The sequence below is a fragment of the Haematobia irritans genome, chromosome 2 (assembly GCF_050003625.1).
Source record: "Haematobia irritans isolate KBUSLIRL chromosome 2, ASM5000362v1, whole genome shotgun sequence".
NCBI lineage: Eukaryota > Metazoa > Arthropoda > Insecta > Diptera > Muscidae > Haematobia > Haematobia irritans.
The window spans coordinates 225,455,167-225,599,345 of NC_134398.1; the positions used below are offsets into that span (position 1 = coordinate 225,455,167).

A 144,179-nucleotide genomic window follows, 5' to 3' on the forward strand; every position below is an offset into this window, starting at 1 on the left:
ATTATTTGAGCGAAAATACAATTAGGGAAAAAGAAGTGTAACACCAGGGCAACATATTTTTTCCGAAACAAAAACGCCCTCAATTATTCAGATCATATTTTTTCTCTTTTATTTTTTTTTTTATTTTTACTGTAAAGAAACGTTATTGTAAAGTGCCAGGTTGCCTCATTTAAGCCTACAGTGAAACTGTGGCCAAATTTTATTGTATATATTTATATTTGAAATAAAAGAAAAATAGAAATAAACTGTCTTTAGTACCATAAAGGGTACACTTTTTTTTGAGTGTAGCAACCACTGAAATGGGTCAATTTTATTCTTCGATTATATTCTTACCTTCTTTTGGTATAATACTTACCATTAGGACAAAATGTAGAAATTTTTCTGATTTTTTTTCCGGTTATAGTTACTTAAGGTTTTATTTTATTATAATTTACAATTTTTATAAAAAAAAAAAATATTTACAAACATAATAATATGTTCTAATGAATAATCTAATCTAAATATACACATACAATTATACATAGATAATTTATTAGAATACTCGTATATCGTATTTTCAAGTAGTAATTGTAAAATTAAAAATTATTATCACGTTAATACATTCAGAAGGTTTTTTTTTCGTTTCTGTTTCAATACTATTTTAGATTTTCCTAATAGTTATGGCTATATTCGCATTTATTTTTCGTTAAACTAAGGCAACTGGCTAAAAAAGTATTTAAAAAATATGCTACTAAATCTACTAGTACATATAGGCTTATATTTATGACTATATATCTATGGATTTCCTTAAAGAGATGATGATGCCAACTAATGAATTAGGTTAATAAATTATTATTAAATAATTACAATTATCACGCGCAATGGAAAGCTTTGCAATTTTCAATTAAATTCTACACACGTAGAGAGAGATAGGGAGAGGCAAATGGTAGAGATCTTCGGTTTCCTCTTTACTATAGACAGGTATTGATTTCTCTTCTCTCCAAACATTTCTCACATGTCACTTCACAACACCATTTGAAGACACACTTACAATTAACCCATTCAGAGACAATGTGATGTTTGTGTCCTCGATTGCAACACAAAAGATCACAACTATCTGGTCCCATAGATGTGGCATTACATTCACGATTTTGTGTACCCAAAGATCCAGTTCGTACATTAGGGGCACAAAAATCTCCCGAATCGTCTGAGTAGACCAGATCATATTTGTTGGGTTGCTTCACGTGTTCATACTCGGGCATGAAGCTATTGCCATCATTTCGCAGGACAACTTTATAGGCTCCATCGAATTTCTCACGAAGTCTAGAGCCCACTTCACGAAAAGAGGGCATTTTAAGCCAGCAGGTTTTCACAGTACAAGAGCCAGAGAGGCCATGGCATTTACACTCTAGGCGTATGGAATCACGGATTGCCTAAAAGAAGAAATAAAACAGAATAAAACAAATGTGGGATTAAAGGCCAATGTTGATATTCGAAATAATTTATGGATTGTTAACATAACCTCTCTGAAGTGGACACCTACAGCCCCCAAAATTTTGACACTTTCTTAGAGGTATCCGCTTTTTAGAGTGTCCATGTTTGAGAGGTTTCAGTGTAGGTTTTAGAAATCGGCTTTAACCATTTTACTTAAATAGTCATACAGGGTGGTTGATATATATTGCAACCAACTTCATGTTGCTATCATTTCTAAACTGCTCGCCTGACAACTGCCAGATTTATTCCAGTTATAGTTCATTTTATTGTTTACAAGGTTACAAAAGCAATTTGATCTCTTGCATTCAGTTAGACAGGAAAAAGCTAAGGAGTTTCCTCGGTTGCACGACAGTGTCCAATTACCGAATTTGGTTTTCTCCGATGATAAGCGATTCCAAATTGTGCTGTTTGTGAACAAACGAAATGATCGGGTATAGGTTAAAGTGGCAGCCAGATTAAGCTTCAGACTCACTTAGACTATTCAGTCCATTGTGATAAATGATCGGGTTTATTTGCCATAATTCAAGCGCCGCCGATGGGCCACCATAACGGTCGATTGTAACTGCCCGTTCTTTTTTATTGACTATGGGATCAAAACAAATGCCAACTATTTTCGGAAAAATGTCTAAAAGGCAGTATTGAAGCCCTGGCAGGCAAACATTTAATTTCAAACCATGGGCATTCCAACAGGACTCAGCACCATGGCATTCATCAACCAAGAATAGCTAAAAAAGTAGGCTCCTTGCTTCACATCTATCGTACCAAACAGCGTTTCACCTGGAAAGGGCTAAAGTATCGCAGTGCAACATTCGTGCAGCGTGTGATGATGAAACAAATGTTTTTCCTTCGAACGAATGAAAGATCCATCCTATTAGCGATAATTTTTTGGGTGTTTAAATATTTCTTGAATTGTAAACGTGTCGAATTTTAAATGTTTTAATGATTTTAGCTTTCCTTGACAAGGGAAAATTGTTACTGTACAAAAAGGGGGAACTTACGCACAACGGATAGTATGAAATAATACTAATATTACATTTTTTAAAGATATAGAAAATTTTGTAAATTTTTTTTTTTCTGTAGAAAATTTTGTCAAAGATTTATTTTTATAGAATATTTTGTCAAAAAATTTTTTTTCTATAAAAAGTCGTATCAAAAATTTATTTCTTTAGAAAATTTTCACAAATTTTATTTCTTTAGAAAATTTTGTCAAAATTTTATTTCTTTAGAAAATTTTGTAAAATTTTTGTTTCTATAGAAAATTTTGTCAAATTTTTTTTCTATTTAAAATTTGTCAATATTTTATTTCTATAGAACTTTTTGTAAAAAAAAAAAAAATTTTTTTTCTATAAAAAATTTTATCAAAATTTTATTTTTTTACTTGTATAGAAATTTTTCAACATTTTATTTCTATAAAAAAAAAATTATCAACATTTTATTTCTATAGAAAATTTTGTAAATTATCTTTTTATAGAAAAATTTGTCAACATTTTATTTCTATAAAAAATGTTGTCAAAATTTTATTTCGATAGAAAATTTTGTAAATTATTTTTTTTTATATAAAATTTTGTCAACATTTTATTTCTATAGAAAATTTTGTCAAAATTTTATTTCTATAGAAAATTTTGTCAAAAATTTATTTTTTTATTTCTATAGAAATTTTTTCAACATTTTATTTCTATGAAAAAAAATTTTGTAAATTGTTTTTTTTTTTTTTTTTATAGAAAATTTTGTCAACATTTTATTCCTATAAAAAATGTTGTCAAAATTTTATTTCGTTAGAAAATTTTGTACATTATTTTTTTTTTTATAGAAAATTTGTTCAACGTTTTATTTCTATAGAATGTTTTGCAAAATCCAACAAAAGATCAAGAATTCTACCAATGTACCAAACAGTAAAAAATCTATCATTTTTGGTAGAATTCTACCAGCTGTTGCATCCTTGGTTCTGCTTCATTAGGTTTTGGGGCGAATTTTCATGGGTCTCATACTCATAGCGCCGAGTGTGTTGACCATTTTAAGGCCATAAATCCTAGCAAAAAGTAATTGTAAATTTGGAAGTAAAATTATAGTGTCAATACTGTAGGCACTACTTTTTCTCACAACATTTGCTATGGAGAATATATCGCTTCATTCTACACATATAAGACGAACAACCTACTTAAAATATGCAAATATTGGTGGTGCAGAAATTAGCGCAGTTGAGCTGCAATAGGGTAAGCGGGTGCTTCGTCTCTCGGTTGCACTCCTGTAAAGAAGAGTTGTTTGGGTATTTTATAACTATGTGGTAAGTTACGATTTCATGCTCTCGACATCCATATTTTGTGCTTCTGAAAGCGTTGAAATTCATACGTAGAAGAAGCGCATTTAAGTAGGTCATTTCTTTATAATTTCATCGATGAGTTCCTTGTAAGGGTAAGTGCTGCTGGGTAATTCGAATAAATCTAAACTAATTCTATTTTTTTTTGTTCTTGGCCAAAGTATAGGGATTTACTTTGTTACTATACATATCATCCACCCTGTAGCACCCTGCTGTATATTTGTAAAAATTTCATTTTACTTGATTTCTATGTTAATTTTTGCCTGTGATCATAACTTCTATTTATTTCAGTACTTACCAATCTCCCCGCCATGTTGTTGTGTAATTTCACCAATGTCCGAAAATCACTTCTTCGCCTATATTTGGAATCCAGGAATATTCTCGAATGTCTAAATCCAAAATTCACATTATCACTGCAACCACCCCATTCCCATTCGCCTTCGGGAAATTTGATATTTTTCAATAGTCTTCGTCGGCGATTCCCGTTGCCTTTTCTCAAGGGATTCTTGGTAGAGTTTCTTTCGAAAACAGCCTGTTGCTTCTCCAAAGCAGCTACGGCTGTCACAGCATTAACCATTAGAGGCTGACCTCCATTGCGTCGCGAATGGCTTTTATCACATGAACATTCTACTAAATTTCCCAGAGTACAAGCTTTCGTTACGGCATAGGTCACTCCAGCTGCTGTGATGGCATTAACAAAGCTCGTCTCACGAGTATCTGAAATGATAGAAGAGATAGTGATTGCATATCATTTAGTGAATTTCTCAAAATTGGTGATATATTTAATAGATTTAATTTAATGAAAACAAATAAATGAAAAAGAGACCAATTGAGAAAACTTAAGACTTAATAAAAATGTCTGCTTAAACCCCCAATAAAAAATTCAAAATTACCAAATATTTAAAAAAAGTATTCATATTTTATTTCAACCCTTTCCAATTCTCCACAATGTTCACAATGTTGTAATTAATCAATCGTTATGAGTGATTCAGATGACATCTTCCCACAGATCTTTGGAAAACAATCAAACCACCTGTCAAATGTTGTTTGTTCCGATGGTGTGCATGAATGATGGAAGTGGTGGAACCTGAACCTCATTTGTGCTAATAAACACCAACAAGTGACAGTTTTTTTGACATTTGTCACGTTCTCACTCTCATTTGCATATTTCATTTGTTGACACGCACACACACCAACAAACGACAATGTTTTGTATTAACAACTACCAAACCTAAACATTTGCTTGAGCAGAAGAATCGGTTTTGTTTCGTTTTTTATTTTTGTCTCAAACGGTAAAAGCCAGTCAACAGCAACAGTTGTTGTCCCTGCCCTGCTGCCCAGTATTAGTAGACTGCAGCTAATGATAATCGTGAGAATTTGTAATTATACTCCCCATACAGCCAACAACAACCAATCATCCATACGGAGGGTATTGGAATACAATTGCCAAGAGCCACAACCAAAACAAACCAAGTCTAAGTCAGGCCAAGTCATCGATCTTGATAACTGTCATTCACTTTTTCCAGTAGATGACACATTGACTTAAATACTGACACATTTGACAATTCTCTATTGTTTTGTTTATACTATGGCTTGAATATTCACTTTTTAGTTTATCTCAGAGACAGTCAAAAATCTAACATTGTATGTGGCAGAAAATTTGTTTGCTCAAGGAGTGGGTGAAATGAGGCCTTCACAAGAAAAAAATACATTCTTTCCTTTGCAATGAAATTTTAGAACAACGATTTTTTTTGTTAGTGGTAAAATATCTTTTTGGAGGCAAATAAATATTTGTTATTCACATTTGTCCCCAACGAAATATGTTTAGACTGAACAATGCAATTTTAAAAATAAAACAAGTATATACGGCCGTAAGTTCGGCCAGGCCGAAGCTTATGTACCCTCCACCATGGATTGCGTAGAAACTTCTACTGAAGACAGTCATCCACAATCGAATTACTTGTGTTGCGGTAACACTTGCCGATGGCAAGGTATCTTAAAACTTTCTAACACCGTAATATATACCAAATAGTCCATACGTGGTATATATTAAACTAAAAAAGGCCGATTAAATACGTATATAATTAAGTTTAAAGTTTCTATAGAAATAAAATTGTTACAACATTTTATATAAAAGTAAAATTTGGAAAAAATTTTCTATAGAAATAAAATTTGGAAAAAAAATTCTATAGAAATAAAATTTTGACAAAATTTTTTATAGAAATAACATTTTGACAATGTTTTCTATAAAAATAAAATTTTGGTAGATTATTTTTGGCTCGAGTGGCAACCATGAATATGAACCGATATGGACCAATTTTTGTGTGATTGGGGATCGGCTATATATAACTATAGACCGATATGGTCCAATTTTTGGCATGTATATTAGCGGCCTTATATAACACCACGGTGCAAATTTCAACCGGATCGGATGAATTTTGCTCCTCCAAGAGGCTCCGGAGATCAAATCTGGGGAACGGTTTATATGGGGGCTATATATAATTATGGACCGATATGGACCAATTCTTGCGTGTTTGTTAGAGACCACATTCTAACACCATGTTCCAAATTTCAACCGGATCGGATGAATTTTGCTCCTCCAAGAGGCTCCGGAGGACAAATCTGGGAATCGGTTTATATGGGGGCTATATATAATTATGGACCGATATGGACCAATTTTTGCATGGTCATTAGAGAACATATACCAATACCATGTACCAAATTTCAGGCAGATCGGATGAAATTTGCTTCTCTTAGAGGCTCCGCAAGCCAAATCGGGGGATCGGTTTATATGGGGGCTATATATAATTATGGACCGATGTGGACCAATTTTTGCATGGTTGTTAGAGCCCATATACTAATACCATGTACCAAATTTCAGCCGGATCGGATGAAATTTGCTTCTCTTAGAGCAATCGCAAGCCAAATTTGGGGGTCCGTTTATATGGGGGCTATACGTAAAAGTGGACCGATATAGACCAGTTTTTGCATGGTTGTTAGAGACAATATACTAACAACATGTACCAAATTTCAGCCGGATCGGATGAAATTTGCTTCTCTTAGAGCAATCGCAAGCCAAATTTGGAGGTCCGTTTATATGGGGGCTATACGTAAAAGTGGACCGATATGGCCCATTTGCAATACCATTTGACATACATCAATAACAACTACTTGTGCCACATTTCAAGTCGATAGCTTGTTTCGTTCGGAAGTTAGCGTGATTTCAACCGACGGACGGACGGACATGCTCAGATCGACTCAGAATTTCACCACGACCCAGAATATATATACTTTATGGGGCTTAGAGCAATATTTCGATGTGTTGTGCTATGGTGGAGGGTGTAAAAAAAAGGTTTCGCCATTTTTAATGGGTTTACCCCAAAATAGTTTAAAAATTTCAAAATATTGAAAATGGTTTAATTATAATTAATTCAATGTTATCAATTTTCTTTCCATTAAGTTTATTTATATTTTGTTTTGTTATAAAATAAATTAATTATAAATTTACCCCCCAAAAAATTATTGACAATTTTATTTTATTTTAGTTAAGTAAATGCAGTTGATTGTAATTAAAATTTCCCAATTTTAAGGAAAAATGTTCTTAATTTTAATTATTTTGCAACACTCTAACGGCTTGAGCTCAATACAAGTATATTGTTTGGGCCTGCGCGTCTTTTCTGAGGAACGAAATTTTAGACTAACCAAACAAATAAAAATAAAATAGATACAGACGTTCATAACAAATTGGAGTATATTTAAATAAAGAAAGAAAAAATTCCTATAAAATTACAAGAACATTTATTAAAATAATTATGAATGCATAAACAAACAAAAAATACAATTAATAATTAATTGCATTAATTAAAAAATTAAATGATAGCTCGCCAATTTCAATAAAAATTTTTATTTGACTCAATTAAAACTTTCATTGATTTTTGCCGCAAAACTCAATTAAGTTTTTTATTGAGACATTCAATTATTTATTGTGTTATTATTTATTAATTTATTCATAATTATTTTAATATTTTTGTTTTGTAATTTTAATTCATAAGAAAGTAGAAACTCCTACTTTCCTATGAATTTTCCGACTCAGTAAAAAAGTAGTGAATTTTTTTGTTGGATCCGGAAGTAAGGCAGTGAATTTGCATCACTTCTGGAGGTGTGGTTCAAATTCAGTGTTTTGGATGTAAATTAAATAGATTGTTATATTTTGCCAAAAAAATTGTTATATTTTTTATGATGTTTTAATATGTTACATTCTAGCGCTTATCTGAGAAGTTTAACTTCAAATATTTTCCTAAAATTCGAATTTTTCTATAATACATTTAGCATGTTTTTCGACAAAATTAAAAAAAAATACCATTTTATTAATTCTTAATCTGCTTTTAACCTAATTGAAACAAAAATTTTAAAATTATTCATTAAAAATTAAAATTAAAAAAAAGAATTAAAAGAACTTCCTGTTCAGTTAAAATGGAAGTTCTTTTAAAGTTGTGTCTTTAGGACAACTTCCAAAAATGTTTGCTGGGGAACCAATGAAGATTATGTATATAGAAACTATATACATAATCATACATAATACATAATCATACTATATACAAATTAGTTTTAATTAATATTAACTTGTTAATTGGAGAACCTTTATATTTAATTAATATGTTAATTGGTATAATTCAATTTGATTAATACGCTGATTGTTACTTGTTACTTGATAACGTTTTCAACTTCAATCGATTTTTTAATTGGGAATTAATTTAGAAGTAACAAGTATATACGGCCGTAAGTTCGGCCAGGCCGAATCTTATGTACCCTCCACCATGGATTGCGTAGAAACTTCTACGAAAGACTGTCATCCACAATCGAATTAACTGGGTTGTGGTATCTTAAAACTTCTTAACACCGTGGTGCAATGGTTAGCATGCCCGCCTTGCATACACAAGGTCGTGGGTTTGATTCCTGCTTCGACCGAACACCAAAAAGTTTTTCAGCGGTGGATTATCCCACCTCAGTAATGCTGGTGACATTTCTGAGGGTTTCAAAACTTCTCTAAGTGGTTTCACTGCAATATGGAACGCCGTTCGGATTCGTCTATAAAAAGGAGGTCCCGTGTCATTGAGCTTAACATGGAATCGGGCAGCACTCAGTGATAAGAGAGAAGTTCACCAATGTGGTGTCACAATGGACTGAATAGTCTAAGTGAGCCTGATACATCGGGCTGCCACCTAACCTAACATCGTTTTCTAAATTGTGAGTTAGTCCATACGTGGTTTATATCAGACAAAAAAGTTATATATAGGTAAGTCTACAAATAATTACGAATCGATATGGACTTTTTGCACGATACGTACAGAGCCAGAATTGAAATATGCGGGTCGCTTATATGTGGGCTATATGCAATTATGAACTTGATATGGACCAATTTTTGTGTGATTGGGGATCGATTTATCTGAGGGCTATAAATAAGTATAGACCGATATGGACCTAGTTAGGCATGGTTGTTAACGGCCATATACTAGCACATTGTACCAAATTTCAACTGACTCGGATGAAATTTGCTCCTCCAAGAGCCAAATATCCTCCACCACGTACCAAATATCCAAATCGGATGAATTTTGCTTCTCCACAAGGCACTGGAGGTCAAATGGTATGACTGGTATGAACCAATTCCTGCATGGTTGTTGGATACCATATACTAACATCACGTACCAAATTTCAACCGAATCGGATGAATTTTGCTCTTCCAAGGGGCTCCGGAGGTCAAATCTGGGGATCGGTTTATATGGGGCCTATATAAAATTTTGGACCGATTTCGACCAATTTTTGCATGGGTGTTTGAGGCCATATATTAACACCACGTACCAAATTTCAACTGAATCAGATGAATTGTGGTCTTCTTAGAGGCTCCGGAGGTCAAATCTGGTGATCGGTTTATATGGGGGCTATATATAATTATTGACCGATGTGGACCAATTTTTCCATGGTCATTAGAGATCATGAACTAACACCATGTACCAAATTTCAGCCGGATCGAATGAAATTTGCTTCTCCTAGGGGCTCCGCAAGACAAATTTGGTGGTCCGTTCATATGGGGGCTATACGTAAAAGTGGACTGATATGGCCATTGGACCGATATGGATACTTATTGATAGGATTAATTTTTTCATTGACTTTTGTCTTAATTAAAAAATTGTTGAATCAATTTAATTGTTATTTTCTGCAAGATCCACGGCGTTTTTTGTTTAATAATTTTCCCCGTTTAATTTGTTATTTAGCTACCAAAAATTATTCAAAGTTTAAAAATTATGTTTAAGTTGAAAAGTTGTAATATGTAACTGTAATTATTAAATTATTGTGTAAAATGAAATTATTCACACAATAAAAATTAAAAAAATAATTGTTAATTAAAATTGGAAAAATATATTCTATGAAGCTACATTTTATTTAATGGTAGTTTTACTTTTTTTATGTAATATTATTTTAATTTACTACTATTTTATACTCTGCGGACCAATTTTTCGAAGACTCAAACCTGTTTATTCTTTTGAAAGGGCCCTGACACTACTCATCTCCTTGTTACCCAATTTCTACTACTAGTTATTGTTAGTTTAAATTTTAATTTAGATCAATAGACTCAATTTAATTTAATGTATTTTAATTAATTTTTTTTGTACAAAATTTTAGAGTAACTATGTTTGTTGCAAAAAATCGTTGTATAGCCCTATTTCTTAAGGCCCAATTCTGCTCATTAGTTTTCTATCCAATTTCACTACTGGCTATATCTACATACTGGCATACAAAAATGCATAGCTTCACTATGTTTTAACATAATTGTCTTCATTGTTTGTTCCTTGTTGAATTATGGAGTATCGTTGTGTATTCGCTGGGGCGAGTGTTGATTAGCTTCGTGCACTTGTTCGGTTGATCGATTTTGTTGTATTGTGTAAACACAATGTTAAACGACAACAATGAGTAATTAGCACTATTTAACAGTTTAATGCATGTTTGGTTAGTATAAGGGGGGAGTTGGGTTGGAAAGTTTCTGGGCGCACTGTTTGCTCATGAATAGCTTAAGAGAGTATTTGCATACTTGCTTTTTCTCAATGAATCTAGTTTGCAACCATAGCAAGATAATATCAAGACATGTATAGTGTGTAGTGTAGTTCAGTGTTTGACTAAATGTCTGGTCTTCATTGATTTTGACACTTCACTTGCCATGTGTCAAAGGCCTATACATATATTATGACTATAATCAAGGAGAACTCAATAAAACTGTTAATTTGAGTAATCTTTAGTTTAACCATTGCTGTTAAGGTACATTTGACCTCTTACTATCCACCTTTATCAGTGTGACCAGATCTAAAAAGTATTAAAATAATATAACAAGCATACTTTTCCTCTGTTGGTTAAGCTACACTTGTAGTTTAGTCAATGCATGGCTTTAAGCTGAGATCAAAAAACAAAAAAAAAAAAAACAACAATAACGTATTAAAATAATGCTAAAAATTTCAGAAACAATACATTAATATGCCTTCAACTAATGCAAACTTTTAATACTTTATATAATACTATAAAGCGTTTATCTCTTAAGATTTTGTGGTCAATGTTAACTTAGAAATAGATTTAATTAGAATTAGAATAAAATAGTGCACGCAGAGAAGGAATATGATCACTCCAAACATGTTTCAAGAGCAAAATATTATTTTTAGATGGGAAACATGGATTTTTGCTGCAAAAATCCATGCTTCCCATTAAACGATTCCCGAAATTAGATACACAATGTCTGAGATAATCATATGGTTGCGACAAACATGTTCCATGTTCACTGTCCAAAAATAACATTTTGTTTTTGAAATATGTTTGGTGTGATCATATTCCTTCTCTGGGTGTGATAAGTAATAATTCAACCATGTACTGTTGAGCCATGCAAATGAAAAAAAAAAAATACTATTTATTGGATAAAGAGCCTTACATGCATTTACATTTGTACGATGGTTGCTTTCTCTATTTCGGGATAAGAGAACAAAAATAAATATTAATGATCGCAAATAGCTTTATTGGTTTTCATTAAGATTTTGTATGCGTTAGAACCAATTGTCGAAGCACTTTTGCCACTATGATTGAGGTATCTCCAAAACATGCATTCTGAACGCATCAACCGCTTTTTCAGCACGGTTGCCACTCAAGCCAAAAAATAATCTACGAATGTTTTAAGACAATTTTACGAAAAAAAAACTACCAAATAAACAAATTTTATTTCGCAGTGTTTGATCATATTTTCTTCACATATTATAAAAAAAAATATTTCTTCCGAATAAATGTTTTGTCAATATTTTATTTCTATAGAAAGTTTTCTCTAAATTTTATTTCATTAAAAAAATTTTTCTTCCGAATAAATGTTTTGTCAATATTTTATTTCTATAGAAAGTTTTCTCTAAATTCTATTTCTATAAAAAAAAATTCTCTAAATTTTATTTCTATAGAAAATTGTTTCTAAATTTTATTTCTATACAAAACTTTGTCGCAATTTTAGTTCTATAGAAAGTTTGGCCAACGTTTTATTTAAATTTTGGCAAAAATTTAATTCTATAGAAAATTGTGTCTAAATTTTATTTTATAGAAAATTTTTTTCTAAATTTTATTTCTATAGAAAATTTTCTGTAAATTTTATTTCTATAGAAAATTTTCTGTAAATTTTATTTCTATAGAAAATTTTCGCAAAATTTTATTTCTACACGCTCACAAAAAATCGCTTCTGTAACATATACTCCCAAATATATTTTGCTTCAAGCATATACATTTTTGGCTATTGCCCAAACATTTATATGTTTGATCTCTTCCAATATATAATATGTTTGAAAGAATATTGGTCTAAACAATATATGTTTGGGTAGTCTAAGTTCCAAACATTTTGTATTTTTGCATCCAAATTCAATAATGTTGTCTTCCAAAAAACAATATGTTATTATGTGAACATATAATATGTTTGGAAGCATTTTGCACCCAAAAATATTATATGCTTAAAAAAAATTCTCCCAAACAATATTGTGCTCAAAATTTTATTTATTTATTTATATATTTACAATCATAATGAATTATGAAAATAAACAGGTAATATAGGTGCTAACAACATAGGATTTCGACCTGAGTGCTCAAAATTTTGTTTCTGCCCAATTGTATATTCCCCCACATCTTTCTCACTTCCACGAGATTTTTTAGTTCTTAGCACCTTTTTCTGTAATACAAACATTGTAGAAGAAATTATACAATTGTATGATTTTTTTATTTATTTTAATTTTACCTTTTGCCGGACGGGGATACGAACAGCGGACCACACAGTTTGTAAGGATCACAGAAGTAGCTGATCAATTGCCCAAGGAAAAATAAAATGTTAATTTTGTAATAACAAGCAACAACCACCAACTTAATTCAATATCGCTCCCGGTTAAATAGCGCTCCAAGCTACTAAACACATATATGTTTATAGGCTATTTCTAAATTAATATATGTTTGCATCCAAGCATATTATATTTACAAACATTTTATGTCCCAAACATAATATGTTCTAACATATTAACATATATGTCCCAAACATGTTATGCTAGTTTATGAACATTATATGCTTGCACTCAAAAATATTGTGTTTAAAAATTTGTGTTCCAAACATATAATGTTTATAGCCAAAAATATGAAAAATAGTCTTTTTCATGCGTGTATAGATTTTGTAAAAGTCTATCAAATTCTGTCCAAATCGAGTGATATTTAAATGCATGTATTTGGGACAAACCTTTATATATAGCACCCAACACATTTGACGGATGTGATATGGTATCGAAAATTTAGATCTACCAAGTGGTGCAGGGTATAATATAGTCGGCCCCGCCCGACTTTAGACTTTCCTTACTTGTTTTTGTCTAAATTTTACTTCTATAGAAAGTTTTGTCAAAATTTTGTTGAAGAGGAATATATTGAAAAATCTACCAAAACATCAAGGAATCTACCAAGCAGTAAACAATCTACCATTTTTGGTAGAATTTTAGCAACTGTGGCAACCGTGTTCTTTAGGTGTCGAAAAACGTTGACCTCTCATTACTACTGTTATGATTGGGGCATGTCCAGTTTTTCCGAAAAACAGGGGATCATTTTCTTGGAAATTCTTTGCAAGCGAACAATTTTGTTGGATTTGACTCCTTTTGAAACACCCATATAGTCGACTGCATATATGCGTTTCAAAGCACCGCTCTCATATTTTTGGAGTATTTCGTCCAATCGGAGCGAACCTTTTTTTGAGCGATTGAAAAATTGTGTGGGTCCCAACCGGAAGAAAATTTTTTGACGGTCAAATATTCATGAAATATTGAATGAATGATGATCCAACTAATGTCTAATGGCGTTTTCGATTCGCAAAAAATATGTTGCCTTGGTGTTACCCTACTTTTTTCCTCATTGCATTTTCGACCAAATGATAGCGTCATTCCAAAGTTATTGTTAATTTCTAATATTGTGAGAGATACAGGATCCAAAATCTATCACAGTGTCCTTCATATTTTGCTATCAATTTCGAGAATGTTGCACCTTTTTGCCCAATCGAAATCGCTATAAGGTTGTCTCAATCTCACTATAGTTAACGCGTAGCATTAATGATTGCCGGAACAGTAACTAAGTTTGCATGACCTTCACGAAATTCGTCTTGTAGTGAACAACGAGCTCGGTTGAATTCACCATACCATTGATAAACACTGGTCCTTGACGGAGATTCATCGCCAAAAATTAGATTAAATTCATCGATGCGCTATTGTAATCCACGTCGAAAATTGTAAAATCGCATGGAAATGTTCACGATTTAATTTCATTTATTGGGTTAGATGAATCTTTGAAGTTGCTGTAAACAACACAAATAGCACTCGTATGTCAAAACGTTCTGAGTACGTATAACCTTAAAAAATGTCAAGCTTTACGATAAAGCCATAGACCAATTAAGGTATAGACATCTCAAGTGAATTCACAGCGCTGTAGTTTGTCTGCACACCGTAGAGGGCTCTTTTACGTCTGCAATTGAGTGATTTTTTAATTTGGCTTTAATTTGTTTTCTTTCCTTTGTTTTCTTGATGAAACACCAAATATTGGAAAAACATGTAAAATTCTATACATTCACACCTTTTTTGTAATGCAAATTGACTGATTTGTACGGTTATACTCGTTTTCCAAAAAGAAATTGAGTCACTTGGAAACCATGGTGAATTGTCAAGGTATGTCTCTATTTTAATTGGTCTATGATAGAGCTGTTAGTTGGCTGATTGCAACACTAGGGTTGTCAAATGTCGCCAAATAAAAGGCAGCTGTCGTATATAAGAATTCAAATAGCTATCATTCATTCTCCCTATAGTTTCAGACTAATTTAATTGGGTGGAAATTGCGTTTTCTTATGAGAAGATTTTCACTATATTCGGATTTTTCTCCAAAACTCTAAAGTAAAAGTACAAAAATATTTATGACGACGAGTATATTTTTATAAAAATGATTCAAAAAAGTATCGGTTGGAAAGAGTTGCTTCTCGGCTCGAAATCCGATCATAGTATCACCCTCAAATGACAAAGAGTTCTTCGGAGTTTTTCAGGAATCCCATAGATCCCCAGGCATTTCCATTGTTTCCAAAACTACAACTTGCTAATGATACCACAATAGTTACTCCCCACAACCAAATAAGCTTAATTTTCTTCTGTTCATTCTCGATGATGGCATTTTGAAACCTTTAAATTAATCACTGTAATACAGCCTGACATTGATCAACACTTAAAAGCGGGACATTTAGACAACAAATTCGTTCGTTCACCAAAATGACAGAAAGAGACTTCAGCATACAATAGCAAGCAACTAATTTCGCAAGTTTCAAGGAAGAACAATGACCATCACAATTCATTATGGCCCCAAAATATCAACTACAAAGTATTCTGCTTTCAACGCAGGAACAAAATGCCCATTCGAACTGGCCTACTATGAGAGCCAATGGGGTCCGGGGGGTGCCTTGGTTATAGTGTGGCAATTGATATTCGTAATAAATTTCGCATTAGTTAACTAAGTTGGACATTTAAATTGTTGCCCAATGACAATTGTGGTATTTTCTTAGCTCGAAATGAGTGGATTGTGGTGATGATGACAAAGACAATGATGGTGATGGTGGTGATCAAGATGTGTAGCACTTTTGGTTATCCAAAAAAATATCGGCAATCGTAAAATCTGATCCGCCGCATACCTCAGCATAGTAATAAGTAAATGGAACTACCTTTGATTTCTACCTTGGCAGCACCAAGACCGAAACCATGTTGACAGATTGACGTGACGGCATAGTCTAAGTAAACGAATATGCTTCATTCAGTGCAATAATGAAGGTGACAGGTAAGTAGTATCGGTCCTTTATTTCTTTCTTTCAGCACAATGGCAGATAAATGTAATACGAAAATATAGTTGTATGGCATATCGAAGAAGAAGGATAATCATGAAGATGAGTAAAAGCATAGGTACCAGGACATTATGACATAACAGGAAATGAAGAAGCAGAGGCATTGACCAAGGAAGGCGCAAGCGTCACAAATAACGCCATTTGGGGCGTTTTTCCCTACGCTTTCTGAGTTTATTTATAGGATCGATGGCAAATATGACGACTTATGGGAGCAACGTTGGGCTTCTTCTGCGGACTGCGAGCACACAAAACCGATATCGGACAAGAAAATACAATTCTGTCGATGCAAAACGAGGAGGTAAGGCCGTTAATATGTATCATAACAGGACACAATACTCTGAGAAAACACATGGTAAGGATCGGTCTAACGACTGATTATACATATAGATGGTGTCTGGACCCTGAGGCTGAGGAAGATTGATTCCATTTTCTTTGTCAGTATCTAGCATTATCTATCAGAAGGAACAAGATACTGGGCTCTTATTTCTTTCAGACTATGACCGACTTGTGAGAATGCACTACTTTCATCAAGGCCTCTGGGTGGAGGAGCTAGGCTGCTAACCATTGCACAACGGGAGCCACCGTGGTGCAATGGTCAGCATGCCCGCCTTGCATACACAAGGTCGTGGGTTCGATTCCTGCTTCGACCGAACACCAACAAGTTTTTCAACGGTGGATTATCCCACCTCAGTAATGCTGGTGATATTTCTGAGGGGTTTCAAAGCTTCTCTAAATGGTTTCACTGCAATGTGGAACGCCGTTCGGACTCGGCTATAAAAAGGAGGTCCCTTGTCATTGAGCTTAACATGGAATCGGGCAGCACTCAGTGATAAGAGAGAAGTTCACCAATGTGGTATCATAATGGACTGAATAGTCTAAGTGAGCCTGATACATCGGGCTGCCACCTAACCTAACCTAACCTAACCTAACCTAGGCTGATCTGAAGGACTTTTTGTGATGTGATGGGATTATTCCGCCGGAGTGGGATCGATACGATGAGGAAGAGAAAAAGAGTTTGAGGAACAGGAAGAGAAAAAGAGTTTGAGGAACAGCACCAACTATAATCTAAGTGGGCACAAATCCGCATTGCATGGATTCGTGTCGTCCTCCATAACCTAATATGACAGGTTACTTATCTATGGATGTGAAATCTGGACGTTGACCATAGAGAGACGAACCAGAGCGAACTGGCGCTTTAAGTATAGAGAACGGCAACTCTGATCACTCCAACATTTCGCACAGTATCAGAATTCCAAGTAAAATTGTATTCGAAGTCAAACAACAAGGCGTGAAAAACGTGATACCGATTATCCGACAAAAGACCAGCGATAAATGGCGGGAACGATGGAGGAACGAGACAAATGACGGATGGACGCACCAACTTATAACCAACATGCAATTACAGGCAGAAAGAGGAAATGGGAAGTGACTTTCGAAATTATCTCTACCGTATGGAGCTCAGGCAACTACATTTACGAAGAGCCGGTGAGCAGAGCTTGAAGATGTCATTGAGTATATCTCGCCGGGAATTGTAATCCACAAGTTGGAATTATATATTCCGTGAGAAGAAACGGGAGGCTGTGAGGCATGAGAGGAACTGGGGGGCTGTGACGCATCTGGACGCAGACTAAAAGGAGACCGTCACAGACAAGTTGGGTGTCCGCCTCGAAGTTATGCAAAAGCGCTTCCGGGGTGGAAATCATATCCCGAGGAAAGGGTTTTTAGCCGGTATCATCGATTAACAGCCGTTGGACAGAACGGCGAAGAGAGCTTGAAGATAAAATTGGGCATATATCCCAAGAGTGAGAGAAACGTGGAGGTTGGAAGGCATTTTGTAGAACACATTTTCCGCAATAAAAAGGTTGAGAAATTGAAGCTTTAGGTTCCTTCAAAATAATGCGAAAGCGGCTCCGAGGTGGAGATCATATCCCGAGGGAAGAGATGGATGGAGCATACGAGTGGATGTACTGTCAGGCGCATAAATCATTTCCCTACACTTACCCGTGTAAAACCATCCCAACTTTCAAGATGGTGCAGAATGAAATAAACTGGAAGGCTGCAAGGCGGTTTGTAATACATGTTCTCCGCAAGAAAATGGTTTATATGGACGCAATGACATGAGAATTCGAAGCTTTATGTCCTCTCGAAATAATGCGAAAGCGTCTCCGAAATGGAAATTTTATCCCCAGAGAAGAGATGAATGGAGCGTACGGATGGGCGGATCGGATTCTGTCATAAAATCGAAACCGGATTTCGGTTTGAGATTTAAGGTTAATCCAAAACCTTAAAGACATGAGAATTCGAAGCTTTATGTCCTCTCGAAATAATGCGAAAGCGTCTCCGAAATGGAAATTTTATCCCCAGAGAAGAGATGAATGGAGCGTACGCATGGGCGGATCGGATTCCGTCATAACATCGAAACCGGATTTCGGTTTGAGATTGAAGGTAATGCAAAACCTTAAATATAAACATCTGATGTATGTTAAACGAAACCCTTCAGTATGATGGTAGAGGAGAGTATGGCACAGATTTTCAAATTATTTTAGAAAATTATATGGTAATGGGAGTTTTTGCCAGGCCCTGGCAGTGTTTTACTCAGAGATCACATGTCAAGCTCATGAGAATATCACGATACTTTTAGGATAAAAAATAATGATATATCGTCCCTGTTAAATATTCATATTTCGTTATTTTCCAATCATGGGAGAAAAAATAGTAAAAGTGTACAAGTACCAACATTAGGGCTGTTTTCTTTTAGCACTGGATACCCTAACCAGTCACGGACTACAAGAAAACAGAGTACTCGCTTATCCAGGACATCTCCAAAAAATATGCAACATTTTCATCAGCTGCTTAAAAACAATCAAAGAAAACAAGTGAAATCTTGCTCAAATACACCCAGAGAAGGAATATGATCACCTCAAATATGTTTTAAGAGCAAAATGTTACTTTTGGGTGGTGACCATGTAACATGGTTTTCGCAACCATGTTATTTCCTCGGAAATCATGTATCTGATTTCGGCAAGCAGGTTATATTTGACGAGAAAATAATATTTTAGTGACAAACATGTTACATGGTCACCATACAAAAATAACATTTTGCTCTTGAAACATGTTTGAGGTGATCATATTCCTTCTCTGCGTGTAGTAATAAATATTTACTGCAGCGATTATTTATGACGATGTACCACTGCGAATTTCATTTTATTCGATAAATTAGTCACAATAAATTGCTATTGTGAATCTCAAAAGCGCCACTTTATCAAAATGCAATTTGGCAGCACCGACGTGACTTGCACTGATGTGGTGTTCTGGATAGAACATCAATGCAACTATGTTCTAGATAGTCCATACAAATGTAGCGAAAAGTAAAAATTTCATAACAGAGCGACATTTGAGGGCGCATTTACGATAGTGTGTGTTTATCCCGATTCTATTTTTAACATTATTGTATTGTGTTCAAGAAATTGACAGGCTCAGATGTTCCAAATTCATTTTATAAAGGGTGGTTAAATTGTAAGGGCCGATGTTGAATGTGAACCACACCTAAACGCCAAGTTTTTTCCGAATTTTATTTGACATTTCCATATTTCGGACCTACTCAATTTGAACCATGGAGAGATACACAATCCAACAACGTATTAAATGGTTCCAAGAAATGGCAACAGTGGATGATCAATTTTCGAAGAAAATCATCTTCAGTGATGAGGCACATTTTCACCTCAGTGGATTCGTCAATAAACAGAATTGCCGCATTAGGGCGAATGAGAATCCAAGAGTAATTGTCGAAAAACCAATGCACCCACAAAGAGTGACTGTGTGGTGCGGTTTATGGGCTGGCGGCATCATCGGGCCGTATTTTTTCCAAAATGAGGCCGGTGAGGCAGTTACTGTGAATGGTGTTCGCTATCGTGAGATGATAACGAACTTTTTATGGCCCGAATTGGCAGATATGGATGTGGACGATATGTGGTTTGCGCAGGATGGTGCCACTTGCCACACAGCTAACGAAACAATGGCTCTGTTGCGCAACAAATTCAGTGACCGTGTTATCTCACGTAATGGCGATGTCAATTGGCCGCCAAGATCATGTGATTTGACACCGTTGGACTTTTTTCTTTGGGGTTATTTGAAAGAAAAGGTGTACGTCGATAAGCCAGCAACAATTCAAGAGCTAAGGGATGAGATAATTCGGCACATTAAGGGCATAGAACCTCCATTATGCCTCAGCGTCATCGAAAATTTGGACCATCGGATGAAGGTGTGCCACCGAGGTCGCGGCGCCTATTTGGCCGATATTTTGTTCCATACATAATTGAGTAATAACAATATATCATAATAAAATAAAATTACAATAATTTCCTAAATAGTTTGTATTCTATTCAAAATCAACATCGGCCCTTGAAATTTTAACCACCCTTTATAACGATTATGTCCTTTTTCTGTATTTTCTTGATACTGACATTTTCCCATGGAAAATTTTTTATCGAATATATTTTTCCATTCCCCCCACTGTGTGAATTCATTGAGACGGCAAATATAATCCATGTTTAAGTCGGGTTATTTATGGCTGGCTGATGGTCTCAGGTCTCAGGTATTTTCTTGCAAAGAGCGGAAAGAGGAAACCATTTTTACAGTGATTTTCACATGTGTCATGTGCGGGCAATTATTGTTGACTTTCAAAAGCAAACTGCTTGCATTCACCCGCAAAACACCCCCTCCCCTCTCCGTTCAACCCAAATTGTTTTTACTACCAGGTAGCTCAATTCATTCTTCTTTGAGGCTTTGTCAGCGAGCTCTGTTGGCTTTTGTCCAAAACCCTGTTGACATTTTTACCTTTACAATTTTCTTGAACACTCACTTGTCTCATTTTCATCCTTATGGCTGTTAATCCATCAAGAGCTGGAGTTGGTGTGGTTAACAACTGCCAAAATCATCAGTAGAGAAATATTTTTGCGAAAGTGAGCCTCCACCAAGGTGTTTCAAAGTTTTATTGGTGGCTGTAGGGTATCGTTAAACTTTACAACCACCGATGATTATGTCAAGCCTTTGTTTGGGCCACACTCTTTGTATGGGTTACGATGGCCTGGGTGGAATGGGGCAGTGTGTATTACCACTCTTTTAGCGGCTCCTTTATTTATTTCGTCAGCGAAAATCACAAACTTTGTTAGCGTCCCGCTCCCCCTCTAATCGTCTGGGAACCCATTGGAATTCTTCACGACCATCACCACCACCACCTCAACCACCAATTCCTTGCAATGGCTTCTGAGGGTATGGCTGTTGACTAGCTAGCCAAAGAAGCTTTGTTGAACATTTCATTTCGTTGTAAACTTGGCCATAATTTATTTAAATTGACAGCATGGATGCTCATTTTAAGCGCTATTCATCAGCTTTTATTATGCAACTTGATGGATGATGTGGTTTTGTCCGTTGAAAATGATGACGATCACATGATGATCACGACAATGGCAAGGAAGGTGGAGTAGGGGAAAGGAACCACAACAACACCAAACAATACATATTATTGCAAATTGTTGCAATAATTAGTTGATGGAGCATGTAAAGATATATGGACAGACGGACAGACAGATGGACAAATGAAAATTCTTGAGTAACTTGGGCACTTGACTGAATGGCCAAAGTAAACACAAATGGCAAAATCATGAATGCCAAAATTTTTGGCATCTCTAATAATGATGATGAGATATTAAAAATTAATTAATATAACGTCAATTTAATTACCCTCTAGAGCGATTCATGCATTGCTTTGGGTATTACAAAGAACCACCTTCATCAAATTATTACACCATCCTAAGTCATTGCCTAATGTGAAGAGCGATTGTTAGCTAATATTGGGTTATGCTATAACAAACGCCAGATACATCGGATCCGTATATAGAAAGTGGAGTTTTGACATTTCGTAAATGATAGTTAAAAGTCCACAAAATTCAAATAAAACGGTTTACTTTTTCTCTGTGTTCTGAACACAGGAACTCAGCTCTTATAAAATGTGAAGGAAATCAGTCCGATTGGGGGAGTAGAACTTCCCCATCTAGATATCAAACAAATTTCAAAAACATTATCTAGGCTTATAGATTTGTAGACAAAGAAGACAGTTAGCATTAAAAAGAGAGTGACGTTTTCTCTCCATATATGAAAAAACTCCCTTTTGTCTATAGTATACTCACAAAAAATATCAATGAATTTTCTTGTCAATACAATTAAAATTATGTTTAAATTTGAGCTAACAACGTAATTTGTAAATACAATTACGATTTTAGTAATATTTTGTCACATTAGCAATTTTGTTATATCAACAAACATTTTGTTGAACTTAAAAATTTTCTTGTTTGTAAGTTCAAAAATTAGATTATTTTGTGTGTAGATTCCCCGTATATCACATTTCTAATATATAAGAATTTATAAGAGTTTATCTACAAAAGCTCAATGGGGAAAGGCGAGGTCTCATTTCCTTTTTAAATATCTAAAGATCAGCTCAGGAACCACCAATTTCGCTACAAAAAATTGTAAATAACACACTGACAAAAGTCCGTAGTTAAACTAACGATGAGGACTAGAGGTCTGCATCGAATAACTTTTCACTACATGTATGCAATTCGCTGTCGAATATAGTACATACACTGTCTTTCTCTCAGAGCGCAAGTAGTGAAGTGAAGAGAACATTTGCTTGTCAAATACCACCAAGTACTTATCCGAAAGAATATGTGTTCCGAAAAAAAGGAACAATAAAAATGTAAGTACTTGAGAAAAAGTACAACATGGATTCTCTTCACTTCACGTGGTACCACAAGTATTTCTCAGTTATATGCGAAGCAAAACTTTCCATTATTATTAATCAATGATATGTATGTATATCACATATTTCATATATTTATGTATGTCACACACTTACCTTAACGTTTGCCGTTCTTTATAAAAAACCGAAAACATATATTATGGAGAGTAACTGTTTTTTATACCCACCACCATAGGATGGGGGGTATATTAACTTTGTCATTCCGTTTGTAACACATCGAAATATTGCTCTAAGACCCCATAAAGTATATATATTCTGGGTCGTGGTGAAATTCTGAGTCGATCTGAGCATGTCCGTCCGTCCGTCCGTCCGTCTGTTGAAATCACGCTAACTTCCGAACGAAACAAGCTATCGACTTGAAACTTCGCACAAGTAATTGTTATTGATGTAAGTCGGATGGTATTGCAAATGGGCCATATCGGTCCACTTTTACGTATAGCCCCCATATAAACGGACCCCAAAATTTTGCTTGCGAGGCCTCTAAGAGAAGCAAATTTCATCCGATCCGGCTGAAATTTGGTACATGGTGTTAGTATATGGTCTCTAACAACCATGCAAAAATTGGTCCACATCGGTCCATAATTATATATAGCCCCCATATAAACCGATCCCCCGATTTGGCTTGCGAGGCCCCTAAGAGAAGCAAATTTCATTCGATCCGGCTGAAATTTGGTACATTGTGTCAGTATATGGTCTCTAACAACCATGCAGGAATTGATCCATATCGGTCCATAATTATATATAGCCCCCATATAAACCGATACCCCGATTTGGCTTGCGAGGCCTCTAAGAGAAGCAAATTTCATCCGATCCGGCTGAAATTTGGTACGTGATGTTAGTATATGGTCTCTAACAACCATGAAAAAATTGGTCCACATCGGTTCATAATTATATATAGCCCCCATATAAACCGATCACCAGATTTGACCTCCGGAACCTCTTGGAAGACCAAAATTCATCTGATTCAGTTGAAATTTGGTACGTGGTGTTAATATATGGCCTCAAACTCCCATGCAAAAATTGGCCGATATCGGTCCATAATTATATATAGGCCCCATATAAACCGATCCCCAGATTTGACCTCCAGAGCCCCTTGGAAGAGCAAAATTCTTCCCATTCGGTTGAAATTTGGTACGTGATGTTAGTATATGGTATCCAACAACCATGCAGGAATTGGTTCCTATCAGTCCATAATTATATATAGCTCCCATATAAACCGATACCCAGATTTGACCTCCGGTGCCTTTTGGAGAAGCAAAATTCATCCGATCTGCTTGAAATTTGGTACGTGGTGGTAGTATATGATATTTAACAACCATGCCAAAAGTGGTCCATATCAGTCCATAATCGTATAATCCGAGTGAGTTGAAATTTGGTACATTGTGCTAGTATATGGTCGTTAACAACCATGCTTAACTAGGTCCATATCGGTCTATAGTTATATATGACCCTCAGATAAATCGATCCCCAATCACACAAAAACTGGTCCATATCAAGTTCATAATTGTATATAGCCCCCATATAAGCGACCCCCATATTTCAATTCTGGCTCTCTACGTACAAAAAGTCCATATCGATTCGTAATTATTTGTAGACTTAACTATACATAACTTTTTTGTCTAATATATACCACGTATGGACTAAATCACAATTTAGAAAACGATGTTAAGAAGTTTTAAAATACCACAACCCAAGTAATTCGATTGTGGATGATAGTCTTTCGTAGAAGTTTCTACGCAATCCATGGTGGTGGGTACATAAGATTCGGCCTGGCCGAACTTGCGGCCGTACATACTTGTTTTTTTTTTGTATTTCTAAAACTGCATGGAGTACTCTATGAAGTTTTGTTCTCGCAACATACTCGACGTGATCACTCTGAGTACACTTCAATAAGAGAGAAAGAGGAATATGTGTTTGTTGATAGTGAAGACATCAGAGTAGCAACAAGAAGTTACTCGTGGCTTTTGATGTTCATCAAAATGTGTACCAATTGTTTTGCGACTCTCTCAAATAGATGTACTCAAGTAGCAAGTACACGTGTACTCTGCATTTACAAATGGAATTGTGCAGACCTCTAATGGGGACATATTGGGAGCACGCATGCAACACATATTGAAAAATGAGCTTGGACTAAATCTGTTGAAGTTCAAAAAAGTGCAAGAGCTTACCGATGCACAGAAAAAAAGATGGACTGAAAAGAGTCAAGGACTTGCTTCGTTAGCACGAAAGTGGCCAGTTACCAAATTTAGTTTTCTTCGATGAGAGTCCATTCCAAATTGAGCAGTTTGCTAACAAAGAAGAAAAATATCGGATTTATTAGACAAAGAGGTCAGATAAAAATGTACACATTCTTTTTGGCCACCAGAACTCAAACGCTGCCAATAGTAATGGTGTGGGTCGTTATAACGGCAAATGGTCGCACCCCGCTCGACCGTGGAGTCAAAATAAGTATAGAGTATTATGGGGAAAATGCCCTAAGGACAGTACTGAAGGACAGACAAAGATTTCAGCCGCAGACCAGGAATATTCCAACAAGACTCTTTCGCCCGATTTTAACTCAAGTGATCAAAGGCCAAAGTTGTATTCCGATGTTCATGAAATTTTGCACAGAGGGCTAGCTATACATACCTGCTTTGGTCAAAATTGGTTCATATTTAGATATAGTTAGCGTATATATCTTTTGTCCGATTTAGATTCATATGATCACGGAGGCCAAATTTCTCTCCGAAAATTTTAAAATTTTGACCAGAGAGTACATTACACTTCCCGAAGATAAATTTAAAGATTGTCAGGTAAATTGAATAAAAACTGTGGATTGTAGAAGCGGATTGAAGAAAATCGGGAGATCGGTCTATATGGGGGCTATACCAAAACATGGACCGATACTCACCATTTTTGGCACACCTCTTTATTGTCATAACATACCTCTAGATTTCAAATTTCAGGCAAATTGGATAAAAACTACGATTTCTATAAGCCCAAGACCAAAATCGGGAGGTCGGTTTATATGGGGACCATACCAAAACATGGACCGATGCTCACCATTTTTGGCACACCTCTTTATGGTTCTAAAATACCTCTAGATTTCTAATTTCAGGTAAAGTGGATAAAAACTACGATTTCTATAAGCCCAAGACCCCAAATCGGGAGGTCGGTTTATATGGGGACTATATCAAAACCTGGACCGATATAGCCCATCTTCGAACTTGACCTGCCTGCAGACAAAAGACGAGTTTGTGCAAAATTTCAGCACGATTGCTTCATTATTGAAGACTGTAGTATGATTACAACAGACAGACAGACGGACATGGTTATATGGTCTTAGAATTTCTCCCTGATCAAGAATATATATACTTTATATAGTCGGAAATCGATATTTCGATGTGTCACAAACGGAATGACAAACTTATTATACCCCCGTCACCATTCTATGGTGGTGGGTGTAAAAATGGTGAGTGTCGGTCCATGTTTTGGTATAGCCCCCATATAAACCGACCTCCCGATTTGGGGTCTTTCGCTTATAGAAACCGTAGTTTTCATCCAATTTGCGCGGAATTGAAAATCTAGAGGTATTTTGGAACCTTGAAGAGGTGTGCCAAAAATGGTGAGTGTCAGTGCATGTTTTGGTATAGCCCCCATATAGACCGATCTCCCGACTTTACTTCTTGGGCTTATAGAATCCGTAGTTTTTATCCAATTTGCCTCAATTTCAAATTCTAGAGGTATTTTAGAACCATAAAGAGGTGTGCCAAAAATGGTGAGTAGCGGTCCATGTTTTGGTATAGTCCCCATATAAACCGATCTCCCGATTTTTCTTTTTGGGCTTATAGAATTCGTAGTTTTTATCCAATTTGCCTGAAATTTAGAACTAAATCCAGAATCTGATATAGTCCTCATAGGTGAAATCTTTAAATTTATCATCGGGAAGTGTCCTCAAGTCCTCAAGCCCTCCTGAAATTTCAAAGGAAACCCTAATAATTGGTTCATGGTGGTGGGTATTTAAGATTCGGCCCGGCCGAACTTACTGCTGTATATACTTGTTATCTTGTGTTTTGTTCTTATCTGGAGACCAGTGGCAGGTTACAGGTCACCAGGGTGCTTTAGTGAAGTTTGTTGTTTGCATGGTTTCCGCCCTTTCTAAATTATTGCTTTTCCATCTCACTATACAGAGAATGGTTTGCAATTAAATATTTCTTTATTTAGCTTTACACATTTTATCTTAATTGATGTTGATTCATGATAATTAATTGGTTTAACATGTAATTCGATTACCCCCTTAACAATGCTCTGCTTTACGACACTCGTAGTCAAAAGCTAATTTACAAATTCCCTGTAAAAAGATCATGACACATTGAGAAAGCCCTTAGGAAAAATTTTGTTTTACAAAAATACCGATCGATATGAGTCATAAGGTAGATGAAACAACGGCGATAAATTACAATAGAAATACATCAATTTTCTTTAGGTTATAAATAGGTAATGATGTATTTCTTTCGATTAAATTTGCAATACCTTTAAATAGGAATTTAGAGCCCTGCTACCTCCAATAAACCCTCACACTATGCCACATTTTCTATAAATACCTTAATCGCCGATATTGTTATACATCATGGTTAATAACTGGGCGAATAGCTAAACTATTTGCGGTTTTTTTTTTGGTGATTTACTGGCATTTTTATTTAAAATTTGAATATTTAATTTGGATTAATGTGAACATTTGTGTTGTGTTTGCCTACTAGATGTCTAAAGTCCATACACAACATTTTTAATGGAATTTCAAAGACGTTGAACCACATTTTTGTGGTTACCATTAGAAACTTTGGCGGAAGTCTTCAAAACTGCTCTTTTAAAAAGAGGTAAAAAATTCCACAGTGGACAGAATAAAAATTAAAGGAAATATTGAATCTTACGACTTTTTTTAATTAAAATTTTTTAAATTAAAAAAATATTTATTACTTTATCTAATATAATTTGGATTTTTTATACTGAAATTAATATATTAATTGCAGAAATAGAAAGAAAATTCGATAAATGAGATCTTTATTCTAAACTTAGATTTAAAGCTATATATCTTTCTAAAATATGTCTTTATTTTAAGCCTTCACCGACAAAAATATCACTAAAATATTCCCAATTAAAACGTTGTTTGAAGTTCAAAACTTTTTCAATTAAAAAAATAATTGATACTATCAATTTTTTAATCAAACTAGAAACATTAAGTCAATGATTGAAATTTTTAAATTTTCAATTAAAAAATTGATACAATTAACTTTTTAATCAAACTCGAAATTTTCATAAAGCTCCGTTAGTATTCCGTTAACTAACCAACTTTTAAACCGTATTATAGACGAAGCTGTCATCTTGCCTATATAACCGGAGAGAAGATATTTGCAATTTAATTTCTTTTGACTGACAGTTAAAGCCTAACGAAGCTACATGAAAATCTCTGTTTAAAAAATTATGGATATTTTTTCAACACTTAATTAAAATTTTTGAATCAAACTAAAAGGGATTAAAATTAGTTATAGAAAGTGATTGAAATATAGAATAGCGATTAAAAATAGTTTCGCTTTTAATTGAAAAATTTATTGAAATTTGCTAATGAAATCAATTATTTTTTAATCAAGTATTTTTTTGATTCTCAGTTAAAATCGTAATTGATACTATCATTTTCGTGATTGAAGACATTTCAATTAAAAAATTAATTGGATCAATTAATTTTGTGATTGAATCTGATTTTTTTTGTGTTTCACAACCTATGTCCACTACAGAGGACATTCGAAAACATCACCAAACTATAGCTCACTAATATTGATTTATTTCTCAATATTATTTTAAAGTAGAGGCTGTAATCCAAATACGCTGAGCCACTGTGGCGGTACCACAGTCGTTTCCTATTGAGGAAATTGTATCGGAATCTAGAATAAGATGGGCGTTAAATAGCTTTGGGCCATTCAAATCCCCCGGACCTGATGGAATTACTCCGGCGGAGTTACAAGCAGTGACTGACTGTATCAACTTATCATATATCCCAGGAAAGTGGAGGGAAACAAAAGTCGTTTTCATACCTAAAGCGGGAAAAGCCTCTCATTCGAGGGCGAAGGATTTCCGACCAATCAGCTTATTCTCATTCCAACTTAAGACTCTGGAGAGGATGATAGATATTTATCTTAGAATTAGCATCTAAAGGGTGATACGGTCAAAATTTGGTCAACGGAAAACGCGTGTAAATCGGTGAAATCGTTTATTTAAAAAATCAAATTAAATTTCTTTTTCAAGTTCAATTAGTATAAAATTCAGGAAAAATATTCAGTTAGGCTTTCGCTTTTCCAAATCCGAATTGCCGGGCCTCACGCTTGACACCTGCCATCAGATTTTGTACAGCCACTTTGTCCACCTTCTTCGCCGCAGAAAGCCAGTTTGCCTTGAACTGCTGCTCGTGCTTAGCAGTTTTTTTGGTCTTCTTTAGGTTCCGCTTGACAATAGCCCAGTATTTCTCAATTGGGCGGAGCGTTTTGGGAGGGTTCTTGTCCTGGAAACCACCTGCACGTTGTTGGCGGCGTACCACTCCATGGCCTTTTTACCGTAATCGCAAGATGCCAAATCCGGCCAAAACAGTACGGAACAACCGTGTTTCGTCAGGAAAGGCAGCAGGCGTTTATTCAAACACTCTTTCACGTAAATTTCTTGGTTGACAGTCCCGGAAGCTACGAAAATGCTGCTTTTCAAGCCACAGGTACAGATGGCTTGCCAAACCAGATATTTCTTTGCGAACTTTGACAGTTTTATGTGCTTGAAAATATCTGCTACCTTCCCCTTCCTTTTGCCGTATAAAACTCCTGTCCCGGAAGCTGCTTGTAGTCGGCTTTGACGTAGGTTTCGTCGTCCATTACCACGCAGTCAAACTTCGTCAGCATCGTCGTGTACAGCCTCCGGGATCGCGCTTTGGCCGTCGTATTTTGTTTATCATCGCGATTTGGAGTCACTACCTTCTTGTAAGTCGATAGTCCGGCTCGTTTTTTGGCTCGATTCACGGTTGTAGACGATACACCTAGCTTATTTGCGGCATCTCGGAGAGAGGGGTTAGGGTTTCGCTTGAAACTACCGGCAACTCTCTTTGTCGTCTCAGCGGCTTCCGGTTTTCGATTTCCCCCCGATCCAGACTTCCTGGCTGTCGACAAACGTTCCCCAAACACTTTAATTACATTTGTAACGGTTGATTTGGCAACTTTTAGCGATTTTGCCAGCTTTGCCTGCGAGTAGCTCGGATTTTCGCGATGCGCGAGCAAAATTTTGATACGCTGCTCTTCTTGCTTGGACGGCATTTTGACAACTGAAGAGTGAATTCCAAAATCAAAATAGGAGCTACATTCTACACACACACACCTTCAAAATGAAGGTTTTTTAAATGCAAAATTGAAAGAAATACGTCAAGTTTATATTGACCAAATTTTGACCGTATCACCCTTTATTCAAGTTTGTTCTCGAAACGACAGCATGCATACTCGAAGGGCAGGTCAACTGAGACCGCATTACATGAACTAGTCAGCTATATTGAAAGCTCACTATCTGTCAAAGAACACACAATCGTGGCGTTTCTAGACATCGAAGGGGCGTTCAATAATGTCCATCCGAGCTCGATATTAAATGGACTGACAACTCTGAATGTTAATCCAGGTATACTTAGGCTGTTAGACGAACTTCTAATAAAGAGACGTATTTCAGCAACACTAGGACAAGCAAACATACAAAGGTATGTGAACAGAGGCACTCCCCAAGGAGGAGTTCTATCATCTCTTCTTTGGAATGTTGCTATAAATAACCTTCTGGTTACCCTGGAAAAGGAAAGGATAAATGTGGTGGCATACGCAGATGATGTGGCTCTAGGAGTCAGGGGAAAATTCCCATCCACAATCAGAGATATTATTCAGAGGGCCCTCCGGATGACTGAGAAATGGGCGAAAGACAATGGTCTTGGGGTAAATCCTGCAAAGACAGAACTAGACATATACTGCAAAGATCGCAAAACTCCCACGGTTAGGCCCATTTCCCTTTGGTGAGTGTGCAAAATACCTTGGCGTTATTTTGGACAGGAAACTGAACGTTAAGCTTAATATGGAAGAAAGGGCGAGAAAAGCAACGGTAGCTTTGTACTCGTGCAAAAAGACAATAGGAAAAAGGTGGGGACTAAAACCAAAAATTGTGCATTGGCTATACACGGCAGTGGTTAGATCTATAATGCTATATGGTGTTGTAGTCTGGTGGCCGGCACAAGTTTAGACAAAGTTCAACGTATGGCGTGTTTTTGTATCTCAGGCGCATTCAGCAAGACAGGGACAAATTCCCTTAATGTCATGCTGCATTTATTGCCTTTGGACATTTTGGCCAAACAGTCAGCTGCAACAACGGCTGTGCGGTTGCGCGAGCTATCGCTGTGGTCGGAAAAAAGTTACGGTCACAGTGCCAGATGTGCCTAACGTAGTGGATTACACTTTGGCGAGTCCACTTTTCGACAAGAAGTTTGAGACTCTAATACCCAACAGTGAGGCGTGGTGCACACAGATCCCGGGGAATAAAGACAATTGGGTTTCGGTGTATATTCTAATGATCTGGAACTTCGAATAGCGAAAAGATTACCCAATCACTGTAGGGTTTTTCAGGCTGAAATATTAGCAATAAGAGAGATGGCGAATTGGCTGAGAAGTAATGTTCCAAAAAATGTGGACATTAATATATACTCAGACAGTCAACCTGCAATAAAATCCTTGGACTCTGTGTTCCTCAACGCGAAAACGGCCATCGACTGCCGCAAATCTCTCAATGAGATGGCTGAGCAGTACAATATTCGCCTAATATGGGTGCCTGGCCATAGGAACATACCGGGGAACTGCGAAGCGGATGAGTTGGCAAGGCTAGGGACTACCTTACATATTCCAGGGGAACTAGAATCTGTTGGTATGCCCCTGGCTACCTGCAAGCTCATGCTGCGTGAGAAGGCTGTTATGATGGCAAATGTTCGATGGGAGAATTGCAAGGGCTGTAACGACACCAAGCAAATATATGTAATAGGTACTTTTAGTTAATGTGGTATCACAATGGACTGAATAGTCCAAGTGAGCCTGAATCTTAATCGGGCTGCCACTTTAACCTAACCTAACGTAATATCATAATAAATTTTGATATTTCGACAGATGTGTTGGGCCAAATAGCGCTTATTTTGTTATAATTTTGGTTTCTGTTCAATTTGTTTTTCGTAAGGCCATTTGTTTACAATCAAGTTTTCAAAAAAAAGTCCAAATTTAAATTTTGAATAGTTAAATGTCGTAAAATGAAAACCAAATCAACAGAAAAGTAAAACACAATAAAATTATAATTAAAATTTTCACCCCCGCGGGGATTTTAACCTGTGCCTGTCGACTTTTTCACTTCCATGGAAGTTCTTTTGAGAAGGTGTTGCAAATTACGAGAATTTTCATAAAAAATGCCGAAAAAACAAAATAAAATGTTTTGAAAAAATATTTGATAAGAAAATTTGCCGCTGATAGGATTTAAACCAATTTTATGTTTTCTTCCATACTTATAAAGAACATCTGGAGAAGTAGTTAGAATGTTATGCCTTGGTGTCATATTACGATCATATCACAAACATTTGAATTGACGTTTTGTATTCAATGGCGTGAAATTGGTAAAAAAAAAAATCTTTTTAAATTTTTCAAATTTCTTCATTCAAATCAACTTCCAAGGCACAGCTTCTAAAGCAATGCAAAGTATCTGAAAATGAAGTATTTCCGTTCTATGACAAGCCTATGTAAAATTCATTGGAGATGATCTAAGTTTGCACTACTTCCGGATCACAAGTTGGGGACCCAAACTTTTTTTTTTAGGCAACTCTTGTTTTTCTGGGCAGCGAAAGGGCTAAAAAGCATCTTTGGCTCAAAATCATTAAGAGAAAGCTAATATATTTGGATCCATGTTTAGATGTTTTGAAGATTTTAAGAAATCGTTTCACGAAATTCCCTATTGACGATCTTGTCTCTGGCCATCAACATTTAATAATCCCACTTTAAATTGAAAAATCACAATGGCTAAGAAATTCACACATCTAAGCCATGTTTAACCATTAAACTGTTGCTATTATTATCTCTTAAGCTCAAAGTGAAATGGGTGGTAATATTGGAATGGCTTACACGTGTTTAGCCATTTTCTTTGGCCATTTGGTTTGTTTCCCATGCCCCAATGCATTTGGGCCATTTAATTGCTTCTGCGCATGTGTAACTACATTGGGCTTTTAATTTAAGCTGAAACTATTACCATTACGACAACTACTGCCGCAGTTGCTGTTCATGATGTTTACCACACTATCTGATAATAAATTGGATCGTTAAGTATTTTATATAATTTATTTTTTTAGTTTTTTGCTTGGCATTTATTTTTTCTTTGCCATATTAATTTATGCAGTGTTAATGTTAGTTATTGCTCCCCTCCTCATTGTGCGCTTTTTTTTTTTTTGCAAAATTGCCTGAATGGAGAACGCGTTACATGTCCATTCCATTCAATTTCATGGCAACGAACGAATATCTGTGTAGGTCGGTTAGTTGCTTGGTTTGCTGAGTTGTTGGCTGACTGTTTAGCCTGTAAAATATTTAAAACTTAATTCAGTTTGTTTAACTAAACATGTCAACACTTACTTTACATAGTCCATAACATGACAATGGCTTTTTCCTGTAAAAAATACAAAGCGCCGCTAATAGACAACAACAACACCAAACATCAGCACCATCACACACTTTTACAAGCGAAAAGATCAAAACCCAGCGATCAACTAAATCACCATACTAAAGACCGCTATAGCAATAGCAGTTAGTCTGTCAGACAGTCCTGAGTTTCTGGCTGGAAATTGCAATTACACTCATTCACTTATAGTGAAACATCCACATTATCAAATATATACACTGAGAGAAAAATTATTTGTTTTTCAAGCAGAGTTCAATATTAAAATGTTAATTAAAAACTAGCAGATCATATATGAATTCATATTTTCGAGAGAGAGAGAGAAGATAAAAGAGATTCTCTTAATCGGATGAGATTCCCTTTTCTCCAGAGATTTGTTGAGATGGAGAATATTGAGTTCGTTATTAGTCACGATTACATCTCTTTTTGTGAGTTTTGTATCACTTAGTACTTTAATAAATTAAAATGAAATTAAATACATCTCTCGTCTCTATGATTTTCGAAAAATAGCTTCTCATATTGCAACTCCAGGATTCTTTGTTTTTTCATGTGCACTCACGTTTTCATTACCTGATCTCTGTGTGTGTGACTCTAGTTGGAATGTACGGAGAATGAGTGACAACAGTATGGACACCATGTACAGGGCTGGAAGAGTGAATGTCGTCCCCATTGAATGTCTGATGTTCGAGGAGAGTGTGTGTGATGCATATATAAACAACAAGTGCAATGTGATGATGTCTCCTGTGCTGGATCTGATGTTGATGGTGGATATGAGGATTGGTGATGGTTGTTTTCTTGGTTGACTAGCCGAGGTCTGTGTTGGTTGATCTTGATTTCATTTCAATCGTTTTTGTTTTTTTTTTTGTTTTTCACTTGTCTTCTTCCTTTTTTGTTGTGTGTGTGTGTAAAGCATTGTTGTCAACACTGCATAATAATGAAGTTAATTTGTAACATGTTTACATCAACATCAGCGGCAGCAGCAGTGATACCAACAACTACAACAACAGCGTATGCAAATAAAAAGCAACAACAACAACAAATGGACAATGATTTAACAACAAATTTAGCATGACTGTAGCATGTATGGGTTTTTTTATAAAGGGTGATTCTTTTGAGGTTAGGATTTTCATGCATTAGTATTTGACAGATCACGTGGGATTTCAGACATGGTGTCAAAGAGAAAGATGCTCAGTATGCTTTGACATTTCATCATGAATAGACTTACTAACGAGCAACGCTTGCAAATCATTGAATTTTATTACCAAAATCAGTGTTCGGTTCGAAATGTGTTTCCGCTTTTTTATCGACAAATTTTGTTCAGCGATGAGGCTCATTTCTGGTTGAATGCACGCAAAGAAATAAAACGTTTGGAAAACGTGTACCGAAAACGTTTTTCTTTTGTTAGAGTTTTTTGAATTGCTTCGAAAATTTTAAACTTTTATCACCAAAAAAATTCGTTTGTTACAAAATTTTTATTTTTTCAATAAAAAAAGTTATTTTTGAAATAACAACACAGTCCATTTCGTTTATATCAAACACTGTTCTTTTCTGACTTTAGGTCTTTAATAAGACACATTTTACAGTTCAAAATTTAATATAGTACAATGTAATATTGAACATTTTTTCGGAATCTTCCGAATATATCTGGAATATATGTAAAAAAAAAAAAACAAAAGCAAAAAAAAAACTTTGGCCGAAGCAGGGTTCGAACCCACGACCCTTGGCATGAGAGTCGGACGTAGCTACCACTGCTCCACGGTGCCAAACTAAATGTTTGTTTCTGTTAAATAAACTTTGTTTATTCGGTTCGTGGGCGCCGCAAGCTATGCTATATAAATATAACTTATATGGATATTTATCTATTGATGACCATAACAGGTACATAGCTCAGTGGTTAGTGTGTTGGCTTACAATGTGCATGGTCCGCGGTTCGATTCTCCGTCCAGGCGAAAGGTAAAAAAAAATTTAAAAATTTATAAAATCGTATAATTTGTTCTACATTGTTGGTATTACAGGAAAAGGTGTTAAGAACTAAAAATCCTTGTGAATGTTAGAAAGATGTGAGGGACAATGCAATTAGCAAGAAAATAATGTTTTTTTTTTTGAGCTAGTCTTTATGAAATTGTTTTTACATCCTGGAAAAGAATAAACGTTTATCACAAAAAGTATATACTTTTCTTCCAAATACACTTCCTTACAGCGTAAAGCAAATGAGAAACGAAATTTGTTTGTCTAAAATTTCGTTTGGGAGGAAAGAATTATTTTTTTGCGTGTGGCTACGTAAATAAGCAAAATTGCCGCATTTGGAGTGAAGAGCAACCAGAAGCCGTTCAAGAACTGCCCATGCATCCCGAAAAATGCACTGTTTGGTGTGGTTTGTACGCTATTGGAATCATTGGACCGTATTTTTTCAAAGATGCTGTTGGACGCAACGTTACGGTGAATGGCGATCGCTATCGTTCGATGCTAACAAACTTTTTGTTGCCAAAAATGGAAGAACTGAACTTGGTTGACATGTGGTTTCAACAAGATGGCGCTACATGCCACACAGCTCGCGATTCTATGGCCATTTTGAGGGAAAACTTCGGAGAACAATTCATCTCAAGAAATGGACCGGTAAGTTGGCCACCAAGATCATGCGATTTGACGCCTTTAGACTATTTTTTGTGGGGCTACGTCAAGTCTAAAGTCTACAGAAATAAGCCAGCAACTATTCCAGCTTTGGAAGACAACATTTCCGAAGAAATTCGGGCTATTCCGGCCGAAATGCTCGAAAAAGTTGCCCAAAATTGGACTTTCCGAATGGACCACCTAAGACGCAGCCGCGGTCAACATTTAAATGAAATTATCTTCAAAAAGTAAATGTCATGGACCAATCTAACGTTTCAAATAAAGAACCGATGAGATTTTGCAAATTTTATGCGTTTTTTTTTTTTTAAAAAGTTATCAAGCTCTTAACAAATCACCCTTTACCTAAATCACTTTGCATACCAAGTTGTAAAGCTTTTTTCTAGCTGATGGTGAGGGATGATTTAAATGTAACTGATCTTCATGAGATTTGCTCTAGTATTCGTCTCATGAATACCTAATTTTATAGCAAATTACAAAACGGTTTTCGTCCACAGTCCATGGTCTAGGTAATGATGCGATTGCACTGCAAGGATTCTCCTATAAGAGTTAAAGTGGTTTTTTGTTTTGCGATTTATCTGATTATAGGATGTCATTTTGACTAACACTAACAGGGTCTTTGACTTTCTAACGGGCGTTAACAAGTGGAATGAGTTGTTGGATGTACATAGCATATGTCCATTTTATTTAATTGCCCAGAAATTCTTATGCGTCCAAGATCAGTGGATTTGTTTTCGAGTGCACTGAGGAAAAAGTGGTGTTTTCAATTTATAATATTGCCATAATTGTATAATAATTGGAATCAGTGGGTTTTCCAATAAAGATAATTTAAAATCCGAATGTGTTGTTTACTCACCAGATTTGGTATGTACTCCGAAAAAAAAACATGTCCGGTTCCCAAGACTTTGTCTTTACACTAATGATATTGGTATTGATTCTGAGCCAAAGAAGCGGAGAATTGTAGTAAGGATACATTTAAGACACAATTTTCTTTTAAATTTATTTTTTGCGTCCTTAATACTAAGAAATAAAATTGTATTTATTCGTTTTTATACCCTCCACCATAGGATGGGGGTATATTAACTTTGTCATTCCGTTTGTAACACATCGAAATATTGCTCTAAGACCCCATAAAGTATATATATTCTGGGTCGTGGTGAAATTCTGAGTCGATCTGAGCATGTCCGTCCGTCCGTTTGTCTGTTGAAATCACGCTAACTTCTGAACGAAACAAGTTATCGACTTGAAACTTGGCACAAGTAGTTGTTATTGATGTAGGTCGGATGGTATTGCAAATGGGCCATATCAGTCCACTTTTACGTATAGCCCCCATATAAACGGACCCCCAAATTTGGCTTGCGATTGCTCTAAGAGAAGCAAATTTTATCCGATCCGGCTGAAATTTCGTACATGGTGTTAGTAAAGGGTGATTTGTTAAGAGCTTGATAACTTTTTAAAAAAAAAAACGCATAAAATTTGCAAAATCTCATCGGTTCTTTATTTGAAACGTTAGATTGGTCCATGACATTTACTTTTTGAAGATAATTTCATTTAAATGTTGACCGCGGCTGCGTCTTAGGTGGTCCATTCGGAAAGTCCAATTTTGGGCAACTTTTTCGAGCATTTCGGCCGGAATAGCCCGAATTTCTTCGGAAATGTTGTCTTCCAAAGCTGGAATAGTTGCTGGCTTATTTCTGTAGACTTTAGACTTGACGTAGCCCCACAAAAAATAGTCTAAAGGCGTCAAATCGCATGATCTTGGTGGCCAACTTACCGGTCCATTTCTTGAGATGAATTGTTCTCCGAAGTTTTCCCTCAAAATGGCCATAGAATCGCGAGCTGTGTGGCATGTAGCGCCATCTTGTTGAAACCACATGTCAACCAAGTTCAGTTCTTCCATTTTTGGCAACAAAAAGTTTGTTAGCATCGGACGATAGCGATCGCCATTCACCGTAACGTTGCGTCCAACAGCATCTTTGAAAAAATACGGTCCAATGATTCCACCAGCGTACAAACCACACCAAACAGTGCATTTTTCGGGATGCATGGGCAGTTCTTGAACGGCTTCTGGTTGCTCTTCACTCCAAATGCGGCAATTTTGCTTATTTACGTAGCCATTCAACCAGAAATGAGCCTCATCGCTGAACAAAATTTGTCGATAAAAAAGCGGATTTTCTGCCAACTTTTCTAGGGCCCATTCACTGAAAATTCGACGTTGTGGCAGATCGTAAGTCTATTCATGATGAAATGTCAAAGCATACTGAGCATCTTTCTCTTTGACACCATGTCTGAAATCCCACGTGATCTGTCAAATACTAATGCATGAAAATCCTAACCTCAAAAGAATCACCCTTTATATGGTCTCTAACAACCATGCAAAAATTGGTCCATATCGGTTAATAATTACATATAGCCCCCATATAAACCGATCCCCCGATTAGGCTTGCGGATGAAATTTGGTACATGGTGTTAGTATATGGTCTCTAACAACCATGCAGAAATTTGTCCACATCGGTCTATAATTATATATAGCCCCCATATAAACCGATCCCCCGATTTGGCTTGCGGAGCCTCTAAGAGAAGCAAATTTCATCCGATCCGGCTGAAATTTGGTACATTGTGTTGGTATATGTTCTCTAATGACCATGCAAACATTGGTCCATATTGGTCCATAATTATATATAGCCCCATATAAATCGATTCCCAGATTTGTCCTCCGGAGGAGCAAAATTCATCCGATCCGGTTGAAATTTGGAACATGGTGTTAGAATGTGATCTCTAACAAACACGCAAGAATTGGTCCATATCGGTCCATAATTATATATAGCCCCCATATAAACCGTTCCCCTGATTTGATCTCCGGAGCCTCTTGGAGGAGCAAAATTCATCCGATCCGGTTGAAATTTGCAACGTGGTGTTAGTACACGCAAAAAAAAAACCTTTGGAAAACGTGTACCGAAAACGTTTTTCTTTTGTTAGAGTTTTTTGAATTGCTTCGAAAATTTTAAACTTTTATCACCAAAAAAATTCGTTTGTTACAAATTTTTTATTTTTTCAATAAAAAAGTTATTTTTGAAACAACAACAAGGTCCATTTCGTTTATATCAAACACTGTTCTTTTCTGACTTTAGGTCTTTAATAAGACACATTTTACAGTTCAAAATTCAATATACTACAATGTAATGTTGAACATTTTTTCGGAATCTTCCGAACATATCTGGAATATATGTAAAAAAAAACTTTGATCGAAGCAGGGATTGAACCCACGACCCTTGGCATGCGAGTCGGACGTAGCAACCACTGCTCCACGGTGCCAAACTAAATGTTTGTTTCTGTTAAATAAACTTTGTTTATTCGGTTCGTGGGCGCCACAAGCTATGCTATATAAATATAAGTTATATGGATATTTATCTATTGATGACCATAACAGGTACATAGCTCAGTGGTTAGTGTGTTGGCTTACAAAGTGCATGGTCCGCGGTTCGATTCTCCGTCCAGGCGAAAGGTAAAAAATTTTAAAAATTTATAAAATCGTATAATTTCTTCTACATTGTTGGTATTCAAGGAAAATGTGTTAGGAACTAAAAAAATCGTGGATGTGAGGGAAAATGCAATTAGTAAGAAAACAATGTTTTTTTTGACTTTGTCTTTATGAAATTGTTTTTACATCCTGGAAAAGAATAAACGTTTATCACAAAAAGTATATACTTTTCTTCCAAATACACTTCCTTACAGCGAAAAGCAAATGAGAAACGAACTTTGTTTGTCTAAAATTTCGTTTGGGAGGAAAGAATTATTTTTTTGCGTGTATAAGGCGGCTAATATCCATGCCAAAATTGGTCCATATCGGTCTATAGTTATATATAGCGGATCCCCAATCACACAAAAATTGGTCCACATCGGTTCATATTCATGGTTGTCACTCGAGCCAAAAATAATCTACCAAAATTTTATTTGTATGGAAAACATTGTCAAAATGTTATTTCTATAGAAAATTTTTTCCAAATTTTACTTCTATAGAAAATGTTGTCAAAATTTTATTTCTATAGAAAATTTTGTCAAAATTTTATTTCTATAGAAACTTTAAACTTAATTATATACGTATTTAATCGGCCTTTTTTAGTTTAATATATACTACGTATGGACTACCTTGTAATTTAGAAGACGGTGTTAGGAAATTTTAAGATACCTTGCCATCGGCAAGTGCTACCGCAACCCAAGTAATTCGATTGTGGATGACAGTCTTCAGTAGAAGTTTCTACGCAATCCATGGTGGAGGGTACATAAGCTTCGGGCTGGCCGAACTTACGGCCGTTTATACTTGTTTCAGCTTTTTTTCTTAATGTGCTGTCAATGTCCTTTAAAAACGTATTAAGGATAACTTAAATTTCCAAATTCAGAATCGACTTCAAGTAAACAGGAAAAAAATTTGGAAGTTCTTCTCCAGGCACAACTTTAAAAGAACTTTCAAAATGCTCTCCCAAAGATGTTCTTTATTTTAACTGCACATGAAGTTAATTTGAGTCAATTTTTTATAACACCCTTTTTTCATATTTTTAATGGGAAATTTAAATTTATTTGTTTCAAATAGGTTAAAAACTTATTAAGAATTAATAAAATGGTACAAATTATTTAAATTTAGCCGAAAAAAATGTTAAATCCTTTCTAGAAAAATTGCGAGTTTTTGAAATTATTTGATGACCAACGTTCCAGACAATCGTTATAATGTATTGAAAATCATTAAACAAAATAAAAATTATTTATTTGTCAAAATATCACAAAAATTCTTAACTCACATCCAAAACACAGAATTCACTTCACCCCTTAAGAAGTGATGCAAATTCAGTGCAGCGGCTGTTGAAATGTTGGGCATCCGTCCTATGACAGGCCGATGTTAAATTCATTGCTTCTGCGTCAATTTGGCACCACTTCCGGATCCAAAAAGAACATATTCACTACTTTTTTGGCGACGATTTTTTTGCTGAGATGCTATGTTTCAAGTAAAAACTTCTTTAAAATAAAGTACTGAAAGACATATCCATATTTTTAACGCTTTTTTTGCTTTGTAGTAAAGATACAAAAAAAAAAACAAATTTATAGACGGTTTCATTATTTTGGAGAATTTTTCAGAATTATTATAGTCAAGTTGGCATTAGCCAAACAAAATTTTCTTTCATGTAAAGATACTCATTTTTCAATCGAATCGCTTAACTGTTAGGACAAAACGACTTCATTGAAAAGTTTATCAAGCTTTGGACAAGGAAAACACTTAAAATTGCATTCGGATTTTAAGGGCATGAAATCTTTGGAATCAAGACAATAATTTTTTCAGTGTAGAGGAATCAATTGCCTTTTTCAACCAAAGTAGAATATTAGGCTTATGCTATTTTTTATATTTATAAGCTTGCTTTAGGATTTTGCAAACTATTCTTGCTGAGTACTTACCTCTCATCAAGATTTTTCTCATGCTTTTGCGTAACGTTGAACAATTCCAGCGACGATTTCGAAATTGAAATTCACATTCTCGGAAGCCTAGATTAATGCCATTGATGATCTCTTTCAGCAGGGCGGAATCGCGCCGGCAAATATCAGCCATTTTACCACGTAGACGACGTGTCTTTTTGCACATTAAATCTGGATCAAGTAAAATGTTCGAGCCCTCAGCCCTATGTGATAGATGTGGATGTGGATATTTTTTATTTGAATATTTTCCAACAAGGCGTAGGCGTAGATGAGGAGTCAAGTATTTTTTATCGTGAAAAGATAAAAAAAAAATAGAAAATTATGTATTTTTATTTAGACATAGACATAATAAAACTTATAAGCTTAGGTATGTTATAAAAGTTGGTATTAATTTTTTAGTTAATATTTCATTTTATATCCATTTTTCTAAAATTTTGAAATATATTTGAATTAAAAAATAATTTTTAATTATTTATATACTATTTTATCTACTTAAGTATAAGATATATCGGACAGTGGTTCCATAAGTGTATTCTACTTTGAAGTGTTTGGTATATATATAATGTTTATATACTAAACAATTTTGGCATTATATCAAGATTATGTAACCGACATTTTTGGGACACAAAATTTACACACTATCAAGGACAATTTTCTTTATACTAAAGACATTTTAATTAATGAAATGAAAAATACATGATATCCGTATATTAATTTTATGGAACCGTGTTTTAGGGCTACACTGAAAATAATATTTACCTGACATTATTTATGAAACCAAAATTTTAGGATGCGCAATTTACAAAATATCAAGGACAAATTTCTTAAAAATAATGAAATTTTAATTATAATAAAGTTAATAATTTTTGTTTCAATTGTTTATACCCTGCACAACACTGTGGAACAGGGTATTATAAGTTAGTGCATATGTTTGTAACACCCAGAAGGAGACGAGATAGATACATGGTGTCTTTGGCAATAATGCTCAGGGTGGGTCCCTGAGTATATAACCATGTCCGTCTGTCCGTCCGTCCGTCTGTCTGTGAACATATCCTTGTGATCAAAGTCTAGGTCGCAATTATGTCCAATCGCCTTCAAATTTTGCACATGTTCCTAATTTGGGTCAGAAAATTCCTTAAAATTGCTTCAGATTGCAACGTTTCCCATATTTTTATACCCTGCGCCACAATGTGGAACAGGGTATTATAAGTTAGTGCATATGTTTGTAACACCCAGAAGGAGACGAGATATACACATGGTGTCTTTGGCAATAATGCTCAGGGTGGGTCCCTGAGTCGATATAACCATGTCCGTCTGTCCGTCCGTCCATCCGTCCGTCCATCCGTCCGTCCGTCCAACCGTCCGTCCGTCCATCCGTCCGTCCATCCGTCTGTCTGTGAACACATTTTTGTGATCAAAGTCTAGGTCGCAATTTAAGTCCAATCGCCTTCAAATTTGGCACATGTTCCTAAATTGGGTCAGAATAGAACCCTATTGATTTTGGAAGAAATCGGTTTAGATTTAGATATAGCTCCCATATATATCTTTCGCCCGATATGCACTAATATGGACCCAGCAGCCAGAGTTTTATACCGATTTGCTTGAAATTTTGTGCAAACATAACACTTAGTCGTATAGTCAAGTGTGAAAAATTTGATTGAAATCGGTTCAGATTTAGATATAGCTCCCATATATCTTTCGCCCGATATGGACTTATATGGCCCCAGAAGCCAGATTTTTGGCCGATTTTGGTTGAAAGTTTGCACTAGGAGTACAATCAGTAGTATAGTCAAGTGTGCAAAATTTGATTGAAATCGGTTCAGATTTAGATATAGCTCCCATATATATCTTTCGCCCGATATGGACTAATATGGTCCTAAAAGCCAGAGTTTTGGCCCAATTTGGTTGAAATTTTGCACAGGGAGTAAATTTGGCATGGTTGCTATGCGTGCCAAATTTGAAATCGGTTCAGATTTAGAGGCCAATTTTTAACTACGATGTAGTTGAAATTTGCACAGGGAATAGAATTAGCATTGTTGCTATGCGTGCCAAATTTGGTTGAAATCGGTTCAGATTTAGATATAGCTCCCCTATATATGTTTTTCTGATTTCGACAAAAATGATCAAAATACCAACATCGTCGGAAAGTTGTAAAAATGATTCTAATTTTCCTAAACTTCTAATACATATATATCGAGCGATAAATCATAAATAAACTTTTGTGAAGTTTCCTTAAAATTGCTTCAGATTTAAATGTTTCCCAAATTTTTTACTAACATTGTGTTCTACCCATGGGCATAAACCGACTAAAATTTTAAGTCAATAGATTTTCTAAGAAGTCTTAAATATATTGTGTGTTCAGATTTAAATGTATGTATATGGGAACATAAGCCTTTATATATAGCACCCAACAAATTTTAATTATCATAAAGTTAATAATTTTTCTTTCAATTTTTATACCCTGCGCCACACTGTGGAACAGGGTATTATAAGTTAGTGCATATGTTTGTAACACCCAGAAGGAGACGAGATAGACACATGGTGTCTTTGGCAATAATGCTCAGGGTGGGTCCCTGAGTCGATATAACCATGTCCGTCTGTCCGTCTGTCCGTCTGTCCGTCCGCCCGTCCGTCCGTACGTCCGTCTGTCTGTGAACACATATTTGTGATCAAAGTCTAGGTCGCAATTTAAGTCCAATCGCCTTCAAATTTGTCACATGTTCCTAATTTGGGTCAGAATAGAACCCTATTGATTTTGGAAGAAATCGGTTCAGATTTAGATATAGCTCCCATATATATCTTTCGCCCGATATGCACTAATATGGACTCAGCAGCCAGAGTTTTATACCGATTTGCTTGAAAATTTGTACAAACATAACACGTAGTCGTATAGTCAAATGTGCAAAATTAGATTGAAATCGGTTCAGATTTAGATATAGCTCCCATATATATCTTTCGCCCGATATGGATTTATATGGCCCCAGAAGCCAGATTTTTGGCCGAATTTGGTTAAAATTTTGCACTAGGAGTACAATTAGTAGTATAGTCAAGTGTGAAAAATTTGATTGAAATCGGTTCAGATTTAGATATAGCTCCCATATATATCTTTCGCCCGATATGGACTAATATGGTCCTAAAAGCCAGAGTTTTGGCCCAATTTGGTTGAAATTTTGCACAGCGAGTAGATTTAGCATTGTAGCTATGCGTGCCAAATTTGGTTGAAATCGATTCAGATTTAGATATAGCTCCCATATGTATCTTTCGCCCGATATGCACTTATATGTACCCAGAAGCCAGAGTTTTATCCCGATTAGTTTGAAATTTTGCACAAGGAGTACAGTTGATAGTATAGTCATGTGTGCCAATTTTGATTGAAATCGGTTCAGATTTAGATATAGCTTCCATATATATTTTTCGCCCGATATGGACTTATATGGCCCCAGAAGCCAGAGTTTTGGTCCAATTTGGTTGTGTGCCAAATTTGATTGAAATCGGTTCAGATTTAGATATAGCTCCCATATATATGTTTTTCTGATTTCGACAAAAATGGTCAAAATACCAACATTTTCCTTGTTAAATTGCCACTGCTTAGTCGAAAAGTTGTAAAAATGACTCTAATTTTCCTAAACTTCTAATACATATATATCGAGCGATAAATCATAAATACACTTTTGCGAAGATTCCTTAAAATTTCTTCAGATTTAAATGTTTCCCATATTTTTTTACTAAAATTGTGTTCCACCCTAGTGCATTAGCCAACTTAAATTTAGAGTGATATTTAAATGTATGTATTTGGGACAAACCTTTATATATAGCACCCAACGGATGTGATATGGTATCGAAAATTTAGATCTACAAAGTGCAGGTGCAGGGTATAATATAGTCGGCCCCGCCCGACTTTAGACTTTCCTTACTTGTTTTAAATTAAATTTTGTAAATTTGAAAACATTTTTATTTTGAAGTATCCGTTATAATTTGGAATTTTAAACTGGCATTTGTTTGTACATGAATACATTTTTTAATATACCGCCAAACGAAAATGAAAATTCGATAAATGAGATCTGTATCCTAATTTTATTTTTATTGATCTGAGATTTAGAGGGCAGACAGCACGCTAAAAATGTATTTATTTTAAAGAAGTCGCATCTTTGGCTCGGAAGTGATACCAAAATCCTTAAGGCAAGGTCTAAATCTTTGGATACAAGAAAACTTGTTTTTGAGTGTACAAAGCTTCCTAAACATTCCTTATATTTTTTCGAGTGTAATTTTTGATAGAAAGATTAGATCTGGCTACAAACGCTTTAAAATACCTTTCCCTTTATTCATCCCCAAATTAGTACGATTTTTAGTTTCCGTTTCTTTAATTCGATTTCGTTTTAATTATGCTAATGATTTAAATGGCAAAATTAAACCAAATGTTTATGTTCAATTTAATTAACAGTATTTTGCAAATATAATTCACAATATATAGCCATCATCTAATTTATTTTACGAATATTGATTGTGAATTAATCTCATTGATTAGTTGGCAGACTAACTATTCGGGCTTAGTTAATATGGAATCTTAGTCACAAATTCCCATTAAAATTTAATTATCACTCCCAAATAAAACCATAGAATGAATGAATCGTAGATAGCAAGTCATAAAATCTTTGAATTAATTTGAAATTTAGTGACACCTTCCATAATGCCGTGTGAATTTTTTTCTTTTTGGTTCTTCGTTAGCTCGTTCGTCGTTCATTGATAGAAATCAAGTGGATTTGGAGAACAGGAAATCAAATCTGTCATTAAGTTGTTATTATCGCCTGCTCGTTAAACGAAATCCATTTCATTCTTGTTATCAATTATTGAGAAAGGTGAAGAAGATGGTGGCGGTGGTGGTGCTGGTGCCATAGGGAATATTAGTAAATCTTTTCTTAATAATTTTAAATAAAACAGCTGGAATTCTTTAGGATATTTTTCATTAACAAGGAGGGCTGGGTTAATATGTGAACATATAAATTAGAGAATTTTTTATTGAATGTTAATGAAATTAACCAAATTTAAATGTAGAAGAAGAATAAAAAACACCATGTTGTGATTATGCTGAATTTGGAAATAATGCGGGTTTTTTTCTCAAAGGAAATATTATGAAAGTAATGTTTCTTTATCAATTTATAGATGTAAAAAAATAAATAAAATTAATTTGAAAATATTTTTTTGAAAACAAAAAAATCTTCTATTAGTTATAGGGCAAATAACTTCAAAGAAACGGCTTAAGGAAATTTAAATACCACACCATTCACCGGTTCGTCTTCCATAATCGCTCCCCTCTCGTATTCAATGGCTGAGGAGTCAAAATAAATATTATCGGGAGAATGTCCTAAGGAGAGCATTGATGCCCTGGTCAGACAAACCTTTCAGCAGCAGATCAGGGACATTCCTACAGGACACAGCATCATGATGTTAAAAAAAATTACTTGAAAAGTGGGGTTTCGCTTGATTTTCGGATATAAACCTGTTGTATTTTTGCATTAGAAGCATTTTGGAGAGTGAGGTTGGCAATAAAAATACCAGAGTGTCGATCTACGACCTATCGCCGGGAATGGGCCAAAATACAGCAGAGCCAGTTTCAGGCAGCGTGTTGTGACCACGGTTGCCGCAGTTGGTACAATTCTACCGAAAATGGTAGATGTTTTACAGTTTGGTCGATTGGTAGAATTATTGTATTTAAATTTTCTATAGAAATAAGATTTTAAAAAAATTTTCTATAGAAACAACTTTTTCTATAAAAATAACATTTTGAAAAGATTTTCTATAGAAATAAAATGTTTACAAGATTTTCTATAGAAATAAAATTTTGACAAAATTATCTATAGAATCAAAATATTAACAAAACTTTCTATAGAAACAAAATTTTGACAAAATTTTCTATAGAAATAAAATTTTGACAAAAATTTCTATAGAAATACAATTTTGACAAAATTTTATATGGAAATAAAATTTTGTCAAAATTTTCTATAGAAACAAAATTTTTTACAAAATTTTCTATAGAAACAAAATTTTGACAACATTTTCTATAGAAACAAAATTTTGACAAATTTTCATTCATATGAAATTAAGACAAAATTTAGAAATAAAATTTTGACAAAATTTTCTATAGAAATAAATTTTGACAAAAATTTCTATAGAAATAAAAAACTAAAAAATTTGACAACATTTTCTATAGAAATAAATTTTGAAAAATTTTCATTTATATGAAATTTAGAACAAATTTTGACAAAATTTTCTACGAAAATACAATTTTCACAAAATTTTCTATAAAAATAAAATTTAGACAAATTTTCTAAAGAAATAAAATTTAGACAAATTTTATATAGAAATAAATTTTTGACACAATTTTCTATAGAAATAAAATTTTGACAAAATTTTCTATACAAATAAAATTTTGACAAAATTTTCTATAGAAATCAAATTTTAAACATTTTTTCTACAGAAATAATTTTTGACAAAGTTTTCTACGGAAAATTTAGACAAAATTTTCTAAAGAAATAAAATTTTGACAAAATGTTCTATAGAAATAAAATTTTGACAAAAGTTTCTATAGAAATAAAATTTTAAAAATTTTTTCTACAGAAATAGAATTTTGACAAAATTTTCTACGGAAATAAAATTTTCACAAAATTTTCTATAAAAATAAAATTTAAACAAAACTTTCTAAAGAAATAAAATTTCTACAAAATTTTGTATAGAAATAAAATTTCGACAAAATTTTCTATAGAAATAAAATTTTGACAAAAATTTTTGTAGAAATAAACTTTTGACAAAAATGTCTACAGAAATAAAATTTTGACCAAAATTTCTATAGAAATAAAATTTTGACAAAATTTTCTGCACAAATAAAATTTGGACAAAATTTCTATAGAAATAAAATGTTGACAAAAATTTCTATAGAAATAAAATTTTGACAAAAATTTCTATAGAAATAAAATTTTGACAAAATTTTCTACAGAAATAAAATTTAGACAAAATTTTCTAAAGAAATAAAATTTCCACAAAATTTTCTACACAAATAAAATTTTGACAAAATTTTCTATAGAAATAAAATTTTGACAAAATTTTCTACGGAAATTAAATTTTCACAAAATTTTCTATAAAAATAAAATTTTGAAATAAAATTTTAACAAAATTTTCCATAGAAATAAAATTGACAAAATTTTCTGTAGAAATAAAATTTTGACATAAATTTCTATAGAAATAAAATTTTGACTAAATTTTCCATAGAAATAAAATTTTGACAAAACTTTCTATAAATTAAAATGTTGACAAAATTTTCTACAGAAATAAAATTTTGACAAAATTTTCTACAGAAATAAAATTTTGACAAAATTTTCCATAGAAATAAAATTTTAACAAAATTTTCTATAGAAATAAAATTTTGACAAAATTTTCTATAAATATAAAATATTGACAAAATTTTCTATACAAATAAAATTTTGACCAAATTTTCTATAAAAATAAAATTTTACCAAAAGTTTCTATAGAAATACAATTTTGACAAAATTTTCTATAAAAATAAAATTTTGACAAAACTTTCCATAAAAATAAAATTTTCACAAATATTTCTATAAAAATACAATTTTGACAAAAAATTTTAAAGAAATACAATTTTGACAAAATTTTCTATAGACATAAAATTTTGGCAAAATTTTCTACAGACATAAAATTTTGGCAAAATTTTCTATAGGAATAAAATTTTGACAAAAGTTTCTATAGAAATAAAATTTTGACAAAATTTTCTATAGAAATAAAATTTTAACAAACTTTCATTTAAATGATATTTAGACACAATATAGAAATAAAATTGTGACATAATTTTTTAAGAAATAAAATTTTCACAAAATTTCCTACATATTCAATTTTGACACAATTTTCTGTAAAAATAAAATTTTGACAAAATTTTATATAGAAATAAAATTTTGACAAAATTTTCTATCAAAATAAAATTTTGACCACATTTTCTATAGAAATTAAATTTTGGCAAAATTTTCTATAGAAATAAAAGTTTGACAAAACTTTCTATAGAAATAAAATTTTGACAACATTTTCTATAGAAATAAAATTTTGACTCAAACTACGGTTCTTTTTTTTAATTTGGTATATTTTTGGTAAAATTTTCTTCAATGTTTGGTACATTATTTTTGTCACGGGTGGTTACCGTGGTTATCACTCTGATGGCTGTGTAAAGGGCAAAGTTCGTACCAAAGGTAGCCAATTCGAATAAATCTTAACTGATTCTAACATTTTATGTAATTTCCAAAATTTTTGTTTTTCAACGGAATCGGATGTAATTTGTATCCCAGTGAGGTTCCAGAAGTCAAATTTGGTGGTCGTGTATATGAGCGCTATATAATTATAGACCGATATGAACCAATTTTTCATGTTTATTAGAGGGCATAGCCTAACACCTCGTTCCAAATTTCAACCGGCTCAGATGAAATTTGCTTCAAATCTGAGAAGTGGTATATATGGGGGCGATACCTATAAGTTATCCGATATTGGCTATTTGAAATGTAATTTGACCAACATAACAAGTAGCTTGCAACAAGTTTCAAGTCGATAGTCTATTTCGTTCGTTAGCGTTATTTTTAAAGAAGGTCAGCTTGACATTACTAAATCGACTCAGAATTTCACCCAGAATATGTACACTTTATGGGGTCTGAGACAAATATTTCCAACGAAATGACAAATTTAGTATAGTATCTTGTCGTGGAGGGTATATAAAAATTTAAAAAATATAACACTTTACTTTGCTGCTCCTTGACTTGGTCTGCATGCGGGACTCTATCACCAATGCCTCCTAATGATGTCATCACTAAAATAGGTGATCAAAGGTCTAATACGTCTATTTGCTTTGAGGTATTGAGGTTAACCCATTGACATACCTCTCCTGTTTTATGGAATATCCAGTGCGGCACGCAACAGAATACTATCAAAAACCAATGGAATAAATACAATTTATAATTGATTATAACACTTGAAATTATTGAGTACCAAGTACAACTCTTGATTTCAATATAAGTATAAAAAAAATATACATATGTTACCCAGCAAACATTTTACATAACAAAATATTAGACAAATAGTTTACAATATCTTGTAAAGAACAACGCATGATCTTTGATGTGAAATGAATTTATTTTTATTATTCAGATACAAATTAAAATGAAAATAATTGATCTATATCTAATGCAATGATAATTTGATTCCGCCATATTTTCGAAACCATTCAGGATGACCCTATTTATGTTACCTAATTTTTATTTTGTTGGGATATCTATGGTGAATTGATGTGATCCAAATTCGTTGGCATTTAACACATTCGAGATGTTTATATCGAGAGAGTGAGAGCAACTTGAAAATGTCTTTTAATATTTTCAATAAGCTCCTTAAGTGCTTACAAACAGGCGGGCCAACACACAAACAAATCAGCGATTGACTACCGCCGGGATTTCTTAAGTGGTGCCACAAGTTTCAGATACCACTTGACAGCATTAACAATTTAACATCAACAAAAAGAACAACAACAACAAAACAAACGAATGGGAGAGATTTTTGTTGCCACTGTCTTTGAGAAAATTTGTGAAATATTTGGCAAAAAATACAAAACAAACACCACCTGGTACATGTTAAAGAATGATTTTTTTTTGAATATTGAAGACCAAGCTGATAAAGTATTGCAAAAAAGATGCCATTTTTTTGTCAGTTTTTTGTTTTTAATATTTATTCAGATAATTGAAAGGTGTCAATTTTTATCTAGAAATTAAAACAATGCTAACGCAACGTATACTTAAAAAAAGTTTACTTGGATTGAAAGATTTTGACTTTCCCTTAAGGATTTTAGTATTGATTCCGAGTCAAAAATGCGGCTTATTTTATATAAAGACATTTTTTTTAACGACATATCTGCCTTTAAATCTAGAATGAGTATAATTCAAATTAGGTACAGATCTCATTTATCGAATTTTCATTCTCAATAAAGCTATTCACGTTCAAACAGATGCCAGTTTAAAAATCCAAATTTTAACGAATACTTCAAAGTAAAAAATCTTATCTTAATACCAAAAAAAAAAACAACATTAAAATAAATCCTCAAAATAAGTCTATATGTTTTTTTCAGTGTATTCCATTTTTGGAAGTACTCATAAAGTCGTGCCTTTAGAATTTTTTTTTTGCTAGGAAGTGGCATCATTGCTTGAAAAAAATTGAAAATTTGCTTCTATGGTGCTTCAACGGTAACACTGGCCTTATATATAATAAAGTAAAGAACTTTAGGATTTTATAAACAATTTTTCATCATTTTCATAGAACCTTCCAAAATCTTCAATATTTTATCATATCTTTCATATTCATCTGTCCATCTGTTTATTATTACAAAATTTCATTGATAATTGGATTTGAGAATTTATTTGATAGTCATTCATAATTAAATATTTACATTTCAATTTTCTAATGTATTTTTGCAAAATTTGAAATATCTTTGAAAACAAATAAATGCCTCATTTGATTATTTTCATTGATTTGAATTCTGTTTTCATTCACTATCAATTTTGTCAGATATCCCATGGCGATGACCAATGGGGCTATCCCCTTCGATACTCTTCTCCAATGACCTTCATAAATCATATTTTACACACCAGGCAGAGAATTGCATTCTTCTGCACCACCACCCCTGTGGTGAATAGTTCCATATCCCCAATTTTCCATAATTAGCAAATGCATTTTTAAATGGCATCTAAGACACAACATCCGATAAAGTGAAGAAACCGTTTTATTGGTGGTGGTTGTTTTCACCAGTTTCTCCCATGCCTCTTCATGCCAACATCTCATTCGCCGTAAGAGTCAATTAAAATTCAAATCGGTTGTTTTTGTGTCCGTCCTGGTTTGTATTTATTTATTTAACACAAAAAAAGTTTATTTTGATAAAAGACGCTTCGACACCTCGTATGCAATGGGCCACCATCATCATCACCAAGAGCAACATTCATTTTTTGCTTGAGTATCATCAATCGCAGGAAAGAAAACAACTGTGTCAGCAACATCATTGACTGCAGCAACCTCAAAATGATATCAACTCTGCATGAATCCCAGCAAACTTAGAAAAACACAGAAACACTCTGTGACGCCACTTGGGATATTTTTGTTCATTATTTTCTTTCGTTGAAATGGAAAAAATGATTCTAATTATGAAAAATGTACACATAATTTGTTCTGAATTTAGATGTGTGTTTTTTTTGCGTACTCCTTTTCCTTATATTTTGACTTGAAATTGTGTGAGTTTTGTTTTGACGATTTATGATCCATTTTGTTGCACAATGGGTAAGAGGAGGCACATCTTTTAAATCATAAGGTTAATAAATACGAATATGGTGATATTTCACAAAAAAAAAAACAACAACAAATAAATAAATCTAAACACAAGCATTGGACAAATGCTTATATTCAACAAGATTTCAAACATTTTTCAAAGGATAGAATTCAGGTTGAGAAAATCGCCACAAAAAAAATCTCAACAAAATATAGACATTACCCTCATTTCCAAATATAAATTCCATTTAATATTTCAGACATATTGGAATTTGTTGAATGCAAGCAAATTGCAATTTCGGTTGAGAATATATTGAGGATGAGGTACCCTCAAATTTATATGGCGTTGCATTTAAAAACGTTCATCGTTGTGTTTGATTGGATCTTCTTGGTAAAGTCGTTTATCTCACATAATGTCAAAGTCACGTCAATGTCAAAGCATAGTTACAAATTTAAATCAAATACAAAATTTAATTTTAATTAAAAAAAAAAATATATATATATATATATATATATATATATATATATATATATATATATATATATATATATATATATATATATATATATATATATATATATATATATATATATATATATATATATATATATATATATATATATATATATATATATATATATATATATATATATATATATATATATATATATATATATATATATATATATATATTTTTTTTTTTTTTTTTATCTCCTCACAGTTTCTTTGGAAAAAAAATTCTTGATTGGAAAAAAAACAACTCCTTAAATTGCAAATCATTTTTAAGTTTCAGAAATATTGGAGAATTTGTTCAAAGCAAACGATATCTCATAGTCAAATCATAGGCAACTCATAGTCAAGTCATAGTCAAGTCATAGTCAAGTCATAGTCAAGTCATAGTCAAGTCATAGTCAAGTCATAGTCAAGTCATAGTCAAGTCATAGTCAAGTCATAGTCAAGTCATAGTCAAGTCATAGTCAAGTCATAGTCAAGTCATAGTCAAGTCATAGTCAAGTCATAGTCAAGTCATAGTCAAGTCATAGTCAAGTCATAGTCAAGTCATAGTCAAGTCATTGTCAAGTCATTGTCAAGTCATAGTCAAGTCATAGTCAAGTCATAGTCAAGTCATAGTCAAGTCATAGTCAAGTCATAGTCAAGTCATAGTCAAGTCATAGTCAAGTCATAGTCAAGTCATAGTCAAGTCATAGTCAAGTCATAGTCAAGTCATAGTCAAGTCATAGTCAAGTCATAGTCAAGTCATAGTCAAGTCATAGTCAAGTCATAGTCAAGTCATAGTCAAGTCATAGTCAAGTCATAGTCAAGTCATAGTCAAGTCATAGTCAAGTCATAGTCAAGTCATAGTCAAGTCATAGTCAAGTCATAGTCAAGTCATAGTCAAGTCATAGTCAAGTCATAGTCAAGTCATAGTCAAGTCATAGTCAAGTCATAGTCAAGTCATAGTCAAGTCATAGTCAAGTCATAGTCAAGTCATAGTCAAGTCATAGTCAAGTCATAGTCAAGTCATAGTCAAGTCATAGTCAAGTCATAGTCAAGTCATAGTCAAGTCATAGTCAAGTCATAGTCAAGTCATAGTCAAGTCATAGTCAAGTCATAGTCAAGTCATAGTCAAGTCATAGTCAAGTCATAGTCTAGTCATAATCAAGTCATAATCAAGTCATAGTCAAGTCATAGTCAAGTCATAGTCAAGTCATAGTCAAGTCATAGTCAAGTCATAGTCAAGTCATAGTCAAGTCATAGTCAAGTCATAGTCAAGTCATAGTCAAGTCATAGTCAAGTCATAGTCAAGTCATAGTCAAGTCATAGTCAAGTCATAGTCAAGTCATAGTCAAGTCATAGTCAAGTCATAGTCAAGTCAAGTCAAGTCAAACAAAATATAAAAATGAATATCTCCCCACTGTGCCTTTGGCAAAAAATGTCTTGACTTGGTCAAAAAGTGACAAAAAAATTGGAAATTACAGAAGATAATAAAGATTTCAACATTTTCGATTTCCATAGAATTGTTCGTTTCTTTTCCTCCTCGTCCATTGTTTGTTTGAGTGTAAAACTCAATTGACATCTTCATAAGTGCCTTGGTCTGGGGAAAAGTAAATATCTACTCAAGGCATGCATCCGCATCATGATGCATTTAATGTTGGAATTATGAGTACTAATCTTATAAATTTCTTAGACAAACACTTGAAATGATATTGCCCGACAAGAGTATCTCAGGAATAGTTACCACCAACACGGTGGTCACGGCAAACGTCTTAAAATGAAGAAGTTCGAGATTTACCACAATTTAAATTGACATTTCTATTGTAAGGTTGCTGTTCTGGAGGAACGATTTTGTTTTATTTGCCACATGTGTTAAATATTTAAATTGAATGGGATGGCAATTCGTCGGCATTTTCCAAATATTCCATAGAAGTAAGTATGCTCTTTGATAGAATACCCCATGACTCCATGCAGCACCAGCTGAAAACAGTTGTGCACAAAATTGTAGCATAGAAAAAGATTTTTATAGCGTCTATTTTTCCAATATTATTTGGAACTTTTCATCAGAAAACTTTACTACAAAGCCATGAGTCTGACCTTCTGAATTCGTAGCCTCTGAAGACTGGAAGTATGCCAATCAGCAAAAAGTCTAACTGCTTCAGAAATTTCACCAATCGCTGCTTTAGCTCACTGCTATAACTAAGCCTTCTCTCAGTATTGTTCTCGTATGAGGAATTTGGAAATAAGAAGTCACTTACCCTAAAACAAGGTCTTCTCCCACTTTTTTAATCTCAACTAGCCCCCATTCCATCGTCTTCATTCTTATGCATAATTTGAGGGTATACTCCTCCAGTTTATAAGCAAAAATGTTCGCAATCTAAAAGTACAAAGGAAGTCTATTGAAGGCATTCGATACGGCCAACCATGCCATACTCTTCGAGGACATCCAAAATACTTCCCTACTGGCAGGAACGAAGCGTTACGTTCTAAATTATATGTGCGGGCGCCAGTCGTATGTGAAATTTAGGGTTAAGAAATCAAGACCCTGTAGAGTCAGGCACTGTTTTCTACCTATCCTCTATTCCACCCTCTCCTGACGACGTCAAGATTGTATCGCGTGCGGACGACTGTACAATTATGGCTTCCGGGCTTATTGTTGATGGCATATGCCCACGATTAAACGTCTACCTTGCTTATCTTACCAGTGATATTTGAGGATATCCATCCCCAAATCTTCAGCTACAGGATTCACTGCGTGGACGACAGAAGTAAGCAGGCAGTTGAATGTCAGTGCGAAATAATTTCGACTATAACTTACCCATCGGGCTGCACAAGAGTCTCTGGGATACATTTCACACCGGTTTCAAGTCTGCCCATGCCGCCTCAATTTGTGATAAGCTCAGAGGTAGAAACAATGTCCTCACGTCGCTTTCCAACTGCACTTGGGATGCGGACAAAGAAACCTTGTTGACTCATATGGAGATCAAGATTCTCTACGTACACTAATGAGACAAATTCTCATCTCATTGATAAGCATCCACATCCCAGCAAAGCCAGGACCAATCTTCACTATCTAGAGCTCGAGGTCCACCATTATAAGAGCGCCAGATTTAGCGAATAAGAGGTTAATAATGGTTTCAGAGGCTGGGGCACAACCTTCAACGGAAGATATGGGAAGTTTTGGACTTACTAATTTGAACAACCACCACAGTCGGTACTCAACTCTTCTTCTTCTACCAAACCTAAACTCTAGTAGTAATGGATGATCCTTGGGATAACTTCCCTTTCTCTGCTATCTAAGCAATCGATGATTTTCTAATTTTACTAAAAATTTTGCCTCGACTGTATCATGAAATCATTGCAACTGTTAGATTTCTCATCACCATCAGCTCGATTCACCTGCAGCATGGACAACACTCAACTTAGTATCAGTAGACCACACGGAGATTTTTATGATCAATAAGTTTTGGGTAAACAAAACTTCGATTTCGAGTCATAGACACTTGAGAAGGTCTTTCTCATCACACTTCGAGAATCATCCTATGAACACTGGCAATGTGAACATGAATGTCGCATGTTTGTTTGCTTGTTTGCACTTCCACCACACAACTTCCAGGGAATGACACATCGAATTTTTGAGACTCATCCATTCGAATTCAAAGTCAATGGGAGTTGGTATGTGTTCCAATGTTTTTATACCCTCCACCATAGGATGGGGGTATATTAACTTTGTCATTCCGTTTGTAACACATCGAAATATTGCTCTAAGACCCCATAAAGTATATATTCTGGGTCGTGGTGAAGTTCTGAGTCGATCTAAGCATGTCCGTCCGTCCGTCCGTCTGTCCGTCTGTTCGTCTGTCCGTCTGTCCGGCTGTCCGTCCGTCTGTGGAAATCACGCTAACTTCCGAACGAAACTAGCTATCGACTTGAAACTTGGCACAAGTAGTTGTTATTGATGTAGGTCGGATGGTATTGAAAATGGGCCATATCGGCCCACGTTTACGTATAGCCCCCATATAAACCGATCCCCAAATTTGGCTTGCGGAGCCTTCCGGAGCAGCAAATTTCATCCGATCCGGTTGAAATTTGGTACGTGGTCTAAGTATACGGTCTCTAACAACCATGCAAAAATTGGTCCATATCGGTCCATAATTATATATAGCCCCCATATAAACCGATCCCCAGATTTGACCTCCGGAGCCTCTTGGAGGGGCAAAATTCATCCTATCCGGTTGAAATTTGGTACCTGATGTTAGTATACGGTCTCTAACAACCATGCAAAAATTGGTCCATATCGGTCCATAAATATATATAGCTCCCATATAAACCGATCCCCAGATTTGACCTCCGGAGCCTCTTGGAGGAGCAAACTTCATCCTACCCGATTGAAATTTGGTACGTGGTGTTAGTATATGGTCTCTAACAACCATGCAAAAATTGGTCCATATCGGTCCATAATTATATATAGCTCCCATATAAACCGATCCCCAGATTTGAACTCTGGAGCCTCTTGGATGAGCAAAATTCATCCGATCCAATTGAAATTTAGTACGTGGTGTTAGTATATGGCCTCTAACAACCATGCAAAAATTGGTCCATATCGGTCCATAATTATATATAGCTCCCATATAAACCGATCCCCAGATTTGACCTCCGGAGCCTCTTGGAGGAGCAAAAGTCATCCGATGCGGTTGAAATTTGGTACATTTCGTTAGTATATGGCCTCTAACACCCATGTAAAAATTGTCAAATTTTATTACTATAGAAAGTTTTGTCAAAATTTCATTTCTATAGAAAGTTTTGTAAAAAGTTTATTTCTATAGCAATGTTTGTCAACATTTTATATCCATAGAAAATTTTGTCAAAATTTTATTTCTATAGAAAATTTTGTAAAAAATTTATTTCTGTAGAAAATTTTGTCAACATTTTATTTCTATAGACAATTTTGTCAACATTTTATTTCTATAGAACATTTTGTCTACATTTTATTTCTATAGAAAATTTTGTCAACATTTTATTTCTATAGAAAATTTTGTCAAAATTTTATTGCTATAGAAAATTTTGTCAACATTTTACTTCCATAGAAAATTTTGTCAATATTTTATTTCTATAGAAAATTTTGACAAGTTTTTATTTCTATAGAAAAATTTGTCAAAATTTTATTTCTATAGAAAATTTTGTCAAACTGAATTATATACGTATTTAATCGGCCTTTTTTTTGTTTAATATATACCCCTTATGGACTAACTTACAATTTAGAAGACAGTGTTAAAAAGTTTTACGATACCTTGCCATCGGCAAGTGTTATCGCAACCCAAGTAATTCGATTGTGGATGACAGCCTTTAGTAGAAGTTCCTACGCAATCCATGGTGGAGGGTACATAAGATTCGGCCTGGCCGAACTTACGGCCGTATATACTTGTTGTCTCTCAACTGCCTTCATCTGTCACTTTATGGACAATGTGGATGTCCGTGGTAGACCAGGTTGTCTTTGTGACTTTGATTTTGTTGTTGTTGGTTTCTCTCCCTGTCTCTCTCTCAACTCAATTTATCTTGTCGATGGTCAGTTTTCTTTGTTACGCATGCGCATTTCATTTGTTTGCGCGGTCAATATTTATTTTATCATAATACACTTGTTAGATCCAATGAATGATGGGACAGGCACATTCCATACTGATGACCACCATACTGCGCTAGTGTATTAAGTGAGGTTTATTTGAAGAAGTTTTCAAGAGTTAAGTTAACCCTGGATTAGGAGAGTCAAGAGGCTGACACGTGATGATGTATTTGAGAGTGCGATCTACGGAGGGTTTGGAAGAAAAGCGGTCAGCGATATCTTTCGGATGGATTACACTGACATACAAATGAAATTGCTAACGTTTTTAAATTGGCAAAGGAGGCAGTTAGAGGAAATTGTGACCGTCCTCAGCAACACTGGCTGTAGAATAAAGTGCGGCATTACATGGTGAACTTATGTTCAATAATGGACCAAGGACCGAGAGATGGAAAACGAAATATAACAGTTCAAAAAAATGCTTAATGCTACAACGGGGAAGAAGGAGGCGAGAATTAAAGTGACTGAAATATAAATATCCTAGAGTGGATAGGCTAACGGGTTGAACGAAATATGATTTCGTATGAAAGAAATCGAGGCATATTCTATTTTTGAATAATTCTAGGTTAGGTTAGGTATAGTGGCAGCCCGTTAGCCTGGAATAACTTAGACAATTCAGTGCATTGTGATACTACAGTGGTGAACTTCTCTCTTATCACTGAATGCTGCCCAATTTTATGTTTAGCTCAAGGGACCTCCGTTTTGCAGCCGAATCCAAGCGGCGTTCCACATTGCGGGGAAAACACTTAGAGAATCTTTGAAACACTCAGAAATCTCATCAGCATTATTGAAAGGGAATAATCCGTCACTGAAAAACTTTTTGGTATTTGGTTGAAACTGGGTTTTAACCCATGACCATGTGTATGCAAGACGGACATGCTAACCATTGCACCACGAATAATATCAAATAAAAATCCTAACACATTTTTAATTTACTGTATCATCACGTACGCAAATCATATCCTAATATTGGAAAATTACTGCATATGATCTCAGATGTATTGAGTGAGGCGTTGCAGTATCTTTCAGACTGGTCCCAGGGTATTGGATTGGGTGTTAACCCTGGAAAAACAGAGCTGGTAGTCTTCACTAGGAGAAGAAAGATCATTGGATACAACGCTCCTGAATTTCAAGGCACGAAGTTGAGTCTCGCGACATCAATAAGATATTTGGGAGTTCTCTTGTACTCTAAACTGAAATGGATAGAGAATATCACTGGCCGCATAAAGGAGGTCTATGCGGTATTGTACTCTTCCCAGAAATTGATCGGGGAAAGTTGGGAATGCGTCCTTCCCTTTTCAATTGGCTTTATAATGCGGTTAAAAGACCTGTGGCAACATATGGCTGCCACGTGTGGTGGACAATCGTGAACTACCAAAATCAGATATCGAAAATTAATGGGATAAATACTTATACAGATGGATCTAAAATGGGCAAAGGAACTGGTAGTGGCATTTATTGCTTCTTCATCGATACTCAAGCAGCTATAAAGGCCTTGGGCAATGCGGACATAAGGTGCAAGTAAGTCAGCCGCTATCGGACGGAACGAATAATGTCCTTGGGGACGTGTTTCAACCGACGTCTTCATATCTTTATAGGATTGATGTCAAATACAATGAACAAGAATGTCAAATACGATGGACGACGTCGTTGGGTCTCTTCTTGAAGCTGCAAGAAAACCAAGATGATAAGGGACGAAAAAACCGTAGGAATTTCGAAATGTCCTTGCGGACGTTTTTCCTTCACAGTCTTCATATCTCTACAGGATTGATGTCAAATAAGATGAACTATAGCGAGGATGCTGCATGCAGAGAAGGAATATGATCACCTCAAACATGTTTCAAGAGCAAAATGTTATTTTTGTATGGTGACCATGTAACATGTTTGCCACTAAAATGTTATTTTCTCGTCAGATATAACCTGCTTGCCGAAATCAGATACATGATTTCCGAGAAAATAACATGGTTGCGAAAACCATGTTATATGGTCACCACCAAAAATAACATTTTGCTCTTAAAACATGTTTGACGTGATCATATTCCTTCTCTGGGTGTGGGTTTCTTCGGGAAGTTGCGACCAAACTAAAATGATATGGGGCGAAAAGAACCGTAGAAATTTGGAAATTCTGTTGTAGATGTACAGACAGGAATTAAGACCTTTAATTGGAATTATATAACACACTTGGAAATGATATGGTATTTGAAGAATTGGCCCTAAAGATGATGACATTTGTAGATGATGTGTGGACCCGGAAGTTATGACTCGTACCTTTTACTTTGCCAGTGTCCAACATTATTCTTTAGAGAAACAAGATAATGGGCTCCTTTTGCTTTCAGCCTCTCACCGATCTGCGGGAGTTTAACTTATGGAACATACTCCCCTTCATCAGGGTCTCTGGTTGGCTGGTTTAAGCAGCTCTAACGAATATAGCGACGTTAAAGGAGGCCACTTCAGGAAGAAGTTGTAAACACCACCCCGAGGAATCGCGATCGTCTATGAAGCCCCCAAGGTGCAATAGTTAGCTTGTCAGCCTGGCATACACAGGGTCGCGGGTTCAACTAGTTGGGACCGAACACCAAAAAGTTTTTCAGCGGTGGATTATAACCTCTCTGAAATGCTGGTGACATTTCTGAGTGCGGAAGGCCGTTCTGACTGGCCTATAAAAAGGAGGTCCCTTGTCAGTGAGCTAAAAATAGAATCGGGCAGCGCTCAGTGATAAGAGAGAAGTTCACCTTTGTGGTATCACAATGCACTGAATAGTCTAAGTGAGCCTGAGATACCTGGCTGCCTCTATACCTAACCTATAGTGGTCTAAGTCGACATCCATTCGATTCAAGAATTGTTGTCACCCTCTATAACCAAATTTAAACTAATGATCGCTTCAATCCTGATTTTCAGGTAAGGAACTGATTTTCAATTAAAGAAGAAAATCAAAAGAAATCTGTCGCAAACTGCCTGTAGTCTTGTGTACCTTAGGAATTTTTTGTTCTCTACGCTTTTTTTTTCGAAATACACTGTCTGAAACTACCCATTTAAGTAGACAAATTTACATTTAACGTGGGTGTTCTTCACCTGTGAGGCGGCAGTAGCTTTATTTTCCTAATTTATTAACAACTTAACACAGATCATACCACCAGAATCGATGAAGCTTGTGCCACCATTGAGTATGGATTGCGGGTACTCGTGCATAAATTAAACTACCTCGACTGTTGACAATAGCTGGGGCGCTTTTTTGTGTATGTTCAATTTCTTCCCTCTTAGTCACCGATTTGCATATTTAATGTATAAATGGAGCCTGAGTGATGGCGCTTACATTGTGGATGAAGATCGATTTGTTTTATGGAGGTGTTGCTCTGTATGATCTTACTGATTGATTTTTTGTACTAAGGTTAATTTATATTGGTTAAAAAGGAGGATTTGGAGGTGTAAGGTGTGATATAGTTTCACTTGTGCTAACTTTACACTACAACGAGATATATACATAGATGATTAATATTGTACGTATTGGATTTTGTGGGCCAGCGATAAGAGATGTTCATAAAGCAGAGTCCTAATGAAAATTGACATGCGACTCTAGCGATCATTTATTATCTACGATGGGTTAAATTCTGGTTACAGAGTCTGACTTAGACAATTTCAGGACTTTACGATATAATCTACAATATTACCGACAATGACGTAAAAATTTTAACTAAGCATTCAATGTATCTAGCTTATCTTCATTTAGCCCTTCTACCCACCTAACCAACTAACATATCTGAGTTGAGGCCCAACATAAAGTTAAATTTCTGTCGACAATGTCATCGTTGCTATTTACTTTTCTCACGCCTCTACCATTTGAGCCTCATTCGAACTTTAATAACTGCGTCTAATTGGGAATTTTTTCATTAACAATGCCCAGAAGAAAAACATTCATATTTTATTGTTATTTATTTAGTTTTATTTGAACTTTTTCTCGGTGTTGTCTTGTGAGTGTCTTCCTAGGGAAGAATGATTTTTAGAGTATAGTCACGTTTCGTTTAGAATAAAATAAGGTGTAGCGAATAGGTGAGTTTCGATGTACAATGCAATAGCAAAGAGCTTCGCGGATGGAGAGACCAACCAAATAATGTTGCATCAACATTTTGACATTGGGTAAATAAACGTTCGATATTCGTAGGTATGTTCGCATAGTAACAATAAAAATGGAATATGTCAGTATGAAGTGAGTGGTGGGGGAGGAGCGAAGTAGAAGTACAGGGGTTTACATGGGAAATTAGGAGCGTACTTTAAGTTGTTGGAAAACAGTTGGATGTCCCAAAATTGGAAACGCAAACACCCAAATGATTAGATGAAAATTAATTTAAAATATATATGCAGTAGGACATAGGACGCCAATATGCTGATCGATCAATGGTATTGCAACTTATAGCTACTACGCAATTTGGAACGCCGTTCGGATTCGGATATAAAAAGGAGGGCCCTGAGCAGAACATAGAATAGGACATCAGTTAGTGCTAAGAAAGAAGTTCACCACTGTGGTATCACAATGGACTGAATAGTCCGAGGCTTCCCAATAGACTAAGTGAGGCTGAAATATCGGGCTGACATTATCCCTAACCTAATCTAACCTTGAGTCTCTAATTTCCCATATGGTGCAGCATCCACATCCATCTGTGTAGAGCTCTTAGAGACTATCATTATAGCCGCCAATTATGGCGGTAGACAGTCCCCCTACGAAAGAGTCAAACAGCCCCTCTAACTATGTCCTAGAATACAGATGGATCAAAAATTGACGAAGGTACTGATATCGGCATTTATTGTAGTGAACTAGGAATACAAGAGTCGTACAAGCTAGATGGCAATGGCAGTGTCTTTCAGGCGGATATATCGGCAATTACAAAACCTGCTGCGTCGTTGTTTTGTGGCCGTTATTCAGAAGCGACGTCATCCGGTTCATCGATAGTCAAGAAGCTATAAAGGTCTTGGTCAATGCGGACATAAGGTCCAAGGTAGTCAGCCGCTGTCGTAGAGTATTCTCACTGAACAGGATAATGTAACTCTGGGCTGGGTACCTGGCACTGTGAAATAAAGCGAAATGGAGAAGCAGATGTACTGACTAAGGAGGGCGCTGGTGAAAAGACGTTTTTGCTCCGCTGTCTTCATATTTTTACAGGATTGCAGTCAAATATATTGAACTATAACGTTGGGTCTCTGTCACTATACCTAACCTAACCTTAACCTGATTCCCTTATTGCCCATGTGGTGCAACATCCCCACCCATCTTTGTAGAACTCTTAGAAGACTATCATTATAGCCGCCGATTATGGTGGTAGGTAATCCTCCTACGATAGAGTTAAACAGTCCCTCAATTATCGTCACTATGTTCTAGTATTTTCTTTGTACTATTGATACTCTTCAAAAGCTCCTCACATTACCTACATAAGGAATAAAAATCGTACCAGGGATTTTGGGCCTTGATCGCCATGAATATGGTTTTGTTCCTTAGTAGCTTGGGAAATTTTGTAGTGGTCGTTCGTAGTTGGTCAAATTCTGCGAATCTGACTGATCTCTTTAGAATGCAGCAGATATCTACGATCAGCTTAACTTTCTATCCTTATTGCTTCTTATTCCAACATCGATGGCTTTAAGGGTAAATTCCAACTTTTACACATTCAAGAGAAAATTCGATTGGATGTCATGGATTCCACTTATCGTACTGGAATTTTTCAATGATATACAGCGAAACCTCTCAAACTTGGACACTCTGAAAACCGGACACCTCCCAAATGTGAACATTCGTCTGTGGAAGTTTGCTATATTGACACATAAAATCAACCTCTCATAAGTGGACACCTCCCAAATGTGGGCAAAATTAAGGCGACCGTGGGTGTCCACCTTTCAGAGGTTTCACTGTATCAGGATGTCCCAAAAGATTTTCTCTTTATCCAGAGCTAAAAATGCCAGTGAAGGACTAGATAAATATTATTCTCCCTAAATATTTTGGACATTTCAAACCACTGTTGCACATCCCATCCCATTGGTGTTGCCAATTGTCTGTCAGCATTTTACCATGAACTAACGTCAACATTAATCATCAAAACAAATTTTGTCTTTAGTTATGGCCCATTGTCATCCACAAGGCATGTGATTGCCTCAAACTCAATCTAAAAGGGCAACCAAGGGATAATGATCTCGCCCTCTACTCAAGGCAGGAATAATTGCGTCAATGAAAATTAGGCGTAAAATGACAACAATGTTGTAATAAGCCAAATATCTTGGGCTCCTAAACCAGGCGAAAGGATCAAGGTGAATCTGTTGGCTTCATCAAGTACATGTCCATGGCAACATAAAGCGCCATACGTTTAACAAGTGTAACTAATGTAGGCCATCCCCCATAGTTGGGGCAAAGGGAAAATGAGAATTTCAAATAATGATCGTTAGTTTTTAGTTGGGCAATTTTTCCTTCTTCTTCTTCATAGATCTCATCATGGTCCAATAGGTACCTAGAAGAAAAGAAAACCCTTATGCTGATTACAAAATCTTACCTAATGGCTAGCAAATTGGACAAGTCTAAGTACTTGAAGGGAGAAGGGCCAGCGGTTAGGGCCAACGATGAGAATGTGAACATTTCCGCTTGTCTGCATTTCGCGTTAATTATAATGTCCACACTTTGGCACGATCACTCAAAATGACACGTTGATCGTCATCGTCGGCGGTGTTCAGAATCAGTTTTTGTTCGTCAATTGTTTGTTTGTTGTTCTCCGATAGATGCATATGCTGAAGAAGAGGGATCATCGCAATCATCATTAGCAGCAGCAATGATCGTTATGATTGTTTCGGCTATAATTCGTATTGTAATCATCCGAGTACAAGCATAATACGAGACATGCACCATTGTGCAAAGCATTGCGATTTGTTCATAACGAAGATCATTCGCTTGGCTGGCCATGCAAGGCACACGAACAGAGTCTTCTTCTAAAATCTAGAAATCGCTTTGTGGCGACACTTAATTAAAGATGGTGCAAAATAACCGTAGTACGCTTAAAAATAAACAATTATGAGATAATTCTTCAAATAAAATTTTCTTCAGATGTATACGATACACGACAATACAGTAGTGCAATGGTAAGAATATTAAACCTAATATGAAAGAGCTAAAATAATACACAAATTTGACCAAAAAATACACACATTTTACCAAAAATCTACAAAGCCAAAAATTTTATTTTGTCAAAATTTTATTTTAATAGAAAATTTCTATCAAAAATTTTGTCAATATTTTAATTCTTGAGAAAATTGTATCAAAATTTTATTTCTATAGAAAATTTTGCCAAAATTTCGTTTTCTTAGAAAATGTTGTCAAAATTTTATTTTTATAGAAAATGTTGTCAAAATTTTTTTTCTAAAGAAAATTTTGTCAACATTTATTTCTTTAGAACATTTTGTCAACATTTTATTTCTTTAGAACATTTTGTCAACATTTCATTTTTTAGAAAGTTTTGTCAAAAATGTATTTTTATAGTTTTGTCAAAATTTTATTTTTATGGAAAATTTTGTCAAAATTTTATTTCTATAGAAAGTTTTGTCAAAATTAATTTTTATAGAAAATTTTGTCAAAATATTATTTCTATAGATAATTTTGTCAAAATATTATTTCTATAGAAAATATTATCAACATTTTATTTCTATAGAAAATTTTATCACTATTTAATTTCTTTAGACATTTTTTTCAAAAATTTTTTTCTTTAGAAAAGTTGCCAAAATTTAATTTCTTTAGAAAATTTTGTCAAAATTTAATTTCTTTAGAAAATTTTGTCAAAATCTCATTTCTATAGAAAATTTTATCAAAATTTCATTTCCATAGAAGATGTTGTCAAAATTGTATTTCTGTAGGAAATTTTATCAAAATTAAATTTCTATAGAAAACTTTGTCAAGATTTTATTTCAACACTCAAAAAAAAGCTTACTTGGATCCAAAGATTTTGACCTTCCCTTAAGGATTTTGGTATTGATTCCGAGCCAAAGATGCGGCTTCTTTAAAATAAAGACATTTTTGAGGGACCTCCCTGGCTTTAAATCTAGGATCGATAAAATCAAAATTGGATACAGATTTCATTCATCGAATTTTTATTCTCTTTTTGCGATATATTAATAAAGATATTCATGTACAAAAAAAATCCAGTTTCAAAATCCAAATTATGCCAGGTACTTCAAAGTAAAAACTGTTTTCTTAATGCTAAAAAAAAACTTTAAACCAAAGATGTAAATCCTTAAAATAAGTCTTATAAAGTCTTATATAAAGGACCGTATCACCCTTATAAAGGGTGATACGGTCAAAATTTGGTCAAGGGAAAACGCGTGTAAATCGGTGAAATCGTTTATTTAAAAAATCAAATTAAATTTCTTTTTATACCCACCACCATAGAATGGTGACGGGGTATAATAAGTTTGTCATTCCGTTTGTAACGCATCGAAATATCGATTTCCGACTATATAAAGTATATATATTCTTGATCAGGGAGAAATTCTAAGACGATATAAGCATGTCCGTCTGTCCGTCTGTCTGTCTGTCTGTCTGTCTGGCTGTCTGTTGTAATCACGCTACAGCATTCAATAATGGAGCTATCGTCCTGAAATTTGGCACAGAATCGTCTTTTGTCTGCGCGCAGGTCAAGTTCGAAGATGGGCTATATCGGGCCATGTTTTGGTATAGCCCCCATATAAACCGACCTCCCGATTTGGGGTCTTTCGCTTATAGAAACCGTAGTTTTCATCCAATTTGCGCGAAATTGAAAATCTAGAGGTATTTTGGGACCTTGAAGAGGTGTGCCAAAAATGGTGAGTGTCGGTCCATGGTTTGGTATAGCCCCCATATAAACCGACCTCCCGATTTGGGGTCTTTCGCTTATAGAAACCGTAGTTTTCATCCAATTTGCGCGAAATTTAAAATCTAGAGATATTTTGGGACCTTGAAGAGGTGTGCCAAAAATGGTGAGTGTCGGTCCATGTTTTGGTATAGCCCCCATATAAACCGGCCTCCCGATTTGGGGTCTTTCGCTTATAGAAACCGTAGTTTTCATCCAATTTGCGCGAAATTGAAATTCCAGAGGTATTTTAGGACCATAAAGAGGTGTGCCGAAAATGGTGAGTATCGGTCCATATTTTCGTATAGCCTCCATATAGACCGATTTCCCGATTTTACTTCTTGGGCTTCTAGAATCCGAAGTTTTATCCTATTTGCCTGAAATTGGAAATCTAGAGGTATTTTCGGGTCATAAAGAGGTATGCCGAAAACGGTGAGTATCGGTCCATATTTTAGTATAGCCCCCATAAGAACGATCTCCCGATTTAACTCCTTGGGTTTCTATAAACCGTAGTTTTTATCTGATTTGCCTTAAATTGTAAATATTCTGGTATTTTAGGCTCACAAAAACGTGTATCGGATTAAGTTTTTATCGGTCCATTTGGTAATGCCATATATATTAATGCTACATATAGACCGACTTCACTTCTTGAGGGTGTAGAAAGCGCACTTATCATGAAAATTGCTTGAAACTCAATGTAAAATTTCCAGATTTTACTTCTACAGATTTAAGATTTCAAATCAATACGTTATTTTATAATTTTCTTGCACACTTACAAGAGATGTTAATGATTCCTCTAAAACTCAAACAAAGATGGTTCTTATAAATCCAGAATCTGATATAGTCCTCATAGGTGAAATCTTTAAATTTATTTATTTGGTTCATGGTGGTGGGTATTTAAGATTCGGCCCGGCCGAACTTACTGCTGTATATACTTGTTCAAGTTCAATTAGTATAAAATTCAGGAAAAATATTCAGTTAGGCTTTCGCTTTTCCAAATCCGAATTGCCAGGCCTCACGCTTGACACCTGCCATCAGATTTTGTACAGCCACCTTGTCCACCTTCTTCGCCGCAGAAAGCCAGTTTGCCTTGAACTGCTGCTTGTCCTTAGCAGTTTTTTTGTCTTCTTTAGGTTCCGCTTGACAATAGCCCAGTATTTCTCAATTGGGCGGAGCTCTGGCGTGTTGGGAGGGTTCTTGTCCTTTGTTGGCGGCGTACCACTCCATGGCCTTTTTACCGTAATGGCAAGATGCCAAATCCGGCCAAAACAGTACGGAACAACCGTGTTTCTTCAGGAAAGGCAGCAGACGTTTATTCAAACACTCTTTCACATAAATTTCTTGGTTGACAGTCCCGGAACCTATGAAAATGCTGCTTTTCAAGCCACAGGTACAGATGGCTTGCCAAACCAGATATTTCTTTGCGAACTTTGACAGTTTTATGTGCTTGAAAATATATGCTACCTTTCCCCTTCCTTTTGCCGTATAAAACTCCTGTCCCGGAAACTGCTTGTAGTCGGCTTTGACGTAGGTTTCGTCGTCCATTACCACGCAGTCAAACTTCATCAGCATCGTCGTGTACAGCCTCCGGGATCGCGCTTTGGCCGTCGTATTTTGTTTATCATCGCGATTTGGAGTCACTACCTTCTTGTAAGTCGATAGTCCGGCTCGTTTTTTGGCTCGATGCACGGTTGTAGACGATACACCCAGCTTATTTGCGGCATCTCGGAGAGAGAGGTAGGGTTTCGCTTGAAACTACCGGCAACTCTCTTTGTCGTCTCAGCGGCTTCCGGTTTTCGATTTCCCCCCGATTCAGACTTCCTGGCTGTCGACAAACGTTCCCCAAACACTTTAAATACATTTGTAATGGTTGATTTGGCAACTTTTAGCGATTTTGCCAGCTTTGCGTGCGAGTAGCTCGGATTTTCGCGATGCTCGAGCAAAATTTTGATACGCTGCTCTTCTTGCTTGGACGGCATTTTGACAACTGAAGAGTGAATTCCAAAATCAAAATAGGAGCAACATTCTACACACACACACCTTCAAAATGAGGGGTGTTCAGGTTTTTTAAATGCAAAATTGAAAGAAATACGTCAAGTTTATATTGACCAAATTTTGACCGTATCACCCTTTAGAGCAACTTTGAAGATTCGTTCAAAAATGGAAATAAATCGTGAATATTATCATGCTGTTATTTTTTCCAACTTTCGTCGTCGCTTAACTCGAAAACGATGCATCGATTAACTTAATCGTAATAATTGTATTTAGAATTTATTATAAAAAATGTGGTATCATTTGCTGGCGAAAAAAATATTCTTTGTTTTTTTGGTATAGTATTCGTACCACTGTGCCATCACACACCTTACTCAATGAATAATTCTGTTAGACAACGTTATTGGCCCTCAACTTGATCTTAAATATTCGGTGATGAACTAGAAAGTGTTTTTCATACAAATAGGCAATAGCATGGTATATAAAATTTCCTAAATTTTCTGCCCCTTAATAAAGACATCTAACGAAAGGATGAGAGCATCCTCAAAAGGGGATTCCCCCTCAAATGACCTTTAGTATTTTATTGTATATTCGTGTTTTTTTCTCTACGAATTTAATTTCATTAGATGAAGTTAATTTTCAATATCATTGATCATCATTGTTCAGGCATGTCTTGTTGACATTGTTCGTATTGTGATCCGTTCTGTCTTGGTCGAGTGAGTGAGTGAGTGAATGGTTGTTGGATCTGGCATTGGGCCCATTGTGTCTGTGGCAATTATGTCTGATGTCTTTTGCAGGTACATTTCCTAGTTGTTGTTGTTCGATTTGTTTTCTTTTTTTTTTCTGTTTCTATTACACCGGCGACATGTTGCATGAGGATGTCTGACGCCGTTTCTTGAATGGGGCCATGCATTGCTTCGAGATGTACACTCATACATGCATTTTTATTTTCATTCAACAGAGATTTCTGTTTTGTATAGAACGTAAATCAAAGTGACGATTGATATTCATATGGTGTTATTAAATAATGACATAAATTTAGATCGAAAAAATTATTATCTAATACGGACCAGGGGATGTGACGTCAATATTTTTACAAAATTGCATTTGAGAACTATTTTGGTATCCGGCACTACTGTCTCGATTAGGGTATTATAAGTTAGTGCATATGTTTGCAATACTCAGAAGAAGATGAGAAGGACAACTAGTCTTAGGAAAAATTCCTCTGGTCAATTTAATCCTTTCGACCCCGAATTTTTATAGGTATCGCTAAATTTTTATACCCTCCACCATAGTAACACATCGACATATTGCTCTAAGACCCCAAATATTATATATATTCTGGGACGTGGTGAAATTCTGAGTCGATCTAAGCATGTCCGTCCGTCCGTCTGTTAAAATCCCGCTAACTTCCGAACGAAACAAGCTATCGGCTTGAAACTTGTAGGTCGGATGGGCTATATCGGTTCACTTTTACGTATAGCCCCCATATAAACGGACCCCCAAATTTGGTTTGCGGAGCCTCTAATAGAAGCATATTTCATCCGATCTGGCTGAAATTTGGTATATGGTGTTGGTATATGGTCTCTAACAACCATGCAAAAATTGGTCCACATCGGTCCATAATTATATGTAGCCCCCATATAAACCGATCCCCAGATTTGGCTTGTGAGGCCTCAACGAGAAGCAAATTTCATCCGATGCGCCTGAAATTTGGTACATGGTGTTGGTATATAGCCTCTAATAACCATGCTAAAATTGGTCCACATCAGTCCGTAATTATATATAGCCCCCATATAAACGGATTCCCAGATTTGGCTTGCGGAGCATCAAAGAGAATCAAATTTCATCCGATCCGGTTGAAATTTGGTACATGGTGTTGGTACATGGTCTCTAACAACCATGCAAAAATTGGTCCATATCGGTTCATAATTATATATACCCCCATATAAACCGATCCCCAGATTTGGCTTGCGGAGCCTCTAAGAGAAGCAAATTTGCCTCTAAGAGAAGCAAATTTGGTACGTGGTGTTAGTATATGGTCTCTATCAACCATGCTAGAATTGGTCCATATCGGTCCATAATTATATAGCCCTTATATAAACCGATCCCCAGATTTGACCTCCGGAGTCTCTTGGAGGAGCAAAATTCATCCCATCCGGTTGAAACTTAGTACGTGGTGTTAGTATATCATCTCTAACAACCATTCAAAAATTGGTCCATATCGGTTCATAATTATATGTAGCCCCCATATAAACCGATCCCCAGATTTGACCTCCAGAACCTCTTAAAGGAGTAAAATTCATCCGATCCGGTTGAAATTTGGTACATTTCGCTTGTGTATGACAACCATGCCAAACTTGCTCCTTATCGATCTATATTATATATAGCCCCCAAAATAAACCGATCCCCAATCACAGAAAAATCACGATTACCACTCGAGCCAAAAATAATCTACCAACATTTTACTGCCATTTAAAATTTTGTCAATATTGTATATTTCTATACAAAATTTTGTCAAAATTTTATTTTTATAGAAAATTTTGTCAACATTTTATGTCTTTAGGAAATTTTGTCAAAATATAAATTCTATACAAAATTTTGTCAAAAATTTATTTCTATAGAAAATTTTGTCAGAATTTTATTTATGTAGAAAATTTTGTCAAAATGTTATTTCTATAGAAAACTTATGAAGCATTTCATAGTTGTAGAGGGTTTTTTACTGCAGATTTTTTACTGCAAAAAAAAAAAAACAATAAAAAGTCTGCCATTTTTGGTAGACTCGTGTTCATACCCACGTATTTCAATTGTCGCTCTATATTTTAATTACAGCACAAAAGTTCATATCGGTAATTAATTATTCCATATATATACCGGTCAAGAACTGAATACATACGTATTTAATCGACTTTTCTTTTGTCTACTATATATCCCGCATGGACTAACTTACAATTGAGAAGATGATGTTAAGATGTTTTAAGATGCCTTGGCGTCGGCCGCAACCCAAGTAATTTAATTGTGGATGACCGTCTTTAGTAGAAGTTTCCACGCAATCCATGTTGATTCGGCCTGGCCGAACTTACGGCCGTATATACTTGTTTTTCTTTACTTTTAATTATGTTGAAGTCATTGAAGAAGCGTCTAGCCAAAATTTCGGGTCGCCACGCCCATTCGTTTAGGCGGTAGAGAATGTTGCCTGTGGGCAACTTTGGGCAATTGTGACTACGAAATATGTTAGTTTGTTTTGTAATGATAGACGTATTACGTTTTATTGGATTTTTTTAAAGTTTTTTGTTTATTTACAGTAAATATATACTTAGGTGGGCGCGTGAGTGGAACTTCACTCACGCTCAAACACATCCATGATGATATATTTGTACTCACGCACGCCATGTGGGTAGGAATTCACGCTCACGCCAATTCACGAAATGAAAAGTCTAAATTAGCGGCTAAACTCGAACTTAATACCTCCCCCTTTATTCTTCATTTTTTAGTTCATTTAACTAACGTTCGCAAAAAATTACGTATATAAATTTCTCAAAACATAATACATTCCTTCATAAACTCAATTAGAATTAAATTGCCCATAGTGCCATGTAGGGATTACATTTTTTTTAACTTATATAGATCCATAAAAAGTCGAAATCAATATCAAAATCCTTAAAGGAATGTCAAAATCCAACGATTTTTTTGAGTGTATAATATTGACAATTTTGGTCTACAGAATAGTGCAGAGTATACCATAGTCGACACCGCTCGACTTTAGACTTTCGTTACATTGTTGGGTTGGGTTTGTGATAGACCATATCTACGAGTATCTACGATATGTTGCATATAAATTTTTCCTTACAATGTTTTACACTATTTCAAGCATTTAATAAATAATTAATAATGTTTTTTGTTCCTTTTTATCCACCAGGTGATAATGTGAAATTGCACGAAGCAAATAAAATTTGATCTCCGACAAGAAATTTTAAGAGCAAGTCAAATACGATGGATTCACAAATAGCAACGGTTGCAATAAGGGACGAGTTAATTATTTATAATAAAATAAATATATTGAGTGTTAAGCCTACATACAAAAAACTAAAGTCCATAGTTTATCCAAGGAATTTCTATGGTAAAAATAGGTTTGAAGTTGTTTTTTCCTATATGGGGGTAATTAAATAAATAGGAAAACCTAGTTGGAATGAAATATCGTTTTGAAAGAATTTATTTTTTTATTTTTAATTATTTTATTATATTTCAATGAGCCCATTATTATTCAATTTCTATGATTTAAAATCTATAACATTTTAAACTTACAAGTTAATTAGTGTAAAATATTACAAATTGTTATATGTCTGACAACATTTTTACTTTGCTAACTGTGGAGATTTTTAATTGATATTCATTAGGCATTCGAGCTTAGTTCAGTTACAAAATATGACTTTTGAATGAACAATTTTTAATCTAAGATCTAAGAATTTTTATAGTTTATTAAAACGATGTGGAGCAAGATTAGGCTAACTCGAACATACAGTGAATAAATATTTTTGTACTCTCCACCTACACTAAAAGAAAAATACGTTTATTTGGATCCAAAGATTTTGACCTTTCTTTAAGGATTTTGGCATTGATTCCGAGTCAAATACGGTTTTTATGTAGCCATATAGCTTCAAATCTAGGATCTTTAAAATTGGATTCAAGTAAACTTTTTTTGAGTGTGTGAGGCGAATTAAAGATTCCAAAAATTTCACCGAAAGTGGAAAAAATTGATAGATTGTATTTTTCAATTAAAACCTCATACACATTACACTTTCAAAATCCACTTTAACTAGATTTCAACTGTCATTTGCCTTATAAAAAAGGGATTTCAAATCCACTTTAAATCCTTTAAATTCTCTTTTTCCTTAAAAGTAAATTACACCGAAAAAAAGTGAACAGTTTTATAGGAAGAAGTAACTACCACGCACGAAAATTGAACTAAATTTTACTCCACATTTTGAGATTTCCACAAGGCGTTGTTAAAACCAGGAAATTTTAATGCCCTCTTGTACTTTTAACTACATTTCACGAAATTACATCATCCCATAGAAGAAAAAATTAACTAAAATGGTCATGGCGCCAAATCATGACCATTTTAACCATACAGTAGTTCATTCGTACTATTTTTGGGAATCGTACGAAAATTTTCATTTGTTTTAGTTCATATTGAACTTATGTGTAGGGTCATTGAACTTTATACTCACGTTTAGTTTACAAAATTTTTGAGACATACTTAAAAAAAGTAAGATTTCGTTAAGCTGCGGAAAATTTCGATAAAAATAATAAAATTTAACTACAAGCAAATAATTTTTTTTTTGCAATAAAAATAAGTTAAGTTTAGCGTTAGTTTAACTACGGAAATTTTTTTCTGTGTAGTCGATTTTAGTCACTATTAACTGTGGAAAATATTCCTAGTCAGTTTTACTACACTCAAACAATAGTGAAGCGTCTATTTCACTAAAGCCAATTTAATTAAATTTTAGTTCATGAAGGTATTACGTTTTGAGGAATTTTCGTTGACATTAGTTAAATTAACTAAAAAAGGGGAAATACTTATAGACATATGGAGCCTCGCACGAACTAGTTCAGAACTAGCGAAAAAATTATATGTTTGGATCTCAAATTTTTTTAACACAATATTTTTAAGTGCAAGCATATAATGTTAATAAACTAGCATAACATGTTTAGGACCCATATGTTAATATGTTAGAACATATTATGTTTGGGACATAAAATGTTTGTAAATATAATATGCTTAGAAGCAAACATATATTAATTTAGAAATAGCCTATAAACATATATGTGATTAGAAAGAGAGAGCTAGAGAGTATGTTGCAAGTAAAATAATGGAAGTAACCAATTGGCGCCCTAAAAATATATCCACACAAAAAAAATTTCATTAAAAATTTTTTCTACCAATGTATGTCCTAAGGTGAAACATAATATGTTTGAACAATACAAACAATATTTTGTTTGAACCAATCCTGAAAATATATATGCTTGAAGCAAAATGTGTTTGGGGTATATGTTACAGAAGCGATTTTTTAGGGTGCAATAATAGGGCTTTTTAAAATAGATATTTTTGGTAGGATTTAGACATTTAAAATAGGATTTAGATCTCATTCATTAAATCAAAGAAACAAAGTCTACAAAATAAGTCTTAGCCTATGTTTGAAGGGTTTTTATGTTAAATCTAAAGATTCAATATTTCAGATAATTTAAGGATGATTTCTTTAAATTAAAAATGCTTGTCTTTAGTTTAAGGGAAAACTGATATGGGATGATAAGAGCCGCAATAACTCTGAATTTCTGATGGCGACTCGCAGGGATGATCTGAGAGCATTGATAGGTATCATAAAAGGACACAAACCCCTTGGAAAACACATGGTAAGGATTGGCTTAATGACTGACGATATTTGTAGATGGTGTTTGGACCCAGATTCAACAGAAGACTCCTACCATTTTCTGTGTCAGTGTCCAGCATTATCCTTCAGAAGAAACACAATACTGGGCTTCTTTTTCTTTCAGGATATAACGGATGTACGGAACTGCAACTTGCCTTCATCAAGGCCTCGGGATGGAAGACCTAGGAAACCTCTCTTTGGAACTCGTCTGCAAACTCAAATGATTGATGAGGACGAAGAAGAACAACTATGAGGAAACACAATGGATCAACATGGTCTAACTGGGAGCCAGCCCTTGTTTTTTGTTACGGGCTGGTCTCATCCTCCATAACCTAACCTAACCTTAAGGTAAAATTGCCTTAGTTTAAAGACATACAACTCGAAGGGATTTGTGTCCTAAATTAGTAACTTTTTTTTTAATTAAAACTGTATTATTTAAAGAAATTTGTCCTTAATATTGTGTGAATTTCTTGTCCTAAAATTTAGGTTTCCCGATATTTAATACCACAAAAATATTTTTTTTAGTGTAGGATATGAGATGTAGTGGCTATGTCATTATATTTTGAAGGCATCGTAATTTTGATTAATTATCAAAATGCGATGCGAAATAAATAGTCAGACAGTTGGAGATAATTGAAAAAGCAAGAACACTAAAAATTCGTTGACATAATATCAAAGATTTAATTTAAAGACAAATTTCTTTCTAATAGAAGAAGTTTAATTTCGGGAACTTATCCGTAACTCACTGAATCTACTCAATTTCGACAAGTTCTTACAAATATTTTTGAGATAAAGTGAAAAAATTCGAACCACACTATTTACCTTTGGTTAAATAAAATGACTAATAGATTGTAAAAAAAAATCCTGGAATTTATTCGCCTCCAGATAACAGAAATTCATTTTTAAATTGACATATAAACATACATATGCTCACATTGAGCTTAATGCTTAAAATTTTTCGATTGTTTTATCTGCTAGTGGGGCAGGAAGGGACCTAGTTTGTGTTTTTTTTCCGCATGCGAAAAAAATCGCACGCATATGGACTAACGATTGAATGATCTCCAACTGATTTAAGCATCTAATGCATTTTAGTTGAACACGAAAACATCTTAATTGCATTTTTCATGCTGATTTATGTCATCATCGCCTCCGATATGGTCAATCTTTGTTGTTCGTATTTCAGATTCTGTGGTAATAGTGGTTCGAAGACAAAGTGCATTCAACCCCCCATTGAGGGGTTTGGCATAATGCAACCGAGGTGGCATTCAAACAAACCCAAGAATTGTTAGTTTTCTTTTGGCAACATTTTGTGAAATGACACCATTTGTTAAAATACAAAAACAGGCCATAAAAATCTACGCGCCAAATACAGGCCATTGCAAATTTTCGCGAGATAAAAACAAAAGAAATTTGCACAAATTATGGCAAGAATGAAAAGAATCGCCACAAATTAACCAGCCACCGATGCATCCGATATCCCCTCATTATGCCTTTGAATCTTTAGAAATTTACGATATATATACCCTATATTTGCAATTCCTTTGAGAAAAATCATTCCGAAATTTTTTGAATGAAAATTTTTTTAATCAATGAATTAATTGCGAATAAAACGGAAATGTCACTTTCTTTGCATAAAATTTTCGGAAATTTGAATGAAGATAAAAATGGATTAAATATGCAGCAATCGAAAATTGAAATAAAAGTTGGAAATTGTTTAAAATAATTTATTTTCCAATATTAGAAAAAATGGACTAGTTGACTTTTGAGTTTTTCGAAAATCCACACTGAAAAAACAGTAAACCCACCAGGATGCATATTTTTTGATAATTTTTGAAAATGTAGATTATTTGTCGAACATTTTAATTAAACAGTATTACAATATCACAAAACTATGTAAATATTTTTCGACAAATTCCAACAAATTTATTAGACATAATTAATTTTTTTACTTCTTAAAGAATTTTTTTTAGTTTGAAGGAAACAATTGGAGTTCAAAATTGCAAAAATGTGTTCAGTGCCATACGAAGTTTAAGATGGGCCCATTTAAAGTAAAATTAATAAATTTAAAGTAATAATGAAATATATTGTGAGGAGTAAGAGTTCAGTAAATCTTTATTTTTAGTAAATAATTTAGTAAATATTATGGATGTTTTTATTATATTCGACCTGTATATAGATTTTCCAATTGATAAATGTTGATAAAAACGAGCTCGAGGTCTGGATGATTAATTTTTATTTATTCAATATTTCGTCTTTTCATTGAAAAACTTCATCGGGAAAATTTTTGAAAAACAACAAAAATAATACACCAATATTATTTTTTTTTACTCTACAGTTGGTGTATTATTTTTGTTTTTTTTTTCAAAAAATTTCCCGATGAAGTCTTTCAATGAAAATACGAAATATTGAATAAATAAAAATTAATCATCCAGACCTCGAGCTCGTTTTTATCAACAATTATCAATTGGAAAATTTAGTAAATATTTTTCCCCGCTTTTTAGTTTCTCTTTTTATACCGATTTGGACAGAATTTGATAGACTTTTACAAAATCTATAGACACAAAATTTATGTTGGCTAATGCACTGGGGTGGAACACAATTTTAGTAAAAAATTATGGGAAACATTTAAATCTGAAGCAATTATAAGGAAACTTCGCAAAAGTTTATTTATGATTTATTGCTCGATATATATGTATTAGAAGTTTAAGAAAATTAGAGTCATTTTTACAACTTTTCGACTAAGCAGTGGCGATTTTACAAGGAAAATGTTGGTCGAAATCAGAAAAACATATATATGGGAGCTAAATCTAAATCTGAACCGATGTCAACCAAATTTGGCATGTATAGTTACAATGCTAATTCTACTCCCTGTGCAAAATTTCAACTAAATCGGAGTTAAAAATTGGCCTCTGTGGTCATATGAGTGTAAATCAGGCGAAAGCTATATATGGTAGCTATATCTAAATCTGAACCGATTTCAATCAAATTTGGCACGCATAGCTACAATGCTATTATACTCCCTGTGCAAAATTTCAACTAAATCGGAGCAAAAAATTGGCCTCTGTGGGCAAATGAGTGTAAATCTATATATGGGAGCTATACCTAAATCTGAACCGATTTGGCTGATATTTTGCAAGTTTTTCGAGACTCATAAAATATTCGGATGTACGGAATTTTAGGAAGATCGGTTGATATGCACGCCAATTATGACTAGATTGGTGAAAAATATATATGGCAGCTATATCTAAATCTGAACCGATTTTTTTCCAAAATCAATAGGGATCGTCTTTGAGCCGAAACAGGACCCTATACCAAATTTTAGGACAATCGGACTAAAACTGCGAGCTGTACTTTGCACACAAAAATACATCAACAGACAGACAGACGGACAGACAGACAGACAGACGGACATCGCAAAATCGACTCAGAATTTAATTCTAAGACGATCGGTATACTAAACGATGGGTCTCAGACTTTTCCTTCTTGGCGTTACATACAAATGCACAAACTTATTATACCCTGTACCACAGTAGTGGTGAAAGGTATAAAAAAACTAACATACGCAAAAAAATTGTAGAGTAAAGGAAACTTTCTCCAAATATAATAATTCCATGAACTAAAATAAAATTAAATTGACTTTAGTAGAATAGACGTTTCTCTTTTGCTGGAGTGCCGTAAAACTGACTTAGAAATGTTTTCCACAGCTGACAGTGACCAAAATCGACTAATTGACTTTTAATGAAAAAATTGACTTTTAATTGAAAAATATAATCTATAAATTTTTCCACTTTCGGTGAAATTCTTTTGAATAAATCTAAGAAAATATGCTATTTCTTTAATTCGCCTCCCACACTCAAAAAAGTTTACTTGGATCCACAGATTGTGACCTTCTCTTACAGATTTCGGTATTGAATCCGAGGTACCCATGTAGCTTTAAATCTAGAATCAATTAAATTAAAATTTGGATGTAGACCTCAGTTATCGAGTTTTCATTATCTTTTTGCGATATATTAATAAAGCTATTCACGTAGAACAACTGTCAATTGCAAAGCCCAATTATAAGAGATAGTTCAAAATAAAAGAAAAATGTTTTATTAATTCCAAAAATTTCACATCAAAGATCTAAAATCCTCAAAATAAGCCTAAAAGCCTATATTGAAGATTTTTTTGTTTTAAATCCAAAGATTCAATGTTTCAGTTAATTTAAACACAGAAAAAATTTCACGAAACCTTTTTCCAATTAAAAATTTAATTGATTGACAAATTTTTTAAATGAAACAAAAATCAATCGCAAAAATTAATAGTATCAATAAATTTTTTAATTGATACTATCATTTCTGTGATTGCAGACATTTCAATTAAAAAATTAATTGGATCAAAATTTTGTGTGAAGACGATTTCTTTGTAAGGGACGCATATTTCCAAGATTAGTGTCCTAAATTTAATGTAAAATATTTTTGGAGAAAAGATTATAAAGGTTCTTTTAACTAAAATTTAATTATTTTAAAGAAATTTGTCCTTAATATTGTGTAAATTCCGTATCCTAAAATTTAGGTTGCGTAATCTTTCGTATTAGGTCAATATTGTTTTCAGTGCATATTAATGACTTTGCAGGAATTTGTTCGTGTGGTAGAATACAAGCAGCACAATGGATGCTACACGAAAAGGGGATGATGCCATCCTCTTGGCATTGGCCAATGCCAAAATACGAATTTTGAATGGAGGTGGCCACCATAGTAGCCAAAATGACTGCCAGAACCCTCAGATCCCGCCAGCCACCAACTATCAATACTCGCAGATCGTCTATTGATTGATTAAAGAAGAAGCATAGTTGCTGACGACATTGGCAATGGTTATTAGCCAACGGAAATGTGCGCATTTCATTAAAAATCTAATTGCAGATAATAAATTCAAATATCATTTTCGTATTTTTCAAAGTCCCCATTATTTTTTTTTTTTTACTATTTTTATGTCGTCAATAATAGCAAAATTATAGGGATCACAGCAACGAAAAATTCCTCATTCATTTTTTTCTAATTTTTTTATCGTCACCAATAGCAAAATTATAGGGACCACAGCAATGAAAAACTGAGGGATACTTAAATATAAGGGTAATAATACTAAACATATATTCCAAAAAATTCAAAAAAAAAATGTGAATACAAGAATTAGCTAAAAATTTTAATAATAGAAGAAAAACTGGATTAATATCACTCCCCAGCAAAAATAACATAATACGAAATTTGCTTTATAACATAACTTTTTTTTCCATTTTTATACCCTCCACCATAGGATGGGGGTATATTAACTTTGTCATTCCGTTTGTAACACATCGAAATATTGCTCTAAGACCCCATAAAGTATATATATTCTGGGTCGTGGTGAAATTCTGAGTCGATCTGAGCATGTCCGTCCGTCTGTTGAAATCACGCTAACTTCCGAACGAAACAAGCTATCGACTTCAAACTTGGTACAAGTAGTTGCTATTGATGTAGGTCAGATGGTATTGCAAATGGGTCATATCGGTCCACTTTTACGTATAGCCCCCATATAAACGGACCCCCAAATTTGGCTTGCAGATCCTCTAAGAGAAGCAAATTTTATCCGATCCGGCTGAAATTTGGTACATGGTGTTAGTATATGGTCTCTAACAACCACACAAAAATTGGTCCACATCGGTCCATAATTACATATAGCCCCCATATAAACCGATTCTCCGATTTCGCTTGCGGAGCCTCTAAGAGAAGCAAATTTCATCCGCTCCGGCTGAAATTTGGTACATGGTGTTGGTATATTGCCTCTAGCAACCATGCAAAAATTGGTTCACATCGGTCCATAATTATATATAGCCCCCATATAAACCGATCACCAGATTTGACCTCCGTAGCCTCTTGGGAGAGCAAAATTCATCCGATTCGGTTGAAATTTTGTACGTGATGTTAGTATATGGTATCCAACAACCATGCTAGAATTGTTTAATATCAGTCCATAATTATATATAGCCCCCATATAAACCGATCCCCAGATTTGACCTCCTGTGCCTTTTGGAGAAGCAAAATTCATCCGATCTGCTTGAAATTTGGTACGTGGTGGTAGTATATGATATTTAACAACCGTGCCAAAAGTGGTCCATATCAGTCCATAATCATATATGGGCCCCATATAAACCGATCCCGATATTTTGTTTTGGAGCCAGTTGAAATTTGGTACATTGTGCTAGTATATGGCCGTTAACAACCATGCCTAAGTAGGTCCATATCGGTCTATAGTTATATATAGCCCTCAGATAAATCGATCCCCAATCACTCAAAAATTGGTCCATATCAAGTTCATAATTGTATATAGCGACCCCCCATATAAGCGACCCCCATATTTCAATTCTGGCTCTCTACACGCTCACAAAAAATCGCTTCTGTAACATATACTCCCAAACATATTTTGCTTCAAGCATATATATTTTTGGGTATTGCCCAAACATTTATATGTTTGATCTCTTCCAATATATAATATGTTTGAAAGCATATTGGTCTAAAAAATATATGTTTGGGTATTCTAAGCTCCAAACATTTTGTATTTTTGCATCCAAATTCAATAATGTTGTCTTCCAAAAAACAATATGTTATTATGTGAACATATAATATGTTTGGAAGCATTTTGCACCCAAAAATATTATATGCTTAAAAAAAATTCTCCCAAACAATATTGTTCTCAAAATTGTATTTATTTATTTATATATTTACAATCATAATGAATTATGAAAATAAACAGGTAATATAGGTGCTAACAACATAGGTTTTCGACCTGAATGCTCAAAATTTTGTTTCTGGCCAATTGTATATTCCCTCACATCTTTCTCACTTCCACGAGATTTTTTAGTTCTTAGCACCTTTTTCTGTAATACAAACATTGTAGAAGAAATTATTCAATTGTATGATTTTTTTATTTTAATTTTACCTTTTGCCGGACGGGGATTCGAACAGCGGACCACACAGTTTGTAAGGATCAAAGAAGTAGCTGATCAATTGCCCAAGGAAAAATAAAATGTTAATTTTATAATAACAAGCAACAACCACCAACTTAATTCAATATCGCTCCCAGTTAAATAGCGCTCCAAGCTACTAAACACATATATGTTTATAGGCTATTTCTAAATTAATATATGTTTGCATCCAAGCATATTATATTTACAAACATTTTATGTCCCAAACATAATATGTTCTAACATATTAACATATATGTCCCAAACATGTTATGCTAGTTTATGAACATTATATGCTTGCACTCAAAAATATTGTGTTTAAAAATGTGTGTTCCAAACATATAATGTTTATAGCCAAACATATGAAAAACAGTCTTTTTCATCCGTGTACGTACCGTGCAAAAGTCCACATCGATTCGTAATTATTTGTAGACTTACCTATACATACCTTTTTTGTCTAATATATACCACGTATGGACTAACTCACAATTTAGAAAACAATCTTAAGAAGTTTTAAGATACCACAACCCAAGTAATTCGATTGTGGATGACAATCTTTCGTAGAAGTTTCTACGCAATCCATGGCGGAGGGTACATAAGATTCGGCCTCACCGAACTTACGGCCGTATATACTTGTTTTATTTAAACTAACCAGGAATTTTTTTTAATTTAATTTGTACTTTTCGATTTTTTTTTTGATTTTGAAGGAATAATTGTAAATATATTTTTGTTTCAGATACAAAAACTAGAAAATTCATTGCAAGCATTCCATTTCTAGTTAGCGATTTAGATCCAAACATTTTCCTCTTTTCAGGGAATTGAATTCAAAGACCACATTGATTGGTGTAGTCGTATTAACCCAAATAAAAATCAAAAATGCTTTTTATGTAGGTCAAGCCTTAATGACATGATACAGAAAATAATATTGATATTGAGGTTAACATTTAATGGATTGACTATCCATTCATCCATCCATCCAAATGCCCCTTATTCGATTTGCTCGGTCGAGAGTATGGGCAATGATACGCAAATGCACTTAAAACCGAATGCGAATCATTTAAGGAAGAGCAGATTGATTAGATTTCATTTTGTGGCCGCCGTAAATGTCTACGGCTCGTGTGTTGCTTTCTTGACAATGTTGTGGGGTACACTGGTCTACAAAAACTCCACAAAATTAAATTTGACATAATTTTCGTATAAAAGAGGACTTATGTGAAACAATATTGCTCAGTGCCAGCCCTTGAGTCGATCTAGCCATGTCCGTTCGTCCGTCTGTCGGTGAACACATTTGTGTAATCAAAGTCTCGGTCGCAATTTTAGTCCAATTGACTTCAAATTTGGCACAAATATGTACTTTGGGTCAGAACAGAACCCTATTGATTTTGGAAAAAAATCGGTTCAGTTTTAGATATAGCTCCCACATATATCTTTCGTCCGATATTTACTAATATGACCCTAGAAGCCAGATTACTACCACTATCAATTGCACAAGAAGTGCAATTGATAGTGTCGTAAAGTGTGCCGAATTTGGTAGAAATCGGTTCAGATTTAGATATACCTCCCATATATATCTTTCGCCCGATATGCACTTATACGGCCACAGAAGCCAGAGTTTTGCCCTAATTATACCCTGCGCCACACTGTGGAACAGGGTATCATAAGTTAGTGCATATGTTTGCAACACCCAGAAGGAGACGAGATAGACACATGGTGTCTTTGGCAAAAATGCTCAGGGTGGGCTCCTGAGTCGATATAGCCATGTCCGTCTGTCCGTGAACACATTTTTGTAATCAAAGTCTAGGTCGCAGTTTTAGTGCAATCGACTTCAAATGTGGCGCATGTATGTGTTTTGGCTCAGAATAGAACCCTATTGGTTTTGGAAGAAATCGGTTCAGATTTAGATATAGCTCCCATATATATTTCGCCCGATATGGACTTATATGGCCCCAGAAGCCAGAGTTTTACCCTAATTTGCTTAAAATTTTGCACAAGAAGAACAATTAGTACTATAGTCAAGTGTGCCAAATTTTATTGAAATCGGTTCAGATTTAGATATAGCTCCCATATATAGCTTTCGCCCGATTTACACTCATATGACCACAGAGGCCAATTTTTAACTCCGATTTAGTTGAAATTTTGCACAGGGAATAGAATTAGCATTGTAGCTATGCGTGCCAAATTTGGTTGAAATCGGTTCAGATTTAGATATATCTCATATATATATAGCTTTCGCCCGATATGCACTTATATGGACCCAGAAGCCAGAGTTTTATCCCGATTAGCTTGAAATCTTGCACAAGGAGTACAATTGGTAGTATAGTCATGTGTGCCAAATTTGATTGAAATCGGTTCAGATTTAGATATAGCATCCATATATATTTTTCGCCCAATATGGACTTATATGGCCACAGAAGCTAGAGTTTTGGCCCAATTTGGTTGAAAATTTGGACAAGGAGTACAATTAGTAATATAGTCATGTGTGCCATATTTGGTTGAAATACACTCAAAAAAAAGTGAACTCACTATTTCACTAAAGCCAATTTAACTATATTTTAGTTCATGAAATTATTATATTTGGAGAAAGTTTCATTTACTCTAATAATTTTTTGCGTACGTTAGTTAAATGAACTAAAAGACGGGAAAAAATTATACACAAATGAAGTAAAAAGTTTTACTAAATTCGTACTTCTCACAAAATAGTTCATTATTTCTTTAAATTTGTAAATTTTACTACAACAGCGTTCATCATGAACTTCGTATGTCACTAAAGACATTCTTGCAATTTTGAACTCCAATTTTTTCCTTCAAACCGCAAAATTTTCTTTAAAAAGTGAAAAAAATTATTTATGTCTAATAAATTTTCTTGAATTTGTCGAAAAATATTTACTTATTTTTGTGATATCGGCGTTATGCCAGCGCTTGTAATACTGTTTAGTTAAAAATTTCTAAAACAATTCAAAATTTTCTAAAATTAATCAAAAGTTTTCTTCCTGGTGGGTTCACTGTTTTTTGCAGTGTAGGTTCATATTTAGATACAGTTCCCATATATATGTTTTTCTGATTTCGACAAAAATGGTCAAAATACCAACATTTTCCTTGTTAAATCGCCACTGCTTAGTCGAAAAGTTGTAAAAATGACTATAATTTTCATAAACTTCTAATACATATATATCGAGCGATAAATCATAAATAAACTTTTGCGAAGTTTCCTTAAAATTGCTTCAGATTTAAATGTTTCCCATATTTTTTTTACTAAAATTGTGTTACACCCTAGGGCATTAGCCAACTTAAATTTTGAGTCTATAGATTTTGTAAAGTCTATCAAATTCTGTCCAAATCGAGTGATATTTAACAGTATGTATTTGGGACAAACCTTTATATAGCCCCCAACACATTTAACGGATGTGATATGGTATCGAAAATTTAGATCTACAAAGTGGTGCAGGGTATAATATAGTCGGCCCCGCCCGACTTTAGACTTTCCATACTTGTTTTTGACTAACATTTTGTTCCACACCAGGGGTTAGCCGAATTTTTAAGTCTATAGTTTTTTAGAAGTCTAACAAATTTTGTCCAGATCGAGGCAGAATTATATGTATGTATTGGAGAACAAAAATGTTTATATGTAGCACCCAACACATTTGACTGATTTGATATGGTATCGAAAATGTGGATCTACAAAGTGGTACAGGGTATAATAGAGTCGGCCCGCCCGACTTTAATACTTGTTGTTTTCTTTAGTTTAGAAAAATTTTTCCTAAGTAATGGGCACTTTCCGTGTTCTAAAATGTAGGTTGCATAATCGTTCACATTAGGGTAATATTTTTCCCTTTGTATGTATGCTCCCTTGCTCCATTTATTATTCAAATAAAATTTAATTAATAGCTAGAGAATACCTCTGTGATTATTTGTTTTCTAAAAAAAAAAAATTAAATATTTTAGTGTAGCGTAAATATAATTGATAATCAAGAAAAAAAAAAAAACTTAACGATTACTTTTAATCGTATCGCGTTGTTAAAATTAAATGTACCTTTCTTCTAATGACAAGGCATGAACATGAAATGACTCAGATCTGTTTTGTTTGTCTAGCCAGACGGCTAGTTAACGAGGCAATCCGTCAGTAGAAAGACCTTAGACATGAATAAATTAGTCTGTGGTTACCTCTTTTTGTCGGTGGCGGGGAGGGGAGGGGACCTTTTATATCCACACAACCATACTAGATTTACACATAAAAGGAATGTTGTAATCTTTTGGCAGTTCCCAAGAGAAAAGAAAAATTGCATCCAAGGATATTTGCATCAATGATACCAAAAACCGAAACATTACAATGAACTTTCATTTAAAAATAAACAAAAACGTCATTAGGTCTTCATAGATGACTTCTGACAAGCACACGTTTATTTTCCCGGATTTCCCTAAAATTCGGATGAAATCATTAAAGGAATCATCAAATCAAATTGACGTTTTCACTGATCTTTTGATCATTGCTGATGATGTCATTATTGTTGTTAATTTCCATATGAGGCGACCGTCATTAATCATCAAACGGTAGTCACTGTGTCAATGTGTGTCTCTCTGGCTGGCCTGAGATTCTCAATGCAAAAAAAAACACACACACACTCACACAAAACAATAAAAACAACAAATAATAAGTTAATTAGAAAAACGTATTTCCACACTTAATTGAAAACTAATTAAATTAGTTCATTGTTTGCACAATGCCCCAATACCCAAGGGGGGGATATGCTTGGGGGCTATTCCACATAGTCATACCAGCAGTAACAACAGCAGCCGTATTAAAATCTCCCCATCATCACCTCGCAGGCTGATGAAGTCCATGAATGGCATAAAAATAAATAAAAACATTAAAATACAACAAAAACTCATTGAATGAATGACATCCCCAGCAACTGCCTAATGTGGTTCAAAGCCACGCCTGTTTTCTTTTGTTAGGAGGTTTTTTCTCTTTCGTTTTTTTTTGCACACAGCTCCCAACGGAATGCTACCACAAGTGAGCCAAGGTTTCTCAAAGATGTGAAACGAAGCGTAAATGTTTACTTGGATCACTTGCAGTTTTAAACTATTCCAGATGTGGAACACATTTGGAAAATAGAAAATGGATCGATGGCATTCTCAGTAAGCTTGAAAGATTATGATATTTTGTCATTGATTCTTAAATGGCGACATTGACTTGATGTGAACTTGAAACATGGCCTCCATTAAATTCGAATATCTTTGAAATAATGGAAATTTCTCTTAATGCAAGGAAAAACATTTTATCTTTAAATTATAACACAGACAAAAAAATTCACAAAATTTTTTTCAATTAAAATCCTAACTGAGCTTTAAAAAATATTCAATTAAAAATTTAATTGATTCAACAAATTTTCTAATTGAAAGAAAAATCAATCAAACATTAATAGTATCAATTCATTTTTTAATTGGATCAATTATTTTTTTATTGATTTTCAATTAATGCTTTAATTGAAACTCATCATTTCTGTGATTGAAAACATTTCCATTAAAAATTAATTGGATCAATTAATTTCGTGATTGAAGACAAAAAATATATTTTTTTGTGTAAAGATAAAAAAGCCGCGAATATTATCTACCCGCCTTGACAAAAATCCTGAATTACTATAAAGAAGATATAATTTATACAATATTAAGGAAAAATGTCATTAAAATAAATAAATTTTAATCAATAGAAAGTTCAAAATCTTTGATTAACTTTTTTTCATTAACGATTCTTTGAAAGGAAAAATCTAAATATCTTTGGATTAAAACGATTTTTTCTTGAAGTAAAGAATAACTTCTTTGATTTAAAGAATTAATCCTTAAAAGAAAAATTCAAAAAAAAGACATGTAAATTTCTTTGAAATAAGGAAATATCTTTAAAATAAAGAAATTTTAATTAGAAGTGTGTTCATAATCTTAGCTTAAAAAATATTTTTCTTTAAATTAAGGACACAACATTTTGAAATTCTTTTCCCTACGTTAAAGTCATATGACACCATTTCCCTAAAATAAAGGATAATATTTTTGCTTTAAAGAAATAATTTTTAAATTACCTAAATTCCCAGCAAGAAAAGCGTCGCCAAAAAGTAATGAAAATGTTCTTTTTAAATCCGGAAGTGGTGCAAAATTGACACAGAAGCGATGAATTCAACATGCGCTTTTCATAGGACGGAAGTCCTCCATTTTAACAGCCGTTGCACTGAATTTGTGTTACTTCTTAAGTGTGATGCGAATTCAATGTTTTGGATGTAAATTAAAAAAATCTGTGATATTTTGTCAAATAAATAATTTTTATAATTTTTTTATAATTTTTAATGCTTGTCGGAAACGTTTGTCGGAAACGTTTGACCTCAAATATTTTCAAAAATTCACAATTTTTTCAGATTGAATTTAGCATTTTTTTCGACAAAATTTAAATGATTTGTACCATTTTATGAATTCTTACTCTGTTTTTAACCTATTTGAAACAAAAAAAATTTTAAATTAAAGGGTGATACGGTCAAAATTTGGTCAAGGGAAAACGCGTGTAAATCGGTGAAATCGTTTATTTAAAAAATCAAATTAAATTTCTTTTTCAAGTTCAATTAGTATAAAATTCAGGAAAAATATTCAGTTAGGCTTTCGCTTTTCCAAATCCGAATTGCCGGGCCTCACGCTTGACACCTGCCATCAGATTTTGTACAGCCACCTTGTCCACCTTCTTCGCCGCAGAAAGCCAGTTTGCCTTGAACTGCTGCTCGTCCTTAGCAGTTTTTTTTGTCTTCTTTAGGTTCCGCTTGACAATAGCCCAGTATTTCTCAATTGGGAGGGTTCTTGTCCTTGGGAACCACCTGCACGTTGTTGGCGGCGTACCACTCCATGGCCTTTTTACCGTAATGGCAAGATGCCAAATCCGGCCAAAACAGTACGGAACAACCGTGTTTCTTCAGGAAAGGCAGCAGACGTTTATTCAAACACTCTTTCACGTAAATTTCTTGGTTGACTGTCCCGGAAGCTATGAAAATGCTGCTTTTCAAGCCACAGGTAGAGATGGCTTGCCAAACCAGATATTTCTTTGCGAACTTTGACAGTTTTATGTGCTTGAAAATATCTGCTACCTTTCCCCTTCCTTTTGTCGTATAAAACTCCTGTCCCGGAAGCTGCTTGTAGTCGGCTTTGACGTAGGTTTCGTCGTCCATTACCACGCAGTCAAACTTCGTCAGCATCGTCGTGTACAGCCTCCGGGATCGCGCTTTGGCCGTCGTATTTTGTTTATCATCACGATTTGGAGTCACTACCTTCTTGTAAGTCGATAGTCCGGCCCGTTTTTTGGCTCGATGCACGGTTGTAGACGATACACCCGGCTTATTTGCGGCATCTCGGAGAGAGAGAGGTTAGGGTTTCGCTTGAAACTACCGGCAACTCTCTTTGTCGTCTCAGCGGCTTTCGGTTGTCGATTTCCCCCAGATCCAGACTTCCTGGCTGTCGACAAACGTTCCCAAACACTTTAATTACATTTGTAACGGTTGATTTGGCAACTTTTAGCGATTTTGCCAGCTTTGCGTGCGAGTAGCTCGGATTTTCGCGATGCGCGAGCAAAATTTTGATACGCTGCTTGGACTGCATTTTGACAATTGAAGAGTGAATTCCAAAATCAAAATTGGAGCAACATTCTACACACACACACACCTTCAAAATGAGTAGTGTTCAGGTTTTTTAAATGCAAAATTGAAAGAAATACGTCAAGTTTATATTGACCAAATTTTGACCGTATCACCCTTTATGTTCAATGGCGTTTGTGGCTGAGTGTGCTAAGGCGTTCTGTTATGGTGCCATCAAACCCATGTTCAATCCCTGGTCGGAGCGAAAAAGTTTTTCAAATTGTAAAAAATTAGATAATAGGAAAATAATAGTGTAATAAAAAATATGGTTGAAAAAAAATTGGTTAAACATTTTTTTTTTCGCTTTTTAAATTTCTTCATTCAAATTAACTTCCAGGGCACAACTTCTAAAGCAATGCAAAGGACCCAAAAAGGGAGTGCTTCCGTCCTATGGAGATGATCCAAGTTTACACTACTTCCGGATCACAGATTGGGGATCCAAACTACTTTTTGGGAAGCTCTTTTTGCTGGGGTGTTATCTGTAAGAACTGCATTAAACCTATTTGGCCTTTTTCTGTAAATTTTGTTTGTAAGAAAATATTGAATAAAAAATATGTTCTATTTTTTTTTTTTTAATTTAATTAAATTTACTTTATTTTATTTATGTTTATGAAAAGACTGAATTATAAATGTTTTGTTGTGTTTTTATTATTTATTTAAATATTTTAATAAATAGTTTTATTCCTCATATTTGGGGATTTACGAAATCCATTTTTTTTTTAAATCCAGCCAACTTTTGAATCTGGCAACCCTAATTACATCACGGTGGTATGGTAAAAATTTTCCTGGTTGGCAGTTTTCACCCCATCTATTTAAGCTTTTTTTGCTGGAGAAGGTTTGTTATGAGAATTAAGATTTTTTGTAATTTGATGTATCTGCAATAATTTGGATTTTTGGACTGGTAATTACACGCACAGAAAAAACATGTTTGGACATGGTTGCCGCATCCATTTATTGCTTATCTAGAGTATGCAATTGTCGGGAAAACCATGTATTTTGTCTTTGTAAAAATAATTTTCGAGCGGAGAAAAATGTATGGTGGCAATAAGCATTTGAATGGTTCTCAAATACCGCAAACATATTCTATCATTTAAATGATAGAATTTGAGACCATTAAATGGTCGGGAAAATCATGTATCTGACCATTCAATTTTTTTACTTTTTTACAGGGAAACAAGTATTTTTATAGGTTAAGTATAGACATGTCTAGAACCATTACATGGCCATAAAGACCATTTACATTTTTTCGTGACGATTTAATTTTTTAACTTGTTTGCAGCGAAAAGAATTTTATAAAAACATTGAGCAGGTACACATGATTTTCATTTTGCGCGTCAGTCGTGTGTTGATTGTTTCTTGGAATCGACGGAGAATACGGATGTACTGTGTTTTGTGTTAATTTATTTATTCAAAAGTGGCACGTGGTTTTATGTGAACACAAAAAAGGAAAGTGTAATTGAAAAAATGTACCTGTTTTTTTGTTCTGCATTTTTCTATATGGTATAATTTATTTTTATTTGCAGTTACATATTGTCTGCGTTTGTACATTTGATGGGCACGATGTAAATATGGAATAATTAATTATTGTTGAAATTGAAATAAAATAGAGTGTGTAAAAATATATGATGTTTGCTTGAACGGCATTATAAATACAAATAAACAATGAATTAGTTTATAAATAAATAAAAACAAACAAATAAAGTTAATTTTGTGTTTTCTTTTCTCAAGTGGCGTCCTTTTTTCGACGATGAAAAAAGTTTTTTCATAAAGATCAAAACATTTTAGGTTGTGACCATGTTCTTTTAACTAGGAGAAAAACATTTTTAATGAATACCATAACATTTTAGATCGTGACCATTGTCTTTTCATTCAAACAAAATTCTTTTTATCAATATAATAACATTTTAGATGAGGACAATTACATTTTTCTGGTTAAAATGTTACATGGTCGCCGCAAAAATAGCTCCTATCATATTATTTTGCTCTTCGAATATGATTGTGACAATCATGTTTCTTCTCTGCGTGTATACAATTGTGAATAGCTTATTTAACCCAGCAAAAACTTGGTAAGTAGTTGCGGTGAAGAACTCACAACCAAAATCTCTTGTCCCGTCACGCTGGACGTCCTAGCGGACGTTTTTCCTCCACTATCTTCTTATCATTCCAGAATAGAGGTCAAATATGATGAACTATGGCGAAGACGCTGGGCTCTTCGGATGGTTGCGAACAAACCAAGTTGATATGGGACGAAAATAAACACAGGAGCTGCGAAATTTTGATGACGATGAACAGAGACGAATGGCGGCCATTGATTGGTATCATAACAGGACATAACACACTTGGGAAACACATGGTAAGAATAGGACTTAAAGACAATGATATCTGGAGATGGTGCCTGTACTCGGAAGAAGATGCAAAGATCACATCGAGGAATCACAATGGACCTATACTGGTAAATTAAACACAAAATTGATGTCATCCTCTACAACCTAACCTAACCTAACCTATCACGTCCAGAAATACCTTCAGCTTGAAAATAATGACTTACTGCCATTATTTCTACAAATATACGTCACTTCTTGTGGTCTAATATTTATTTAATTTATTTTTATTTCTTTTTATATGTATATGCATTTTTATATTTTGTTTGAAATGGCAGGTAAACTAAGTTTGTCATTCCGTTTGTAACGCATCGAAATATTGTTTTTAGACCCATAATAAAGTATATGTCACATGTTCTTGGTCGCGGTGAAACTCCGAGTCGATCTGTTTTCTAAGCGGTTTTTCGCCCCCAACTATTTATTCTGGTTGTCCTTGGTTAATTTTGAAAAATCTGCATTTTTGGCTCGGATCCAAGTAAATTTTTGTTGGAGTGTAAAAGCCCCAGTTTTCATTCTACTCTCAAACATACACAACCTAATCTATTTCTCCATGTAATAACAGCGGCACATTTACATAGAATTGTCACCAACAAATCAATTCGAGGTTGTTCTTTATCGCTCAAACGAATTTTAATTATTATTAGTTTTTTTCTTTAATTTACTTTTTTGCATTTCTTAAGACATAGAAGTCAAAGTCATTCGTTTATGTATCGTATTTTGCTGCATTTATTCATACATTCACATAATTATTATTAAATAATTCCCATGTGCCTCTATTTCATAATCGAAATGAGATAATTTGTTTTTGTTGGCATTCATAAATAAATGCATATGGTTGGTGGTGGTCTGTGCCATGCATAGGTAGAGATGCTATGGTTTTGCATAAAAATATACCTCCTCCGAATATTGGTTGAGTGGTGGGAGTCAGGCGATCGTCATGCAGTCTATGTTCACATCATAAAAATTAAAAATGAAGCCAAATCTGATTTTATTTTAAGATCACTTTTATTGCAATCTAAAGCAAATGGCCGGCCACACGTTTGCCGAAAATCAACCAAGCAACCCATCGGTGTCGGCTGACCGAATGACCAACCGACCGATGAAGAATTGGTGGATTTGCCACTGCAACGACAACGTCGTTATCATCCATAAAGTGATGGCTGATGGTAAATAAACATCCGCGTGAGCTCTATTCTATGCCAATTGATGTTTTGTTGACATTTCAGTTCATTTTTCAAACAAAAATCGCATATATTCTCGATTCATAAATAATTTTCATATACTCGCTGTAAATTTCTGTGAAAGGAAACGGAAACGAGGTGTGTATGACTATCAAAGAAACTATGAACGTTGTATACAACAGATACAGGCTTGATGAGACGGGTAGAAATGAAAAATTCTTGTTGGATGTTGTGGGAATCCCTCGAGCCTTAATAGAATACTGTGCTTGGGTTGTTGTTGTAAATGTGTGTAGAGTTTATCACCCATTTAGTTGTTTAACCAACTAAGTTGTGATGTGTCTACTAGGGATACAAAAATCAACTTCTCGACCTTTTGTCAAAAAATCGATGGCAAATTTTTGTAATAAATTCGATATATTTTATTATTTTAGCCAAAAAAATAAACGGCTTTACGATGACCGAAATTACTTTACAACAAAATCTCCAAAATCGAAAGGAGAATGTTATGTGGATTTTTTATTCTGACAACTGATCAAATTTGAACCGTAAATCGACTTATTAAAAAAAAACAAAAAATGATTTGGAAGGAGTCCTTACAATTTCTACAGAGCCTCTGTGATGACATGCTTAGCAAGCTCATCTTGCATGCAAAGTTTCCGGCCGAACATCAAAAAGTTTTTCAGCAGCGGTTTATCACTTCTAATATTGGTGACATTTCTGAGAATTTCAAAGCATTTCTGGATTTAAATAGCCCACACGGAATTGGACAACATTCAGTGAAAAGAGAGAAATTTACCCTTGTGGTATCACAATGGACTGAATAGTCGGAGTGAGCCTAAATTTAAAGGGATGTCACTGTACCTACACAGAAAAAAATTCACGAAAATTTTTACAATTAAAATTTTAATTAAAAAATTTTACTGATTCAACAAATTTTTTAATTGAAACAAAAATCAATCACAAAAATTAATAGTATCAATTAATTTTTTATTGGATCAATTAATTTTTTAATTGATCTTCAATTAATTTTTTAATTGATACTATCATTTCTGCGATTGAGGACATTTCAATAAAAATTAATTGGATCAATTATTTTCGTGATTGAACCAGAAAAAATTTTTTTTGTGTGTATCCTAGTGTCCACTGACGCCCAGGTAGTATAAAGGTTTCGGTGGAGAAGCGAGTATATGATGGGTGTCATGTGGCCAATCACGTAAGATTGAGACAACCTTAGGCATTAATGGGACCAGCGTTGGACCCCACACAATTTGTCAATCGCTCAAAGAAAGGCTCTTGCACACTTCCAAGCCAATGATCCTAACCTAACCTAATGATCCCCTGGACTGGACACATTGCAGTCGTACCACTAGAACAATGGAGAACAAACAATTCTGAGTAGTACACATCCATTCTTTTTGCCAGTTGTCTTCCAAGAAATCAAGAAATTGGATCACTCTTCACTTCGACAATGCGAGCTCTCACACATTGACTCAAATCGTATAGTCCTCATTTGACACCGAATGATTTCTTTGACACTCAAGATGCAGTAACCTTATGAATACTTTCCCTTGTAATGCTGGATCTCGCGGTTTTGATAATGGAGATCGAACCCCACCTTGCTTTCGGCTCCGTTTGGTCTCTGAACTCCATGTACACCGTTGTATTCGAGTCTATGCATGTACCGGAATCTCAGAAGTTTGCTCAGGTACTCTACAACCAATATGACCAAGTGCTTTAACATCACCATCAAAATCCCATTAGGGTTCCGGGGAGCTTTGGTGGCATCGAGTGAGGCGTAGACAATGAATGCGTCGAACTTTGATGATAAGCTAAAACAGTAGGTACTGGTTTGCCCAAGCACCATTTAAGCCTCACCGAACGAAGGCAGGTCTATATAGAACACGGTATAAAACCATGGTCGGGGGTTCTCTTCATTCAATCCGGTGCGAAGAAACAGCTGTTTTGTTATTAAGAATCGGTTTTTGTGTACACACTAGAACACTAGGATCTAAAATTCAGGCCTTCGAATTGATGGACTTGTACAGAAGAGCTTAACATGGAATCGGGCAGCACTCAGTGATAAGAGAGAAGTTCACCAATGTGGTATCACAATGGACTGAATAGTCTAAGTGGGCCTGATATATCGGGCTGCCACCTAACCTAACCTAACCTAAATACGAAATATCACCTGGTTTACGTTGCTACATAAACTTCGGATTTTTATACCCACCACCATAGAATGGTGACGGGGGTATAATAAGTTTGTCATTCGAAATATCGATTTCCGACTATATAAAGTATATATATTCTTGATCAGGGAGAAATTCTAAGACGATATAACGATGTCCGTCTGTCTGTCTGTATGCTGTAATCACGCTACAGTCCTCAATATGAAGCAATCGTGCTAAAATTTTGCACAAACTCGTCTTTTGTCTGCAGGCAGGTCAAGTTCGAAGATGGGCTATATTGGTCCAGGTTTTGATATAGTCCCCATATAAACCGACCTCCCGATTTGGGGTCTTGGGCTTATAGAAATCGTAGTGTTTATCCAATTTGCCTGAAATTTTAAATCTAGAGGTATTTTATGACCATAAAGAGGTGAGCCAAAAATGGTGAGTATCGGTCCATGTTTTGGTATAGCCTCCATATAGATCGATCTCCCGATTTTACTTCTTGGGCTTATAGAAAGCGCAGTTTTTATTCAAGTTACCTGAAATTGCAAATCTAGAGGTATTGTAGTACCACAAATACGTGTGCCAAAAATTGTGAGTATCGGTCCATATTTTGGTATAGCCCCCATATAGACCGATCTCCCGATTTTACTTCTTGGGCTTATAGAAACCGCAGTTTTTATTCAATTTACCTGAAATTGGAAATCTAGAGGTATTGTAGGACCACAAATACGTGTGCCAGAAATTGTGAGTATCGGTCCATGGTTTGGTATGGTCCCGATATAAAACGACCTCCCGATTTGGGGTCTTGGGCTTATAGAAACCGTATTTTTTATCCAATTTGTCTGAAATTGGAAATCTAGAGGTATTTTAGGACCATAAAGAGGTGTGCCGAAAATGGTGAGTATCGGTCCATATTTTGGTATAGCCCCCATATAGACCGATTTCCTGATTTTACTTCTTGGGCTTCTAGAATCCGAAGTTTTTATCCTATTTGTCTGAAATTGGAAATCTAAAGGTATTTCCGGATCATAAAGAGGTGTGCCGAAAACGGTGAGTATCGGTCCATATTTTAGTATAGCCCCCATAAGAACGATCTCCCGATTTAACTCCTTGGGTTTCTAGAAACCGTAGTTTTTATCTGATTTGCCTGAAATTGTAAATATTCTGGTATGTTAGGCTCACAAAAACGTGTATCGGATTAAGTTGTTATCGGTCCATTTGGTAATGTCTCCATATAGACAGACTTCACTTCTTGAGGGTGTAGAAGGCGCACTGATCATGAAAATTGCTTGAAACTCAATGTAAAATTTCTTCTTCAGATTTAAGATTTCAAATCAAGACGTTATTTTATAATTTTCTTGCACACTTACAAGAGATGTTAATGATTCCTCTAAAACTCAAACAAAAATGGTTCTTATAAATCCAGAATCTGATATAGTCCTCATAGGTGAAATCTTTAAATTTATCTTCGGGAAGTGTCCTCAAGTCCTCAAGCCCTCCTGAAATTTCAAAGGAAACCCTAATATTTGGTTCATGGTGGTGGGTATTTAAGATTCGGCCCGGGCGAACTTAGTGCTGTATATACTTGTCTATTTTCTAATTTTTGTATGTACCTCGTCTCTATGTTTTCTATGCAATTTTGGCAAATACAAAATCACCTCAGGAAGGGGAAAGAGATGCACCAGTGGATTTATTTTTATGACCAATGTGATTTAGTTTTTGACACTTTTTGAGATTATGAGAAAAAAATCTAGCTTTTGATGTTTTAATAAGGACAAGCCTTCTCCTTTGCCCACTCTCGCTATAGCTCACCTACCTAGCCTTTCATCGTCCAATTCGCGTGGGGTTACTAAATTTACCCCCAAAAATAAATGTGCGCGTGTGGTTTTTGTTTGTTGTGTATTTTGCCATCTCTGTACTTTTGGGTTATTTTTATTAAATTTCTCTCAATTTTTTTCGTGCTAATCTTGATTTTTTTGGTTGTGACAATTTCCTGTGTTGTCATGTTGATGCCGTGAAATTTTTCTATTAATTTTCTTCATTTTTATGTGTCAAGTTTACCATGTGGTATATATGCGTGTGTTTGTGGTGGATGCCCATACTCATATAGAGTGGTGCATGTGACTGAATGTTGATCTTTTGAGTTTACGAGAGGAAGAGAGTGAGTGTGTGTGCGTGCGTGTGTTCACATTCATAGACCATCAACTGCATTTGTGAATGAGATGGCCAAGACAAAGGTTCATCATATTTGATTTTTATAAATCAAGCGTGTGATTTTTGAAGGTTGTATCCCCGAAATGACGTCTTTTTGTCATTTATATTTGTAATGTGACAAAGGCAGAGGGGCATTTTACATATATGGGCTGTTGAATAATTAGATAGCCACACACACACACCTACACGCCAATAAACATTTTTCTGTGAGGAGAGCTTAACCGGAAATGCAACATTGTTGATAGAAGGTGATTAAAAAAGTCATGGTAAATTGCAGGAAATTGACATGATTCCATATTTATTTTGTGTAGATGTGATTTATTTTCTAAATTATTAATTGGATTTTTAAAATCGGTAGACATGAGTATTTAGTCATTTGGTCATTAGCATCAAATATCCCATACTCATTAGCGTAGCTAGACAATTTTCCTAGGGGGGGCTATAGCCCCCCTAGCTAAAAATTTATATTTCATTTATTTATATTTCAATTAATGTTTTATTTCATAAAAATGAATAAAAAAATTAGACATCAAAATAACTCGAAAATTAATTTATAATAAAGCAAGTAAAAGTAGTTACACACATTTCCCAGCAAAAAAAATGTTGAAGTTCTTCCAAAGGCACAACTTTAAAAGCACTTCCAGAAGATGTACTCCCAATGATGTTCTTTATTTTAACTACTCAGGAAGTTCTTTAAATTCAATTTTTTATAACTTGGTTTTTTCATACTTTGAACCGGGAAATTTTAATTTTTTTGTTTCAAATACCTTAAAAACGAAGTAAGAATTCATAAAATGGTACAAATAATTTAAATTTTGTCGAAAAAGTTTTTAAATCCAATCTGAAAAACTTGTGAATTTTTGAAAATATTTGAGGTCAATCGTTTCCGACAAGCATTAGAATCCATTAAAAATTATAAAAATTATTTATTTGACAAAATATAACAGAATTTTTTAATTTACATTCTAAACATTGAATTCGGATCACACCTAAAGAAGTGATGCAAATTCAGTGCAACGGCTGTTGAAATGGAGGACTTCCGTCCTATGACAAGCCCATGTTAAATTCATCGCTTCTTCGCCAATTTTTCACCACTTCCGGATCCAAAAAGATCATTTTCATTACTTTTTTGGCGACGCTTTTTTGGCTGGGTTTGTTTATTTTTTATAAAAATGGAAAATCGTAAATAGGTTTTCAAATTCTGGGGGGGGGGCTAAAATTTTTCTGGGGGGATCTAAGCCCCCTCCCCAGAGGCCTTCCTACGCTTATGCCCATACTCACATAAATTTATCAGTAAAAATTACAGAAAAATTAACTGAAACTTTAAAAATCTATGTGAAATATATTTTTTTGGTATTTTTATAATATTACGAGTATGTACACTGAAAACAAATACTATCCAGTTCTAAAGATTAAGTCTTTACACTAATTATGAAAAATTAACTGAAACTTTAAAAATCTGATGTGAAATACATTTTTTTGTATTTTTATAATATTACGAGTATGTACACTGAAAACAAAGACTATCCAGTTCTAAAGATTATCTCTTTACACTAATGATGTTGGTATTGAGTCCGAGCCAAGGAAGCGTAGAATTGAAGTAAGGATACCGCTAAAACAGAATACTCTATTAAATTTGAATTTTGCGTACTTGATTCTAGGAAACAAATTTTAATTTATTGTGCTTTTGCTATTTTCTTTAAAAACGCGTTAAAGAGAGCCTAAATTTCCAATTTCAAACCCGATTTCAAGTAAAAATTATATTATGTTTCAATTAAAAAATGTCTTTAAAATAAATTATTGAAAAATAGTTAACAGAACAGCAAATATCTTCTCTCCGGGTTAAATTTAACTGAAAATTTTCCAGCAGTTAAGTTCTTAACTGGAATATGATATATATAGGCATGATAACAGACAATGTTGCCAGTATTTTCCGGTCTCTTGTCCCCGAAATGGAACGCCTTCATTCCCAAAATCCCCAATCTAATTTAAAATTCCCCCCAAAAATTCCCAATAAATTTTTGACAAAGTTTTTTGTGAAAAAAAGTAAAGGAATACACTCTGCTGTAGAAAATTCGTAAAAAATTAAAATTGGAAAAATATACAGTTTTTGTTATACCGGTTTTCGAGTTACAAAATGATGAAGATTTCAAAACACAAAACCTGGAGGCGGGTGCTCAAAATATCATCCGATACAAGCCCTCATCAGAGTTAATTATTGGCATAAAGAGAAATCCAATTTATTTCTTATGCAAATCATCTTCTAAATACTCGAGAAATAAAAATGGTAGTTCGGTCAACATTTAAAATTTAGTTTTAAATAGTCAAGAAATAAAATTGGGTGATCGATCAAAAAGCGTTGTGGTCCCGATATGAACTCTATTCTATATGTATGGGACATATTTTCCAAATCAGATGAGTTCGTAGAAAAAATTTCACAATAGTAAAAAATTTTTTAGGAAAAAGAGCAAATTGTAAAGTAGCAAATTGTGGGTCCCCAAATAAATGCCGGGAAATAAAGAGGAGCAAACTTATTAATTTTTATATTTTGGCGATTCTCTGTACTTCTTTGAGGCTTTTTTTAAAAGTATATAGAAGTAAAGAATTTCATATAAACCATAATTCTTTATCTGATTTATTGTACTGGACAGATTTCGAAAATTCCCCACAAAAATCTCCAAAATTTGTGGAAATTCCCCATCAAACCCCCAAGTCCCCAACTCAAAATTGTTGTCCCCATCCACGAAAAATATCCCTCATTTGGGGAAAAACGGCACTTTTTACACTGAAAAATAATATTGACGTAATATGGAAGATTATGCAACTTAAATTTTAGGACTCGAAATTTACGCAATGCTAAGGACAAAATTCTTCAAAATAATGACATTTTATTTAAATGAAAGTTTATAATCCTTGCTTCAAAAATGTTTTTCATTAAATTTAGGACACAAATCTTGAAATTTTGCATCCCTCTGTTGAAGTTGTAAACCTTTGAAGTAAGGCAAATGTTCCTTAAAATAAAGAAAAACATTTTTAAATTAAAGAAGTCGTCTTTAACTCAACTGATATATTGCATTTTTAAACTTATTTTAAGGATTTGCATCTTTGGTTTAAAGTTTTTTTTAGCATTAAGAAAACAGTTTTTACTTTGAGGTACTTGGCATAATTTGGATTTTTAAACTGGAATTTGTTGGTACATGAATACCTTTATTAATATATCGCAAACAGAGAATAAAAATTCGATGAATGATAATCTGTATTCAATTTTAATTTTATCTATCCTAGATTTAAAGCCAGGGAGGTCCCTTAAAAATGTCTTTATTTTAAAGAAGTCGCATCTTTGGCTCGGAATCAATACCAGAATCCTTAAAAGAAGGTCAAAATCTTTGGATCCAAGTAAACTTTTTTTGAGTATAATTACATTAATTTATATTGTAAAATATTTGTCACATTTCGATTAACAAATAATCGACTTCACGAGACGCATATAATATTTGTTAGCAATATATTTAAAAATTGTGATGAACTGGAGAATTTGCAACAATTTCCCGTAGAGTCGCCTTAAAAACAAAAATGAAAAATTCTGCATTAAAAAGGATGCCCGGTTTTAAAGATTTTGTCTTTACTTTAAAAATGTTAGTATTGATTCCGAGCCAAAGATGCGGAGAATACAAGTAAGGATATTTTTAAGACATAATACTCTTTTAAATTTGGGTTTTGTGTACTTGCTTCTAGGAAGCAAATTTTAATTTTTCGCTTTTTCTTCATATGCCATCAAAGTCCTTTAAAAACAAGTTAACGACAACTTTATTTTCCAAATTTAGACTCGACTTCCAGTAGAAATTATGCTACGTTTCAAGTAAAAAATGTCTTTGAAATAAAGTTTTGAAAAACATGTCCTATATTTAAACGATTTTTTTGCTTTGTAGTCAAGATGCAAAAAGACAACAAATTTAAAGACAATTTCATTAATTTTAAAGAATTTTTCTGAATTATTAAAGTCAAGTTGACCTTACCCCAAAAAAATTTTTCTTTCATGTTATGATACCCATTTTTAAGAGAAATCACTTAATTCTAAGGACAATACGACTTCATTGAAAAGTTTATCGACTTTTGGACAAGGAAGAAACTTTATATTAGAGAAATGCGTCATCTATGCTAAGCAAAATTTGCATTCGGTATTGACGTCGAGCCAAAAACATAGATGGAAAGGTCGACATCCAGTTAAACATTTTTATAAGAAAGAAAGAATTTTTTTGCTTCATTGTTATAACTAATACTTCAAAGTAAAGGGTGGTTAAATTGTAAGGGCCGATGTTGAATGTGAACCACACCTAAACGCCAAGTTTTTTTCCGAATTTTATTTGACATTTCTCTATTTCAGACTTACTCAATTTGAACCATGGACGTCGTGAATGGGCAGAATGGTTCCAAAAATGGCAACAGTGGATGATCAATTTTCGAAGAAAATCATCTTCAGTGATGAGGCACATTTTCACTTCAGTGGATTCGTCAATAAACAGAATTGCCGCATTTGGGCGAATCCAAGAGTGATTGTCGAAAAACCAATGCACCCACAAAGAGTGACTGTTTGGTGCGGTTTATGGGCTGGCGGCATCATCGGGCCGTATTTTTTCCAAAATGAGGCCGGTCAGGCAGTTACTGTGAATGGTGTTCGCTATCGTGAGATGATAACGAACTTTTTATGGCCCGAATTGGAAGATATGGATGTGGACGATATGTGGTTTCAGCAGGACGGTGCCACTTGCTCCGCAGCTAACGAAACAATGGCTCTTTTGCGCAAAAAATTCAATGGCCGTGTTATCTCATGTGATTTGACACCGTTGGACTTTTTTCTTTGGGTTATTTGAAAGAAAAGGTGTACGTCGATAAGCCAGCAACAATTCAAGAGCTAAAGGATGAGATATTTCGGCACATTAACGGCATAGAACCTCCATTATGCCTCAGCGTCATCGAAAATTTGGACCATCGGATGAAGGTGTGCCACCGAGGTCGCGGCGCCCATTTGGCCGATATTTTGTTCCATACATAATTGAGTAATACCAATATATCATAATAAAATAAAATTACAATAATTTCCTAAATAGTTTGTGTTTTATTCAAAATCAACATCGGCCCTTGAAATTTTTACCACCCTTTAAAACATATTAAAAAATTATAACAAAAACAAGTAAATACGGCCTAAAATTCGGTCAGACCGAAGTAAAATCTTGGGGGGTCGGTTTATATGGGAGCTATAGGGACACATTTTGTCACTATAAGGAAAATTTGCATTACTTCAAAGATTAAGGGTTCATGTCCTAAACTTAATCAGAAACCATTTTTGAAGCAAACTTTATGAATTTATTTTTAAATAAAATTTCATAAATAAATTTATTCTAAATATTGTGTATGTTGCATGTTGTAGAATTTTTCATATTAGGTCAATATTTTTGTAGCGCATTCAGGCGAATTTGCAATTGCCCCTAAAAGCAGATTTCGATTTGTCTCCCCTCCAAATCTATACTGAAGGCTAAAATAATTCGCTTTAGTCACTATCGAATATACCCAGTGAAAAGTCTGTGATATGAATACTCATGGTCGTCTAAGCTTTGTCCACGTTTGGGAATATAGCGAACGTTACTTGAAAGTGTCACACTTTGTCCGCTTTTCAGAGTGTCCAAGATTGAGAGGTTTCACTGTGTAGCAAAGTATATAAAATACTGTAGCTGCCTTTTTTCAATATATGTATTGTATTTAAGTGTAATGTTATGTAGAAGTATGTAATCCGCCTGTGTTGAATCACAAAAAATTAGGAATTTTGTGTCTATTTTATAGGGTATATACGATTGATTTATACACGGATGAAAAAGACTGTTTTTCATATGTTTGGCTATAAACATTATATGTTTGGAGCACAAATTTTTAAACACAATATTTTTGAGTGCAAGCATATAATGTTCATAAACTAGCATAACATGTTTGGGACATATATGTTAATATGTTAGAACATATTATGTTTGGGACATAAAATGTTTGCAAATATAATATGCTTGGATGCAAACATATATTAATTTAGAAATAGCCTATAAACATATATGTGTTTAGTAGCTTGGAGCGCTATTTAACAGGGAGCGATATTGAATTAAGTTGGTGGTTGTTGCTTGTTATTACAAAATTAACATTTTATTTTTCCTTGGGCAATTGATCAGCTACTTCTTTGATCCTTACAAACTGTGTGGTCCGCTGTTCGAATCCCCGTCCGGCAAAAGGTAAAATTAAAATAAAAAAATCATAAAATTGAATAATTTCTTCTAAAATGTTTGTATTACAGAAAAAGGTGCTAATAACTAAAAAATCTCGTGGAAGTGAGAAAGATGTGGGGGAATATACAATTAGGCAGAAACAAAATTTTGAGCATTCAGTTCGAAAACCTATGTTGTTAGCACCTATATTACCTGTTTATTTTCATAATTCATTATGGTTGTAAATATATAAATAAATAAATAAAATTTTGAGCACAATATTGTTTGGGAGAATTTTTTTTAAGCATATAATATTTTTGGGTGCAAAATGCTTCCAAACATATTATATGTTCACATAATAACATATTGTTTTTTGGAAGACAACATTATTGAATTTGGATGCAAAAATACAAAATGTTTGGAAATTGACTACCCAAACATATATTGTTTAGACCAATATGCTTTCAAACATATTATATATTGGAAGAGATCAAACATATAAATGTTTGGGCAATAGCCAAAAATGTATATGCTTGAAGCAAAATATGTTTGGGAGTATATGTTACAGAAGCGATTTTTTGTGAGCGTGTAGAAACGGAATAACTCTATAAATACTCTTAATTATTATGGATTCTCAATTAACTTGGAATTTAGTAGACATATGCTTAGTAAACTTTATCTTACTTACCAACCAAATCCGGTTATTGGCATTGCAAATATCACAATTGCAAATACCATAAATAACCGCATATCCGTAGCGGTGACGATGAAACCGATGTAGGTTCACAAACTCTTCAGTACAATTGTTTCAGTTGCAGATATATCCTTGTGGAAATTGCGGAAAAATGAGTCCAATTCTCAATATAAAATATTTAACAGCAATCACAACGGTCTTATTCAAAATCAGCTAATTTAAATGAGAATTATTACGAATTGTGGTCACTTTGTGTATAGCGATAGAACACCATTATGGATATACTCAACATTGTGAGTGATGTACAATAATATATTCTCTCTTACTCTCTTGTTCTCTGACACTTCACATTTACACACTCACAGTAGTTATTACATTTAGTAGGTGGTCAACACAAATCACTCTTTATGGAGAACATTACTTAATTTTATTTTATTGGGAGTTTATTTTTATGGCTATTTAAGATGATATTGCTCTTTGATTTGAATAGCCTTTCGCTTTTGTTTTAAAGACCTTGCACCACAAAAAATTAGCCTGCAGAAAAACGCGTCAATTTTGTTGTAAAGACTCACGCGTACTGATTCGTTTGTTCTTTGGAAAGTTAATATTTAATACGGTTTAATGTGCCTTCTGCCTTCTTTTTTGCGATTTTGTTGTTTTTCGCTTTTGTTTTTTTTTTTTTAATTTTTTTGTTTTGTTTGGACTTTTCGTTGTTTTCCTTTCAGTTGGCTTCTTATTTTTAAATACGAAAAAGAGTTGATTTTATTATGGCTGTGAATCTTCTTTGGTATCTTTGATGCTTTTACGGTGATTTTATGGACTTTTCCCCTAACACACACTAGCAAAAAGGGGAAAAGGGAAACACTGGCAAGTGAGTGAAGTGAAGGAGGAAGAGTAGATGACCAAAGATGATCGCAAATATGTATAAAGAAACCAAAAGAAAAAAACTACCAGTAAAACGCACAGAAAATCACATAAAAAATAGTTTTAAAAGCCGCTTTGAAAATGATGGGAACTTCTTAGGATCTCTCAGTGATCAGTCTGTCCTTTGCCGGTTTGCAGTCTGGTCTGGTCTGGCTAGAGATGCCAGTATGACCATCTACCATTGGACAGTCAGTTCAGTCTATCTCCAGATGTTGAATTGCTCTTGTTGTTGTTGTTGTTGTTGTTGTACGCGTTAAATTTAAAGGATTTTTTTGTTTGCTCTTTTGGTAAGTTGTTGTTGTTTTAAGGGCTATATTGTTTTTGTTGGTGTTGTTGTTGTTTAAGTTATGCTTAATTTGTGTGGATGGAAGTCTGAGCTTAAGTTTTTTTTTTCGTTTGCAAATGTATTGATTTAGCCGCTAATGTTGCTGTTGTTGTTGGTTTTGATCTTTTGTGGATTTTCTGTAAACTGGAGTTTAATATCCAACACACCAACACCACCTTTATACACTGTGAAAATTATTACCAAAAATCATGAGCTGAATGAAATTGTGTATAATAAACTGTCGAAATGAAATGAAGGCATTTATCAAGTTCAAATAGTAGTGAAATTGGAGGGACTAGTAGGTAATCATAGACCGAAATAAAATATTTTCCAAAGATTCAAAGGGCTTATACACTGAAAAAAAGCACTTATTTTCTTTGAGGTACGAAATTTTAAACAAACAAAGTTTGAGTTTCAAAAGCAAAAAATAAAAAAATAAGTGAGTAAATTAGAAAGTCGGGCGGAACCGACAGTATCATATCCTAAATCGTACGTACTGAATTAGTAAACATAAGTAGTTTTGGGGTATCATTGAGCTTTATTTGAATCTGATATAAGGAGCTATAGTTGATTATACACTTACAGAGTTAACATGCCACTAATATTGAGCCTACACAGAAAAAATTATCACCAAAATTTTTCCAATGAAAATTTTGATTGAATTAAAAAAAAAAAACAAGTATATACGGCCGTAAGTTCGGCCAGGCCGAAGCTTATGTACCCTCCACCATGGATTGCGTAGAAACTTCTACTGAAGACTGTCATCCAGAATCGAATTACTTGGGTTGCGGTAACACTTGCCCATGGCAAAGTATCTTAAAACTTCCTAACACCGTAATATATATACCACATAGTCCATACGTGGTATATATTAAACTAAAAAAGGCCGATTGAATACGTATATAATTAAGTTTAAAGTTTCTATAGAAATAAAATTTTGACAAAATTTTCTATAGAAATAAAAGTTTGACAAAATTTTCTTTAGAAATAAAATTTTGAAAAAATTTTCTATAGAAATAAAATTTTGACAAAATTTTCTGTAGAAATAAAAGTTTGACAAAATTTTCTTTAGAAATAAAATTTTGAAAAAATTTTCTATAAAAATAAAGTTTTGACAAAATTTTCTATAGAACTAACATTTTGACAATGTTTTCTATTAAAATAAAATTTTGCTAGAATTTTTTTTTGGCTTGAGTGGCACCCATGAATATGAACCGATATGGACCAATTTTTGTGTGATTGGGGATCGGCTATATATAACTATAGACCGATATGGACCTATTTTGGCATGTATATTAGCGGCCTTATACTAACACCTCGTTGCAAATTTCAACCGGATCGGATGAATTTTGCTCCTCCAAGAGGTTCCGGAGATCAAATCTGGGGAACGGTTTATATGGGGGCTATATATAATTATGGACCGATATGGACCAATTCTTGCGTGTTTGTTAGAGACCACATTCTAACACCATGTTCCAAATTTCAACCGGATCGGAAGAATTTTGCTCCTCCAAGAGGCTCCGGAGGACAAATCTGGGAATCGATTTATATGGGGACTATATATAATTATGGATCGATATGGACCAATTTTTGCATGGTCATTAGAGAACATATACCAACACCATGTACTAAATTTCAGCCGGATCGGATGAAATTTTCGTTTCTTAGGGGCTCCGCAAGCCAAATCGGGGGATCGGTTTATATGGGGGCTATATATAATTATGGACCGATGTGAACCAATTTTTGCATGGTCATTAGAGAACATATACCAATACAATGTACCAAATTTCAGCCGGATCGGATGAAATTTGCTTCTCTTAGAGGCTCCGCAAGCCAAATCGGGGGATCGGTTTATATGGGGGCTATATATAATTATAGACCGATGTGGACCAATTTCTGCATGGTTGTTAGAGACCCTATACTAACACCATGTTCCAAATTTCAGCCGGATCGGATGAAATTTGGTTCTCTTAGAGGCTCCGCAAGCCAAATCGGGGGATCGGTTTATATGGGGGCTATACGTAAAAGTGGACCGATATGGCCAATTTGCAATACCATCTGACCTACATCAATAACAACTACTTGTGCCAAGTTTCAAGTCGATAGCTTGTTTCGTTCGGAAGTTAGCGTGATTTCAACAGACGGACGGACGGACGGACATGCTCAGATCGACTCAGAATTTCACCACGACCCAGAATATATCTTCTTTATGGGGTCTTAGAGTAATATTTCGATGTGTTACAAACGGAATGACAAAGTTAATATACCCCCATCCTATGGTGGAGGGTATAAAAAAATCAATTACAAATTTAATTGGTTTAACAAATTTGTTAATTGAAACAAAAATTAATCACAAAACTTAATTGTATCATTTATTTTTTAATTTTTAAATTTACTTTGGTGATTGATACTATCATTTTTATGATTGATACTATTCATTTCCATTGAAGACATTTCCATTAAAGATTAATTGTTTCAATTAATTTCGTCATTGAAGACAAAAAATATGTTTTTCTGTTTATTATTAGAAAAGAAGAAGTTAGTGTGGGTCAAATTTGTTGGTATGTCTGAATAAAATCGGCTAGTATATTTAAATTTGAAATTTATGTAACATTGGATATTGGATATAAGAGTATTATATACAAATTTGGGAAAAATCGAGCTATACATATATATGGGAGCTATATCAAAATCTGAACCGATATCGATGATTCTTTGCTTGTATAATTATTACAATAGAAGGTTAGATTTTGTCAACATCGTCAAAGATCAGCTAAAAAATAATATAATTTGTGGCCAAATTTGGGGAAATCCGACGATACACACACCCTCAAAAAAAATCGCTTCTTTAACATATGTTCCAAACATATTTTGCAGGAAGCACATATATTATTGCATACTGCCGAAACATTAATATGATTGTTTTATGTGAACATATTATATGTTTGGAAGCATTTTGAGCCAAAAATATTATATGCTTGGAAGAATTTTCCCCAAACACGATTGTGCTCATTCCCTAACATACTCGTAATATTCACTTCCACGAAATTTTTTAGTTATTGGCACCTTTTTCTGTAATACAAATAATGTTGAAGAAATTATTCACTTTTATAAATTTTTTAAATTTTACCTTTCGCCTGCACGGAGAATCGAACCGAGGACCATACAGTTTGTAAGCCAACACACTATCCACTGGGCTACGTAGCTGTTATAGTCACCAGTAGATAATTATCGTTTTAAGTTACATTTATATAGCATAGTTTGCAGCGCCCACGAGCCCATGCAAACATAACATTATTTAACAGAAACATACATTTGTTTGCCACGTGGAGCAGTGGTTAGCATGTCTGCCTTGCATGCAAAGGGTCGTGGGTTCAATCCCTGCTCCGACCGAACATTTTTTTTTTTTTTTTTTTTTTAATTTACACATTTATATTTATACTATATTAATTTTTTTAAATGAAACATCGAAATGTGCGTTATTAAAGATTTATAGTCAATAACAGTGCTTGATATAAACGAAATTGAATGATTTTTGGATAAAATATTATTTTTTATTGCAAAAATAACAATCTTTAATAAAAAACTGTTTTTGTACAAAACTTTAAAATTTGGAAGGAATTCAAAAACTAACAAAAGAAGAACGTGGAGTCGAGTATAAACATACATACATAATTTTATAATATAAACATAAATTTATTTAGGAGTGAACAGTTTTTTACTAGCATTTAACACCATCGCTCTAAAATTCCTTTTATTTTTCTTTAATAATTCATTTTAAAGAAAATAAACTTTTTAAATTGTTTTAGCTGTAAAAGTCGAACTTAATGCCCGCTTTTATATTTGATGGTGTCCGTCAACTCCTCGTGGACTACTTTTTAATAAAGAGAAACTAAACTTTGTTTTTTTTACATTTTACTGTGTAATTTTTCACTATTTCCTCCTTATTTCATTTTACCGTCCCAACTCTAAAACGAGTATAGTGCCCTTTCGTTATTTTTATTAAGACCCCTGATTTCTTTTAACGAACCAAGAAAAAAATAATGCCAAAATGATAAACAAAACACATGTCCACACATACATAAAATGCTGCTCTCAAGGTGAAAACATAAGCTGTTTGTTTTTCAAATGTCTATTCTCTTGGTTCAGAATGTATATTCTCTTTATTCAAATTAAATAATATTTAGACTTAAACATATCAAATTTTTGGCCTTATCATAAAACAGTTTTCCGAAACAACATACAAGCGATTTCACAGAAATTGTTCTCTTTTGACTCTTTTGCTGTGTTATATTGATATCTTTCGTCAACTCTCCCGGTTTCCATCTCTATTTCTCTCTATACTCTCTCTCTGTCGCTTTGAATAAAATATCACAACATATGTATGTTTAGTTGAAATTTGTAAATTTATATATGTTTGTATTCACACATATGATTTTTATGAAACATTCATGCCCCAAACATAATATATTCTAACATATTAACATAGATGTCCCAAACATTTAGTGTTAGTTTAGGAAAATTACATGTTCGCACTTAAATATATTGTGGTTTAAAATCGTGCCCGAAACACATTTTGTTTATATCGGAACATATGAAAAACATATTTTTCTAACAGTGTGGGAGCTATATCTAAATCTGAACCGATTAGAATGAAATTTTATACACTTGGAGGTTGCTGAATTAGATTAATTTGTGTCAAATTTAACGATGATTGGTTAGAAAAGAAGCGCAAAGTGATCCCATTTATCGAAATCGGCCGATACATATATATATATATATGGGAGCTATATCTATCCCCCCTGTTCTGGTTTACAAATTCGCAAAACGCAAAATTTTTCTCAATCTTAATTTTTCGAACCACTACAATATATAATACGAAATTTTCATAGTATTTTCCTATCGATAAGAAATTTAATTTGCAAAAATTTATGTCTAAAGGCATATCGGTTGACTATTTATTGGCAATTCAAAATTTTACGTTTTGCGAATTCGTAAACCAGAACATGGGGGTATATTTGATCCAAATTTTTCCAAATTCAATAGTGTTCGTTTTTTGGCACAAAAACTATGTATCAAATTTCATCAAAATCGGTTAATAATTGCGACGGGGAATCCTGCGAACAACAAATACATAGACGGACGGATGAATGGAGGACATCAAGTGCTAGATCGACCCAGGAGTTGTTTATGAGGCACAAATCAATCAAATTCAGCACCCTTCAAGTGTGCAAAATCGAAATCGGTTCAGATTTCACTGAAAAAAATATTGTCATGAGGTCAAAGATTTCATGTCTTTAAAATACGAATGCAAATTTTGCTTAGCATAGAAGACTCATTTCTCTAATATAAAGTTTTTTCCTTGTCCAAAAGTCGATAAACTTTTCAATGATGTCGCATTGTCCTTATAATTAAGTGATTCCACTTAAAAATGGATATCATAACATGAAAGAAAAAATGTTTGGGCTAAGGTCAACTTGACTTTAATAATTCAGAAAAATTCTTTAAAATTAATGAAATTGTCTTTAAATTTGTTGTCTTTTTGCATTTTGACTACAAAGCAAAAAATCGTTCAAATATAGGACATATTTTTCAACACTTTATTTTAAAGACGTTTTTTATTTGAAACCTAGCATAATTTCTACTAGAAGTCGAATCTTAATTTGGAAAATAAAGTTGTCGTTAATTCGTTTTTAAAGGACTTTGAAAGCATATGAATTTGCCTCCTAGAAGCAAGTACACAAAACCCAAATTTAAAAGAGAATTGTGTCTTAAAAATATCCTCACTTATATTCTCCGCTTCGGAATCAATACCAACATTTTTAAAGTAAAGACAAAATCTTTGGAACCGGACATGCTTATTTTTCAGTGTAGATATTGCTCCACTATATATTCACATATGACTACAGAGCCCATACGCTCAGAAAAAAAGTTTACTTGGATCCAAAGGTTTTGACCCTCCCTTAAAGATTTTGGTATTGGTTCCGAGCCAAATATGGGGCTATTCACGTATCAACAAATGTCAGTTTAAAAATCCAAATTATAACGGATACTTCAAAGTAAACAATATTTTCTTAATTCCAAAAACAAAAAACTTTAAACCAAAGATGCTGAAGCATTTTTATCTTAAATCTAAAGATTCAATATTTCAATCAATTTAAAGACGATTTCTTTAAATCAAGAAAGTGTTTCTTTACTTTAAGGAAGATTGTCCTTAGTTCAAAGACGAATGTCTTTGAATTTTTTGAGGGATGGAATTTCCAAAATATGTGTCCTAAATTTAATAAAAAAAAATATTTTTTACGCAAATATTATAATCTTTATTTTAACTAAAAGTTCATTATTTTATAGTAATTTGTCCTTAATATTATGTAAATTGCTCATCTTAAAATTTAAGTTGTTTCATCTTTAATATCAAATATTTTTTCAGTGTAGTTGTACTCCGATTTACGTAAAATATTGCACCGCGAACAAAATTAGCATTTTAGCTAAGCATGTCAAATATGTTATAAATCGGTTCAGATTTGGATATAGCTCCCCTATATATCTTTCGCCAGATATGCACTTAAATGTCAGAAAAGTTATCTCTATTTGGGTTTTTTAAGCAAACTTCTAATGGAGAAAGCATACGAGAATTCCCTTTCCCAAGAGAAACCTCGCTACCTCCAGAGTCTCTTTCTTAAGCATTTTAACCTGGAATTATGTGAAACCCATCCAAGGATATAGCTAAAAGAAATTAAGTCTTTGTTTCTTTCAATTGTTCGTATATTGATCCAACTTCCAATGTTTCTTTTCGAAAAAGATTGAAAATGTTTTTCGGTGTACATCTATCGATATCAGATTTTTTATATCCGACTTTGACAAACTATTATTTTGGTATTCCAAAATTTGTATACGATATCAAAAATGGGATAGCAAAAACCGAAATTATTTTTTTTTTTTTAATTCCTATTTATGGTGACTAAGTTTTATTTAATTCTATCACTTCCACCCAGCGACAATTTTCCCAGTGTATCATCTCAACTCACTCTCGATGAAATACTGACATAAGGCTGGGAAAAAAACCTCTGATTCTGCTGAAATCGAAGTTCAAAACTTATCGTTGCTTCTTTCTACCTTTCATGGATGGATAGTTTTGGTGTTGGATTGGGCTTTTGGGTGTTTTTTGTATTTTTCTCTTTTGTTTATTTCGGCGTGAAAAATTCAATTTAATGTGGTCTAAATGTAACTTAAGCTTATGGCCTTTAATTGAAACGATTTTAGCAGAAAATTCACTTGTTTTTATTTTTATTGTAATTTTTGTTGTTGTTTTTTTTTATACCCATGAGGAGAAGGGAAGTTTCGATCAATTCGCGTTGTGATTTCCTTACGTTTTGTTTAAACCAGCAAGCCGTGTCCGAAATGAAAATTGAAACGCTAAACGCTATTTTGTTTTGCTATTACACGCCAACGGACATGCACTTGACCACGAGCATTAACCACGAACAACTGAAGTGAATTTGTTCAGCGATATATGGGTGCCCCAATATATCGCGTAGTGTGGCTAAGAGAAGCGCATCACTATAGCGCAAAAAAAAAACACATACTAATAGGTTGAGGGATGGGGGTTGTATTGGGTAAGGGAAAGCATCGGAGGGATTGGGCCACTTTGGCTACGCTATCAAACAGAATCTTACAGGTAATTCATACACACACACTCGCACGCTGCTGAGCAAGCAATCTCATCAACAAAATTACCGAAAAATCAACAATCAAACATCGAGTCCAAATATTACGCTCATCGGCTATACAAACGAGAGATCATCTACAACGACAACAAAATATAATAACAACAGCAAGATAATTCACCACCAATGTAAGGTGAAATGTTTAGATGGAGGGAGAGCGACAGAGATGATCTCTTTAACATCACCGTTAACTTTGTTTGCATTGGTGATAATGTCGATAATATGGTTGCTGTTACTAAAGGGTGATTCTTTTGAGGTTAGGATTTTCATGCATTAGTATTTGACAGATCACGTGGGATTTCAGACATGGTGTCAAAGAGAAAGATGCTCAGTATGCTTTGACATTTCATCATGAATAGACTTACTAACGAGCCACAACGTCGAATTTTCAGTGAATGGGCCCTAGAAAAGTTGGCAGAAAATCCGCTTTTTTATCGACAAATTTTGTTCAGCGATGAGGCTCATTTCTGGTTGAATGGCTACGTAAATAAGCAAAATTGCCGCATTTGGAGTGAAGAGCAACCAGAAGCCGTTCAAGAACTGCCCATGCATCCCGAAAAATGCACTGTTTGGTGTGGTTTGTACGCTGGTGGAATCATTGGACCGTATTTTTTCAAAGATGCTGTTGGACGCAACGTTACGGTGAATGGCGATCGCTATCGTTCGATGCTAACAAACTTTTTGTTGCCAAAAATGGAAGAACTGAACTTGGTTGACATGTGGTTTCAACAAGATGGCGCTACATGCCACACAGCTCGCGATTCTATGGCCATTTTGAGGGAAAACTTCGGAGAACAATTCATCTCAAGAAATGGACCGGTAAGTTGGCCACCAAGATCATGCGATTTGACGCCTTTAGACTATTTTTTGTGGGGCTACGTCAAGTCTAAAGTTTACAGAAATAAGCCAGCAACTATTCCAGCTTTGGAAGACAACATTTCCGAAGAAATTCGGGCTATTCCGGCCGAAATGCTCGAAAAAGTTGCCCAAAATTGGACTTTCCGAATGGACCACCTAAGACGCAGCCGCGGTCAACATTTAAATGAAATTATCTTCAAAAAGTAAATGTCATGGACCAATCTAACGTTTCAAATAAAGAACCTATGAGATTTTGCAAATTTTATGCGTTTTTTTTTAAAAAAAAGTTATCAAGCTCTTAACAAATCACCCTTTACATAGACCACAAGAGGCAATACCATTAGCGTAGTTATGATTATTAACAGACATCAAAGAGATAATAATTAATGAGATATTGATAGGGGGTAGGGGATATGTAGTAGTGTCATATACATATCGACTGCAAATTTTCCCACTTAGAATATCCCAAGAAATCCCCTTCACCCTTATTTTTATATAAACCAATCGATTCCCATGTACTAAAGAGATTATCTATCGAGTGGCCTGGTCCACTTCTCAAAACACCGACACTTTCATTCATTAGAACAAACAGCAGAGCAATGCTGCATTACATATGCCTGTCTATCTTTCTTGCCGGTTGAGTGAAAACGTTCTGCACACAACATTGACTATTTACAATTTTGCCATTTGCACATCGTTATTCTCTCCCATTTCGAGTTCGATTCGAACACAATTTTGTTACAATTAAGTTCTATTCTTTTCATCATAATGTCCATTGTAATGATAATGATGATCAACATTGAATAAATAATGATCTTTATTATGATAACCAAATGTGTATCTCTGGGTATAATGATGTCGATGATGATGATGATGATCTTGTCATCTTTATGCGTTCTTGATCATAATGATTCTCTGTTGCATATTTTTTTTTTCATATTCTTTCTGTTTGTTAATTAATCTTAAATGAGGCGATTTTTAGACCACATTTTTTGCCATATCTAAATGCCGCTAAGTTTAACGCCGATTAATGTACACTATACGTCAAAATTCACAGTCATCTTTTTGGGATACCATACAAGGGTATCTATGACAAGATTGTAAAGGGTCAAGAATCCGAATCTTACCGGAGGAATATATTATTTTTATAATTGTATTTTGGTAAATATGTAGATCCAATAGGATTTTAATATCAAGAGAGTAAAAAAAATCAATAAATTATATGAAAATTTAAAAATCGCAACAAACTGGAGCATAGGTACGAGTCCTGTGATAGGTCCGTTAGAGGAAATTTTCATAGGGTTGGCACCTTATCTTGTGAAACTTGTTCTCAATATTGATTAACTAGCATGCCCATAGTCTCTCGTGTATAAGTGGGCATTTCCCTAAAGTGGACTAAATTTATGACGATTCTATCTATGACCCGCTTAGGCCAAGAAACAGTTGCATCGATTTACTTGAACTTTTCGAAGAACTTAGAGGGTGTCGACTTGGTGAAAATCTGTTCTTTAGAAGATAGTATGTGATCCAGCTAAAAAATTGCACTTAATTACTTTATATTTGAAATTGCACCAAAAAAATTTTCCATTTAAAATCACTACATGGACGGCGGAAGTACGCAGGCAGTTGAATGTCAGAGTCGATGGCGAAACAATTCCGACAACAAATTGCCCCAAGATTCTCGCGGTCACATTCGACATCCTTTATAAGTCGTCCGCCCATGCCACTGCAATTTGTGATAAGCTCCGCGGTAGAAACAAGGTCCTCAAGTCGCTTGCCGGCAGCATTTGGGGTGCGGACAAAGAAACCTTTTTAACTACATATACGGCAATTGGCCGGTCAGTGGTAAACTATGCAGCGCCAGTGTGGACACCTCAAACGAGCGATACGCAGTGGAATAACATACAGACCTGTCAGAACGCTGCCCTTAGAACCGCAACAGTATGTCTCCGCAGTACACCCCTGGATCACCTTTATGCGGAGACCAAGATCATCCCAGTGCGTCGACACAACTACATGTTGTCAAAGCAGTACCTCTTAGGTTGCCATCGAAGTTGTATACAACCTCCACCCAGGAATGTAAGGGTTAATCTTCACCTTCTAGAGCGCGAGATCCAGCGTTACAAAAGAGAGCCTCTAGATCGGGCAGCATACCAGACAGGTCTGAACAGGATTCATGAGGATACTGTAGCTAAAGCGGTGAGAAGCTACAAGGTTAATCCTGTTCTCGGAGTCCGACCGCCGCCCATAGCACCGGAGGAGAGAGACCTCCCAAGGCAGACAAGGGTAGCTTTGGCCCAACTAAGATCAGGCAAGTGCAGCCGCCTCAATTCATACTTATAGCAGCGTAGCTGACGTGTGTCCCATCTGTAATCAAGGGCCACACGACACTCGTCACCTTTTTGCTTGCCCAGCTAAGCCTACCCCTCTCACTACCAGATCACTCTGGACACACCCCATCCTTGTCGCAGAGTTCCTTGATCTGGCTACCAGCTGAACTACACAAGCATAGAACAAAATGGAAAGAAACTACATTAAAAACTGTTACAACAACAACCAATTAAAATCTTAATTGAGTTTTAAAAAATATTCAATTAAAAACTTTATTGATTCAACAAATATTTTAATTGAAGCAAAAATCAAACACAAAAATTAATAGTATCAATTAATTGCATCAATTAATTTCGTGATTGAATAAAAAAAAATTGTGTGTGTGGAAGGAAAACTCTCTCTTAGCCAAATTTGAAGTACACTTAAAGAACTAGGTGTACTTCACCTTAGTTTCTTTTGCGATTAACTTCTATTTCAAAGCGAATGTTATGGACACAGAAAAAAATATTTCTTGTCTTTAAACACGAAAATAATTGATCTCATTAACTTTGAAGTTTTTCAAATCACAGAATCGTCAATTACTTTTGTGATTTTAATAAAAAAATATAAATTTACAAAATTTAGTTTAAAATTCAAATTTTAATTGAAAAAATATTGGTGATATTTTCTCTGTGTTTATAAATTTGCTCCAGATGGACATGCTTCATTTATACCAATGCATATACTCTTAACCAATACCATTTTATAACATGTTGTCGCTTCTCTTTTTAGCTTCTTACTAGATTTAAATGGTCCCAATATGAAACAAATTCCCTATTATATTTCTCCTAATTTAGAAGACTTTCCTCTCGCGGAAATGACGATTTTTTAATACTTGGTTGCCTTTTTTAAAATTGATCTAGTTGAATTTAGATTTCTCTACATTTCGAAATCTTAATTGGATAAAGTTTTGGAAAAGTCCGATCTTGTCAGGACTTTCGACGTTTTGACGAGTTTTCAAAATAAAAATTGATTTTTCGATTTTGACCATATTCAATTTTTAAAATTGACATTACTGGTCCCACAACACTGGACACGAATGATCTTATCTTGTAGAGCCTCACAATTTTTGGCACACATCAAGAAAGCAAGCCTTCCGTTTGTTGAACAATTTTTTTTTCACTTTTCTACCAGATTACCACAATTCATTCACTTGGATAACTGGGTTGTATTTCACTGGAAATCTTTGCAACATCAATCTGACCGAACCAGATTTTTGTATATCATCAAAATTTGCCCGATTATTGCCGGTATGCATTGTTGACGCATGATATTGCACTGCATAAGACCCTTCAATAAGTGGCGTGCTTTCCGTTTAACGTTTCAAATCTCACTAATTCCTCATGGCCCGAATATATAAACTTTTACCATCAGTCAGTCAGTCAGTCCGTCAGTGCAACAACACATCCATCTATCTGGCTATCTATCTATCCGTCCATCTCCAAACTGCGTCCGCGTCTTTAGGTGTCCGTCCATTTAGATCTACTACTACTACGAGTACTAGGTTTCCATCGCTCCATTTATCTGTTTGGTCGGTTTTTTTTTTTTCTTTTCTTCCATGCGAGAATATCAACAAGAAATTGAGTACTTTTTCTTTTGCCCAGATCTCGGTGATAAGCACTGGAATTGTTTATTTTCTCCATTTGTTGTTGATTTTGATTTGATTTGGATGTTGGTTGTTTCGTTGATGTTGATTTTGATTTTATTTCCATTTCTCCTCTGTTTTCATTCGGTTCTACGCTTCTTATGCACGTGAGTTACTGGCTGCTCGGAAATCTGTGAAATGTTAACGCTTTAACAGCAACAACATCATCAGGGGAAGAAATTGGGAGTTATCTTGACTTGATCTACCATTCCATATAACATCGGCGAGTGTTCATATCACCCAAGTCTATTTGAACTTAAATTTGTCATGTCGTGTTTTCTGGTATTTAGACAGTGTAAATTTTCATGTCATTTCATCATCGTCATCAGTACCACCATCTCTCACATATCTCTCGGTATTAACGAGGGTTACTGTGGGAGTTATTAGGGAGGCACTCATCTATAGAAATAAAATTTTCACAACATTTTCTATAGAAATAAAATTTTGTCAAAATTTTCCTAGAAATAAAATTTTGTCAAAATGTTCCTAGAAATAAAATTTTGTCAAATTTTCCATAGAAATAAAATTCTTTCAAAATTTTCTAAAGATCTACAAATTGAGAAAATTTTCTACAGAACTAAATTTTGTTACAAAATTTTCTATAGAAATAAAATTTTTTACAAAATTTTCTATAGAAATAAAATTTTTTACAAAATTTTCTATATAAATAAAATTTTTTACAAAATTTTCTATAGAAATAAAAATTTTGACAAAATTTCCTGTAGAAATAAAATTTTGACAAAATTTTCTATAGAAATAAAATTTTGACAAAATTTTCTATAGAAATAAAATTTTGACAAAATTTTCTATAGAAATAAAATTTTGACAAAATTTTGACAAAATCTGCTATAGAAATAAAATTTTGACAAAATCTGCTATAGAAATATAATTTGGACAAAATTTCCTGTAGAAATAAAATTTTGACAACATTTTCTATTGAAATAAGTTTTTGAAAAATTTTCCATTAATTTTTTATAGAAAAGAAATGTTCAACTTTTTATAGGAAGAAAATTTGGCCATTTTTTTCAGAAATAAAATTTTGACAAAATCTTCTATACAAAAAATTTTGACAACATTTTACTATAGAAATAAAATTTCGAGAAAATTTTCCATAGAAATAAAATTTTGTCAAAATTTTCCTAGAAATAAAAGTTTGCCAAATTTTCCATAGAAATAAAATTCTTCTTGACAAAATTTTCTATAGAAATAAAAATTTTGACAAAATTTTCTATAGAAATAAAATTTTTGACAAAATCTTCTATAGAAATAAAATTTGGACAATTTCCTGAAGAAATAAAATTTTGGCAACATTTTCGATTGAAATAGGTTTTTGAAAAATTTTCCATTAATTTTTTAAAGAAAAGAAATGTTCAACTTTTTATAGGAATAAAATTTGGCCAAATTTTTTTTAGAAATAAAATTTTGACAAAATTTTCTATAGAAAAGAAATTTTGACAACATTTTCTATAGAAATAACATTTTGACAACATTTTCTATAGAAATTAAATTTCGAAAAAGTTTCCTATACAAAAAGGAGCCACCGTGGTGCAATGGTTAGCATGCCCGCCTTGCATACACAGAGTCGTGGATTCGATTCCTTCTTCGACCGAACACCAAAAAGTTTTTCAGCGGTGGATTATCCCACCTCAGTAATGCTAGAGACATTTCTGAGGGTTTCAAAGCTTCTCTAAGTGGTTTCACTGCAATGTGGAACGCCGTTCGGACTCGGCTATAAAAAGGAGGTCCCTTGTCATTGAAGTTAACATGGAATCGGGCAGCACTCAGTGTTAAGAGAGAAGTTCACCAATGTGGTATCACAATGGACTGAATAGTCTAAGTGAGCCTGATACATCGGGCTGCCACATAACCTAACCTAACCTTCCTATAGAAATAAAATTTTGACCAAATCTTCTATAGAATTAAAATTTTGAAAAAATTTTCTATAGAAAAGAAATTTTGACAAAATTTTCTATAGAAATATCATACTGACAAAATTTTCTCTAGGAATATAATTTTGACAAAATTTTCTCTAGAAATAAAATTTTGACAAAATTTTCTCTAGAAATAAAATTTTGACAAAATTTTCTATAGAAATAAAATTTTGACAAAATTTTCTATAGAAATAAAATTTTGACAAAATTTTCTATAGAAATAAAATTTTGACAACATTTTCTATAGAAATATCATATTGACAAAATTTTCTCTAGGAATATAATTTTGACAAAATTTTCTATAGAAATAAAATTTTGACAAAATTTTCTATAGAAATTTAATTTTTTGCAAAATTTTCTAAAGAAATAAAATTTTGACAAAATTTTCAATAGAAATTAAATTTTGACAAAATTTTCTATAGAAATTAAATTTTGACAAAATTTTCTCGAAATTAAATATTGACAAAAATTTCTCTAGAAATAAAATTTTGTCAAAATTTTCTAAAGAAATAAAATTCTGAGAAAATTTTCTATAGAAATGAAAATTTGACAACATTTTCTATAGATATAAAATTTCGACAAAATTTTTCGTATTAATAAAATTTTGTCGAAATTTTCCATAGGAATAAAATTTTGTCAAAAATTTCCATAGGAATAAAATTTTGTCAAAATTTTCCATAGGAATAAAAATTTGACAAAATTTTCTAAGAAATTCAATTTTGAAAAAATTTTCTATAGAAATTAAATTTTAAAAAAATTTCCTATAGAAATAAAATTTTGACAAAATTTTCTATAGAAACAAAAAGGATAAATCGTTATCCCTATCCCTCTCCTAATTTTAATATTATTGATCCTACATTTAAAGGTGGATAGGCCACTAAAAAAATTCTTTATTTTAAAGCAGCCGCGTCTTTGGCTCGCAATCAATACCAAAATCCTTAAGGGTAGGTCAAAACCTTTGAATCCAAATAAACTTTTTTTGAGTGTAGAATACATTAATTTTTTAGTTTTTTTTTCAGTATTTGTTAAAACTTTTAGAGTGACTGGGCTACGTACCTACTTGTATTTGCCAACAGTGTTTTGTTAACCGAATCAAGTGATAAACGTTATGCAAATCTAATGCGAAGACGAATAAATCCATCAAGATTAGAAGTAAACTTTATGGAATACTCTCATCTCGATTAGAGGTTATTTGAAAGAATTCATCATCAAGTGGACAATCAGCTGTGAAATTAGACAAATTTTGCTCAAGAGGTGGTAAGAAAAAAATCAAGATGATGTGCTTGGCATTTTATTCACAACTAATCAATAATATTGAATAAGTATTTTATTTTGAAGAGTTATGAGCAATTGTGGCTATTTTTTTGGGGTTTCTAGTAATTAAAAAAGAAAACAACAATTCCCCGAAAACCACTAAATAATTATGCTTTTGTTTTCTTTGAAGTGGTGGTGGTAGTGGTGTTGCAGTAGCGGCCATTTCTATCCCAAATGGGGGGCCGCTCTTAGCAGTAAATAAGTGATAAATCTTATTTTTGTGGTTACCACCGGAATACCTGGGCAACTGAATATTATATAGACTTTTTCATCATGAGAGAATCATGATGAAAATTGGCTGACGTGGAAGATGATTTTAAGACAAGCTGTCAACACTGCCAAAAAAAAAAAAAAAAAAACGAAACATAAATCGATGAAACTTTGCCTCTTTCGCTGGGCTGATGATGATTGGAGAGGGCCGTAAATCAATGGAATATGTAGAGCAAAACATTAAAAAACGGCAGGTATTAGTTGTTTTAATTGTTTATAAAACAATGGGAGGTCGTTTGGTTCACCCCACTTCACTTTGAACCAATCCACAGAGCTTCTGCGAAATGTATTGCGTTTGCCTTGTGATGGAAAGGGGCCTCTCACATTAAGATAGGTCGGGTGGTCGATGGTTTTTTTGGGTTATGGGAAATTATTTTTTTATTCTTTGTTTTGGGATTCTTATTTTTTATTTTTTTTTTAAGTATATCTTTATTTTAATGGGTTAAGAGATGTCCGTATAGTAATTTACGAATATCTCCGGAGGTTAAAATTTATAAAATTTATTTTTTAATTAAATATTTAAAAATTTTTACTTAAGAAATTAATTGATAATTAATTTAAATTAATTTCACTAACACAAATTACTTAAATCGGTCAAATTTTTAAGTGAATAAATTTCTTAATTGTTGTCAGGAAAATACGCATCCAAAAAAAAAAAACTGTCCTCCAGAATTAAAGTTTAGGCAAAGAAATTTTCATTAATGGAAATTATTTTCTTTGAGAGCAAATATAATAAACCTGAATTAAGGATAAACGGTGTAAGGATCGTTCCAATTTTTTATATTTTTTATTTGCTAGAAAGAAAACTTTGTTTGTCAAAAATTTCAGTCCTCAGATCAAAATACCACCAAGATGGCCAAAAAGGAAACATTTTAAATTTTCGACAAACTTTTGCAAAAATTACGTTACTTTTTCAAACTTTGCTAAACTTTATTTTTTTAATGGTAAAACTAATAACAATTATAAAACAAGTCAAAACAAGAAATGAAATTCAGAGATATATTTTTTATTACAAGTCCACAAAATGCCACTACACACAAAGAAAATTTCACTAAAATCGAGCCAACGAAAATTGTTCATTGATATGACGAAACATTTTCATTAAGAAAATGAAAATATTCGTTAATAATACGAAAATTTTCGTTGGTTAACTGAAAATTTGTTGTAATAATCATAAAATTCGTTATATGAACGAATTTGTTTCATTGGCTCAATTTTAATAACACATTTCGTAAATATAAGGAAGTTTTTTCTACCAGTGTAAGATTGGCAAAAAGGCAAATGTGTTAAAATAAAACAAGTATATACGGCCGTAAGTTCGGCCAGGCCGAATCTTATGTACCCTCCACCATGGATTGCGTAGAAACTTCTACGAAAGACTATCATCCACAATCGAATTACTTGGTTTGTGGTATCTTAAAACTTCTTAACATCGTTTTATAAATTGTGAGTTAGTCCTTACGTGGTATATATTAGACAAGCAAGTTATGTATAGTTAAGTCTACAAATAATTACGAATCGATATGGACTTTTTGCACGGTACGTAGAGAGCCAGAATTGAAATATGGGGGTCGCTTAAATGGGGGCTATATACAATTATGAACTTGATATGGACCAATTTTTGTGTGATTGGGGATCGATTTATCTGAGAGCCATATATAACTATAGACCGATATGGACCTAGTTAGGCATGGTTGTTAACGACCATATACTAGCACAATGTACTAAATTTCAACTCACTCGGATGAAATTTGCTCCTCCAGAGGCTCCAAACCCAAATCTCGGGATCGGTTTATATGAGGCTATGTATGATTATGGACTGATATGGACCATTTTTGGCATGGTTGTTAAATATCATATACTTCCACCACGTACCAAATTTCAAGCAGATCGGATGAATTTTGCTCCTCCAAAAGGCACCGGATGTCAAATCTGGGGATCGGTTTATATGGGAGCTATATATAATTATGGACGGATAGGAACCAATTCCTGCATGGTTGTTGGATACCATATACTAACATCACGTACCAACCGAATGGGAAAAATTTTGCTCTTCCAAGGGGCTCTGGAGGTCAAATCTGGGGATCGGTTTATGTGGGACCTATATATAATTATGGACCGATGTCGACCAATTTGTGCATGGGAGTTTGAGGCCATATATTAACACCACATACCAAATTTCAACTGAATGAGATGAATTTTGGTCTTCCAAGAGGCTCCGGAGGTCAAATCTGGTGATCGGTTTATATGGGGCCTATATATAATTATGGACCGATTTCGACCAATTTTTGCATGGGTGTTTGAGGCCATATATTAACACCACGTACCAAATTTCAACTTAATCAGATGCATTTTGGTCTTCCAAGAGCCTCCGAAGGTCAAATCTGGTGAGCGGTTTATATGGAGGCTATATAAAATTATGCACCGATGTAGACCAATTTTTGCGTGCTCATTAGATACTACATATACTAACACCATGTACCAAATTTCAACCGGATCGGATGAAATTTGCTTCTCTTGGAGGTTCCGCAAGCAAAATCGGGGGCTCGGTTTATATGGGGGCTATATATAATTATGGACCGATGTGGAATAATTTTTACATGGTTGTTGGTGACCATATACTAACGCCATGTACCAAATTTCAGCCGGATCGGGTGAAATTTGCTTCTCTTAGAGGATTCGCAAGCTAAATTTGGGGGTCCGTTTATATGGGGGCTATACGTAAAAGTGAACCGATATTGCCCATGTGCAATGCCATCCGACCTACATCAATAACAACTACTTGCGCAAAGTTTCAAGTTGATAGCTTGTTTCGTTCGGAAGTTAGCGTGATTTCAACAGACGGACGGTCAGACGGACGGACATGCTCAGATCGACTCAGAATTTCACCACGACCCAGAATAGATATACTTTATGGGGTCTTAGAGCAATATTTCGATGTGTTACAAACGGAATGACAAAGTTAATATACCCCCATCCTATGGCGGAGGGTATAAAAATATACGATTATACTCCAAAAGTAAAAAAAATAAAAATATTTCTAATCAGAAATAACAGAATTTTATTTTTTTTTATTCAATAATAAACTCTGTAATCAATCCAAAAAATAGTGGGATGTATATTTTTTGCGTACTTTTTATATTATCCTTGTTGGATAGAAAAATTCCAGAATTTAAAAAAAAATTGTCAAAGTTTCGATTTGCTCAAATTTATTATTTTTTTGTTTTTAGTTAAAAAACCACCACCAATACCTACATTAAATATTTAACTTAACTAAAATCGACCATTCGCTCTTTTACACCGGCCACGTAATTTAACGCCATTTTCGACCAAGATAGCTTAAAATTCAAATATTTTTTAAATCAGTTCTAGTCAAATTTAGTAAAAATTTTATGGTCGGATTCGAAGCAGCAAAAAATATGTGATCCAATTTTTATTTTAATTTCGGTTTATTGTGTCAATGATAACACAATAAACAGAATATTAGAATAAAAATTGGAGCACATATTTTTTGCTGGTTTCGAAGCACTGTGAGCCGTCTTGTGATGATTGATACTTTGGTATTTCTTAGAGTCCAAAATGCTTCAGGCACAAAAATTCGTCGGATTGACATTCGACGATTCTGGTGGCCATAGTGCGGTAGTGCTTCAGGCACAAAAATTCATCGGATTGACATCCGAAGATTCTAGTGACCATAGTGCGGTAGAAAGCTTAAAATTTAAATATTTTTTAAAATTACCAAAATTTTATGTTTGGATTCGAAGCGCACAGTGCTTCGAAAGCAGCAAAAAAATATCTGCTCCAATTTTTAATCTAATTTCTGTTTATTGTGTTAATTAGAATTACAATAAAAATTGGAGCACATATTTGTTGCTGCTTTCGAAGCACTGTGCGCCGTCTTGTGATGATTGACACTTTGGTCTTTCTTAGTGTCCAAAATGCTTCAGGCACAAAAATTCATCGGATTGACATCCGAAGATTCTGGTGGCCATAGTGCGGTAGACATGAAACTTTTTAAGCCATTCTTGGTTGATTTCTGCTAAGTGTGATGGTGCTGAGTCCTGTTGCAATATCCGTGGTCTGCGGCCAAAATGTTTTTCCGATAATTTTCGGCATTTATTTTTGTTCACAAACTATTCAATTTGGAATGGCTTCACACTAGCATGCAATAGATCAAATTGCTTCTGTAGGCTCGTAGACAATAAAATGAATGATAGTAACCTAAAGTCAGTTCCAATACATAAGCCATCCTGTAATTCTTCTCGTCTTACTTTTGGTGATATTCGTAGCCCACATGCGGATAGAAACTGTATTAAATCTGCAATCGTACTCCAAACATTTAAAATGTTTAAACAAAATCATAAATTTGAAAAAAAAAAACAAGTAAGGAAAGTCTAAAGTCGGGCGGGGCCGACTACATTATACCCTACACAACTTTGTAGATCTAAATTTTCGATACCATATCACATCCGTCAAATGTGTTGGAGCTATATATAAAGGTTTGTCCCAAACACATACATTTAAATATCACTCGATCTGGACAGAATTTGATAGACTTCTACAAAATCTATAGACTCAAAATTTAATTCGGCTAATGCACTAGGGTGGAACACAATATTAGTAAAAAAAATATGTGAAACATTTAAATCTGAAGCAATTTTACGGAAACTTCGCAAAAGTTTATTTATGATTTATAGCTCGATATATATGTATTAGAAGTTTAGGAAAATTAGAGTCATTTTTACAACTTTTGGACTAAGCAGTGGCGATTTTACAAGGAAAATGTTGGTATTTTGACCATTTTTGTCGAAATCAGAAAAACATATATATAGGAGCTATATCTATATCTGAACCGATTTCAACCAAATTTGACACGCATAGCTATAATGCTAATTCTACTCCCTGTGCAAAATTTCAATTAAATCGGAGTAAAAGATTGTCCACTGTAGTCATATGAATGTAAATCGGGCGAACGATATATATGGGAGCTATATCTAAATCTGAACCGATTTCATTAAAATTTGGCACACTTGACTACACTACTAATTGTACTCCTAGTGCAAAATGTCAACCAAATTGGGGTAAAACTTTGGCTTCTGGGACCGTATTAGTCCATATCGGGCGAAAGATATATATGGGAGCTATATTTAAATCTGAACCGATTTCAATAAAATTTGGCACACTTGACTATAGTACTAATTGTTCTTCATGTGCAAAATTTTAAGCAAATTAGGGTAAAACTCTGGCTTCTGGGGCCATATAAGTCCATATCGGACGAAATATATATATGAGAGCTATATCTAAATCTGAACCCATTTCTTATAAAATCAATAGGGTTCTATTCTGAGCCAGAACACATACTTGTGCCAAATTTGAAGTCGATTGGACTAAAACTGTGACCTAGACATTGATTACAAAAATGTGTTCACGGACAGACGGACATGGCTATGTCGACTCAGGAGCCCTCCCTGAGCATTTTTGCCGAAGACACCATGTGTCTATCTCACTAACTTATAATACCCTGTTCCACAGTGTGACGCAGGGTATAAAAACCTTTAATTATCGTGTCAGAATGGATGTTACACTGTGCCGCATTGTGCCAATACTAAAAATGGATTTTTGTCATGTTATTTGATCGCGGAAACCTGTCGTACATTGTGAGAATCGTTAAACCAATTTTTTGATTCAAAGTGTTACAATAAAAAGAACGGATGTCTTGCATAGAGAGCGTCACGGATTTTATTACAGTCTAGGCCAAAGACCAATCAAAAGGGTTCTACCCATTCATCAGCATGCCCTTATAGCCATTGAGATTCTCACATGGCATCCCTATAGGGTATTTCATTTCATTTAGTTTTTAAGATGAAAAAAAAAAACAAAACACAAGAATTCAATAAAATATAAATCAATTTTATGGCAAACAACAAGGTTGTGAAATAGTCATAATCATGGCAACTGACTACCGAGGCACCAACCAAAAAAAAAATTGAAAACAATACCCCCAAAATACGCAACCATGGTATCTCATGAAGAGATAATTTAAAAAATTTAAGAAGTCATATATTTTGCTTGATTTTTTAATTTGTGTATTGTGTTTTTTTGGTTTCAGTGATTTCTGTATTGAAATTTCAACTCTCAATTTTTCCTCTGTTTATTTATGGTCCCCTTAAAGAAGAAAACAAAAAATCAAAAACTCGATGAAATCTTGAATATTTTTCTAGGGTAACTAAAAAAATCCATGTTTGGCTTGGGGTGGTTGTGGACTTTTCCATTTCGATGGTTCAATGTGTAATTTACGCATTAAAAATTAATAAATTTTTATGACTTCATTTCGATGTGAATGAAATAAACATCATTAAATTATGATTATGAATATTGCGAAAATTGTGTTTAAGTGGCGCAGTGGGATGGGCTGGGTGGTGAATACGGTTACAATTTATAATCGCCCATTGAAATAAAATCCATTGCACCTTCAATTTTGCTTCTATGAAAATGTAATTGTAGTTTTTGGAAATTTATTGATTTTAATTACAAATTGAAATTTTTATTTCTTTATAAAAATAGAACGGCGGATATTTACAGTGAAATACTTTGTTTCAAATGAAACACCATCTGATAGATGGGAAAATGTATAATAGTGATAGGCTTCGATAGTGATTTTGCTTAAAGAGATTAAGAGAAGGCTACCCCACAGGTTGCCTTGGGGGTATCGATTGCACCTACACACCTCCAAAATTTCCTCAGTAATAAGTTCCAAAGGCCATGGGTCCATTTTGAATTGTCCAGCCATTTTGTTGTTTGAGATTTGACAGTTTTTGAGTTGAGGGATATAGAGTCAAATGATTCGACGGTACCTTAAATGTTTTAGTATGTGTTTCGTGTTCTGCAGTGGTTTGCAGCTGGCTTATTGGACAACACTTACAAAAACAATAGATGCAATATGAGGTTAAGACATCATTAGCTGTACTTTTCCTAAAATCACCCAGCAATTTGATGGTTTATGTGTTAGTAGTCTGATTTCCGCTTTCACTGTGGTAGGATGATAATTAATCTCATAATGCTCCAAAAATCGTTCATGGAGTAGTGACGAGCCCTAATCAGCCGCCATACTTTCAGGAATCTTTCCAATTACACCTCCAAAGTTTCCTCTGTAATAAGTTCCTGGGGCCATGAATCCATATTGAACTGTCCAGCCATTTTGTTGAGAGATTTGCTGCAGCAGATGGCTGTTTTTGAGTTGAAGAATATGGTGTCAAATGATTCGAAGGCTCTTTAAATGTCTTTGTGTGTTTCGTTTTTTCGATTATAAAAACAATAGATGCAATATGAAGTTAAGATATGGTTAGCTGTACACCTTTGATAGTTGAGGTGTTAGTAGTCATCTGATTTCCGATAATGTTCCAACAAGACCTCTAAACTCGGCTTAACTCACATTGGTAACATCAGCTTCGACGCATTAGATATGCTCTCCATAATGCTCCAAAAATCGTTCATGGAGTAGTATCGAGCTCTACTCAGCCGCCAGGAATCTTTCCAAAAACTCCTCAATAACAGGTTCCTGGGGTCATGAACCCATATTGAACTACCCAGCCATATTGTTGAGAGTTTAGCTGCACAGTCATATTATAACTGCTTTCAAATTGAAGAGAACAGAATCTACGGGAAGTGGAACAACCACAGGACTAAAGGGTGATACGGTCAAAATGTGGTCAATATAAACTTGACATATTTCTCTTAATTTTGCATTTAAAAAATCTGAACACCCCTCATTTTGAAGGTGTGTGTGTGTAGAATGTTGCTCCTATTTTGATTTTGGAATTCACTCTTCAGTTGTCAAAATGCCGTCCAAGTTTCAAGCGAAACCCTAACCTCTCTCTCCGAGATGCCGCAAATAAGCTGGGTATATCGTCTACAACCGTGCATCGAGCCAAAAAACGAGCCGGACTATCGACTTACAAGAAGGTAGTGACTCCAAATCGCTATGATAAACCAAATACGACGGCCAAAGCGCGATCCCGGAGGCTGTACACGACGATGCTGACGAAGTTTGACTGCGTGGTAATGGACGACGAAACCTACGTCAAAGTCGACTACAAGCAGCTTCCGGGACAGGAGTTTTATACGGCAAAAGGAAGGGGAAAGGTAGCAGATATTTTCAAGCACATAAAACTGTCAAAGTTCGCAAAGAAATATCTGGTTTGGCAAGCCATCTGTACCTGTGGCATTTTCATAGCTTCCAGGACTGTCAACCAAGAAATTTACGTGAATGAGTGTTTGAATAAACGTCTGCTGCATTTCCTGAAGAAACACGGTTGTTCCGTACTGTTTTGGCCGGATTTGGCATCTTGCCATTACGGTAAAAAGGCCATGGAGTGGTACGCCGCCAACAACGTGCACGTGGTTCCCAAGGACAAGAACCCTCCCAACACGCCAGAGCTCCGCCCAATTGAGAAATACTGGGCTATTGTCAAGCGGAACCTAAAGAAGACCAAAAAACTGCTAAGGACGAGCAGCAGTTCAAGGCAAACTGGCTTTCTGCGGCGAAGAAGGTGGCTGTACAAAATCTGATGGCAGGTGTCAAGCGTGAGGCCCGGCAATTCGGATTTGGAAAAGCGAAAGCCTAACTGAACATTTTTCCTGAATTTTATACTAATTGAACTTGAAAAATAAATTTAATTTGATTTTTTAAATAAACGATTTCACCGATTTACACGCGTTTTCCCTTGACCAAATTTTGACCGTATCACCCTTTAGTACAAGACTAGTCCCTGGTGTGTATGCACCTGTCCAAGTTGTGGTCAAAATGTATGGAAGGGAATGGTAACTCAAAATGTATGGAAGGGAATGGTTTGTCATTGACGGAATAAATTTACACTTCAGGACACGTCTTGGACTCATTCCAAAGGACACGTCCTAGGACAATTTAACAGGAGCACTCCATAGACAAGTCCTCAGGAACCACTCTCGGACAAACTATTAGAAAATTGTTTTAGTTTGGGCATCCAAATCGCAGTCGAATTTTTGAAATATGTCGAACAATGGGTTATTCTGATAATTATACCCTGCGCCACACTGTGGAACAGGGTATTATAAGTTAGTGCATATGTTTGCAACACCCAGAAGGAGACAAGATAGACACATGGTGTCTTTGGCAAAAATGCTCAGGGTGGGCTCCTGAGTCGATATAGCCATGTCCGTCTGACCGTGAACACATTTTGTAATCAAAGTCTAGGTCGCAGTTTTAATCCAAATTTGGCACAAGTATGTGTTTTGGCTCAGAATAGAACCCTATTGATTTTGGAAGAAATCGGTCAAGATTTAGATATAGCTTCCATATATATATTTCGCCCGATATGGACTTATATGGCCCAGAAGCCAGAGTTTTACCCCATTTGGTTGAAATTTTGCACTAGGAGTACAATTAGTAGTGTAGTCAAGTGTGCCAAATTTTATTGAAATCGGTTCAGATTTAGATATATCTCCCATATATATCGTTCGCCCGATTTACACTCATATGACCACAGAGGCCAATTTTATGCTCCGATTTAGTTGAAATTTTGCACAGGGAGTAGAATTAGCATTGTAGCTATGCGTGCCAAATTTGGTTGAAATCGGTTCAGATTTAGATATAGCTCCAATATTTAGCTTTCGCCCGATTTACACTCATATGACCACAGAGGCCAATTTTTAACTCCGATTTAGTTTAAATTTTGCACAGGGAGTAGAATTAGCAAATTTCGCACGCATAGCCCCAACACATTTGACGGATGTGATATGGTATCGAAAATTTAGATCTACAAAGTGGTGCAGGGTATAATATAGTCGGCCCCGCCCGACTTTAGACTTTCCTTACCTGTTTTATTTCACTAAATGTGTAGATCTAAAAAGAGATAATATCAAGCGAGCACGGAAATCAATAAATAACGACTATTTAAAAATTGCAACTAACTGCACTGAAAAAACAGTGAACCCTTTTCCATTGCAAAATGAACTAAACTGTAGTAATATTGACCATTATTTAGCCCTTAAGATTTTTTTCAACTTGTCTAATTTATAATTCTCTTAAATTTTAGTTCATCTATAACATTGTATTTTAGTTCATTTTTACAACACCATAAGATTTATATACCCCTACCAAGTTAAAAAGTCAGTATTATTTTGGTTTACCTGCTTATTTTTTGGGAATCCCGATAATAAAATATGGTTAACAGTCTCTTTAAAATGTCGACGACTAAACTATTTTTAAATCAATTATTCCACAGTACAGAGAAATTAAAAAATTAAAGAAACAACAACCCGTTTTACTATTATGAAAATTTTCATACATTAAAATTCAACTTTCTTTAAGCAAAAGTACTTTATTATAAAAACTTATGATGAGAGTTCTTAATACAATGTTTTTGTGAATAAAAATTATGACCACGTGGAACAAGAAAGTAGTTTATTTTAACTCGCTATTTGGACATTTTGACTTTTCCTTAGTTTTTTATTCATCGTTAGTATATTCACATATCTTGCTGAAAAAAATGGAAGGAATAATGAAAATTGTTAAAAATTAACATGTAATAAAATATAATTTTTAATCTCTTTAAATTAGCTTGTAACTTACCATATTTGGGGGCATTTTATTAAATGGTGTAAGGAATTCAACTTTTCTTAGACAAACGTACCTCATAAAGTTTGTACCTGAAACAATTAGAGAAATAATGAATTATGTAATGTATTAAGTCATAACACTGTGTTGTTATCGATGTGAAGGACATAATACAATAAATATTCTTGTCAAAAGAAAGCCAAAGTTTTAATATAAAACTTACCAATTCTCTATTAAATTGTACGCTGAGGTTAAAACGTTATCGAAATTCATTTGGGGATACTCTGAAATTAAATATTTATTTTTTACATTAAATAGAAAACATTAAATTGGTTTCCAAAAAATCTAATTAAAGAAATAATATGCATAAAAAAACTAAATATTCTGGTTAAAAGAACGTTAAAGAAAGCTTACCAATTCATAAAAATTTTTCCAAATTGTTATTTTGAAATTAAATATTTGTTTTTTACAATAAAAATATTAAATTTGTTTCCAAAAATATTTGATTATTGTAATACTAAAATAAGGTATTAAAAACATGTAATTTTGACAATAAAAAGGTCATAAAAATTTAAATATTCTAGTGAAAAGAAAGCCAAATTTTAAAAGAAAACTTACCACTTCTCTATTAAATTATACGCTGAGGAGGAATATAAAAATATGTCCGAATCCATCTAGGGGTTGCTCTGAAATTAAATATTTTTTTTACAACAAAGAAAAACATTAAACTAGTTTCAAAAAAAAAAATAATAATAAAAAAAAATTTAGCAAATAATAATATACATAAAGAATATTATTTTTTGAAAGAAAACCACATTGAAAAAGAACTCTTACCTATTTATCATTAAACTATACGCTGAGGTGTAACAAACAATTTTCCAAATTCATCTGGAGTTACTTTGAAATTTAATATTAATTTTTTACATTGAATAATAAAAATTAAATTAGATAAAACAATTTCAATACACTTTCCATTTCAGCATTTTTTCCTAAATATTGAACATTCTTAATAACTTTTTTCTAAGCTACCGATCATCACTTCGCCATCGTACATCTCATCGCTAAAATATTAATAACTTTCATTTCAAAGTTTTAATAAACAAACACCAATATATGTCTAAAAAACCAAAATATTCCATACCTTTATATTCCCTTGTTACATACTTGCTAAAAAGATGCAACAGCCCACGCCAACGCCAACTATACAACTGAAGCATGCCAAACAAAACCAAGCAAAACCAAAACATTCCTACAACAACAAAAACACATGTGCCTTCATTGAAAACAACACCTCATCCAGACAAATAAACCATTCGCCAATAATAAACACACACACAAACCACTGAAAGAACAAAAACAACCCCACGCTCAGATATACACAACATCCCCATCACTCGCTACCATTTCTCATTATTGCATTGCATGCTCTCACTCTCAAAAAAAAATTCAAGTAACATCATCTTTACATTAAACATATTCCACTTTGACGAGAAAGATCTCTGTACTATGCATTAGTTCATCGCATCTGTCCACAATTTACTCTAAAAACAATACTCTTAAATGCATATCAGTATAAGAACGATGAAACGTTTAACTTAAAATTAGCAAAAACTTCATGAAATGATATCTACCCATTTTTGACGAAAATGTCTATAAATTTAATTACATGTGAACTAAAAATATTTCATTGGGAAATTTTTTACCAACAATTATTAACCATAGGAATTGTCAGTAAGAAATTGCTATCCGCTTTCAAGTTCATTTTTCGTAAAAAAATATTTTCTGATACAAAAAATCTTATAGTAAATTGCACTTATTATTTAGAAAGTACTTTACATTTCACAAGTAGTTTTATAGCATGACAAACGAATTTTTAACTACCAGTTAAGAAATTTTTTAAGGAAATTTCCATCGTATTTTGTAGGCCATGAACTAAACGATTGCTACTTAGAATTTGTAAAATTTCCTTTCGAGTAGTTAATTTTCGTTGAAGATACGAAAAATGAACTAAAATTCTGGAAAATTCTTGTAATAAATTATTGTAAAAATCTTCTTAAATTTACGAGACACTTTTTTTCTGTGTGGAGCACCGGTACCAGTTCTGTGATAGGTCCGTCAGTGGCAATTTGCACCAATTTCCCTTAGGGGAGCTAAAAGATTTGTTGGAACGTTAAATTATGAATAGTGCCAACTCGATATTTCTGGCTCACTTAGACCATGCAGTCCATTGTGCCACCACAGTGGTATTTCTTAGAAATCTGTGAGAAAATCTTCCCTCTAAATTTATTCTGCTCTTGCATAGAACCCTCACTTCTTTTTCTTTTCATCTGTGAAAACATCACCATCATTGTATTCCATCTTCATGGAATCAATATGATCACCTTAGCCTCCTTTGATGCCCTTGAACTGATTTTTATGAAACAAATCATTTGCAGAGTAATGCCTGGAATGCATTAAATTTAACTAAGACAGCATCCAACCCACTCATCTGAATGAGGTAAGGGCATCATTGTAGTATCTTCTAATAAGCAATAAATCTCATGGTCATAAATAGGGAATTAATTTCCACTTGCTGCAATGTTCTGTCTTTTACGTCAAATGGATGAAGCAGAGCCACCAAAAGCACATCGAACCTCAAGTAAATGAAAATTATGCAAGGAAAACGTTCATTCACACCATCAATGGCTCATAAAAATTTTTTATAGTGGTTGCCATGAATGTTTGTCTAAGGAGTAGTAAATGAAATTGCTTCTCAATACGAATTCATTGGGCCTATTGTCTGCCACAAAGCAACAATTAAATGAATGACTGTCTGGCAATTTGGCTACATCGGATGAGACATAGATCCAACGAAAGCGGTTCCTCTATAGAAAACAAAGAAAAACCAAAGAGGCCCTTGTGTTTAGCAATAAGTGTCCAAGATATCGGTCGAAATTGATCCGAAAGACGAGTTGATCAATTCCATTGAGAATTCCTCTAACATTCGTGCAGAATACAGTGTGAGTATCAACTCTATTATGCCCTCACTGAACGTACCCAATAGCACAATATCTATAAGATGTTTTCGAAAACCCCAGAAAACATCGGAAAAAGTAAATCAGTTAACATCGAATAAATGCCATATTGGCACCTCTTTCAAGAATGATCGAAGGCTCCTATATTAGGATATCCAAAACAAATAAGGCCATAAATAGGTAACAGGTTGGCTGATAAGTCCCCGCTCTGACACTAGTATTAAATGCATATTATTATACCCTGCGCCACACTGTGGAACAGGGTATTATAAGTTAGTGCATATGTTTGCAACACCCAGAAGGAGACGAGATAGACACATGGTGTCTTTGGCAATAATGCTCAGGGTGGGTCCCTGAGTCGATATAACCATGTCAGTCTGTCCGTCCGTCCGTCCGTCTGTCTGTGAACACATTTTTGTGATCAAAGTCTAGGTCGCAATTTAAGTCCAATCGCCTTCAAATTTGGCACATGTTCCTAATTTGGGTCAGAATAGAACCCTATTGATTTTGGAAGAAATCGGTTCAGATTTAGATATAACTTCCATATATATCTTTCGCCCGATATGCACTAATATGGACCCAGCAGCCAGAGTTTTATACCGATTTGCTTGAAATTTTATACAAACATAACACTTAGTCATATAGTAAAGTGTGCAAAATTTGAATTCTGTTCAGATTTAGATATAGCTCCCATATATATCTTTCGCCCGATATGGTTTTATATGGCCCCAGAAGCCAGAGTTTTGGCCGAATTTGGTTGAAATTTTGCACTAGAAGTACAATTAGTAGTATAGTCAAGTGTGCAAAATTTGATTGACATCGGTTCAGATTTAGATATAGCTCCCATATATATCTTTCGCCCGATATGGACTAATATGGTTCTAATAGCCAGAGTTTTGGCCCAATTTGGTTGAAATTTTGCACAGGGAGTAGTTTTAGCATTGTAGCTATGCGTGCTAAATTTGATTGAAATCGGTTCAGATTTAGAAATAGCTCCCATATATAGCTTTCGCCCGATTTACACTCATATGACCACAGAGGCCACTTTTTTACTCCGATTTAGTTGAAATTTTGCACAGGGAGTAGAATTAGCATTGTAGCTATGCGTGCCCAATTTGGTTGAAATCGGTTCAGATTTAGATATAGCTCCCATATATATGTTTTACTGATTTCGACAAAAATGGTCAAAATACCAACATTTTCCTTGTAAAATCGCCACTGCTTAGTCGAAAATTGTAAAAATGACTCTAATTTTCCTAAACTTCTAATACAAATATATCGAGCGATGTATCAGGCCCGATGTATCAGGCTCATTTAGACTATTCAGTCCATTGTGATACCACAGTGGTGAACTTCTCTCTTATCACTGACGTCTGTAAGTCAATTAGTTTGTGAGATAGAGCGTCTTTTGTGAAGCAACTTTTGTTATTGTGAAAAAATGAAAAAAAAGAAATTTCGTGTTTCTGAAGGGAAAAAATACGGTGGAAGCAAAAACTTAGTTTGGTAATGAGTTTCCGGACTCAGCCCCAGGGAAATCAACAATAATTGATTGGTGTGCACTATTCAAGTGTGGTGAAATGAGCACGGAGGACGGTGAACGCAGTGGACGCCCGAAAGAGGTGGTTACCGACGAAAGCATCAAAAAAATCCACAAAATGTCTTTGAATGACCGTAAAATGAAGTTGATCGAGATAGCAGAGGCCTTAAAGATATCAAAGGAACGTGTTGGTCATATCATTCATAAATATTTGGATATGCGGAAGCTCTGTGCAAAATGGGTGCCGCGCGAGCTCACATTTGACCAAAAACAACAACGTGTTGATGATTCTGAGCGGTGTTTGCAGCTGTTAACTCGTAATACACCCGAGTCTTCCCGTCGATATGTGACAATGGATGAAACATGGCTCCATCACTACACTCCTGAGTCCAATCGACAGTCGGCTGAGTGGACATCGACCGGTGAACCGTCTCCGAAGCGCGGAAAGACCCAAAAGTCCGCTGGCAAAGTAATGGCCTCTGTTTTTTGGGATGCGCATGGAATAATTTTTATCGATTATCTTGAAAAGGGAAAAACCATCAACAGTGACTATTATATGGCGTTATTGGAGCGTTTGAAGGTCGAAATCGCGGCAAAATGGCCCCATATGAAGAAGATAAAAGTGTTGTTCCACCAAAACAACGCACCGTGCCACAAGTCATTGAGAACGATGGCAAAAATTGGGCATCGAATAGCATCCCCACCCACCGTATTCTCCAGATCTGGCCCCCAGCGACTTTTTCTTGTTCTCTGACCTCAAAAGGATGCTCGCAGGGAAAAAATTTGGCTGCAATGAAGAGGTGATCGCCGAAACTGGGTCTATTTCGAGGCAAACCCGAAGGAGTACTACCAAAATGGTATCAAAAAATTGGAAGGTCGTTATAATCGTTGTATCGCTCTTGAAGGGAACTGTGTTGAATAATAAAAACGAATTATGACAAAAAAATGTGTTTTTTTTTTGTTAGACCGGGGACTTATCAGCGAACCTGTTTTGACTCTGCTAAGTCCACCAGAAATGCAAACAATAGCTGGCAGAATTTAAATGTGATCTTCGGCAACATACAAAGGCTGTGAAGAGTTTAGGTTAGAAAGATAGTGACAGGTCGTTAATTCAGGCTCACTTCGACTATTCAGTCCATTGCGATACCACAAATCGTGAACTTCTTTCTTATTAATGGGTGATACCCGCTTCTATGTTTAGCTCAATGACAAACTAATATTTTTATACCCTCCACCATAGGATGTCATTCCGTTTGTAATACATCGAAATATTGCTCTAAGACCCCATAAAGTAAAGGGTGATTTGTTAAGAGCTTGATAACTTTTTTTTTTAAAAAAAACGCATAAAATTTGCAAAATCTCATCGGTTCTTTATTTGAAACGTTAGATTGGTCCATGACATTTACTTTTTGAAGATAATTTCATTTAAATGTTGACCGCGGCTGCGTCTTAGGTGGTCCATTCGGAAAGTCCAATTTTGGGCAACTTTTTCGAGCATTTCGGCCGGAATAGCCCGAATTTCTTCGGAAATGTTGTCTTCCAAAGCTGGAATAGTTGCTGGCTTATTTCTGTAGACTTTAGACTTGACGTAGCCCCACAAAAAATAGTCTAAAGGCGTCAAATCGCATGATCTTGGTGGCCAACTTACCGGTCCATTTCTTGAGATGAATTGTTCTCCGAAGTTTTCCCTCAAAATGGCCATAGAATCGCGAGCTGTGTGGCATGTAGCGCCATCTTGTTGAAACCACATGTCAACCAAGTTCAGTTCTTCCATTTTTGGCAACAAAAAGTTTGTTAGCATCGAACGATAGCGATCGCCATTCACCGTAACGTTGCGTCCAACAGCATCTTTGAAAAAATACGGTCCAATGATTCCACCAGCGTACAAACCACACCAAACAGTGCATTTTTCGGGATGCATGGGCAGTTCTTGAACGGCTTCTGGTTGCTCTTCACTCCAAATGCGGCAATTTTGCTTATTTACGTAGCCATTCAACCAGAAATGAGCCTCATCGCTGAACAAAATTTGTCGATAAAAAAGCGGATTTTCTGCCAACTTTTCTAGGGCCCATTCACTGAAAATTCGACGTTGTGGCAGATCGTTCGTCTATTCATGATGAAATGTCAAAGCATACTGAGCATCTTTCTCTTTGACACCATGTCTGAAATCCCACGTGATCTGTCAAATACTAATGCATGAAAATACCTAACCTCAAAAGAATCACCCTTTATATATATTCTGGGTCGTGGTGAAATTCTGAATAGATCTAAGCATGTCCGTCCGTCCGTCCGTCTGTTGAAATCACGCTAACTTCCGAAGGAAACAAGCTATCGACTTGAAACTTGGCACAAGTAGTTGTTATTGATGTAGGTCGCATGGTATTGCAAATGGGCCATATCGGGCCACTTTTAAGTATAGCCCCCATATAAACCGACGCTAAGATTTGGCTTGCGGCGCCAAAAGGATGATACGGTCAAAATTTGGTCAAGGGAAAACGCGTGTAAATCGGTGAAATCGTTTATTTAAAAATTCAAATTAAATTTCTTTTTCAAGTTCAATTAATATAAAATTCAGGAAAAATATTCAGTTAGGCTTTCGCTTTTCCAAATCCGAATTGCCGGGCCTCACGCTTGACACCTGCCATCAGATTTTGTACAGCCACCTTGTCCACCTTTTTCGCCGCAGAAAGCCAGTTTGCCATGAACTGCTGCTCGCCCTTAGCAGTTGTTTGGTCTTCTTTAGGTTCCGCTTGACAATAGCCCAGTATTTCTCAATTGGGCGGAGCGTTTTGGGAGGGTTCTTGTCCTTGGGAACCACCTGCACGTTGTTGGCGGCGTACCACTCCATGGCCTTTTTACCGTGATGGAAAGATGCCAAATCCGGCCAAAACAGTACGGAACAACCGTGTTTCTTCAGGAAAGGCAGCAGACGTTTATTCAAACACGTAAATTTCTTGGTTGACAGTCCCGGAAGCTATGGAAATGCTGCTTTTCAAGCCACAGGTACTGATGGCTTGCCAAACCAGATATTTCTTTGCGGACAGTTTTATGTGCTTGAAAATATCTGCTATCTTTCCCCTTCCTTTTGCCGTATAAAACTCCTGTCCCGGAAGCTGCTTGTAGTCGGCTTTGACGTAGGTTTCGTCGTCCATTACCACGCAGTCAAACTTCGTCAGCATCGTTGTGTACAGCCTCCGGGATCGCGCTTGGCCGTCGTATTTTGTTTGTCATCGCGATTTGGAGTCACTACCTTGTAAGTCGATAGTCCGGCTCGTTTTTTGGCTCGATGCACGGATGTAAACGATACACCCAGCTTATTTGGTTAGGGTTTCGCTTGAAACTACCGGCAACTTTCTTTGTCGTCTCAGCGGCTTTCGGTTTTCGATTCCCCCCGATCCAGACTTCCTGGCTGTCGACAAACGTCCCCCAAACACTTTAATTACATTTGTAACGGTTGATTTGGCAACTTTTAGCGATTTTGCCAGCTTTGCGTGCGAGTAGCTCGGATTTTCGCGATGCGCGAGCAAAATTTTGATACGCTGCTCTTCTTGCTTGGACGGCATTTTGACAACTGAAGAGTGAATTCCAAAATCAAAATAGGAGCAACATTCTACACACACACCTTCAAAATGAGGGGTGTTCAGGTTTTTTAAATGCAAAATTGAAAGAAATACGTCAAGTTTATATTGACCAAATTTTGACCGTATCACCATTTAATGGATGAGAAAAATTCATTCGATCCGGCTGAAATTTGGTACATGGTGTTAGTATATGGTTTCTAATAACCTTGCAAAAATTGGTCCATATCGGTCTGTAATTAGATGTAGCCACCATGTAAGCCGATCCCCAGATTTGACCTCCGGAGCCCTTGGAGGAGCAAAACTCATCCGATCCGTTTGAAATTTGGTACATTGCGCTAGTATATGGCCTTAGCGGCCATGCCAAAATTGGTGCATATCGGTTATGTATAGCCGATCCCCAAAAAATAATCTACCAAAATTTTATTTCTATAGAAAAATTTGTCAAAATTTTATTACTATAAAAAATTTTGTCAAAATTTTATTTCTATAGAAAATTTTGTCAAGATTTGATTTCTATAGAAAATTTTGTCAAACTGAATTATATACGTATTTCATCGGCCTGTTTTTGTTTAATATTCACCCCGTATGGACTAACTTACAATTGAGAAGACGGTGTTAAGAAGTATTAAGATACCTTGTCATTGGCAAGTGTTACCGCAACGCAAGTAATTCGATTGTGGATGACAGTCTTTAGTACAAGTTTCTATGCAATCCATGGTGGAGGGTACATAAGATCCGGCCTGGCCGAACTTACGGCCGTATATAAAGGGTGATTCTTTTGAGGTTAGGATTTTCATGCATTAGTATTTGACAGATCACGTGGGATTTCAGACATGGTGTCAAAGAGAAAGATGCTCAGTATGCTTTGACATTTCATCATGAATAGACTTACTAACGAGCCACAACGTCGAATTTTCAGTGAATGGGCCCTAGAAAAGTTGGCAGAAAATCCGCTTTTTTATCGACAAATTTTGTTCAGCGATGAGGCTCATTTCTGGTTGAATGGCTACGTAAATAAGCAAAATTGCCGCATTTGGAGTGAAGAGCAACCAGAAGCCGTTCAAGAACTGCCCATGCATCCCGAAAAATGCACTGTTTGGTGTGGTTTGTACGCTGGTGGAATCATTGGACCGTATTTTTTCAAAGATGCTGTTGGACGCAACGTTACGGTGAATGGCGATCGCTATCGTTCGATGCTAACAAACTTTTTGTTGCCAAAAATGGAAGAACTGAACTTGGTTGACATGTGGTTTCAACAAGATGGCGCTACATGCCACACAGCTCGCGATTCTATGGCCATTTTGAGGGAAAACTTCGGAGAACAATTCATTTCAAGAAATGGACCGGTAAGTTGGCCACCAAGATCATGCGATTTGACGCCTTTAGACTATTTTTTGTGGGGCTACGTCAAGTCTAAAGTCTACAGAAATAAGCCAGCAACTATTCCAGCTTTGGAAGACAACATTTCCGAAGAAATTCGGGCTATTCCGGCCGAAATGCTCGAAAAAGTTGCCCAAAATTGGACTTTCCGAATGGACCACCTAAGACGCAGCCGCGGTCAACATTTAAATGAAATTATCTTCAAAAAGTAAATGTCATGGACCAATCTAACGTTTCAAATAAAGAACCGATGAGATTTTGCAAATTTTATGCGTTTTTTTTTTTTAAAAGTTATCAAGCTCTTAACAAATCACCCTTTACTTGTTTACTTTAATCTTTGAGTATTTGATTTACAGAAGATACCGATAGAAAATCAATGAGACACTTAATTACATCTCCCTTAACGATAGTTGGCTCATTCCACAGTTCTTTGTCATCGATCTATGTGGAGAATATCTTAAATCCAAATGAGTTAATATTCGTCTGATCTCAATAAATAATTCCCATAGCCACTTTTTTATTTTAATTATTTACAAAGCAAGAACATTAAATAAAAATAAAATAAAAAT

The 144,179-nt window shown here is 34.4% G+C and overlaps 1 protein-coding gene and 1 long non-coding RNA gene across 6 annotated transcripts; both read right to left on the reverse strand.

Moving 5' to 3' along the window:
• Nucleotides 1-385: 385 nt before the first annotated feature.
• Nucleotides 386-114,882, reverse strand: Wnt6 (Wnt oncogene analog 6). Of its 5 annotated transcripts, none has more exons than XM_075297657.1 (5): nt 114,760-114,882; nt 106,135-107,574; nt 41,869-42,089; nt 4,089-4,507; nt 386-1,412 (listed from the first exon to the last, which is right to left on the reverse strand). In XM_075297657.1, exons 2-5 carry the CDS (start codon nt 106,194-106,196, stop codon nt 951-953), a joined length of 1,164 nt encoding a protein of 387 aa, XP_075153772.1. In that variant the 5' UTR covers nt 106,197-107,574; nt 114,760-114,882; the 3' UTR covers nt 386-950. The 5 variants fall into 5 exon arrangements, with proteins under 5 accessions (XP_075153772.1, XP_075153776.1, XP_075153774.1 ...); XM_075297661.1 differs by having other exon boundaries at nt 106,135-106,869; nt 114,760-114,872; XM_075297659.1 differs by having other exon boundaries at nt 106,135-106,872; nt 114,760-114,869.
• Nucleotides 33,451-33,918, reverse strand: LOC142227236 (uncharacterized). Its single transcript, XR_012719808.1, has 2 exons — nt 33,753-33,918; nt 33,451-33,696 (listed from the first exon to the last, which is right to left on the reverse strand). It is a non-coding gene; the product is annotated as an uncharacterized LOC142227236 (long non-coding RNA).
• Nucleotides 114,883-144,179: the final 29,297 nt, after the last annotated feature.

Excerpts from the sequence above, each read along its gene's own strand:
- Wnt6 (XM_075297657.1), bottom strand. The coding sequence starts at position 106,196 with ATGCGGTTATTTATGGTATTTGCAATTGTGATATTTGCAATGCCAATA. Across the intron at positions 4,508-41,868 it reads GAGAAAAATCTTGATGAGAG|ATACTCGTGAGACGAGCTTT; the intron begins GTAAGTACTCAG and ends CTATCATTTCAG. Across the intron at positions 1,413-4,088 it reads ACAACATGGCGGGGAGATTG|GCAATCCGTGATTCCATACG; the intron begins GTAAGTACTGAA and ends TTCTTCTTTTAG.